Raw genomic sequence first — 110,834 nt, forward strand, 5'->3', positions numbered from 1 at the left:
TCAACTACCAAACCATCCAAATCTACAAAGTCTGATGACCAACCCTCTACTACCAAAACCAGAACCTCTGTTGATACACAAGTTCTAAAGACAAAGTCTGATAAACCAGCAAACTCTGATGCTGCAAACTCTGATAATGTCCACAATGAAGCTGCTTCTCCTCCAAAGCAGAAGAAAAGAAGAAGACTTGTTGCAGCATATGAATATGATGATCTAGAAACTGCACAAGTTGCAAACTCTGAACCTACTCCAACAACAGTCTCTGAACCAGTTCACACAAGTCCTCAGAAGACAGCCAGATTCAAGTTACGGGCTCAAAAACCTGCAAAGGCAAAAATCCCAGAAACTGACATCACAGACTTCACTGTTGAGGAAGACCAAACACCATCTACCACACTACCAGAAACTTCTCAAGCTCTGATGGTGCTTCCTATTCAAGCTGTTCCTCTGATATCTCCTACAGTATCTCCTACAACATCTCCTAAAGCATCTCCTACAGCATCTGCAGTAGATGAAGAAATAGAGTGTGATGCACAAGCTACAACTGAAGCTGGAGCAAATTTGTCTGATTCTCAAACTCCATTATCTGATCATGGTCCAATTCCTCAATCTCCAATGAAAATTCCTGAGGATGCCATTGTTCATGATACAGCTCCAGAGGACTACAGGTCTGATGTAGTTGAGGAAACTGACAAAGTAGCTGTGGAAGCTTTACAATCTCTTGCTCAGACTGGTGAAAAGCCCATCAAGTCACAGTCTGAAGCTCAAGAAAAATCTGCTCCGGATAATGTGGAGAAAGTTGCTGATCCTGTTCCTGAAGATGAAAAAGCAAACTCTGATACTGAGGATGATGCCAGTTCAGATACTGCCAAGGATGAAAATGATGGAGTTCCTCTGACACAACAGAAGTGGGAGTCAACTAGCCAGTACAATGCCAGGCTACAAACTCTGACCACAGACTCTGAGCCACTTCCCAGGGATCTTCAGGTTGATCCTCCAACTGAAGTATGGGATAAACTCTGGTTGAGTCACCAGCATTCCTTGGAAACACCTAAAGCTGAAGAGTTCTTATCTATGGCAGAGAAGAAAATTACAAACTCTGATGTTATGTCAAGCCTCAAGGGCACAATTCTATATCTGAAGACATTTCATCCTGCTCATGCCCAGACATCTAAATCAATAGATGGTCTAAGAACAGAGATGGCAAAAGTCAAGGAGACAAATGAACTGGAAAAGAAAAGGACCATCAATCCTATGAGAGAAAATGTACAGAAGCTGGTGACTGCAAATGAATCTCTGGACCAAAGGATGACCATGATTGAATCAAATCAAGAAAAGATGTCCAAACAGCTTGAAGCCATTCAAACTTCACTTTCTCTGATCACATCAATTCTGATACCTGATGAGGATGATGTCAAAAAGGGGGAGAGAGTAGCTAAAGTCAAATGCAAGTCTACTAATCAAACTCTGAAGAGAAAGAAGAAGGATGATGATGATGATGATGATGTGGATGACTTCACAAAGCACAAGAGATTTCAAGCAGGAACTGGTGGAAGAGTTTCAAACTCTGACAGTCAGAAACAATCTAAGCAAAGCACAAAGTCTGGTCCAACTCACAACATCACATCTGGATCTAAGCAAAGACCAGTGACTGGATCAGACAAACCCATGACTGATGAAGAGCTTGCTAGATTGGTTTTTGAACAAGAAAATCCAGAAGCAAATTTGGATTTGGAGTTGATTGCTGCAGAGGAAGCTGAGCTGAAAAAGGAACATATTGAAGCCATAAACTCTGGAAAGATCCAAAAGCCTGCAAAGTCAACTACCAAGCCAAAAGAAAAAGGAATACTGATCAAGGAAGCTACTGTTGCTGATCAGAGTTTACCAGTCAAAAAGGTATACTCTGAAGATGAATACACCTCCAAGGGTAAAAGCAAAGTAGATGAAAATCTGGAAAAAGGCTGGGAAAAGAAGAAGCCTACAACCTCTGACAAGGATCAAGTTGTGAGGGAAAAGAAAACAGAAGCTGCAATCTCTGACAAAGCTCATGTTGCAGAACCTCAAAAAGAAAGATTGACCTCTGACACAGCTCAAGTCAATAAGGAAGCAAAGAAAGACACAGTCTCTGACAAAGCTCAAGCTGTGTTCAAACCAACAACTACTCCACTGGCTGGATTTGCAAAGCCTACTCTGATGACTGAAATAAGTTTTGAAAAAGGCTCAATTAAACCATTTTCTCATCAAAAGGCAGGAAGAGATAAAGGAGGGCTGGGATCCAAGTATGAAAAATTTGATCAGAGTATAGGATCAAGACCAGATGACCCCTCATCTCTCTGTGCTCCCAAGACTGGAGTATTGCAAGACAAAATGGAAAAACTTGATTCAGTTCAGTTGGCAAAGAATGACAGAGGAGATAATATTCTTATCTACTTCATGTCTGATGGAACAGTGTTTAGAGTACTTGAAGCAGATCTCTATGCTAAACACTGGGAGGAATTGAGATATGTATCACACATATTTCAAGTGAAAAACAAGTCAGGACAACACATCTCCAACCTGCTAAAGGATCAGATCAGAAGAAAGATGGGGATTACAGGAAACAAAAATGCTGGACCTTTCATTCCTAAATACCTCAATCATAAAGGACAGCTGGTGGAGATGAAGAAAAATTCAGCAAAGATTGAAACAATAGGTGGAATCAGAACTCTTGCATTTAATGAAGAGTCTGATAAAGCTTACAATATCAGGCTGGATAGGGACTTGAAGAAGAACAAGATTTATGATCTCAGAGCTGCAATTTATCAAACTGGAGTTTCAGATCCAGAGCTGAGAGAGATCAAGAGACAAATGATTACAGTGCTTGAAGAAGCTGAAAAAGAACTCCTCAGAGGGTATCTAAAGACAGCAAATGGTGTCTATGCAGCTAAGGAGTAAAGTATCTGTAAGTCTTAAAAGTTTTCTGTTATATAGTTAAACTCTGTTGCATTTGACTTAAATGTTTTGACATCATCAATTATCTGTTAACTTGCACATAACTTATTTATGCACAAGTTGGGGGAGATTGTTAGATATAATTGATGATTACTAATGTTCTTAAGGTTTGTTTTAGAACAGGAATCATCAGAGTTTAAACTGGAAGCTGATCAGAGTTTAGTAAAGTCTGACAGAGTTTGATAAAGTCTGATCAGAGTTTACATAGTCAAGACTCGACAGAGTTTACACGTGGAAAGAGCTCAGAAGCGGATATACTTCAAGGAAGGATAGAAGCTGAGGAGTGATTTGCTGACTATGGAAACTAAACAGAAAACTGAAGCAATCTTTGATTGATAGATTTATTAGCTGATTTATAGGATATCAAATCAGAGATTGATTTTGTAACTGTGTCTATATAAACACAGATTAGGGTTACTCTATATGAGTTGAGTTATCAAGTACATTGTTAAGAACCCTAGCAGCTCTTAGTGATAATATATAAATCACTGAGAGAGTTTTTGTAACCTACTAAGCTTTGTGAATAACAGTTTACTGCTTTCAATCTCTTATATTGTCGAATTGTGTTATTGATTGTGTTCACTATATCTGTTTATATAGTGAGTGTATAGGACCTAACATATCCTATTGCGGGTGCTTGGTTGGACAATTTTTGACAGATTATTCTATTGATTTCCAAGCCATGCAACACAAAATGGCGTCGTTGTGGAGACCAGGGAGAGGCATGTATGTGAAGGAATTGGAGCGGAATAGGTACATATTTCAGTTTTATCATGAAGTAGATATCAGAAAAGTGATCGAAGGGAGCCCATGGACGTTTGGCCGTTATCAGCTTGTTTTTGAACGTCTGAAAGAAGGGGACTATCCACGAACAATGGCCATCAATAAACAAGAGTGGGTTCAAGTTCAGCTGGGGTTTGAGGGTTGGTTTGTGATTGAGTCGATAGGGAAAAGTGGTGGTGAGCGTTAAAATGCTCTTGAAACGCTCTAGCGTTATTTGAGCTTTCAAATGCCGACGTTAATTCATGATAATTTAGGGCCGTTAACGAGCCGAGCCGAGCCGAGTTTTCTTATCGAACAAATATTGTGTTCGAGCTCGAGCTCGTTAACTAACGAGCCGAGCTCGAGCTTGTTCACGAACAAACTCGAGCCGAGTCGAGTCGAGCCGAGCCAAAATAAAATAAGGTTAAACCGCTACTTGACTCTTAAAATAGCAAGCCAAATAAATTTTATTTTTTTTAGAAATTTTGGTCATTTCACTAAAATGTATATTTGTTAAAATCCATACAGTTGGATCGGTAAAAAGTATTTTTTAAAAAATCAAAACACTAAATTAAAATTAAACACTAGTTAGCGGTACTAGTCAAACCTCCACTTAGACTATTAAAACAGCAAATCAGATAAAATTATTATTTTCTGAAACTTAGATTACATAACTAAAATAAATAAATGTTGACATCCATACGGTTTGATCAATAAAAAATATTTTTAAAAAAATTGAAATATAAATTTAGGACTAAACACTAGTCAAATTGATGCTTGATTATAAATTAGTAAACCAACACTTGGTACTTAGTGTGTTTTGATGTTATCATATTATGGTTACTAATATTCTTTTGATCAATTTGATATATTATATGTCGAATTCGGAGTTCCATTACATGTATATATTATAAAATTATCCTGAAAAAATTGTATTTTTCGAGCTTTAACGAGCCGAGTTCGAGCCGAGCTCGTTTTCCAATAAATGTGTTCGAGCTCGAGTTCTTAACCAACCGAGTCGAGCCGAGCCGAGCTTTTATCAAGCCGAGCTTGAGCTTGTTCGTGAATATTTATTGATAATATCACATTAGTATCATAGAATCTCTATGATTTCTATTTTCTTTTTACCGGCCTTTTTATTTAGGGCAAAATTCATGTACCGATGCTACATGATGTACAATTGTATGTGTTTTTTCACCTTAATTGTGATAGAAAGAAACAACACTCCAATTTTTAATCCAATTCCAAACAACTACTGTACCATCTTGTACTTATAAGATAAGTTGTTGGTTTTACATGTGAGGAACAAGTCTTCAGATAAGTTGTTGGTTGTACATGTGGCAATGAATCCAACCCGTCGTTCAGATAAATTTAAAATAAGGTTATGTGACTTAATATAATGAATAATTTTATAGATCTTAATTAAAAGTTGACATTATTTTGTGAATTTTAAAAATATACATTAATTTGAAGATCTTAACAGTAGACATTAATCTCTGACCGGTGTATTCAAGGACTAATTCTGGCTCGTGCAGCAGCCGCAGACACTTTATGTTGTGTTTGGTTGTGATGAATGGAATGAAATGAGTATAAATAAAAGAAATCAATAGAGTATAGGAGGGAGGACTTTCAGAAAAATGAATGAGTGCAAATTTCGTATGCCGAGATTTGGGTAGATAATAGATATGACAAGGAATGGAGCATTTCTTCCCAAAATGGAGGTTTTGAGCTCTAGTTAAGATTGATAGAAACGGAATTCAACAAAATTATGATTCAAATCTCGTTCCATTCCTTCCATTTTCATTCAAGGTGTCTGAATTTTATAAAGCAAGAAGTATTCGCCATGTAGCTGCTAACAGTTGACAGATCTGACAAATCTGACAAATCTTGACTTATTTGATAAGCTTAGAGCTTAAAATGTCTATTTGGATAATTTCGACTTATTAATGACTTATGGGTTATTAAATATATAATAATAATAATAAAAGTGATTTATGAGTAATCTATGACTTAAGAGTAATTTTTATCAAAAAAAAGTTCAAAAAAAATTAGCCACTGAAAAAAATACCTTAAACTAACTTCTGGCTTTAAGTCAGCTTCTGGCTTATTTCTAACTTTAAGCCAACTTCTGACTTGTTATAGAAACAGACATTTTTAAGTTTAAAGTCAAAGATAAACTTAAAACCTAAGCTTTAAGCCCAGGCAAACAGGCTCTTACTAAATCATTAATACCAATAGACTGCATAGACCGACTAATAATGCAAATTGCAGCATCAAAATTAATTTAGAGTTAACAGTATATTCAGTAAACAACCTTTAAGAGAAAAGGGGATCAACTGATGGAGAAGTAGTTGGAAAAAAGAAAAAAGAAAAAAGAAAGCTAAAGGAGAAAGGTAAGGGACTTTTTTTTTTTTTTTTTTTGGGGGGGGGGGGGGGGGGGATGTATGTCAATTAACTTTTAAGAAGGCTTTCGAGGGCTTCAAAGAAAAGAGAAGCCATTTCAGGATTAGGTGTTTTAATTGCACACTTGAGACCAGGAATTCCGACCACCATTGTTAGTTCAATTAAAAATGGGATTGCTCTAGGGATCTTGGCCGAGAGGTACAGGACTTCCTGGTTCGCATTTTTACGCTTTGCAATAAAAAACATATTCGATGAAGCCAACCGGTCAAGTGTAGCTTCCACACTATTTATCACAATGGCTGGAAAGTCCCTTAAGACCTCGTTTGAGTCGGGCAATGACTTCCATGTCTGCAATGTGGAAAGAAAAGCTTTAATTTCTATTCCAGAAATTTAACAATGTATAAATATTTACAGAGTTACAAACTTATCCCAGCCTATCCTGGAAAGAACATAGGCAGCTTGATTTACAGAATATTATTGGTGACTATAGATTAAAACTCAAAACCATATATATACTAATTTTCAAGTACAGAATATCAAATGTATTAATCAAAATCATTCATATACTAAACGGGTTTGACTTTGAGACATTCAAAGAGCTGTGTTTTGTTACCTCAAGAAAGGATGTGCGCTCCATCCTCCCATCCTCAGTAAAAAGAACCAGTAGTGAAATTTTATCATTGTAGTACCACACAGGTTGCTGAGAATTTTTCACAGCAACCTGTAGAAGTGTGTTTGGTGGACCAGGAGCTACATTTTGGAACAAAACCATAGGAAGAAGAGTTCTGGCTGATGACCGAGGTTGCACTTGAGGGACCTGGACACAGTAGTATATAAAAGTTTAAAACCTTCCTAATAGTGAAACCTGTGCTCCATTAGAAGATAATGGTACCTGCAGTGGCCCAGCAGCCGCAAGGCCAAATGTATTCTTGTTGAACTGAATCATGAACCCGTCAAGGGGAACCTGTGTATTGTTCTCAAATAATATGCAGTAAAATATCTGGCCATCTTTCCTTATCAGTTGCGCGCTGATTTGTAAACCTTGACCGCTTGAGGCAGGCAACATAACTGGCAGAGTGAGGCTGCAAGCAACACGAGAATATTATGCTGGTATATAAGATGCCAACCAGTCTGGCTGATTTGAAAAACTATACTACATTTGGTTGCTCTATATTTAGCAAAAAAAAAAAAGAACTATACTACAGATCTGATATAGCCAGTGGTTTGGAATCTGGTGCACTAATTAACAGTACTACAAACTTACACATCGGCCTGGGCTACAACAGCATTACTACTACTATTTCCATCCCCCATCAGATCAAGTAAATCTGGTACAGGAGCTGCATGGACAGCTTGTCGTGCTACAGCATGAACATTGATTGAGGAAGGTGGTGGTGATGCTCCCCTCTCGATTCCTTGAGAAGGCGCCTCTGAATATCCAGGTTCCCCTCCGTCTGGGTACTCATCTTCTTCAGGTCTTTGAGTACTTCTTACACGAGTTACAAATGCCTCTGGGGGCTTGTGATACACAGAGGATAATGTGGCAATGTTGGCAAGAAGCTCGTCAAGAAGGGATGGATCAAGAAGGTTTGAGTCATCACTTATCACAGGCTTCTCAGTCAACACAACATCCTTTGCTGCCTGAGTCATAAAACAACTCTCTTATATTGAGAATAAAGGAGTATAATAATTCCAAGTTTTCAAGGCTAAAAGTTATAAGAAACATAATACAATACGATTAAGGCTCTCTCTCAATATATGTGTGTGTCTGTGTGTGTGTGTGTGGTTTATAAAGTTTTGGTTTTTATAAGAATTTCCATACCTCTGGATCAGTTGAAAGAAGGCGCCAGTATATGTATGCACGATCTCGTAAATCTGGATTGTCAGTCTCAACCGTGGCATTATTCAATACAACCTTCAAAAGTAATAATAAATGTTTAATGTGTAATATTTGTGTGTGTGTGTGTAACTAAGAAACAAGCAAGCAACTCCGTCTTCTTGTTACTCTGAAGTAGAAACAGAAACATCAAATATAATAAGTACACAATAAAAGCAGCCTGCAATATGAGCACATATTGCAGCATTGCAAAACAATTATTCTGTTCAAAGGAGTGGTAATTCCCTGAAGGATAAATTAAAACACTATCATGTATTTTTTCAGAACAGTACCTGAATCATCTGCTGAGGGCCTTCAGTTGGTTTTTTAAGAAATAGTTTAACAGTTGCTGTCAGCAATTGCAACTGAACTTGAGCAGGTTCTTCGGGGAAGGTCTCTAAAAAGCTTTCTAGGAGTTCATCAGCATTGTCAATTCTTTCCGCATATTCACCAATGATCCAAATCATTGATGCCTATGAATAAAAGAATATAAAAGACTTGGCAAAAAAAGGATATAAAAGTGGATAAGCAATTAAAACAATTATTTACTATCAAAACATTAGATTTGTTTTAGTTACCTTGGCCTCAGGCTCGTCTAATGTATCTAAACTCTCACACAGTGTCGCAATGATGGACTCATAACTGCAAACCAAAATTTGATATTGCCATGTGACAAGGCAAGGAGAGCTCTACTTTATTAGAACCCCGTCATTCATTCAAAAGAAAAAGAATGATAAACTTACGTATTAGGATATCTCCTAAAAATATCTTTGATGACTATAATGGCCTCCTGAACTACATAGTTCACTTTAATCTTGATCAGCTCGAGCAGAACGCTTATGCACCGCTCAGCTGCTCTATCTAACTTGATAGCACAGCGTCCGATAGCACGCACAGCTCTTCTGACGAAATCTACATCCACTTCTGTAGCATATTCTTTAAACTCCAATAGAACCTGGTGAAAAAACACTTAAAATTGAAAATATCCAATGGGATGATAATAAATAAGAAAAAATATAAATACCAAGCTCTGCTTACCTGGTCTATGTTTCTGTCTGAAGCAAGTTTGATCATGATTTCCAACTTTTCCATCTTCACATAAATTGGATCATTATACTTGCAGAAAAACACCTAGCCGGATATTAAAAATTAAAAATAAAATTACATGACACCCCAGAAATATTTAAATAAATTGTTAGAATGAGCAAAAAATGAATCACAAAAGAGATCACTTGTATGGGCCTTGGATAGGAAAACAAATCACGTTGTATCACCTTAATTTCATGAGCAAGAATTGTAGGCCTTCGTTGTACAATAAGGTTTATGTTTCTTAGAGCCACATATTGGATCTCAGGTTCTGCAGACAGTAATGTCACAAGAGGTGGAGCCATTTTCTTGCAAAGGTTACGAACCACATCAGGACTGCTTATAAGTTCCATTTTTTGAATAATCATCTGTACAGCAAAATAAGAGGTCTTGAATTACAGTCAAAAAGGATGATTACATGATCAGAAAGAAAGTATTTGCATTGGCAATGCGTTTGTAGTTTTCATTTTAATTTTGGTTTGTATTTGAGCAATTGAGCTATATATATGTATGTATAGGGTCCTACTCCATTATCTCCTTAAAATAAAAACTAGAAACTAGGATAAAAGAAATTTTAGATCACATCGAAATATAGCACATATGGTATGCAACTTGATCATTTGGAGATGAAGAAAAATACAATTATGTGGGATCATGTGTGGGAGGGTCTATTTTAGTTGTGTTCGATGACTTCCAGGTAGGGGTACGTAGGGGTGAGCATTTGGTTCGGTTAACCGAAAACCAAACCGATTACAATTCAGTTTTGTTAACCAAATTAAAGTTTTTGGTTCGGTTTTTGGTAGGTAAATTCTTAAATTTCAGTTTTTCGGTTTTTTAACGGCGGTTAATTGAAAACCGAACAAAATATTTATACTTCTATTCAATATTTATATTTTAATTGACAAGCAGAGACTAATACATAGTATAGATGGCGAGAACTATACTCTGTTATTTTTAATAATTGTTGCAATGTGTTTATTGAGTGAAGTCTATTACTTATATTTGCTGCACTTCGTCAATCTGCACGACCACAGGCCAGGATGATGAAAGAAGAGCAGTCTACATCTCTCCGGCCAGCAAACCTAGGAATTATCATTTACTGCTAATCTGCTATAGTCAAATGTCGACCATGATGCAGGCTTATTTAATTTCAAGTGCTCCGACACATTTTCTCCTTGTTTTGAATGTATACTCGTGATATATTTGAAAGTTTAATCTTTTGATGTTTTAAATCTGTGATTCAAGAAGTGTAAACTTGAATTTTCTGAATTTTTTTTTAATTTCAAATTTTTAGCACCATGGTTAAATTTCGGTTTTTGGGAATAAACGAAATATTATTTTCGGTTCGGTTCTAAAACGGAATTTAATCAATTCAGTTTTCATAGGCATTTTCTTGACATTTCAGTTTCGATTAACCGAATTCTAATTCGGTTCGGTTTTTACTGAATGCACAACCCTGCTTTTCCGTGTATTTTAATCAATGTTCTAAAAGCTCATTAAGCGGCTGCTTAATCGGGGCCTAAGAGCAAGTCCAACACTATGCTAAGGGGTTCCCTAAAAATATTATTAAATAATATGTCTTAGTGATTTAGCACAAGATTTAGCACATGAGCTCCAATAGTACTCCCTATATTCATTCCCTATTATTATAATAATATTAAATTTAAACAACTTTGGTGTGGAGGAGAGAGGGAAATGATGTGGAGAAGAGAGAGAAATGAATATTTTAATGATAAAAATAATTTAGGAGTGGCTAGCATATTCTAAAAATAGGGAAGGGGAAGCTTGTGCTAGTGATTTAGCACATCACTAGCATAGTGTTGGAGTGCAATTTTATCCCATATTCCCTATTTTTGGATTTAAGACTTGATTTAGCACACCTATTGGACTTGCTCTAAAGCACTTCGATTTTGTACTAAACAGGTGATTAAGCATTTTTGAAAATTAAGCGGTCATTAAATGGATTAAGCGGTCAAAATGATGTTGACTTGCTAATTTTTAATTTTATAATATTAATTTTTTTTCTAATATATCTATAATTATATTAAAAAATTAAAAAAAATGCTTTATTAAGAATATTATAAATTTTAATTCTTACCATGATATAATTTTATTTTTAAATATATTAATATTATAATAAAAATTTTAAATATATATAATTAATCTGATCAGTGACCCGCTTAAATTTCTGCTTAAGCGTCCGCTTAACCGCTTAAACACTAGAAGGTCCTCCCACCACTTAGAATCGATTTGCGCTTTTTACAACTCTTATTTTAATTGCATGTGGGACTTCTATAGTAGAAGTCACCACACACAACTAAAATACACATCTCACATAATCCTCTACATTTCTAAATTTAATTTTTTCCCTCAGTTTGTGACCTTTTTTCAAATCTGACTACACTGTATTTTTCTTCATCTCCAAACGATCAATTTGCATAACATATTGCTATATTTCGATGTAATTTGAAAAAAAAATTTATTTAGTTTCTAATTTTTATTTTAAAGAGATTTCTAGTAGTGTAGGACGAGCTTATAACCCATGCGTTGCACGGGTGGCTTATATATTTTGTTCCTTTAATATATATATTTTTAAAATTAAAATTTCTTTTAAAGATATATTTATGTTAAAATAACATGATTTCAGTTAAATTAGATTTTTAAGTAATCAATAAATATGTTTAGGTTAAATATTTTTAATGGGTATGTTAAATATGTATTTTTATGGACATATTTGACAAATTTTTAATAGTTAAATCCGTCAAAAGGCTTATAAAAAAATAAGCCCGAAAGATATGTTTAATGAAAATGTTTAAATGTGTTTTAGTTATAATCAAAAAGACCATTTAAATTATGTTATTAATAAAAGAGGTCCGCAAACAGGTCTAGTTACCGAACAAAACTTTTAATGTTTCAGCTTGAATAATGTATATATAACACACACACTAACAATGGGAAAACTATTAATGTGACAAATACCGACTTGCCTTGATAGCTGAAAGGACAACAGCACAATTTGCATGTTGTAAACGTGGAGTGACACGCTCCACAATACTTTCAGCTTCACGAGCATCAACAGCCTTGTACTTTGAAAGTGCATCCAATATGAAAACTTGACCCCACCTGAACAAGTATATTTATGTTGAACAGAGATGCATGCCATTATTGATACAACTGACCACCTTTCAATTACAGTCTATGATTTGAAAATTGGAGACAAAGTAAGGATCCCCGGCAAACTTAAAGCATCAAAGTTTGTTCATTATTGTCTAAAATTGACTATTTAATTCACATAAATTGCACCCAGGGCTAATATCCAGAAATACACGACAAAATCGCATAGTAACCATTGCAAATAGAGAGGTTGTAAATAGTGTTAATTACACCAAACATCCTCTAGATCAGGGAAATGAGAATTTCCAATACGAGGTTTGCCTGATTTGAATAATAACCCAGAACAAAAAAGTTGAAATCTCGATAATGTAACCCTTCTGAAACAGGAACCATATTCCTATTTAATCCAAGCATATATTAGTAATATGAAAAAGCTTGCAATTGACCCAAGGAGTGGTCAAGGACAGAGTCACAAAAGAAATGTATACACACGGTCTAAACACGTGGTTTTGCATAATAGGGTATCTGTAATCAATTATTAGAGCAAATAATCTACAGTAAAATCCTACCACAAAAGTGATATAACTAAATATAAACAAATCAATGATTACAACTCATGTTGTTTTGCTAGCTAAGACAGCCAGACAGGACATATAACAATACCACTTGCAAGAACTTGCTAAGTTCAAATTTATCTATAAATTCAGGCCTGCTTATACTATTATATGAAAAATATCTTTGTGAACAAATTGATAAAACTAAGGGTTATACCCTAGTCCCACATCCAAACATGTGGAGCGATGAGGGGCAATTAGTTCACTATATAAGCTTTTAGTACTACTAAGTACTACCAAGTGCAGGTGGGCTTTGTAGTTCACCCCGAGTTAGCTGTATTTGGGCTAGTTTACTTCTAACTTAGGTTGGATTCAGATTCCAGGCTGACCAAGATTTTCGATTTATGCTCAAAATTGACCAGGGTTGTCACATCATGTGTGTGTGTGTTTAAGGCTGCAAACTCGAGCCGAGTTCGAACAGAGTTGTTTTGTCCACAAATTATGTGTTTATGATTTTTACTCAACCAATACTCATTCGTAAAATGACCTATAGTCTTAGAGCATATCTTGTTCTATATCTTTATTATAGAACAAAAACTAAAAATCACTCCAATAGTGTTTTATATCTTGCGCTAAAATAAAAGAATGTTATAGTTTGTTCTGAATACAGAACAAAAGATAGATGGAGCTATATTTGTCACCTCACCATAAAGTGAAAATAGTGGGGTCCTACTCCTTGGTGTAAAGTTGGGTTAAAAAAATAATTTTGTATTTAAAGTAGTGGGGTACTTGGAGAACAAGTTGTATATGGAACAAATATACAACCAATTATCGGAGACATGTTATTTTAGCACCAAAAAATCACTTTTTGGTGCTAAATTATAGCAATAGCTCCATTTATTTTAGCACAACCATTGGACTTGCTCTTACAGGTTACATCAATATTAGTATCACAATATTGTAATAATTAAACACTCACACTTACACTCGACTCACAAACAATTCTCACTTGTCTATACTCGACCAATTCCAATTTGTACAAGATATATCCAAAGCAAGATCTAAACATCAAAATAATCATAAACTTGCACTAAATTCATAGGTAAAGTATACACTTATTCTTGTCTTATGTCCCATTCCATCTCCCATGACAGTTTTAATGATAATTGCTTAAAATTTGAGAAAAAGATTTCTAAAGTTGACTTTAGACAAATTACCTAAAGTCATATACATTTTGTGTATGAAAGTTGAATGAATATAATTCACACCCCTTGTAATTCCAAAAATAGCCTTAATCTTGTATTGAAATGTCTTTAAGTTTAGGTAATTATCTAAAGGTGACTTTAGGGCCATCAAGACCTTGAAACTTTCATTTTATATATTTAAATTATTCATGATATTTCAAATTCAAAGATATACAAATTTTATCCAAGTCGATCATAATATTTCAAATTTTAAGATATTATACAAATTTTAGTTAGACTAAGGTTCGTTGATAAAACTGAACAAATTTTCTTATTCAAGCTCGGGTTAAATGTTAGTAAACAAATGGAACTGAGCTCACTTATACGAGCCGGGCTCAAGTTTTGTTCATGAACAATTCTGTTCATTTGCAGCCCTGTGTGTGAAGGCAACATTGAATCATTATTTGATCATCATTATTTACATATAATTACATATAACATCATAAACAATTTTTTGTCACTCAGATCATCTCCAAGAGGCTCTCTACATGAGGTCCTAAGTAGAAAAATAAAGAGTCTTGGTTTAAATAGAGCTCCAATAGAGTCTTAAAGGCTCTATTCTCATCTCTCTCCTCTCTTTTATCTCCCCTCTATAGGAGACTCCACATGGCTCTTAACTTATTTTTGTGAACAAAAAATTCTTTACCTCCTATTCGTCAACCATTTTTCTCTCTCTTTTCGTTCACGTATTGATAAAATATGAAATAGAGAATGATTATAAAGAGTATTGTTGGAGTTGATGCTCTTAAAATGTACTACTAAATTACCAAAAGCTATATATTTTATACTATATTTAAGACCGAACTAGGAGACTCTTGGAGATGCTCTTACATTACGAAAGAAGCATTCAATACAAGCATCCCTAGTATCGCAGTTCTATTGCATTACCACAAGCTACGAGAAGTAGGCAAACTTTTAATTATGAACTTACTCAGTGCATTCATTTAGAGCAGTAAGAAGTTTTGTAAGAGTCTGACTGGTGATCTGAAATACAGGCCTGCTGCTGTTATCTTGAATTTCTGCAAGAGCCGCAACAGCATTTGCCACAACCATAGGATTATTGTCGGATATCAGATTTTTAAGAGCGTCTAAAAACCCTCTATCTTCAACTAGCTCGGCATTAATGTCATACAGTTTAGCAACACATATTGCTGCTGTCTTGCGAACATATGGATCATCATCCTGACACATGGATATATTAAGCTCATAAAAAAAAGAGAAAAAAATACAGATATGCGGTAATTTTCACAAGCACCGTTACATATGAAGCCTAAAACTGGAAATCTAATATATTTAAGAGATATAGGTGTATTCAGACAACATGATGGACAGTCAAAAAATAGCAACCTTGAGACATCTCTGAAGGGGATCACAAAGATACTCTGTAATCTTGTCGACACGAATGCATCCCATCGTCCGTACAGCCAACGCACGAATTAGAGGATTTGGGTCTTGTGAGTCCTGAGAAAATACACAGCCCATAAGATATTGAAGAGTATTATTATTAAAATAAAAGCAGATTTTATACTAATTACCTTAACAAAAGTATTAACAGCAAGTATGGCGAGATCAGGCTGGCTTTTAGCATAGTTTATGAGATATAGATAAACAAGCTTCTTAAGCTCCAGGTTTTCCGTTTGCATGCAATTCACAACATCCGTGAATAGAGATGAAACATCTTTCCCAACAGTCATGGCAGCAATCACTTTTCTGACAGCATCCTTTCTCTTGTCCTGCATGCCACAAAAATCGGCTGTAACGAAAAAAATTACAATTCGACAACAAACACTGCTGAGAGCCAAAAAGTATTTACAAATATTAACTTGTAGAACCAAAAAAAAAAACCGAATACATCCAAGCAAACCCGAATAATTAAGAATTACACACTTGTAGATTACATAATAATTCACAAAACACAAGCCCTTTCTGAATGAGCCCTGATACAACATGCTTCAATCAAATACGAAACTCAGAATCTCAATACAAGCAATGTAGATTAAAATAAATGAATGAATAAAAGTGTTGCCATGTCTATAACCTAATCACAGGGCAAGATGAATAGATTAAGATCTGTAATAGGAAATGTGGAAATAATGAATATATATAAACAGACCTTATACTGAGAATTGAGTTCCTCTTTGAGCTCAGGGATTTCTCCCTTTTTAGTGGTGGAGAAATACTTGGAGTCATGGCCGGTCATTTTTCCGGTGATCGGAAAGATGCGAAATTAGGCCGGTGGAGAACGTCGCAAACCGCCCCACTGTGTCCGCGTCTTCGGATTTAGAACGCTTCTGTTTGCCTATTCTTCTCTTTTTTTGAAATCTATTTTCTTTTTTCCCCCAAATTGCTGCCACTTTTATATAGATAACTGTGTTGGCATCCAACTATGCTCATATGTGCACATTAACCCTCAAACTTTAAATATGCCCCGTGTAGCTCTCCAATTTTATAAAATCGGACAAATTAGTGCAGGTATATGAATTATAATTTATAATTTGGGGTGTCTGGAACCCATTGTCACTGTATATTATTGATTATTAATGTCTGAATATAACTAAAAAGACCTCAAATATCATTTATTAACATTGTAGTGTTTTGCTCGGGTTAAGAAACTGGTACACGATTCCTCCCAAATTGAAAAAACTAAATTATCTAACGTTAATAACTAGTATTTGGGGCTATTTTTCCCAAATCTGTTACTCTGGACATTAGAGCAAGTCCAACAGTATTTTAGTGAATGCCTTATATATATAATAAAATATAATGTCCTAGTGATTTAGGACACTATACACATACATCTAATCCAACAATATGCCTTATCTTCATGTCTAAATATTAAAATATTAATATATTTGAATACAACTATATATAAGCCAAGTATGAAAAGGTGTGAAAAGAGAGAGAAAATGAATATTTTATGCATTAAAATGGTTTAGGACAAGTGTGGTAGTGCCTTATAAATAAGGCACATGTAGTGTGTCCTAGTGTTTTAAGGCACCACTAGGACACTGTTAGATTACATCTTTATCTCAAATGCCTTAAATTTTAACTCAGGACACTGTTATAGGGCAGTGTTGGACTTGCTCTTAGAGCAAGTCCAAGAGTGCCTCAAAATCCTAAATCAAAATTTAAGGCATTTGAAGCAAATGAGTGCTCCAACAATGTTCTAGTGGTGCCTTGAAACACTAGGACATCTCTCAAATGCCTTATTTTTTAGGCACAAGTATGCATGTCCTAAATCATTTCTACCAATAAAAAATTAGTTTTCTCTCATTTCAACACATCTCTCTCTCCTCTCCTCTTCCTTTCCCTCCAACAATAATTCAAATATATTACTATTTTAATAATAAGGCACAATAATAAAACATATTGTTGGAGTTGGTATATCAAAATGATGTCCTAAATCATTAGGACACTATTTTTTATTATATTTATAAAGCAATTGCTAGGACATTATTGGGCTTGCTCTTACGTCTTCATTTTGTGAGATCTGGAGCCGTTTTTCTATAATTTGAGCTAGCTTTCAAGGTAAATTTAAGCTTATCTTTTCTTTCCGATACTAAATTCTTCCTCGTTTTCTTTTCAGTATTGATAGTTTATATATACAAACTAGACTAAGGGCCGTTTGAGTGAGTTTAAAATAAGTGATTCTTGCTTAAAATAAATAAGTGGAGTAGAAATCAGAAGCAAGATAAGACTTATAAGTGATTAAAGTGTTTGGGAAATAAGTAGAAACCCTGAAACAAAAGCTAGCATTCCTAGCTTTTTATAAGTGCTTCTTGACTTATTACACAAACGGTACGAATAAATACTCCTAACTTATAATCCAGAAGCTGGACTTATAAGTGCCAGCCAAACACCCACTAACATTGTATTAATATTATAAACACAGTCAAATAATAAATAAAAATAGTGAGTATTACACAAATATTAAAAAACATAATCAATGTTTATTGGAAATATATAGATAAATATTCTTTCAAAATATTTGTCTTTTAAACTCATTTGTCCAACAAATATGTATACAAAACTCATTTTTGTTAGCCACAATTATCAGAGTCAAAACTCAACTACATCCTTTACTTCATAACTTCAAACTTTTACAGAGGAGATATATATAAAGAAAATGATAGTATAAGAAGAATTTGAAATTTATTTAATTTTTTGTTAAATGAGAATTTTATAAACACAAAACTGCATAAACAAGAGGTACCTCTAGAGGAGAAACTGAATTACTACATATTAAAACTCTAATGCAGAAAATACTAATACAAGTAGTAAAGAGTTCGTGGCCTACGAATTTTTAAATAAAAATTTATATTTATCATATAGTGAAATGAGTGATAATTTCATATAATTTATGAATTTTTGAACTTTGATAAGTAGATAATTTTTGTGATTGTCTACTGGATTATAAGGAGTTGTGGTGCAGTTCTCAATCTCTCATTTTGTATAAATAATTGATGCATTCCTTTGGATTTAGGTAAACAACTATAAAATAAACAACCACCTAAATTCTTTAATATAATTGATAATAATTCATCATTTTGCTATTTTGCTACTTTACCCAGTCTAAGTGTTATATAAACATGATCAACACATAAAAATCATAATAAAGACACAATTAATACGAAATCTCAAATCATAATAAAGACAGTGAAAAGATGTTTACCATCTTTATGAAGAATAACATAGTGTCTATCTAGCGTCAACATTGGTCATATGTATTGTTATTTTATCCCGAGTGGCTCAGTTCTCTAAAACTAACCAAAAAACTAACCAAAAAGGAGCATATTTGAAATTGTTAGAAAATACCACATCGCTTTTAACCAAAAAGCTAGTCTCCGAAACAAATAGTCTGTCAAATAAAAGCAATGTTAAGATGTTTAGCATCCACTTAAAACACAACATCAACATCAACTTATGTGATCTTTAATTAGAAAATATGTAATGAGTTTAGTGATATACATGTAATATGACGTAATAGTAAACCGAAACAGTAATAAAATTAACAAGATAAACCGACACAATTGAGAAAATTTGATGACCGAATATAATAGAAAAAACCTCTACAAGTAAGGGGTCCTATTACATTAAACTCAAATCTATTATCATCGTTGGAAAATGATTCATAAATTCAATAAAATAAAATGAGTGATCTTACAAAAATAAGAAAAACTCAGTTTTGTTATCAATCACCTGCTATTGACGTAGAATATTACAAATGTGAAATTATAAATATCGAGGTGAATATAAAAATTATTTTTTTATCTAACTTACTCATATATTATAAATTTTTCAAAAAAATATTTTTCTTTGATGGATATAAATTTTCACTACTATATGAATAACTTTATTTCTAAACCAATATATATATATATATATATATATATATATATATATATATTTAAAGATACTTGAATTTACAAGATAATTTTATATATTTAGCAATATTCTATCTTTATAACTAGGTTAATAATATATGTTGACATGTCTAATTTATCAATATATATTACAGGTTTATAATCAAATACAAAATAATAAAATTAAAATTTTCCGGATTCTTTTATATAAATTTATTAAAAATCGTCTTTATAATTTTTATGTTCAGAATATCATTTTATTATTTATTTTATTGACCTCAATAAAATAATAGTTGTAAAATTTTAGATTTATTGTATCATTATTTATTATTTATTTCTAAGGGATTGTATAAATACAAGATACAACTGAGCCAAAAAATAAACTTTATTTGTCTTCCCTGAAAAACTTGATCTCAGTAGCGAATAGCCATCGTCTTCTTCCCACTGACCACTTCCCTGAAAAAGCTCCTCCAGAAGAGTTTGGAATCTAGAATTTTGAAGCATGGGGCACGGTAATAATATCGAAAAGATTCTTTGTTTGATAATCATATTCATCCCCGTCTCGGGTTTTGATTATATTTATATGTTGTTTTAGGTGAAAAAGGTCGACCCAGCAAAAGGCACAAGGCTAAGGTTCTTTCAATCCCCAACTCAATTGAATTTTGTATTTTTATTTATATTGAGTGTATTTTTATGTACTTATAGGAGGATCATAGGGCTGAAGAAGAGGAGGTCTACTATACAGAAGACTTTGAAGATATTAATCAAGATGGTATCTTTTTATTTATCCAAATATATGTATTTGATTATGTGTTTTTGTGTTGTTCTGAATTGTTGTCTTGGGTATATTATGTGTTTTATTACCTAAATATCTGGTCCAAATGAAAACCCTTTAACTGATTTGTGTGTATTATGTGTTTTGGTAGCACACGGGCCGATGGGGATGAAAAACCCTTTAGCTGATTGTTGATTGATTTGCATATTTTTTTTTTTTTCAATTCCACTATGCTGTGAATATAGTGTTAATGAGTGACTATGAACTATGTCCGTTTTAAATAGGGGAAAATAAAAGGGATTTTACTAAGTTGGAGCTTAAGCCAGATCATGCGAATAGACCGTTATGGGCTTGCGCGGATGGGCGCATCTTTCTTGAGACTTTCTCTCCCTTGTACAAACAAGCATATGATTTTCTTATTGCCATTGCAGAACCAGTTTGCAGGTAAGTTTTTTTCCTATAATACAAGCCAGTGGATCATTTTGTTGGGTGTGCTATCATATGTTTTGAGTTTTGAGCTCTATCTTTTAACTAATTATTCCTCTGTAGGCCAGAGTCTATGCATGAGTATAATTTGACTCCACACTCGTTGTATGCGGCTGTATCAGTGGGTCTTGAAACTGAAACTGTCATATCTGTTTTAAATAAATTGTCAAAGACCAAGCTTCCAAAGGAGATGATTGACTTCATACATGCTTCAACTGCCAATTATGGCAAAGTAAAGCTTGTACTTAAGAAAAATCGATATTTTGTTGAATCTCCATTTCCAGAGGCAAGATATATTGGCCTTTAGTGGATTAGTTATTCGCGTACTGAAACTTTGAGTGGTAAAGCTTAATATGATTGATTGTGTGCAGGTACTGAAAAAGTTGCTGAAAGATGAAGTTATATCTCGTTCAAGGATTGCTTCTGAGGTCTGTTGTTCATATTAATGCCTATTACAGTAACAACAATTTTTTCTCCTTATTATGTCTATGAGTTATTGCATGTTATTTTACTCACTCCAGCTAGAGGAATATGTCCAAAGTTTCATGCATCAAGCTTATTTTTGCCTACTACGTTTTGTTTGTCTGATTGGTGATTGGGGGATGCAGGGAAATGATGGCTTCACTATTAGCAAGTCATTGGGTGAAATTGAAGGTAGACATGAAGAGTTATTAAATGAAGCACAACTAGCTGCTGCAGCTGAAGAGAAAGAAGCTCACGCATTTGAAGTCGATCCTGCTCAGGTATATCCATATATGCCTCCTTTGTAACTGAATGTATTTCTTGTCAGACAGTTGTATTGTTACGTACATATATTGCATATAAAGTTTGAGTACAGTGGGCCGTTTTTGGATCTTGGTTGATTATTTTCTAAATCTTAAGTAGCTCAATGACTAGTATTTTCTTAATTACAGGTTGAAAATGTTAAGCAGCGTTGCTTGCCAAATGCGTTGAACTATCCAATGCTCGAGGAGTATGACTTCAGAAACGACACTGTGAGTTGTTTCTCGATTCATTTAATCGTTGGATAAATTTATTTTATAGTTTTTTCTTATGGACTGTTTTAGAAAAGTGGGACCATACTTTTTTATATTTTGACAAGGATAATATTGAAAGGTCAGTTGATAAATATATTGTGGAGTGCATTGCTACTCTAAATGATAATGTGCCCAGTGTTCGCATAGCATTCCATAATTGTGTTTTCTCTTGCCATTAGCAGCTAGCAGGTTTGTTGTTACTTTGTCTATCTATAGTTATTTTTTTAAATAAAACAGGTCAATCCTGATCTTGACATGGAATTGAAGCCTCAGGCACAGCCACGACCGTATCAAGAAAAAAGTCTTAGTAAGATGTTTGGGAATGGTGAGCTTAATTTCGCCTCATTTGGCGAAGTTTGTTGATATCATATTTAAGGCTGTTAGTACTTGCACTGTTTACGTAGAAGTTATAACTAATTGTCCTTAATTGGTTGAGTACTGGTTCTCACTTGCTTGTTGATGTCCTTTTTTAAATAAAATACTGCAGGCAGAGCTAGATCTGGTATTATTGTATTACCATGCGGTGCAGGGAAGTCTTTAGTAGGTGTATCTGCAGCTTCCCGTATAAAAAAGAGCTGCCTTTGTTTAGCTACTAATGCTGTTTCAGTGGACCAATGGGCATTTCAGTTTAAATTGTGGTCGACCATTCGAGACGATCAAATTTGCAGGTTCACCTCTGACAGCAAAGAGAGATTTCGCGGTAATGCTGGTGTTGTTGTGACCACATATAATATGGTAGCATTTGGTGGGAAGCGATCTGAAGAATCTGAAAAGATTATTGAGGAAATAAGAAATAGAGAATGGGGTTTGCTTCTCATGGACGAGGTGATCACATGATTTTGTGGCATTTGATTTTCAGCCTCTCAATTTAACCTACGGATATGTTCTATGTATTATGCATAAAGAGTTATTTAGTTAATGTTTGCATGATCCCTTCTATTATGTTTCAAAAAAGAAGAAAGATTTATGCGCCTTCAAATAGTTATGCACAATTCTTTATCTTGGTCAGGTCCACGTGGTTCCTGCTCACATGTTTAGAAAGGTCATCAGCATTACCAAATCTCACTGCAAGCTGGGGTTAACTGGTATGTGTGTGCTGAAATTGATCTTCATGCATCTAAAGCAATTAGTCCTGTTACATTCTAAGACCAGAACTTTGTAAATCTCAGCTACACTTGTACGTGAGGATGAAAGAATTACGGACTTGAACTTTCTGATTGGGCCTAAGTTGTATGAAGCAAATTGGCTGGATTTGGTAAAAGGCGGGTTTATTGCAAATGTTCAGTGTGCTGAAGTGTGGTGTCCAATGACAAAGGAGTTCTTTGCCGAATATCTGAGGAAAGAAAATTCTAAAAAGAAGCAGGTCTGTTGGTTTTGTAGATGCGTGTTTGCCAAATTTGATGTTAATTCATACAACTGTCCTTGAACTGTATGACAGAGGTACAGAGCAAAAAGTGTTGACAACTATACAACACGGTTCCAGAATATACTTCTGTGTCCTGTCCTAGCAGGTTTCTTTACGTTACTTTTTGGCACGCATTTTGAGGCTCCTATAAAGTATAGTTCCATAATATTTTTTTAATTTTTTTCCCTAAATAAAAGTTTGACGTTTAAATTTTTATTCGAAAAAAATAAAAAATAAAAAATCGTAATGGAACTATACTTTATAGGAGCCTCAAAATACGTGCAAACAGTGAACGTAACAACCTGATGGGATGGAGGGAGTATTAAATTGCAGGGACAAAGTGATAATCTGTAGAAGTGAGATGTATGTAAGAATAAAGAACTAATTGTTATTTGTTACTGATAGCCCTAATAAGAAATTCAATAATTATAGTGAAGATAATTAGCCACTCTGGAATTCTTCGTGCCTTAACATGTTCTCTTTTATCTTTCTTTTATTATGATTCTTTACCGGTATGCTTGTGCTTAGCAATCAGGTATACGAGGAACTGAGGATAAGCCAGTTTCTTTACCTTTTCCAGAAAAAAAATGATACAAAAATAAAATGATTGAAAGAGAAGTCAACTTAATGAGTGATTCTTTGATATTTTATAATACAAGTTCTGTTATTATAGTTGGAAGCGCTTGTACTCTAAAATATTGTAGAAACAAATTTTTAATTTTTTTTCCATAAAACAAATTTTAAAAGTCTGATCAAGCCTTTTATTGTAATAATTGTGTAGCTATTCCTTCTAATTAATTATACCTTGATTCATTCTCAGGCACTATATGTGATGAACCCTAATAAGTTTAGAGCTTGCGAGTTTCTTATTCGATTTCATGAGGAGCAACGCCGTGATAAGATTATTGTATTTGCTGACAATCTTTTTGCACTCATAGAATACGCAAAGAAGCTAAAGAAGCCTATGATATATGGTGCCACAAGGTTTTAGAGATGTCTTGCCCTTCGAGATATACTCTTTTTCATGATATATCACATTTTTAAATAGCAATTGCTTTTTGCAATGCAGCCATGTTGAGAGGACCAAAATTCTTGAAGCTTTCAAAACAAGTCGAGACGTGAACACAGTTTTCCTTTCAAAGGTATATAGTTGAGTAAGAGAGGTGTATTGGTTGCATGTAATTCCATATACTTCCAAAGTAGGCAGCTCAAGCCATTTATTACAGTGAATTTTTATTATAATTTATTCATTTTAGTTGAGATTTTCTAACTGCTTCTACAAGGCGTTTCAGTTTCTGCTCTTCAGTTATTCTTTCTTTTAGTTATATAAGGTGTTCTGTTGGTAGAAGTCATGGATTTGGATAATTATTAAGTCTGGGACCTTGTTTACCCATAATCTGTAGGTCCCTATATATGATGTCTGATGGTTGATTTGGGGCATAGGCATACTGTTTGATACCATGTGGATCATTGCATGTAATTATTTTAGCGACCACCTTTTTGATGCTCATTACAGTAGTGATCCAACTTTTTCTAATTATGTTGTGCAGGTAGGTGATAACTCTATAGATATTCCTGAGGCAAATGTGATCATTCAAATTTCATCACATGCTGGTTCAAGGCGTCAAGAAGCCCAACGACTTGGTCGTATTCTCAGGGCGAAGGTATTAGTATAGTTCTTTTTGTTGCCCAAGGATCCCTTGATTTTGATAAATGACACTTAATGTAGTAGGAAATGCTGAGATTGCAGGTAGTCACAGGACTTCCATGCTCTTGTAGTTATAACGTGTACTATATATATTAACACCATATTTTCTTGTAAATAATTTATATATTATTTTGGGAAAAGATGTAAATATCAGTGCTTGGAAATCTTGAATGAATAAGATAGTAGACAAGGTTCATCTTAATTAAAGCAGTATATTTCATTCTTCTATTTAAACGGTGACTTATATCTCTGGCAGACACTGTTTCAGTTTTAAGTAATTTACATTTTCTCTCTGTTTTGGGTTGATAGGGTCGGCTTCAAGATCGAATGGCAGGTGGTAAGGAGGAATATAATGCCTTCTTTTACTCCCTAGTATCAACAGATACACAGGTAGTTCAGATGAGGTTTCAATACTTCAAATTTAAACTGTTGGCACAGTATGTTCTCTGATGTCTAGAATATTTTTTAAAGAGCTGTATGCTGAATTCCATAAATGTTGTATGCAGGAAATGTACTACTCAACAAAAAGGCAGCAGTTTCTGATTGATCAAGGGTACAGCTTTAAGGTATAAGTTAAAACTACTTCTATTAATTTCAATGTGAAGCATATCATGTTCATATCAATCTTTTCCATCTACAGTCTGCTGGGACCTGTAATTAGTCGTGTGCTAATGTGGCCAAATGTAACCAGTTACCCTGTGCCTATTAGAATATATATTGCCAAATGCCAGTCGAGGGGTATCACCCAATCAGAACATAAGAAACATCATGTCTGCAAGGTGTTAGCCTGCTTCGTGTTAATATATACGCTATGTAACTGTTATACCCATTTTTGTAGGTAATCACAGGATTGCCTCCACCTGATACAGGTGCGGAGCTGAGCTATTATAGTCTGGATGAACAAAATAAACTTCTTACAAAGGTATTTTTACATCTATCATGGTTTGTACTTCTAAGTGATGTGATCTTTATTCATGTATATTCTTGTTTGAACCCAATGTAATTATAAATGCCAAGTCTGAAATCAGTAATCACTACTTATAATACTTTAGTCATTTTATTTTATGAAAGAATCATTACTGAAAAATGGATATATGTGATTTTAATTGTGTTCATTTCACCTCACATTGTATGTTGCCTTTTGAGACACTGATTAGCCTTTTGCTTTTCAAGAAGATAAACTTGCGTAGCTTTTATGTTTTGACTATGGTCTATGGAAATTCGGTTAGTGTTTGAGCTCTTGCCTTCCCATGGTTGTACTAAGTCAATGATCTCTTTTTCTGTAATTAGGTACTAACTGCAGGTGATGATCAAGTTGGTTTGGAGATATTAGACGAGGATACAGATGATGTGGCCCTTCAGAAAGCCCGTCGTTCCATGGGGTCTATGAGTTACATGTCAGGAGCAAATGGAAAGATTTACATGGAGTACAAGTATGATTGCTAACTCTTGTCTTTACTTTCATTATATTCTGGTTCTTTTTTATGACTGTTTCTATTGAAGCAGCATATTGAACATTGATTCTGCCATTTTGTTTTGTTTAGGGTCGGGGGATCTAGCACATGTTTGTCCTGTAAATTTTATATTAGTGTTATGTTGTTCAGTAGTTCAGGATGTGGATCCCTTGAGGGGGCATATATTTATATATAAGAGAATATAAATACTGGAAATCAAATATTAATAAAATTCGTATGTTAGATTGGACTGGATTAATAGTACAATAATAGTTAGGAACATATGATAGATATATTTGAAGTTGTTTTTATAAAATATTGTTTAATTGTTTCTAACTAAATGAATTCTACATATTGAGTTTGCTTATATGTTTCTATTTGTGGTGGGAAGTACTGAATTCTATATTTTTGAAGTTTGACCTGAAGAAGTGGGAGCCTCTGGATACTCGTTAATTGAACAATCACTTTCATGAAAATATACATATCAATAGAAAAAGCTTTCACCGAAAGAAAATTTCAATAATAAGAATAATTTACCATAATGTTGCAAAAGATTATACGCTTACTTCCTAAGCTCATCACATTACATCTTGGCTCCTATAAAAATCTCCCTAGTATTGTCCGTAACCATCATGTATTGCTGTAGGAGATGGGTTTCAATTCCCTAGCTTTTTGTATCTAGTCAGTCCTGCCGGCAGTGGTTTTTATTGTCTTTGAACCCTTTTTCATCACTGTCCTACATTAAAGTCACTGTAACGCCATTACTTTATACGTATCTCCCTTCTTGGAGCAAGATCGCATCTTCATCAAGTATAGGTTTGGGGAATGAAGTTCTTCCCATTAGGGAGTGGTGGTAGTATGAGGAAACTGGTCAGAACTGCGACTAGACATCAAAATCTGCATGTTATAGTAATCATAGAATTCAAGGGGCAGGTAATCCCTAGCCAGCTAGTCCGTTGTTTCCGCTGCTGCAAATACAAATTTATGTACAACTTAGTGTGATGTGATGGAGTATGCGTTTAGGTTGACTAAGATTCCTTGTGAATATAATTTCCTGCTGAAAATGTTTTGTAATATATTTTTGGATTTTTTTATACAAAAGAACAAAGAATATTTCAGTGTATACTCTGATTTCTTGCTTCATGAATAATATTCTTATGAGTTGTCTCTTTTCAATCATCTATGCCCAGCACGGGACGAAACAAAGGCCAGATGCGAAGCAAGCCCAAGGATCCAACAAAGAGACATCAACTTTTCAAGAAACGTTTTGTTTAAGCATATTCCATTTCACCATGTTGCTCCTGATTCAGCAGTTACATAGATTTCGTTTTGTTTTAAAAAGTCTGCGTGCAAGCTTCTATGGCAACATTTCACTTATCGTTCAGTGGATACAAATCTTCCCGTTAACAAAGAGGTTGGCTCTTGGTATGGTGGTATTGGAATTTGAAGTGGGACTAAATCAATGTGATCACTGTCATGATGTGGCAACTCAGAATGAGAACAATCCCAAGTTTGCAATGCTTTGACATCCCTGCAACTTCAACATTTGTCCAGATTTGGCACTCCTGGTGTGAGTGCTCATGCCTACAAGATCGTCATCGATTTTTATTTTCCATACTTGGGCTCTATTTGAATTTCGTTGTTCAAAACTGTTGTGCCGATAGAATCTGTTGGTGAGGAAAATTAAATTGATAGATGTATGATATATTTTTGATTGTGCCTGTGTTGTATAAAAATAATATTGTTTTCGTGAGCTTTGATACTGCATCATGTACTTGCTCTTCATGAAACCTAAAGAAGTTTTTTAGCATGTTAATAGCTTAGTGAAAAATAAAGGTCGAAGTATTGAATTTTGAGAAAGCAATGAAAATGCTGTCCGAACATTCGAAGTTAAAGGGGATCTTGTCTAACACCATCTCCAATCATAATTTTATAAAGAGTTTGTCTAGTGTGTGCTCATGAGCACATGCTAAGCACGGAAACTTATAATTTTGGTGTGTTTTCATTGGTGTGGTTGGTGTGAATGCAGGAGGGCCATCATTATTAAAGGAGTGTAAGCCAATCAAAACATAGAAAAATTATCAAATTTTGTGCTTATTGTGTGCTCATGGGCACACACTAAAAAAAGGGTTAAATATCAAAGTGGTCACTGAATTGGAGGTCATATATCACTTTGCTCACTAATCTTAACAGGGTCTCATTTGAATCATTAAAGTCTTAATAATTATCAATCAAGTACCTCCAAATTTCAGTTCAAAAAGTAAAAATATTATTTATAGAGTTTGACACATTATTTTTGATAACTACCACAACCGATCAAAAGGTTATGACTTGTAGTATTTATGACAATATATTTAGATTTTATGAATTTTATTTACTATTTATTTTCAATTAAAACAAATAAAATAGTAAAATAATAAAAAAAATAGTAAATAGACTTTATAAAATTTAAATATATTATCATAAATACTAGAAATCATAACATTTTACTTGGTTTGTTAGTATTCAAAAATAATGTGTCAAACTCTATAAATAATTTTTTTACTCCTTGAACTATAATTTGGATGTACTTGATTGATATTTATTGTGACTTTAATGATTGAAATGAGACCCCGTTAAGATTACTGAGCAAAGTGATATATGACCTCCACTTCAGTGACCACTTTGATATTTAACCCGTAGAAAAACCGTTTTATAAATAAAACAACTTCATCTTCATTTTTCACCTTTTCACTTTATTTTATAAATAAAGCAACTTTTACTTTATCTTCATTGTTCAACTTCATATATAAAGTAGGATAGTAAATGACTTTATATATAAAGATAAAGTAATGGATGATTGGAGATTGATTACTCCATTTATAAGATTAAAAGTGAAGAAAAATAAAGTTTGAAGTTGTGATTGGAGATGCCCTCTTCGATTACAACTTTAAACTTCATATTTCACTTTCATGGGCATCTCCAATCACAACTTTAAATTTCATATTTCACTTTCATCTGTGGCCATGACAAAAAAGCAGTTTGTCATACCGAAATTACAAGGCATGACAAAGAAGGAGTTTGTCATACCGAAATTTCAAGGCATGATAAAGGAGCAGTTCAAAAGCTTTGCCTATAAATATGGCATTCATTTCTTCATTTGTTCTTGTTCAAACACTTGTAACCTCAATCAAGTTGCTAAACTTGCTTATTGTTATATTTACAGAAGTTCTGTGCTTTGATCACTCAGTTGTTTTAATCACTAAACTAGAATACATCCTGTCGAATTTATTATACGAATTTTAGTGGACATTAAAACTGAACACCTTTAATTATATAATGACTTTCACATTGTTATATCAATTAATTAAAATATGATTATCAAGTTAAATGCGAATCAGAATATTTCCGTGATTATCTGTGATGATGTATTCAACCCCCCCTTCTACAATCGTTTCTGTACCTAACAACTTTCATTCAAGTCACTGACCATTACATCCGTCAAAAATTGAAAAAAAACGAACGAAAAACTTTCCTACAACACCTATTTCTCTACTGAAAAATTCCGAAACTTATAAACAAATGCAACAATTATGCGCATATAACATTAATGATTTCACACACTTAATCCTCTTAAATCTCTTGTCATTTTATATATCTTTAGGCTATTTTTAAAAAGCTCATCAAATTTTTGATGTACTTTTTCACAATTACTTAAAGATATATAAAATGACAATAAATTAATAAGGATGAAATTGGAACCCTTGACGTTATTGTATGAGAGATTTTTGGCCGATTTCTATTTATTTTTTAACAAATGTAATTGCCAGTGACCCGAATGAAAGTTTCTTCAGTTTGATGACCAAATTGCAAGTTATGAGATAGTTGAGTGACCAAAACGCTACTTTAGTTAGCTGCACATGCCACGATGGATTTATTCAAACCAAGTCACCAAAGCCTATCCAGATTTCCGTTAAATTTTTAACGGAATGTAACGGCCGGTGACCTGAATGAAAACTTTTAAGAATACAATGATGTGACTGAAAGTTTTTTAAGTTGGATGATTCAATTGCAAGTTTCTGATCAGTTGAGTGACCAAAACGACATTTAACCTTAAATCTTAATAATATTGAAGACCACATTTATTTAGTGAACGAATAGAACACCGAACTAACTTAAACGAGTGGAAGTTCACTATTGACTACTCCCTCCATCCCAAATTAGATAAGCTTTTTGCTCATTTCACACATATTAAGAAATATTAAATGATTTTTCATTTTTCCATCTCTGTCCATATTAATTGTTTTGACTTTCTATAAATAAGAGAGGGTAAGGATGTTGTTGATAAAAGTGCATTGAAAAAAAAGAGGCTCAACTATTTTGGGATATAATTTTTTTCTCAATTTGGGATGGAGGGAGTATCTTCATTTGCGGCCCCACATGATACAATTGATTTTCCCTCTTGAATTTTAATCGGGTTAATTATCAAACTCATCACTGAATTGGACAAATGGTATCAATTTCATCACTGATCTGCACGGGGTCTCAAGTGACTCACTAAACTTGTTTAATGATATCAAACTCATCACTGCCGTTAAAAAAGTAACAGAAGTTTAGACAGAATGACAGATTGGCTGTAGGGTTTGACATGTGGCATGCCACATGATTTAAAGTTTATATGAAAATAAAGTATGCAATCTTTTTATTAAATTAATTTTAAAATATAATTATCTAAATAAATGCATGAAACCAAATATTAATATATAATTAACTAAACAATTAAGATTAACTTTTATGTTTTTTATTAGATTATAATTATTTTTGAATAATATTGAAATGTTTCTCTTTTAATAAATTTTATTTATGTGAATATTGTTGTTGGCAAAAAAATATTTTTAATTTCTTTTATATCACCAACTTTTTTAAAATTTTAAAAAAATTCTAGAGATAGAACAGAAAGAATTTCGTTTCGATTTTTAACACTTCTATTTCTTTTGGAGTTTCTTGTACCAAACAAAAACATGAAAATAAATATATGTAAATATAACATACGAAGCAACATACATTGTTCAAATTTTCAACACATAATGTTTAAAGGTTAAATGAAAGATTGATCGAAAAACAAACATTGTTCAAGCTTAATGAATTAAAATGTTTTTACTCTTGTTGTTTACTTTCTTTCTTTCTATTTTCTACGTTTTCTTTTTTCTTTTATTTTCTTTCATTTGTTTTTCTTCAGTCTTTTTTATGAATGTGTTACGTCAACCGCCAATTTGTCATTCCGTCTAAACTTCCGTTACTTTTTTTAACGGGAGTGATGAGTTTGATACCATTAGGCGAGTTTAGTGATGAGTTTGATACCATTAGGCGAGTTTAGTGAGCCACTTGAGACCTCGTGGAGATCAGTGATGAAGTTGATAACATTTGTCCACTTAAGTGATGAGTTTGATAATTAACCCAATTTTAATCTGCGACGTTCCATGAAGTTTAAAATTCAAAATTGGGAGGAGGAAAGTATGTTTCCTTTTCCCGAGCACTTATTTCTGTCTCCGAACTATTTTTTCTTAAAAATTCGGAATGCATTGATGCACACATGACTGGGACCCGATTACCAACACAATATACTTAACTCCAAGAAGCATTGAATTTTTTAATTTTATCCGCTTTGTGTTTGAAAATTTTGATAAAACACTCGGAGGTCGGTGTTTCTAAACGCCAGTACAGTTGAAGTTTGTGAGTCAGCTGTTTGGTCTGCCATTTTTATTTTCCGCCAACTTGGCATTACAATTCTACTGCTACTACTACTTCCCACCAGTTGACATAGAGACATACTCGAACATTTACTGACATTTGTGAGAATCGTCTTGAATTCTAGGAAAGCAAGGATGTCTTCCCAGGCAAGCTTAGACAAGATGCAGCTCCGTCAAAATTATCGGAATCTCTGGCACTCCGATCTCGTCTCCACCATCAGGACCGATACCCCTTGTATCTATCCCTCCCTCCCTCCCTCTCTCTCTCTCTCTCCCCCTCCCTCCCTCCCTCCCTCTCTCTCTCGCCCTCCCTCCCTCCCTTCCTCCCTCCCTCCCTCTCTCTCTCCCCCTCCCTCCCTCCCTCTCTCTCTCCCTCCCTCTCTCTCTCTCTCTCTCCCCCCTCTCTCCCTCTCCCTCTCCCTCGTTGTATGTATTACTAACTCACTGCTTTTTTATTAATATTGTGCAGATTGCTGCCTTGCTTTGTGGTGGTGAGTGCTATGTCATTCTAATGTGTATTAATCTGTTTTGTTTGATCTACATTAGTTTTTAATTTGAGTTTCATCTTGAGATATTGGTACTATTGACTCTTCCGCTACTAGCAGGCCCGGCCCAGGGGGAGGGCAACCAGGTCACCCGCCCTGGGCCCAAAAATTCTGGGGGCCCAAAATTTTTAAAACCCCTGTAGTACTCTTAGTATACATAGGCCAGGTCCAATTTACACGCGCAAAAGATTTGCGGCCTCTCAGCTTCTTGATACTCTGTTTTTGAGTTTTTGTTTATCCCTGTTCCACTGTTCCATATTCCAGGCCTCCGTGATCGTGCTCCCAACTCGCCACTTAGGTATATAATATATTTTCTTTTTCAAACTTTGCACATATATTATATTAAATATATAATATGATCCATCATCCATGTCATTGATTCACTGCCATCCGTTGCCTTATACACACAAATTAGTACATATTATTAGGTTTATTAGAAAATTGATTAAGCTTTGATAATTTTTGTCCCCTTCGATTCTTCCATGTTTTTTTTTAGAATTATTGTTTCTTAATCTGATTTTTGTCTTTTCTTAACTTCATTAATAATTTTTCTATTTTTTTATGTTTGTAACAGGTTCAATTATTGAAGAATAGGAATTTTGGATATTGCAAGTTTGACGTACTTTCTTACTTCATTTAAAGGTGCCATTATTCATTTATCTCAAGTAGTTGCAATTTATTATTGTGGAATAATATGTTGAACAAAAAACACCCATCTGGAAGCGAAAAAAGAAAAAAAAGAAAACGAGCTGATGATTTGATAGAGTCACAGAGAGGAGCTATTGAGAATTTTGTTATTAAGAAGACAGACACTTCAAGAAAAGAACAAAAAAACATAAATTTGGAGGGTTCTGCAGCGGGTAATGATGAAAATTTGGTGGATTTAGGTCTAGAAAAAGAAGATGTTAACATCTTAAGCGAGAATGAAAAGGAACCCGGTTTGTCTGACAATGAAAATACAATAGCAGAAGAGTCACTTCCTCGTTCAAAGGATATTTATGATCCTAGAAATTGGGATAGTTTAAACAACAAAGAAAGGGATATTGTAGTTGAGAAGGGACCCATAAGAGAATTAAATCTTGTATTTCCACTGGATAGTGTTTCTAGACATTTCTCTTATGCTTATTATTCTAGGAAGTTTACTAGCGGTGACTTTCAGTTTACAATGTACATTTGCCTCTTTTCTCCAATTCAGCATTTTCTGACTATGTAATCAGTACTACTACGTAATTATATTGAACATGGAAATGCAGCTCCTAAATTTCAGGATAGCACACGGAGTAAAATTTTTCTTAGATAACTAGCGGTAGCATTACATAGACAACAAAGCAACATATTTAGAAATTTTTGGTAACTATTTCTTTTGCTTGAGTCTTTCGTTAGTTGAAAAACAAGACATATATGCATTGTATATCCGTATATTTGCTATTACGAATTACACAAGTATTCACTCATAATAGATGAAACATTTTATGTCATTATGTATAATTCTTATGAACTTCGTGTTTAAGGTATCTATTGTACTCTTATCTTAAGTTTTAGAAGTTGAAAATATTGATTCCGGTGCTGTATCTCGCTTCCAAAAATTTAACATCTTTACTCTGCTTAATTTTTGAGGAATTAATAGCATCTCCCAACCAAATTGCAGCACTAATTGTTTACTAACTCCTTCAGATGAATAAATAAAAAGTTTAGACAGACAAACAAACATATATGTTTATTTTTTTTTTGCAATTGGACTACTATGTACCTTTTAGATTATTGCTACAAATATATGGTATATTGAATATTCCTCTTCAACTAAAAATATATTTGGTTCACTTACCTCTTTATGAACTACAATCATGCCTTTCATAACTTTCTTCCTAGTAGCATGAACTGAAACACTTTTGTTCTTCATTTGCTGCATCTTTCAATGCTAATAATTGTTATGTCTAACTTGTTAAACCTTGGTTTTCTTTTCTGTATGGTGTACGTGAATTTATAAGCTATATTACAAATATTATCTTTTCTATGCTCAATCTGATGTGGTGTTCATTTCAAATGCTAGTGGACCATGTGTATCATACCTACTTCGCAAGCGTGCTCTTTACAATGACATGTCAAGGTAATTGAACTATTCTATGTCTTGTTAAAGCAGTTATTAGGCCAACTTTCCAGTGAATAAGTTGCTTCTTGTTCGCTGTAGGTACGTGTGCTGTGCTGGTTATATGCCCTGCAGTGGTCGCTGTGGTGAAAGTAAATGCCCTGAGTTTTGCCTTGGCACTGAGGTATTTAACACCTTGCTTGAGAATTTGATCAAGAGCAATTATACCCCCTCCCCCGCTTCCATGTTACTCAGCAACAATAATTAAAAGGTTTTTTTTTTTTGAAAATTAACAAGTAACAGATAATCCAAGTGCTGAAAATCTATTTGATGCCCTCAGATGTGTTTCTTGTATTCGGTTTAAAATTTTTCCGAAGGTATAAAGCATAAGAGTATGAAAAAAATTGTGAATTTCCTTTGGAATTTCAATATTAAAATAAACTGCTCAAGTGAGTGTCTACCTGATTCTAAATTTTGAATACTTTATTAAGTCCCTTGGTCACTAGTTTTTTTAGGGCAAGATTACTGATTATGTGCATTTATTAATTATTGTGATGAATTTCCATATCTATTTCAGAACACTTTATAGAACCTCTTTCTGGTGTTTGGAAGTTTATGTCAGTTTTTTGAAGAGTTACGTTTTGGATGTCATAATATCTGTAGTTGGGACTTAGGACTGTTAAATGATGGCGGTCGTAGTCAGATTTTAGGAACAGGAAATTCTGAACAATGTGGATTCGGTTTTACTCCTCACAAACCGAATGATTGCAAATTGGAAAACTGTTAGAAACTTATGAAGTATTTTTGTTTTTGAAACTATCTGCCATCTTGACATTTTGTTCAGATCGTAGAGTACCTGAATATTCTGGCTCAGTGCAATCAATATTCTAGTCAAATGCAGAGGCGGCCAATTTAAGCCCTGAATTTTGGATATGACTGAATGCATTAAATTATTTTCGATTTGTGGAGCTTATCTGGAATATTAATTGTTCAATTCTCAAATTTTTAGGTCATCTGTTGTTTTGGAAATTCAGTAGCTTCAACTCGCTTTCTCCTGCAAGATGAGTTTAACATACAGACGACAAAGTGTGATAACTGCATCATTGTAATCTCTTCCTCTCTCTCTCTCTCTCCCCCCCCCCTCTCTCTCCCTCCCTCCCTCTCTCTCTCATATTCTCCCTTTGTCTCTCCCTCTATCCCTCTCTCTATCCAGTAGCTTCAACTTGCTTTTTTCTGCAAGATGAGTTTTAGAAATGACAAAGTGTTACACACACACAAGAGAGATAGAGTGGCACGTAACATATGTACATGGGAAACATGCTTCTTTTTCAAATGCAGGGTTTCATGTTTTGCCTTCAACAAGTCGCCTGCATATTTTCCATTGTTGCAATGATAGTTGGAAGTGATGAACTTTCAGAGGCCTCACAGTTGCTAAACTGTTTGGCTGATGTGGTCTACTGCACGTATGTCTTTCCTTACTCCGTGGAATTTCGCTTAAGATACCTGCTCCAAATTATAAATTTGTGGGAAGGAGAGGGGTGAAATGGAAGATGTGCTTCTTGTTTTTTAATTTTAAATAATATGGAAAGCAGAAGAATAAAATTTTACCTTCCTCTCCACTTCAAAAGTGAGATGATGAAAGGGAAGTAAAGTAGTAAAGTAAATGAAAGCTTTCTAAGATATATATGTGAAACTATAATATTACCATTTTCTCTTTGGTGATCTTCATTTCCATCTATATCCTTTTCAAGTGCTTAGTCTCCTTTATATCAGAACCTGGAAACATGCTAGTAAAAAGTCATTTAAATTTTACTTCTCTCTGGTCTATCTGCCTGTGTTTCTAAAAAATTTCTGGGCAAGTCGTAGAAGTACTAATTGTTTTCTTATTCTCGTCCTGCAGGGTGTGCGCTTGTATGCAGGTACGCAGATATACTCTCCTGCTTTTTGGAAAATTTACCAATAAGTTCCCTTTGATGATTCTCTCACTCTGCTTAAAAAACTATAGACAAATCGAAATATAAATAAGTAATGGTTTCGTAAATGGAAAACTCGTGGCAATATTGTTGCTGCTGCACAATTCACTATAGCTAATTATTTACTTGTGGAATATTGCAGACACAGCATAAAATTGAAATGGACAAGCGAGATGGCGTGTTTGGTACACAGCCAATGTCAATCCCCCCTGCTCAGCAAATGTCTCGGCTTGATCAGCCATATCCTCCCACTGTTGGATATCCTCCTCCACAGCCCTATGGGCAACCACAACCTTATGGCTATCCACCTCCGCAAGCTCAACCTTATCCTCCCACAGGTTATCCTCCACAGGGCTATCCTCCTGCAGGTTATCCTCCACAAGGCTATCCAGCTACCGGCTATCCGAAGTGATCATGTAAGTGCTTGAATGTAAATTAAATATTTTTAACTGGCATTAATCTCAACAAGGAGAGAAACCAATGGCTGCAACTTGCACCTCTTTTACCAGTAATTTTGCATTGGAGATTTTGTTTGTACATTGAACAGTGGTTCTTTGTGATTTACATCTTTCATGATGTTCTGTGGTCCAGAATTTTGGAGTTCATCTTTCCATTCAATTCATTGATTCTGACTTTAAGCATGCTTCATGTCTAGATGGCACATAATGAATATCAATTTGTGATGCATTTAGATGAGTTAGGGCCGTTTGGGCAAGCTTGAAAAAGTGAATTCTTGCTTAAAGTAAAGAAGTGGATTAGAAGTGAGAACTAAATAAGTTAATAAGGTCTTTGGAAAAAAAGTAGAAACTCTGAGAGAAAAGCTAGCATTTTCAACTTTTTAAAAGTGCTTCTACTTTTACACAAACGGGTCAAGAAAAACGGAAGTTAGAAGCAACTTCTGCTTCTCTTAAACAAACGGGCGCGATAGGCTGTTTCGCGGAACTTCTTGTAAGTGCTTCTGAGCTTCTCAGCCAGTGCCTAGTATGTATATCTCAGGCTCTCAGCTAGTAAAAGTAATGAATTGATAATATGATTTAGAGCTCGTTTGTCTGGACTTTAAACCCGAGCTTTTAAGTCATTTTCGATTTTAAGCTATAAAATGTCTGTTTGTATAATAAGTCAGAAGTCGGTTTAAAGTCAAAAAGAAGTTAGAAATTGACTTATAACCAGAAGTTAGTTTGAGATACTTTTTCAGTGACTTAATTTTTTAAAAATATTTTTTGATCAAAATTACCCATAAGACATAAGTTACCCGTAATCATTTTTATTTTTAATACTATGTTTTTAATAACTCATAAGTTATTAATAAGTCAAAATTATCTAAACAAACATTTTAAACTTCCAGCTTATCACATTAAATCGCGTAAGTCATAAATAATAAGCTTAGTTCAACATGCTCTTAATTTCCTTAGAAATATCACAATTGGAACAAGTGATACTGGTATCACACCCAAGGAAAAGAAAAACCATCCTATGAAAGATGTGGTGAGAAAGTTAGTCAGACCACATTGATGGAATGGAGGGTACTAGATTAACTACTGTAGGTGGAAAGAAATTAAAATCATCACAGATCTCCCTTGCTTTTCTTTGCAATGAAGTAGAAAGAGAGACTGGAAATGACATCAAGGAGATGCATGAGGGATTTCACTTCAGATAAAAGCATTTGAATCACACACATTGTAAAAAGTCTGGTACAACTTACAATCACCTGTCGCGCTATTATCAGGCATTGTTTTGGTTGTTATATACTTATATCTTTTGCTTGTCGGAGTACCAAGTCGACCAGTTTTTCTGTCATGAGCTTCAGCTATGCAATCTTTGTAAATTGGTACTGAGTTTCTCGGACTGACAGGCACTTCCCCATGTCTTGTTACAACATTCTTCGCAGATCTTTTACCTTTATATACTTTAGTATTGTTCTTCACCAGGAGATTGTAGAATTTGAGGCCCTTTATCACGTGACAGGTAAAGAGATGTTCCCATTCTCAGAAGCCTAATTGGGGGAAAAAGGTTTTGAATACTATTTATATTTCGATTGCTCTTTCATACTAATTTACATGGCAACTCAAGTAGCTTGACGATCCAAAAACATGATATCGGTTTCAAGTGACCAACAACATTCTGGTATCTCAGGATGTGCTCATTATCCATCAGCCTTCACGTTCACCGACTGGGATACGTTTTCTTCCTCCTCAAAGTGTGTGAAGAAAGATGGTCCTGTTGTTAAGCTATCATAATTCAACTCACCTGGTTTTGCTATTTTCTGCCTTCATTTTTCACATTAAACAACACAGTAGTTAGCAATAAGAGGTAAAATTTAATAGTAAGTAGCTGTGAAATGAGACTGTTGAGATTAGCGTGTGCAGATTTTCTTACCATTCCTGGTCAGTTAACATTTCTTCTGTCAAGCCAAACTCCCGTAGTTGTTCTTTTGTGTGATGCATTAATAAACTGTACCTGTTGTATTTAACTTCTAGTTTGAGTAATTATAACACAAGCAATTCAGAATCTCGTAGAGGCATAAGCTTAAAACTAATACACACCAAATAAAACTTGTGCCGGAGCATCATATTTGTAGAGCAAAAATCATGTCAACTTGCAAGTTCAAGCCTGACATTTAAGTTGTATAGACAGCTAAGATGAGTTAAGAGTCTTTAGTTCTTATTTTGGACTCACTTCAATTTCAAGCATTGCAGCTTTGTGGATACCCTTCTTTCCTCGCTAACAAGAGGTCGAGGGTTTAAGATTCCCAATTCCCAAGTTAATTTTCTTATATTAATTTTGGGGTTTATATGTTCTCTCTCAGGTCTTAGAAACCCTTCTTAGTACATCTACCATATGAGCCCCGGACCGCCCGGATCCCACGAGTGAATCGATGTCACAGACTAGTGTAATCCAATCTCTCACGAGAATATTGTACTAGAGTTTCGGAACGGAGAGAATTATAGATGAACATATACCTTCCACCATGACCTCTCTCCATCACCATTACGCTTCCATTGTTCATGTTATTTAGTCCTTCGAATTGCTTCACCGTCCATTTGTACCACCTCATTAAGAATACTCTCAATGTTAAACCGTGTGATACTATTACCAGGTTCATGTTTGGACTCTGTTCACCAGGTGGCTGAAAGCGTCCCACGTCAATGTCACTCTTCAGCGTTTCCCTGAATCCTGCAGCTCTAGGTAAGCTACTTGACTCATAGTTGTATTAGTATATGCATATACTCTGCTATAACAATTTCAATACTTAAAATAACCAAGCAACCAGTGAGACATACCTGTTATTCTGTCGTAAACATCTGCTGCTGATTCTCCATTGGGAAATCGATAGAAGAAACGTCCATAGAGATGCCTAGCAGCTTTCTGAATTTTCATTTGTTCTCTGTCCTGAAAGTTTCCTACATAGCAGACAACCGTCTAAAAAATTTGCAAAGAAGACCAATAAAATTTCAACATTATGGTGAATCTACGGTACCAAAATCCTGCTCTCGCAGACGAGGCTCCTCTCTGAGCCCAACTATCCTTGATCTTCCAAAAGCCTTGCCAACATTCCGTAGTGTTTCTCGTGCTCTCCTGTAGGGAGACACATAGAAGTACACTTTCCAATCATCCGCCCCGTCTTTCTTGATCATCTCCTTGATGACATGTCCGCACTCTGCAGCCTCTTTCAATCCTTTCTCAGTGAGTGCAATGTTAGGATCAGCCACCCTGGTGTAAGCGCCCTCATCGACATTCCCCTCGCTCTGTCCATGTCTAACTAAAATGATCCTACGCGGCCGAGGCGGCCTAATAGTACTTGAATTCTCAACGACATTGTTCTTGTCAACGTGGACATGGCTTGTTTGGTCGCAGCTGCAGCATCGGATTGATGAAGTTGGAGAAGTATAAGGCTTGTGGTGTAATGTTGGATGTGAGGCTTGTAGGAATGTGGAAGATAAGGTTGACATTATTGGGTAAAATAGGAGCCAAACATCAAATTTTAGAGCAAAGTTGGAGCAGGGGAGTCATTTTCGTGTGAACTTGTGGTAGTTAAAGATGTATACTCTTTTGCTGCAGATCTTGTGGTCAAGTTGAGATGTTACATTGAGTAAATGCTACTGCAAGAACTAAATGGGCCTGACTGATGACAAGAAACCAGTCGGGACGTTGTATGTATGGGCCTTAACTGTATCCCTGCAAACCTATGTAGTTCTGTTAAAAGAATCAGCTTCCGTAGAGCAACTCTAATGGGCTATATCTCATCTGTTTTGATGTTTGGCTGATTGGCTCCCAGCGTCCGTGGGCTGCACGGGGATGCTCTAAAGAGCAGTGAATGGAGCAGTATCTTTAGAGCAGTGAATGGAGCAGTATCTAATTTACATTACTTCCTTCGTCCCGCTAGACAGATTCTTTACATCGTACAACGTAATCTTAATTAGATTCTTTACACTGCAGAACTTAATTTCGATACGCATTTTAAGGCTCTCGTTAAGTATAGTTTCATAATTTATTTCTAAAACTAGCATAAAAGCCCGTGCGAGGCACGGGCCTCTAGTTTCTGTTGTGTTTTAAATAATATCCATGTGTCAATTGTCATCATATTATTTCGAGCATAATTATTACTCCCTCTGTCCCTCTCATTTCTTTACGTTACTTTTTGGCACGTTTTTCCACACTCATTTAAAGTATAGTTCTATAATATATTTTTTTAAATTTTTTTCTCTGAATTTTGATGTTTAAACTTTTATTCAAAAAAAAATATTCAAAAAAAGTTATAAAACTATATTTTATAAGAGCCTCAAAATGCGTGCAAACAGTGCACGTAAACTACCACGGGGGATGGAGGGAGCACATATGGCCTGATTTTTCTATATTCAAATTCGTTAGGATAAAGAAGTCACTACCATATTATCAACATGTTCAAAATTATATTGGAAATTAATATTGAAATTTTTAGATTTTAAATATATTATACCTCATTAAAAGTATCTGTAATTTATTGTTAAAAATTATTAAATTATTTAATCTAATATAACCATGATTTTGATGAAAACTTGTTCTTGATATGTGAATTATGATATCCTGAATCATGATTAGATGAAGACGTGTGGTCTGTGTTGTTTTACATTTATTTCTTCTTTTTTGAACGCACGTTTGTGTAATAGTTAAGTGATACATGATCGGGCAGATCTTTAACACATTCTTTTTTAGCATATGTTGCGCACACTTTGTATAAATAGAAATTGAAGCATATGTTATAGGTAAAAATACTCGTACCTTATTTTATTATAAAAGCATCTATTGAACTACTAATCTTATAATTGTACCCAGAAAAAATCTGACCCCTTTGATGTGGCTCACCTTTTAATTTTCGTATCAATTATATTGTATTTCAATGTCTTAGTTTTTTATTGTTAATTTAAAATATTAGATGATTATTATTTTGATATAGTATGTTATAATATTGTCTCGTTATAAAATTTTAATTTTTTATCGTTAGTTTTTTTAGCTTGTTGATTAAGACTTTTAATGATTTTTCATGTAATTGTTATAAACCAGATCCTAAAATGATTTTCTGGAATTTCAAATAGCAAAAAGAGAGTAGATATGAGTAAGACCCTACGAATCTCATAAAAACATGAAATACTTAGTTTAATTAGTCGTGTGATTACATTTTTAGCTTTGTGCAAACTCATATTTTTAAATATATAATTTGATGCTCGTATTTTCTTAAGGGTGAGCAACGTAGCATACCATGTTCAATTGTTAAAGATCAAATGGTATTTCGATATTCTGGATTATGGAAAACTATTCTTGATCTAGTCCCGTTTAGTCAGATATTAATTTTCACCAATTCGCGACGGATTATCCGGTTCAGAATTAATTATATCTTTCAGTTTAATTTGTAAATGATCAATTAATCTAATTATAGTCTAAATCATTTTATTTAATTGGTATGTTATATATTGATTGATGACATATTGAAATTATAGTTTTATCATTTTTTTCCTTTCAACGATGATCACCGAAATCTTAGTTTTTGTGCTTATTGCTCACATTCATGACTTAAAGAATCTATAATATTGTATTGGTACTCATTTAGATTATTAAGTTAGATTTAAATTTGTTCATTTCTATTCAAATATGAATTATATCTATTTTTAGAAATCTAAATCGTGGTTCGAACCCGATTAATATAGAATCTTATTCAATTTTAAATTTATTTAGGTAAATAATTAACTTATAGATATTAATCTATCATGTAAACAATATACGAGACTTAAGTGAAATAATAACTTGATCTCAAACAAATAGGCTATTGATTTCCGTCAAAAAAAAAATAGGCTATTGATGAAAAGAATATAAATGCAACTGTCTTAATGTATGTGTTTAATGTATTTCAATAAAAGACAAAATATTTGTGTAGCTAAAGTGGTTTGAGTGGTGTGTTTGTATGGGAGAGGTCTTGGGTTCGAGTCTTATGAATAACTTTTTTTATATATATGAGAAAGAGTTAGGTTCGTAGTTAGGCTCGGCTTCGGAGCTAGATAATTTATTTGCTCAGGAGGGAGGCTTGACACGAACGTGTTGGGCTATTAGATATATAAGTAGATTTTATTTTGCTGAATAAAAATAATGTTTAGACTTTTATTCTAAAAAAAATAATTATGAAACTATACTCAACGAAAGTCTTAAAAATATGTCGAGCCCTCCATCCCCCAGCGTAAAGTAGGGCTGTCAAAAAAATCCGAAAGATCCGATATCCGTCCGAAAAATCTGTTACCGTATCCGGGAAAAAGCGGATATAATCCGTATCCGGAATAAAACGGATATTATCCGTATTCGAATCCGGGGTTTGCGGATACGGATATGGATATAGGCGAATCCATATCCGAAAATATCCGTATCCGAAATTATTATTATATGTATATAATAATATTTATATAAATTTATTATTTACTTATATTTTTTATTTTATCATATAAATTTTGAAAAAGAATTAATATTTAAAATAAAAAAGAAACATTAAGTATCTTGCAAATGGAGAAAATGGAACTATCTTCATCAAACTTTTTCTTTTTTAAAATTGTTGCAAATAGTGTTGTTTTGTGATTTTAAGTTGTTAAAATTAATATTTTGTTCGAAATAGTTGGCCTGAATGCCCAAACTTCTGTTGAAGTATGTTATTAATTTCTGATTGGGTATACATTTGCTGTTGAACGGTTCAAAATATGTTTTTTTGATTAATATCAGAATGTATATTTGATTTTTGGTGATGTTTGAAAAAGCGGATACGGATATTATCCATATCCGGATAATATCCGGCCGGATACGGATACAGATCTTTTTATTCTAAAATTTGTGTATCCGTATCCGGATCCGGATCCGATTTTGAGTAAGCGGATACATTAAATTTGCTTAATGGCATTGATTATTGCCATTAATGCCATTAAATTTGCTTAATGCCATTAAATTTAGGGCAAGATTAATGCCATTAAATTTGCTTAATGCCATTAAATTTGCTTAATGGCATTGATTATTCTTAACAGGGTTACTCTTATTCTTGGTTAATCCTCTGAGAAATCTCATCCCAATCCCATCTCTGTAGATATCAGTTGAAATACAATTTGAGTTGTATTTGTTATTAGCAGTGCAGTACACAACAGGAACCAAGTTAGCTATGTCAGCCTGTCAGGCAAGCCATGTTGACGTATTATGACTAGCCCGGACAGCTTGGCAGGGAGGATTTATAAGGCTTGGTACTTGTAATCTGGAACGTTTCATAATGCCAGGTTGAGAGATAATGCTAGTTTCCTATGGACAAGTCTGATGGAGGTGAGTGAGTTGAGTTGGTTCCGATGGATAGGCTGTTGTGGGTTCGGGACTCGGGCCTCACTCACAGTTAATATTTTCAAGGCTCCTGGATAATATGAATCAAGTTTTGGTTGTCAAAAGATCTGTTCTCGCTTCAAAGAAAATGAAATATAGTACATACAAGTTTGGCTTTCAACAAGAATTGGGGCAAAGTTTTGGTTGTCAAAAGGTCTGTTGTGTTCAAGACAGCCTTGTTTACTTGGTGATTTACCTAGCGCGTCTGTAGGCTATGTTAAACATTCTACTTATAGTGCCGCCGCTCACTACACTGCTTATAGGCTATGCCTCCCAGAATGCTGCTAATAGTTCCACCTGCATTCTTTTCGGCTGTGCAGAATGATGTGAGAGGTTCATATAAACCTTTTTCATTCGAATGTATATGTAAATATATATAACCCAAACAAAACACACGTTTCACTTTATTCACCAAACCAGATATTTCATTTCATTGACAACCTTGATCACTCTAGGGGTACATGCTTCTCAAATTATATATTCTCTCTTCAAATAAATATATGCTGGAGTGCTGCTACAAGAACTAAATGCTCAGCAAAAATATGTGAATATTTATTTCTTTAAAAAAGATTATTCATCTAAAGACACTATATGAAGATAGATCTATATGAAAAAGCATTATTGTAGTACCGCCTGTATCATCTAACTGTTGGCCTGTGCAGAAAGCACAGTCGTGGATGGGAACTAAGCTTCCACCAGTAAGGCAGCACGAGCAATCTCTAGTGCCTCCTCAACGGAAGATGCATTTTGAAGCTTAGCTTTGTCAACAATAGGCTGGTTTCTCGCCAGTTTAGGAAGGAGTTGAAATTCCTAAGAAATAAGAGGAAATATATTAGTTTGTACATGCAAGAAAAATAGGCAGATTGCTTTGGGAAATGTTCAAAAGAGCAAAAACAGATCTAACGAATGAAACTGTTCAATCACTTAAATACAAAGCAAGTAATCATATTATGTGTTTGCACTGGCAAAAAAACAGTTCGACTTCTTCAAAAACACAACAGTCGGACCTTTAATTTTTGTTTATTGATTGGTCTCCTTTCTCAGATCTTATTTCCAATAGATTCAAATATCAAATACATTTATTAAAATTTATGTTATAATTTGTAGGCATATTTTCCACAATACCTGACTCTTAAGAAAAGAATAAAATTATGTATTTGAATGCAGGATAAATCTGAAAATTATGCATGTTAATTATGTGCTCTGATTTGTCTAATCAAAATCAGAGATGGGTTATTGAATATCAGGATAATTGGAGAAGTTCACAAAGTTTAATATTATAACTTTATCATGTTAATGTCAAACTCCTGAGGAGTAAACATAGGACAAAAATGAATGCTTGAGCCTAAATTTGACATTGACACTTTATCCGTCGACACAGAACACAAACTGTCAATCAATGGTAAGACAGAAAATGCAAGAATGGTGTTCAAGAGACTTGCTTCTGCTGACCAATGTCCGATGGCCGACAACATATCTACAACTTTAACTTACAAAGACAAAATTTATTAATCAACTTTTAACTTTGCCTTTACCAGTGTCTCTTTTGTAACAGTTAGAGATATCTCTAATAATTCCTTAACATGGTGATCTTCCTTCAAGCATATATTTATTTGTCTCATCACACCATATTTCAGTATAATTAACACAAACACTTTGAAATAAAGTATACCTCAGGGCTTCCGCTTTCGAGAAGAACCCCTTTAAGTTTACCTGCAATACAGGAAAATAAAAAATAAACCTTGGGCCAGATTTGAGAAAAGTAGATGGAATATCTTTCTGTCGTTCAAAGCACACACACACGGAAAGACAATTCAACTTCGACATATAGAATTACCAGAGTCTATCCAGAAAGTTGCTATCTTTGGATTAAAGTTTCCAACCTCAATAGCCTCTCCAACTGGGCATGAATAGAATATTTCAGTGTTAGAAAAATTACATATGAAAGTGGAAAATTTTGATCCAGCAATTGGATGCATGCAAATATACATGCTTACCGTTGTCACCAAAGAACTGCCACCATACTTTCCTAGAGCTCCCTTCATACTCAAAAACTCTCGAGTAAAAATATGGAAGATAGTCGTAGCTGGAATAAATACAGTAATTAAATTATAACCAACATTGTTTCTGAGGTTCACAATTATATAAAAATGTTTTAGTAATAAAACCAGTAACATACTTGTGAGTCTGCGCACTTAATAATGAATTTATGCAGTGTTGTGCCGATCGGCGAGCATGATCAACATGTTCAACCCGGGCAACGCGGTCATATATCTGCTCAAGTGTAAATCACATTTATTTCACAAAAAATAATTGATCGGTAGACCAAGTTGATCAGTAGAAAAGAAAGCACACCTTAAGTGGGAAGGCTGCTACATCACCAATAGCAAATATACCGGGTACACTTGTTCGGAACTGACCATCAACCTGAAAGAAAGAATTACAATATTTAATATAATAAACTACCACGCCACAGTAATAATTTGGGAAATTTTAATGCAACATAGCTAGAGTAATCACATAAATATATATTTATAGCTATATATTTTTTTTAATTACATAGCTATGTTGTTTTAGAAATTTCCAAATTATTTTGATAAATACTAGAGACAATTGTGAAAGTGCTCGAAGTGGTTTTGTAGTAAAAAAATAAACAGTTGATTTTTGATAAATGATTAAGTAAAGAGGTATGAATAGTAATGTGGGTAAAATGATATATATTTGATTTATAGTGGTTTAAATGAGTCCCCGATGAAATGGGTGGGTCAAGTGAGACATTTTGACATAACGGGTGGCTAGTTTCAGGGACGAAGCTACATAGGGGCCAGAAGGGGCCATGGCCCCCCCTAGGGTTTCCGTAATATTATAATTTGTATTATATAACTTTGAAAAAAATTGTATTTTATCTCTATATTTATATAAATATAAAAATTTGTCCCCCCAGAAAAATATTTGTTCGGTCTTAAGAGATAATTAACATTGTAAGATGAAGTGTTAATTTTTAGATTTCTCTAATTTATGTATTAGATCAAATTTATAAATAAAAATAAACAAAAATATGTGTGTGTATATATATATATATATATATATATAATTATACTATTTAAGAAAAAGATCGTGAAATGTGATATGTGATAAAGGTAAACGTCAATATAATTCTTTTACAAAAATAAGAATTTTTGGTGGAGGTCTTTCTTATCCGAGAAACTTATACCTCACTTCTTCATTTTCGTAGAATAGTACTCGCGCATTATCAGTTTTTACTTGTTTAAACTATAGTTTCTCATCTTCTAAATAAGTATAATATTTTTTTTGTAAGGTTAATAAGCATAATATTTAGTTTTTGAGATATTGTAAAAATTTTACTTTTGTTTAAAATACAATATCATTTTTTTTGAAATACAATTTCATTTAATGTGTCTTACTTGCTAATTAAAGATTATCGTATAATTTAGAATTATTATGACGAGTTTCCTGATATTTTATACTCTTATATATCTAAAGAGAAATAGCTAAATATTTTAATTGACACAACTATATACTTGATTTCCTGGTTTAAAAGAACGCAAGGTTCTACTATAATTTTTTTACTAGTATTTTTGTATTTATTTTATATTAAATATTTTACCGTGTTGACGAAAAATTTCACTGTGTCAAAGAAAACTTTTTGGCCCCTCTTATAAATGTTTGCTGGCTTCGTCCCTGGCTAGTTTGATATAAAACCCCAATTAAATTGTATTTACTTAGTTCCAATGAGTCAACATTGTCAAAAACTATATATCTGCAGACAACAAAATTAAATTTACTGAAGTACATATATGTACATATATGGTTATATCTACACTTCCCACTTTCCAGTAATCAAGTAGTGCTCGTAAATGTATACATTCATGTATTCTTCTTATTAGTTTGTGGATTTTTCAGTTCTCTTCCCTTTAGCTAGTAGCTAGGTATTTACTTTTCTTATAAATACCACAAATTGTATTAGAAGTTAGAACTCTGAAATTGAAAAGGAAATACTATGCCTATGAAGAAATGATAACCTGTATTCCACCAACAGTGCTATTTAAGCCAACGCTTTCAAAGGGACTGACAGCAGGTTTTGCTCCAATACCAATAACAACCTGGAAATGGAAGGAAAAATGTACATGTTTCCAACCATGTAAACTAACATAAAGAAAAAGTTGCCCAGTAAACAAATAACAAACTAAAAGACCCCCCTAAACCAATATAACAATAATAGTCCAGGAATAATGAAACTACATTACCGTGTCTGCTTCTATCAAAGAACCATCTTCAAGCTTAACAGCAGTAACTTGTCCATCAATACCTGCTTCTAAAGTTTTTATGGAAGCACCCTGTAGATAGAGTGACTAAGTCATTTTTGATATATATAATAACATTCATGAACACCACACACACCCCAATGGACACTACAGACACACACGCACACCACTGGACACAACACGCACAATGACACATAGACAGAAAGAGGAAGAGAGAGTGAGGGAGAGCAAGATGGAGGGGGAAGAAAGAAGGGAGAGGGGGGGGGGGGGGGGGGGGGGGGACAACCTTGACAAATTTGACGCCATTTTTCTCAAAGAGTTCTTCATATCTTCCGGCAAGTGAAGGAGTAAATAACCTTGGCAAAAGATGACTTTCTGGAAATACAACCTATCACGAGAACAGTAAGACTTATATAAATAAAGACTTCCACAGTCCACATGGCCAAACAATAAACTTTACCAAAATATATGCAGATTTTGGAGCCAATTAAAAGTGAATTTTAACTCATTAAGGGTAGCATGGGAAAAACGTTCAGTGATCCTAAATCAGGTGTCTAGGCCCAGTTTTCTTTCTAGTACCCGAAAGTACGTTTTACAGATATATTTTTTTATGGTGGAAGTACTAAGTATTATATACCCATAAAATTTCACAGATGCATGTGTGTAGTTTTAACAATATTTGAGACAATCATTAAAGGGCTCGCTATATACAATCTGCAAACACATCCTATACATATTAAATATTACTGTATTAACATATACCAGAGGAGTTGAAGTAACTGTTTCATTATATCCATTGTGTTCCTGATCACTACCGTAGGGCCGTTGGCTAATTATAATAACAAATAAAATAAATGCAAAATTATCTACTTATAAGGAAATGCACAACATGTTGCTGTAAAGATGTATTATGGAGTCATATACAAGTACAGGTTTACAAATTGTTTATTTTCTTACTGTGGTATCGAGTTTCCAGGCCACGGCAGCAGCTGCAACTTCCATACCAATATAACCACCACCAACTACAACCACCTTTTGTGACTTTTCCTACACATCAGAACAAATGTTATCTTATAGGATCCAGGTCATGTGAGTGCAACAAAGAAACAATTTAAATCAAACATACATGCTTTCGTATATCAGTGCTGAGTTATCAAATTAAATGTGTGGAAGAAAAAACTACCAGTGAAGAAATCAGGGAATCGGCATCAGAAACATCACGGATATAGTGAACCCCAGCCAAATTTCCTCCAATCTTCTCTGGGAATCTGAATGGAAAAATAATATATCTTCTTTCATTTTTGCATGTCGTAGACAGCAAGTCATAGTTTTGCTTATTTGAAAGAACTTGGTGCATTGTAGTAATACGTATACAAGTGATGTGATAGCTACAATATCTATGCAATTGAGGCTTCTAGTGAAATAGGATAAGAATCATATTTATGCACCTACTGCCCTATAGGAAAATTTTGTAATCTTCGATAGTTTTCGTTTTAAGCATAGTCTTCTCATATCATCCTTGATTCCCAAATGAAGCAAATAAAGTGCTGTAATTAAATAAAGCAGGATTTTGTATAAATATATGTTTATTGTTTAGAAGATACTGATAACATACTACCTTGAGGCTGTACATCCAGTACTAATTATCAGGGAGCCGTACTTCAGAATTTTTCCAGAGTTTGTCGTCAAAGTTTGCTTTTCAATATCGATACCTGTCACCGGATCTTGATACAACATCTACAAAATGATTAGATTCATGAGTATAAGCCAAGAAAAAAGAATAGCCAAGTAACTGAAGTGCAACAAAATCATTCCATATTAATAAAACCGTCAAAAGCGTTTCGACACTATACCATGTACAAGAGTTATTATCTGGTAATAGGGGTAAACATAAATATAGTGAATACATGTATTTCTTCTTTAAAAAAAAATACCTCTATGCCTTGGTCTTTATACCAATCAGGAGTCTGTCGTTCCCCGCCTCCACCAACACAAGTATGAAAACCCTAACAGAACATAAGCATCAAAGTTAATGACCAGCCTAGGCAATAAATTTTATACAAACTTTGTATAAAATGGTCTCATCCCATCAAATATTAAACAATGCCCTTAAAAAATGATAAAGATAAAGCTCACAAACTAAGTCCACTGACAGCATAAACTAAACTTACAGGTAAACGTGCTGGCTTTTTGTCATGAGGAAAGAGATAAGCTTTTGTCAATGCCGGTCTTTCATAGGGTGCAACTGCCTGAATATAGTATATCAACATATTAAACAACATAACTTCTGTAATCTTAATAATCAATCTGATATCACATGTAAATTTTCCCACGACTTAGAATAATCAAACTAAAACTCAATTTTAAGGAAAACCATATTCCTAATAACGAAATTCCAATGAAGCATAGATCGACAAAACCGCAAATTGCAAGGAAAAGAAAGATTACTTCTTTAGAAACAATACAGAGTTTCCCATTAGCCATTCCATGCTCCACGAAAGACCTGGCGGCGTATCCAGCCGCATTTCCACCTCCAACAATGACAAATCTGCAACAACAAGTGATAAGAAACAAGAACAACACACACAGTGATAGCCATATAAACTCGAAACAAGACTCACTCGCGATTCTCATTGGCAAAAGAGGCCGAAGCTACAACATAGCTTCTCCGAGTGGTTGGCAAAGGGGCGAAACAATTGGGGCGAGAAACACGATTGGCAGAAACAGATTGAGGGCACCAGAGTGAAAGGCCGTGCTTTATTGACAAAGAATTCGCCATGATTTTAGTAACTGCAAGTGAATATATGTGTAACGGAGATGAGTGATTCAACAGAGCAAAGTGAAGAGATGGGTTGTAGTGAAATAAACGGACCTGATAACATTACGAAGACGAATAGTATTATAATGAATTATTAAATTATTAAGGGATGAATGATAATCGGGTGGCTTTTGCAGGTGGTGAGGGGTCAATGTAAAGGTTTGATGAATAGTATAGTATAGTCCACTTTTTGAGGCTAAGTAAGGGGTGGGTGTTTACAGTGCGCTGCTGGCAGCGATGTCCTCACATTCCGCTGCGATTTTGGCACTGATCATCGCCCACTGCACTTCCAGTGACACGATTCCAAACATAGGAAGGAGCTGTGCCCGTAACCCGACCAAATCGATTAAATCGATCCAACCCGACCCTGTAATGTCCAATATGATATACTACTATCATTTAAATTAAATTTTGAATCCGTTAAATATATATAAAAAAAAAGGTTGAACTAAGAGGGGTGTATTGGATTGAGATTTTAAAGCATTTTTTTGCATTCATGAAATCCGAGGGTATTCGATTGAGATTGTTTGAAATCCACTAAAATCTTGAGGTATTCAATTGGGATTTTAAATTATGCTATAAAATCTAGTGGTATTCAATTGGGATTTTAAATTATGTTTTAAAATCCGATGGTATTCAATTGGGATTGTTTAAAATCCATTAAAATCTGATGGTATTCAAATGCTGATGGATTTTTTTTCATTTCATAAAATGATGGATTTTGTGGCATTCTTCAGTGTATTTTAAGTTTTTTGAAATCCCACCAAAATCAATGGGATTTTGAAGCATTGTACCTAAATCCTATTAACTCTGCGACATTTTATTAAGAATCCGCATAAAATCAAAATCCCATACAATCCATTAAAATCCATAGACTAAAAACAATCCATTAAAATCCCAATCGAATACACCCCGTAAAAGAGTTGGTTAGGATTTTTTCTGATAATATTAATCCAATCCATCCAGTTTATTATTTAACCTAAAATTAAGATATTTTTGATATATTACCACATGTTACACACTCATGATTTTAATATAATCCGATCCGATAAGTGTATGTGCTAATAAGTCATGGGTTCAGGACCAAGTCCATAGCATACATATGTTTGGGACCTGTTAAAAAACATACAGGTTTTTGGCTTTTTAATTAATATATAGCAGTCATGATTAAAACAAAATTTTAGTATGTCCCACGCTAAAAAAGTGTTGGACGGGATTTGTACATGTGAAAAATGAGTTTTACGCATAGCACTAAATAAGCGCTGGACATATTAAAATTTTGTTTTGATCCTGGCCGTCAGCGGCCAGAAACCTGTATGTTTTTTAACAATTCCCTAGCATATGTACTAAGAGCTGGATATACTAAAGTTTTGTTTTAATCCTGACCGCTGGATATTCATCCAACAGTCTATGTTTTTTAACAGATCCCCATAACATACATATGTTATGAACCTGAACCCATAAAGCATACTACTAGTTTACAATCAGACTTAAAATAAAGATTTTTTATATATTAATATGTTGCCTACTGATTATGATTATTATTAATATAATAATATTCTACTTATATGTTAAGTAATTTAGTTTCGCATATGTCCTACAAGTGAGAAATAAAATAAACGTGTTCGCCAATAAAATAAAAACTTTCGATCAATGTTGTCAGAATGGGGGCAAGATATCACTGGTAATTTCCGAAACCGCATCTCCCATTGTAAGAAAATCATTAAGAGGACGAAGGGCCGTAGAGATGAGTCATCTGTGAAGCAATTTCAGGAGGAAAGCAAAAAACTTACGGAAGTTTATACGCAACAAGAGGTCTTTTGGAAGCAACGTTCTAAGCAACTGTGGCTTCGAGAAGGAGATCAAAATAGTAAGTTTTTTCATCATACTGCTAAAGCTCGCAGGAAAACCAACCGAATTACTTCTTTGCAAAATAATGATGGTGTTGCAGTGAGTTGGGATAATGGGTTACAAGAGCTAATGATCGATTATTTTGACACTTTGTTCAAAGAATCTGATACAGAGTGGGAGCAAGTGGTAAGCTGTATGCAATCAAAAGTTACTGAAGCACATAACTGTCAAATGTTGAAGCAAGTAGATAGTCAGGAGGTGAAAAGTGCTCTTTTTCATATGCACCCAGACAAGTCCCCCGGACCTGATGGGATGAGTCCTGGTTTCTACCAGAAATATTGGTCCATAGTTGGAAATGATGTCACAGCTATGGTGCAGAACTTTTTAAATACGGGTACGTTCGATGAAGCTGTTACGGCCACAAACATTGTTCTTGTTCCAAAGAAACAGTCTCCTATGTCAATGGCTGATTTGAGACCTATTTCTCTGTGCAATGTTGTTTACAAGGTGGCATCAAAGGTCCTCGCTAACAGGTTGAAAGAGGTTATTGGCCTGACAATATCCGAAAATCAAAGTGCTTTCATCCCCGGGCGGTTAATATCTGACAATGTTATGATAGTTTATGAAGTGATGCACTACATGAAAAGGAAGACAGCTGGTAAACAGGGGTGGATGGCATTGAAGCTCGATATGAGCAAGGCGTACGACCGGGTAGAATGGGGGTACCTCCGGGCTGTTTTAAGTAAAATAGGTTTCGACGACAAAGTCGTGAACTTGTTCATGCAATGTGTCACTTCAGCCAGATATAAAATTTGTCACTCGGGCAGGGAGTTTGGCAACATTATTCCGGGTAGAGGCCTTAGGCAAGGCGACCCTTTATCCTCGTACTTGTTTCTCATTTGTACGGAGGGATTATCAGCAATCATGAAGAAATACGAAAATCAAGGTCTTCTTGGAGGAATCAAAGTAGCTAGAGGTGCTCCTGCAATTTCTCATATGCTCTTTGCGGATGATTCTTATATTTTTTGCAAGGCATCTACCGAGGAGGCAAATAGAGTTCTCAACATGCTTCACATATTCGAAAAAGCATCGGGTCAAAAGGTGAATGTGCAAAAATCAAGTGTCTTATTTAGTCGCAATGTGAGCAACGCCCAAAAGAATGAGGTGTGTGGCGTCTTAAATTTTCCTGAAGCAGATGTTAACAGCCATTATCTTGGTCTTCCTAATTTTATTGGTCGTAATAAATCAGCTATGTTTGGGTATTTGAAAGAGAGAGTGAAAGACAAGGTCCAGGCATGGAACGGAAAGATTTTATCGAAAGGTGGCAAGGAGATTCTTATAAAAACTGTTGCACAAGCAATTCCGAACTACGCCATGTCTGTCTTTCTACTTCCTTTGGAAATTTGCAAGGAGATGGAGAAAGCAATGTGTAAATTTTGGTGGAAATCCTCTGCTCATAAGGATAGAAGTATTCACTGGATGTCCTGGGACCGTATGTGCAGCCCTAAGTCAGATGGAGGTATGGGATTTCGTCATCTTCACGATTTTAATATAGCTCTCTTGGGGAAACAAGGATGGAGACTGCTAACAAATCCAGAGAGCCTTGTAGCAAAAATTTATAAAGCTAGATATTACCCCAAAGGTAATTTCTTGACTGCTACATTGGGAGGTAGTCCAAGTTTTGTGTGGAGAAGTGTGTTAGAAGCTCAAAGTGTCATTAAGCAAGGTGCTGCATGTAGAGTGGGTTCTGGATCATCTCTTAGTGTGTTGAAGGATCCATGGCTTCCAGACTCAGAAAACCCTTATGTTTCTACTAGCAATGTAGCCCTGGAAGGTGCTTTAGTATCCTCCCTATTGGTAACAGGCGAGCACAGGTGGGATGAGGACCTTCTGGTCGATATGTTTGATGAAAGAGATGTGAATTTAATCCTTTCGATCCCTTTAAGACAGAATGAACCCGACATTTGGTATTGGAATAAGGAAAAATTGGGACATTATTCAGTCAAAACGGCATATGTGCTGCTTCAGGAGATGAAAAATGCTCAGCCTACAGGGACGAGCTTAAGGTGTTGGAAGAGATTATGGGCCCTGAAAATTCCTCCGAAAGTGAAACATTTCATGTGGCGTGCTGCATCGGGCTGTCTCCCAACGAAATCTCAGCTCCAACAAAAGCATGTGAATGTTATTGTCCTATGTCCGATGTGTAATCAAAGTTCTGAAACCATTTCTCATATTCTGTTAAACTGCTCCTTTGCCAATGCCTGCTGGAATGTTATGCTAGGGAACAATATTACATACTCCGGAGAATCATTTGTTGATTGGCTTTCTACTTGTTTCGATGGCTGGGATTCAGGCCTTAGAAGAAACGCAGCTATGTTGTGCTGGTCAATCTGGAAATGCAGGAACGATCTCGTGTGGAATCAGCGGAGTTCTGAAGTTGTAGAAGTAGTGACATCGTCAAGAGTGGCCCTTAATCAATGGCTTTCTGCTCAAGACAGAACATTCGACAATTTTCTTGGTCATATGACCAGTGCGGATGGAGCTGAGCATTGGACTATCCCAGTTGATAACACGGTTAAGGTTAATTGTGATGCCGCAATCTTCGAAGCAACGAACTGTTATAGCTTTGCTTTCGTAGCAAGAGATCACAGTGGTGAGGTTTTAGAGGCTAGATCGAAGTGTAGCCTGGGGAACACCGTTCCGGAGAGTGCAGAAGCCATGGGAGTGCGGGAAGCGCTTAGCTGGATCAAGGATAGCCACCTGAGTAATGTTTCTGTGGAGACAGATTGCCTTGTGGTGGTCCAGGCAATAAGATGCAGGGGTGCTACTCTGTCGTATTTTGGCAGAATCATATACGAGTGCAAATCTCTTTTATCTGCTTTGGAGGATAGGAATGTAGACGTTAAGTTTGTTAAACGGTCTGCGAATAAGGTAGCGCACTTTCTAGCAAAGTCTACCTATTCATTAGCTGATCGTACTTGGAGGGTGTGTGATAACCACCCCGGGTTCATTGATGTATTGATGAACGATTTGATTCATGAATGAAATCATCTTTCCTTTGGCAAAAAAAAACTTTCGATCAATAATAGTCCCATCAAGCGTAAAATATGCGGCTTATTACAACAGAGTCCATAGCCAACCCGCATAATTTTTCTCATTCACCTATGTAGTATTGGTTTTTATTTGATTTTTGTTCGACTGGTTTTTACTTGACCACATCCTATAATGATATACATTCCCTCAAATTGAGGAAGTAGGGACCCATTCACAATCATAAATATGGTAAAACTAGCAAAAAATAAACTTCTAATGAAGGTAATATATACAGGGGCCATATGATTAAGTAATCTTTCTAACACTGAGAGTGGCCGGGTTACTATTAATTAAGGAATGACCTGCAGGCTTCTGCTGGTAGTAATGATTATATATGTGATATACTCCCTCAGTCCCCTCAATTGTTACATTGGACGGGGACACGGAAACCAAGATAATATATGAAAAATGAGTAAAGTTTGATGAAAAGTGGGTAAAATGGTGGGACCTATCAATATTTAATACTCCATCCGTCCTTATTTATCTGTCCACTTTTAACATTTTCACGTATATTAAGAAAATTTAAGTTTGATAAGAAACTTCCATCAATACCTTTATTGTAGGAAAATACTAGTGGGATTAATCCATTATCCAATACAAATTTGATGAATCAGTGAATAATAGTCATGATATTTATAGTTAGAAGAACAAAGTCAAAGACTCTTCAGGTTATTAAATGAAATTTTTTGCTTTGATTATATAAATGGACAGATAAATAGGGACAAGTTTTTACTTCCAAAGTGGACAGATAAATAGGGACGGAAGGAGTAATAGATTTGAGATAGTTGAAGAAAGTAGTGGGTGTAATAGTAGTTTTTATGGTTAAATATGAGATAGTAGGGGAAGACAATAGGTGTAATAATGAGAAAAACTTACTATTTATAATAACGTAAAGACATGAGAGGGACATCTCAAAATAATAACCGTAAAGAAATGAGAGGGAAGAGGGAGTACACACTTTGGTTAGGAATAACTTAAGTAACAAATCCTCTTCAGAGCCTTCTCTAATGTCATATCAGACAATGACAATTCTAAATTTGTTATGTTAATTATAGATATTGTGCGTGGGGTAGGGCTAGGCCTCCAATATTGCTCCCCCTTAAAGCTAAGAATAATCATGTTGTCAGTCTTGATTTGTTTCAAGTCTTTTTAATAATCATAATCTTATTTTACTAGCTTGCTATTCATCCAAGCAAAAGTAATCTTGACATCAATTTGGTAGCTTATTTGCATCACCCTTAATATTCCTCTCCATCGCTGCAGATGATGATTTAATTCTATGCATATGGCCATGCATGTTGTAATACTCGTAGTTTGTTCAGGGTTTAATTATTCAGACCACATATGATGTGTAAATTAGATTTTCAAAGATTTGTTCGGACCTTTGTAGCTATTTACCATCATATTTAGCATGACTCAATCTATTAACAATGTGTATGTTTGGCAATAGCAAAGAAGTACTTTTTTGATTTTATTTTCCTTGACTCATTTGTGTAAAAAAGCCACAAGCATTTGTAAAAAGTTACAAACGTTAACTTTTGTTTCACGACTTCTACTTATTTCTCAAACATTTTAATAATTTACAAGTCTTAACTTACTTCTCATTTTTACTCCACTTCTTTATTCTAAGTAAGAAATCACTTCTTTTAACCTCACCTAAACGGTCAATAATTTTATTTGAAAATTGATTTGTGATTTATAAATTAAGGTTAGGAGTATTGGAATAGGACTCGAAATAAGTACTCCCTCCATCCCATTATAAGTGTCCATTTTGCCAAAAAAAAAAATCTCAAAATATGTGTCATACTCTTAAACCCATGCAATTTTTTCACTAGTTCCAATATAGTACTCCCTCTGTTTTTTTTATATGACACTTTTGACTTGAACGCGTATTTTTAGGTGGGTTGACCGGGTAGTAAAAAATATTATTTTTAATTGATTTTTTTTGTGAATTAAAATTTTGATTACATATTTTTATTCAGAAAAAGAAAATTTCAAAAATAATACTTTTAACTACCCGGTCAAAGCACTTAAAAGTGTGTGATAAAAAGTCAAACGTCATATATTAAAAAACGGAGGGAGTATTAAATACAGCGAACAAGCCCCTCATAGATTCATTAATGCATTAATGAGGCATATGAATGTATAGTAGAGGTGGCAATATGGATGCAAAACCATTAAACCAATCCAAACCAAACCAAAATTGTGAATTTGGATCCATTTGAAATCACATTTAGAAAAATGGATTTGGTTTGGTTTTTAGTCTCACATTTCTCACAAAATATAGTTCTAACCACATTTGATCTCACTTTTAAGATTTCTTATAACTTTCCACACACACTATAAGGTTCCTTTTCTTTTCTTTCTTTCTTTTTGCTAATTATCACACATGCACATCCCATCCCATGATTCGAACTCATGACCTTACTTGGAAAAGCCAAGAGCTTAAACCACTCCATCAACTCACACACTCACACATGCTTTTGTTATATTTAGTATTCATTATATTGTGATTTGAGTGTATTAACTTTTGTTTATTATATAAAACTTATTTTTACTTACTAAACTAGTTACCCATAATTCAAACTAAAACCATAACCACATTTATTAATATATGGTTTAGAAATGGTTTTGGTTCATCTATCCAAACCAAATCCATTTTATAAGAACCAAAACCAAACCAAAACCACATTTTGCCACCTCTAATGTATAGTATAATTTGAAGTGAAGAAAGGTCAAAATAAAGAGTCTTTAAGTAAGTGTAATGCTATGCGTAATTAATATCGATAAAAACCAAGGTGAATAGGTGTGTGAAGATAATGATGAAACCATTAGTTGTTTCTTTATATGTGTGAAATTTGCAAAGTGGACACTTAAAATGGGATGGAGGGAGTATTAAAAAACACATATCATTTTAATTTGTGATGCTTAGTGTGCATATTGATAGTTCATTGCATTTATAAGAATTGAATCGATGAGAAATTGACAAACTCATCTTTTCGAAAATTTTTAGAATTTTTTAAATACTATAACATTTTTATTCTTTACACGCACAGATATAGCCATTAGGTACACTCTCAATTTTACTATACCCACTCTCGAATTATTAACTGCACTCTACTTCATGACTTTTATATATTATTTTTTTACTTTCTGGGCCCCAGTGTTGCCGTGGAGGGATTGCTGATGTGGCCGTTGCCATGTCAGCACTTTGCTGATGTCGTGGAGACGTCATGCTGATGTGGCGGTTTAGGTGGCCTCGCAGCTAACATGACAGCTAAATTGGGAGTCTGGGTGGCCCCCCAATGTTAATGTGGCAGCCTAGTTGGAAACACCCCCCTCCAATGCTGACGTGGCGAGTGACGTGGTGTCTGGGTGGGTTCATTGCCAGCGTGACATTTGGGTAGAATGTGTAAGATTTGGAAAATTGATGTGCCAACTAGGGTGTGTATATATATTGTAAGTTTTAAAAGGCATAAAGAGGTTAAATGGCGTTTTGGTCACTCAACTGACCGGAAACTTGCAGTTGGGTCATCCAGCTGAAAAAAATTTCAATCACATCATTATACTCTTAAAAATTTTCATTCAGGTCACTGGCCGTTACACTCCGTTAAAAATTTGACGGAAAGTTGACTAAGTTTCATAACTTGGCTTAAATAAATCCACCGTGGCATGTACAGTCAGCTGAATCGGCATTTTGGTCACTCAACTGACTGCAAACTTGCAATAGGGTCATCAAACTCAAAATAATTTCATTTAGGTCATTAAAAGCTATCATGTAGCACCTTTTTTCCTCTCTTAAAAATTTCGAAACTTATTAACAAATGAAACAAATACACACACCTAAAATCAATAATTTCACCCACAAAAAATTAATCTTTGTTTATCTCTTATTGTTTTATATATTTTAAGGCCATTTTAGAAAAACTCATTAAATTTTTGATGGATTTTTCCACAATGACCAAAAGATATATAAAATGGCAATAGATTAATAAGCATGAAGTTTTCTTGAATGAAATCATTAATGATAATGTGTGTGTTTTGTTGTAAAGAGGTGTCGTAGGAGAGCACTTGATGTTGTTATGGGAGAGCTCTTCGTCCGGTTTCTTTTCAGTTTTTAATAGATATAATGATAAGTGATCAGAATGAAAGTTTCATTAGTCTGATGACCAAATTGTAAGTTTCGAGCTAGTTGAGTGATCAAAGCGTCATTTCAAGTGACTATACATGCCACGATGGATTTATTTAAGCCAAATCACGAAGCTTGATCAGTTCTCCGTCAAATTTTTAACGTAGTGTAACGGTTAGTGACCTGAATGAAAATTTTTAAGAGTATAATGATGTGACTGAAAGCTTTTTGAGTTGGATGATCCAATTGCAAATTTCCGGTCAGTTGAGTGACCAAAACACCATTTAACCCAGATATAAAGAGATCTTTGATCATTTTAGTTTTAGAGTTTTAGACTAATATTAGTTTGTATTTGATCATGTTTATATATTGACGTTATGTATATTTTTTTAATAGGAATATGTTTTGCTTATACGATGACTCGATGAGATTCACAAGACACTTGACGTAGGAGCTTCTTTAATCTAGTGGTTTTAAAACAACGTCGAGTCAAGTTGCTTATGCAAACTACATTCGAGTAAAAATTATAGTTGATAGTTACTGTTCTTGGAGCTCGTTTGGCTGAATTTATGACTCATGAGTCCGTATGAGTCCGTGTTGATCATAATTTATTCAAAATCTGATTAGCAGCGAGTTGGGTGTGATGATAAGTTTGCTTATGTTCTATTCAATACTTGATTAGTAGCTAACTGGTGTGTGATCATGAACTTGCATATAAATCTTAGATAATGGTCCAAAATAATCGTAACATGCTATCAATGGAACGAAAATGAATGGATCATAATAGGACGAGAGATTTATTCACCAGAGACTATAACTTCCTATGTTAGTATTTTATAGTGAAAAAATTTGCTAATTATATGATGCATGTCAATATTGTGAACTCATGTATATCATAGTATTATACAGTGATAATCAATTGTGAAGTCTCTGCTACGGAGACAAACAAAAAGGCCGGTAAATTCAACAACCGGCAAAAGGCAAAGGGGGACGTAAAGTCAGTTATTATACATAATAATAATCAATATACTCCGACCGAGTAGCTCTACTACGTACACAAATTTGTAATCAAAAACTTTTCAAGGATGAAACCGATGCGATGTCATTTTTAAGGTTAGATGAAGAGTGGGGTCAGCCCTACCGGGGTCCGCAACAGTGAGAATGTGGGCTCTAATTAGCTTGCTGAGCTTGCTTGTTTTAATGTAATTCCATAATTGCATTTAAAAAGTCCTTAAGGACAGAGAAAAGACAGGACCCAATGGACGTTTGTTACTCCCTCCGTCCCTTTTTATCTGTCCATTTTGGAGAAAAAAAACACATACCAAGGAATAATTGATTGTATGAACTTTTTCATTAAATACCTCTAATTAATATCTTGAAAATGGTGGAATACTCCTACTTTATGTCTTGAAAACATGAATTCAACCAAGTTTTAAATAAGTCAAGCCTTGAAAATTGAAATTATGGAGATATATTTGAAAAACTATCATTAAATTAGTTTTGAAAGTATAAATGGACAGATAAATAGGGACAAATTTTTACCATCCAAAGTGGACAGATAAATAGGGACGGAGGGAGTATTTTTTTATATATATTCTTCCCTGCTCAGAGCTCTACTAGTTAGTTCCAAATTACATTATAAGTTGTTTTATTGAAGCCATGGGACATCACTCTTGCTGCAACCAGCAGAAGGTGAAGAGAGGGCTTTGGTCACCCGAGGAAGATGAGAAGCTCATCAGATATATCACCAACAATGGCTATGGCTGCTGGAGTGAAGTCCCTGAGAAAGCTGGCCAGTCTCCTTACCCTTTTTTATTTATTTTTACGTGTTTTCTATGTTTGTATTGTTCTGCAGCAGACAGAATAATTGTGAACCGTGCATCTGAATAATGTTGTTAGTGTTGCAGGGCTTCAAAGATGTGGCAAGAGTTGTAGGCTGAGATGGATCAACTATTTGAGACCCGACATCAGGAGGGGAAGGTTTACGCCTGAAGAGGAGAAGCTGATTATCAGCCTTCACAGTGCTGTTGGAAACAGGTTGGTTTAGTTTCATTAGTAACTTACACACATTGTCTTACACTCCTTATTCATTTTTCTTTCTACTGGAATAGATCAAGTGATTAAGAGCTTATTTACTGTCCTGGGTTCGACCCCGGCTCATCCCAAGAATTTATTTGAACAGATACTAATTTGTACACTAGAGGAATATGATCACTTGAAAGAATACTAACAATTTTAGCATATTCTTTGGTTTTGGACCTAGTACAATGTACCATCTGTGATATGGCTAATTATACGTAAATTAGTAACTAGTACGTATGCGTGCTGTACCTAAACGTAGCAGTACGTATAATTGAGTTGCTTTCGAATTAGTTTCTTTGGCAGAATTGGAGCATCTGTCTATTAAGAGTTGTTAAAAGGGTTATTATCAGAGGTTGATGACTACATGTGTTTCCTTAAAATTAAATTAACAACTTCTAATCTACACGTTTAGGCTCTACTGTTAACGTGTTTTTCAAGTCATGTCGTTTGATCCATCTATAGACTATAATACATTGCTTATACACGTATATGCAGATGGGCTCACATAGCTAGTCACTTGCCTGGAAGAACAGACAATGAAATCAAGAATTACTGGAACTCATGGATCAAGAAGAAGATTCGAAAGCCTAATCCATCATCGACTAACATTGTCACTCCTCTTCCTCCTCCGCCCCCTCCTCCTAATACAATCACAACAAATACTACTATTCAGCCATCGCAATTTAACTACAATTCCACGAACCAACTAGACTTTTTGACTCAAGATTTTGAAGCCAAACCACAATTCCTTCAAGAAAACACCCTATTCTCCTCCCAGAGCCCTATATTTATGTTTGAAACCACTACCTCATTCAACGCGACTCATGGTGATGATATCAGCCTAAGGAACGAGTCGACCTTTTTCCATAGTGCCACAGATATGCAATCCGATCAACCTTGGAACCATCAGCAGCAACTAATGCTCCCACCAGCAATTCTCCCATCTTTCACCACTACAGCTAACCTGGACTCAATTTATCTGCCACCAATGATAGACAATACAGACGTGGTTCAATCGAAGAATAACACGACTGATTATGTGGAAAGGGAGAACAATGTAGCATTAGCTGAGCTGAATGAATGGGTTGAAATCACTCAGCAATCAGCATGTCCAAGTTATCTATTTTGGGAAAATACAGCTTTTGGAGAGGAAGAAACGGTGACAAACTACAATCCGGACATGGGAGCTCTGTTGACATCCTTTTCTTCGTCTTTATAAATTGCATGGTGTTAATTCAGAGTTGATTAGTACTGATAAACTGTTTGTGTGTGTTTTTTTTTTTATCTTTTTCTCTGGGGGATGGGACAATAAGCTAATTTTTTAATTTAATTATTACTCTCGATTGAGGACTTTGTGAGGGTAAATCAAGCTCAAGCATAAGCATACATGCATGCAGTGTTTCTTGATCATATGTAAGAATGGCAATGCCTTCAAGGACATATCATCTGTCAACATATACGGAATGAACAATAATGTTGTTTTTGTATTATTTTCTTCGGGATATTGGAAGAGTGCTATCTGATGTATTCTATCGTAACCGTGGAATTAAAGAATAGGATGTGTATAGCGGCCAATGACTTAGTAGAACAAATTTTAATTGTTAATTAATGACTATTATATACTTCCCCTGTCTCTTCCATTTCTTTACATTTTTCCAAATATGGTCAATGAGTCCTACCACTTCTCCACTTTTCTTTCTTTTTCACACTACTTTTACTCCACTATCTCCCTTTTATACATTAAAAATCAGTGGGTCCCACCACTTCACCCACTTTTCTTTCTTTTTTCAACTACTTTATTCATATTTCTTAACCTCCGTGCCCAACCCATTCGATAAGAAATGGGAGGGACGGAGGGAGTAGCTAACTGTTTAGTTATTAAACTGCTTTATTAATGACTATTATAGCTAACTGTTATTAGTCTGCATTTGTCATAGAAAATGACTTGCTATTTTTAATTCAACACTATATTATGTCAAGCTATTATGCATGTAACAATAAAACGATAAAGAAATGTAAAAGAGACACTAAGACATCTTAGCCAAGTTAGACCCCTAGTTTTAATACGTCCTGGTCCTTTATCAACTTGGTAAGATAATATATTATTACTGAAAAATCTAATAATTACCGAATAATAATATACATCTCATTTTTTCTCTGTCACTGAAAATAGCTTGACGTTATCCTAAGTTGACAGTAAATAGCTCGACACTAACTTCGCATTGCAACCCGTTTCTTGAGAATCTGAATTCATTTAGCTCCACTCCTTGAATGCTTTCATAAGTTGAACCCTACGCATTGATGAACTAGTGTAACACTAATCTACCCCGCTTTCTTGTTCAAACTCTACAACATTTACTCACTTTTCGTTGGGAATAATAAATAAATACACAACAATGAACAATTATATATGATTAACAAGAACATGCGGTGCAAATGACGAAAGAAAACAAAAAAGTCAAAAACAAGATATAAATTAGAGACCGAAAAATAATTAGAAAAGAAGAAATCTTGTCTTTTACTTTCTCAGAAAAGAAATATTTAACAACTGAGTCGCCAAACCTTTCGAAGAAGACTTGAATGTTCGCTGTGACGAGTAGACACGACAAATATCAACAGCAACTATCAATTCGATTCGCTTGAAAACAATTACTGGAAAAAATATATTTAACAACTGAGTCGTCAAACCCTTCGAACTTGGATTCGCTCAATTCAATTCGCTTCAAAACAATTACAACTATATGTTTTGCATGAGAGGGAGAGTTGATAGGCTCAGGTGGTATATCATATATGAGTATTTGTCACACTAAAACCATACACACCCACATATTTTAATAGTTGTATACTAGCTAGTCTTGCACATGATGCTATATAAAGCACACTACCTCTCTTAACAAGTTCAATATGGATTAAACCTACACAGTCCATTTTAAACTATCCATTTCAACTTAATTTATTTATGTATTCCTCTAAAAAAATGTCTTAAATATAGATATAAAAATTTGAATTCTTATATTAAGAAACAACCTTCAATCATTAATTTCGAGAAATTACATCAAGAATCCATTATTCCTCAAAAAAATTTTTCAATATTGTATACATTAAGAGCATAGTTTTTTCAAAATTAGAACATTTTGAAGTATTTGACAAGTTAATTTACATCATTTTACTTGATGAAAATTTGTATAACATATTCAAAATTAATGGGTTATTTCATATAAATAAACTCTCTCCGAGCAATAATTAAAAATATATTAATATGATCGTTACATTATAAAATGGAGCGATATATATTATTATTGTTATAACCCTGAATTTTCATTGAGACAAAAAACATACCAAGCGTAATTTTTTTTGCTTGCTCAAAATCTCATTTATATGAAATTTAATTAGAAACTGATGAACGTATACTTTTATATATAGTCCCCGTGCTGTTTCTGACTTCTGCTTTTTTAAATCCGTTTGTGTAAATAAGTATAAACACTTTTGAGAAGTTCACAATGTTAGTTTCGCTCTCAAAATTTTTACTTCTTTTTTCCATACATTTTATTAACTTATTTATTTTTCACTTCTATTTCACCTATTTATTTTAAACAAAAAGTCATTTTTTTAACAATTGCCCAAACGACCCCATAATACTTCACCTTTTCTTAATTTTTTTTATAGAAGTGATTTGTTCTGCATTTTCTACACTTTTTACTGTTAATAGATATTTATTAAATCTTCCATAAATTATATAACTTAATATTTATAAGAACAAAAATTTAATAAATTATATACTTTAAAAGAAACAATAATATCAAAAAAAAAATTAAGTCGATAAGTGTCGGTATCACTTGTGAACAATAATTTGAAACTTTTGCTATCAAAGGTTGTGTACTTGTGTAAAACACATCTACACGAGCGTATCGTCAGGTGTGGAAGTAATCATCGTGATTTGGAAGAGCTGAGCTGATGCAAAGCTAAGCTAAGTTTTGTTCTAATTGAGGGGAGTGTGCAATTTTGGTGATTACATGCTCTCCTTGTACCCCATTTTTATACCCATGACTAAATTTAATTTTCATCAATATCTCTAAATCTTCTGTCCACATCCACTTTTTCTCCTCATTTATTAGTACTACCCAGCTCCAGATCTGATGGGTTTTCACCTATATCTGCTGAAAGTGAGTAAAGATTCAATCTTTATGTGTAAACACTGAAAAACCCTTTTGTCATATGTTTATTTAGTTTTGGGTTTTTAGTATGATGAAAGTTTCTCAAAAAGATACAGAGAAATTTGTCTGGGATCATATGAGGAACACTCCAGGGACACCTATGTCTGTGACTCAATCACAGACTAGAGCTTTGCCAAAGCTGTTGGTTTGGTTAATAGTGTTTGTTACAGCTACTTATATTGTTTATACTCTTAAGCTTGTGATTAATTCTCCTTCTTGTGATGATGAGATTTTTCCTGCAATTAGTCATACAAGTATTTCTCTTCACACGTCGAAAGATGGGAATTTTAGTTCATTGCCTGAAAATCAAGATTTGTTCAGGGAAACTGAGGTGAAGGATATAGTGTTCGGCATTGCTGCTTCGGCAAAATTGTGGGGAAAGCGGAAGAATTATATTAAGCTGTGGTGGAAGCCTGGGAAAATGAGGGGAATTGTTTGGTTGGATAATGCGGTGAAGTCTAAGGAAGAGGAGGGGTTGCCCCCTCTGAGAATCTCCGGGAATACGTCTCGGTTTGCTTACAAGAATAGGCAAGGCCACCGGTCTGCTATTCGAATATCGAGGATAGTTTCGGAGACGCTGCGATTGGGGATGGAAAATGTGAGATGGTTTGTGATGGGAGATGATGATACAGTTTTTGTAACTGAAAACTTGGTGAGAATATTGAATAAGTATGATCATAACCAGTATTATTATATTGGGAGTTTATCTGAGAGTCATTTGCAAAATATATTTTTTTCGTATGGGATGGCTTATGGGGGTGGCGGTTTTGCTATTAGTTATCCATTAGCAAAGGCTCTTGAGAAAATGCAGGACAAATGTATTCAGAGATATCCGGGATTGTATGGCTCTGATGATAGAATGCAGGCTTGTATGGCTGAACTTGGTGTCCCACTCACTAAAGAAACCGGCTTTCACCAGGTCCGGTATTTTCCATCTCAAGTCCTTTGTGTTGGTTGCTTTTATCTTTGGTGTTGTGCAAGTATTATATTGATAATTGTGCATGTTAAATGCTTTTAGGCATTCTCCAATAATATTTATGAACTTTTTATGTGTGCCTTCTTCTTGGTAGTTTGTGCATTTTCAAGCCAATGCATCAACATCTCTGTGGCTATAATTTGATGTATCTAACCATGTGTATGTGTTAATGTTTGATTTATTGTGCTTTAATATTATTTGAGTACATTTTGGTAGTGAGCTGCAGCAACTACTTTATCGGCTCTGTCATATATTTTTTCCATATAAAAATTAATAAGTTAACAAAAAGTACAGAGGTTTGGGTTGGCTGATCCAGAAATCTTGTGCAACAATGTTCGAGTGAAATACTAATCTCCTAAACCTATCTTTTTCATTTGGGTTAGGTTAACTGCACCCAGTCGGTTGGTCATTGATGCCATTGAGTTTGGGCTCTTGTTGGGTGTTTAGTTCATCATACCATGATAAGTTGGACTGATATTACTTATATGCTATACATAATGTCAATAGGCTTAATGACTGACTATTGCTGGTCAAAAAGTGTTGGAATGATCAATGATGTGCTAGTTCTTGTTTAATTGTTGGAAAAGATATATTTATGCTCATGAAATTTACTACTTGTTACTTCTGACATTAATTTTTGGTTTATTGGCCCTCCAGTATGATGTTTATGGTAATTTATTTGGACTTCTTGCGGCACATCCAGTGACACCATTGGTGTCCTTGCATCACCTTGATGTGGTGGAGCCCATATTTCCCAATGTTACACGGGTGGAAGCTTTAAAGAGATTGACAATACCGATGAAGCTGGATTCAGCAGGTCTCATACAACAATCCATTTGTTATGAAAAAAAGAAGACTTGGACCATTTCAGTATCATGGGGATTTGCCATTCAAATATTGCGGGGTGTCCTATCACCACGTGAGATAGAAATGCCTTCAAGGACATTCTTAAATTGGTACAGAAGAGCAGATTACACTGCCTATGCTTTCAACACGCGTCCTGTTGCTCGAAATCCCTGTCAGAGACCCTTTGTGTTTTACTTGTCAAGGGCGAGATTTGATTCTATCACTAACCAAACAGTGACTGTATATGATCGACACCGAGTCCCTCATCCTGCATGCAAGTGGAATTTGACATCTCCTGCCGAAATAGATAGAATAGTGGTTTACAAGAAACCTGATCCGCATCTATGGGACAGGGTAAGCAGCAATCACTTATCCTTTTACTTTGGCTTTTAGCTACTCTCAGGAATCAACACTCTCGTAACCACAATTTTTACTGTTAAAAGAAGAATGAATTTTTTACATTTACACCAGAAAATGTCTATTCATCTCATCTGCAGCATTGATTGCTTTGCTCTATAAATCAGAATGTGTTTTATGTTTAAGAGACCTGAACTGTGATTATGCTTAAACATTACGGTTTCCAACTCTCTTTAAAACACAAATTTTTGTCATCTGTTCTGCATGTTGAATATATAAAATATGTGTTTCTAAATAAACCACTTCTAACGTTATCTTCCTGTTGGCAGTCCCCAAGGAGAAACTGTTGTCGGATTTTAGAGTCGAAGAAGAAAAGCATGGTTTTGGATGTCGGCGTATGCAGGGAAGGGGAGATTACTGAAATATAAGGATTGTCCATCGAACAAGTTCCCTTCTTCTCAGGTGTAATTTACTATGTTGAATTAAGTTCTTGGCTTTATTTCTTGATTTGTTAATCTTCACACCCTTGAAAATTTCCAGGCTATGGTCTTCCTTGGGCCACTGATAGTATTTAGGCATTAGAGGAAGAGACTATTAATGTTAAAAAATTTAGAACATAATGTAACGCATATAGTGTTCAATTCTATTGCAGCGGGTAATCCTTGATCAAAGTTCTCATTTGCTTAAATTGGAGTGATGAATTGCTGTATATGATATATTCTTGCGCTGATAATCTTTAACTCGTAGTCTCGTACAAACATCATATTTACCGAATCAGGTATACTGGTATAGTTAACTTGAAATTTTCTTTGTACAATCAAACATGTATCGGTGGTAATTACTCATTAAGTAAAAAAAAAAAGATAAAAAAAATCTGGTCATATTCTTTTTTGTTCTGGTCAAGCATCTCACATGGTGGTGGTGTCGAGAAAATTATAGCTTGTCAAGATCGTTGGTGCATTCCTCTGCATCGCTTATAACCATCTTTCCGAAGAGCCAACGCCAACAAGCACCAAAAGCATGAAAAGTAAGGGGTGGCAATTTCAGATGTCAGGTCGTGTTCGTATCAATAATCGGATCGATTTCAGGTAATGTTAAAATCATTTAAAATTGAATAAACTGAAAATTGAAGTTTTTGGAAATGAAATCCTAAGTTCGGGTCCGTTTCGAGTAACTTTCGAATTTTGTCTCAATAAATCGGATTACAGATTGGGTCGGTTTCGGGTCATGTCTGATATTGGCACCCCTAAAGCATGAATAGTAGCAGTGGAAATTTCGAATAACATGTCGTGTTCGTGTCAATAATCGGGTTGATTTCGGGTTAAGTTAAAATCACTTAAAATTGAATAAAATTGAAAATTGCCTTATTAATAATATGTGGTGGATTTTTATTAGTGTTCGACTATATTTGCTATATAATATTGATTATACTTGTTGATTATAGGTAGAAATCCACATCTTTATTTTTTACTAAAATAAATATTCTGTTTATACAATTTGAAATAGTTATTATAGAGAGAAAAATTTTATATTATTCATGGCGAAGTCTTGATTCTCATTATACAAAATCAGATAAAATATAAAATGCTTTAAATTTTATAATTTTGTTTTATATTTTTCTGAAATATTTGACAAGTTAAAGATCATGAAAGACACTATAATCAAGAACTAAAAGGAGATGTGAGTTTAGAATGTAAAATATAAATTTTTTTATAAATCCAGGATCAAACATTTGGCTAATGAATAAAATTGCACTTCAGTAGTAAAAATTGTTTTTATTTTTAGTAATCTCACATCTCTGGTCATTATTAATATATTTTTATAGTAAACTCAAAAGAGTTTATTAGTTGAAAATCCGTGTAGATCTTTCCCATTCAGAGATTATGTCGAATCCATGATCTGCCCTCTCTAAAATAAAAAGGCTCCTCAACCTTATGGATAGAAGTATTAATTCATTTTTCTTTTAACAAAATGTAACAAGTACAAGCAATTTGACTGCGATGACTGTCATCATGTAATTTAGTGATTATCAGTAGGCTTACATTGATTGATAATTCAATACATGATCTATAACTACCATCTTCTCACTTCCTCATGAGAAGGACAACAGTATGAGCTGCAATGCTCCTATTCTCCCCAAGGCTATCCACCTTCTCATGAGTTTTTGCCTTCAAATTCACAACAGAAGGGTCTGCACCAAGCAAAAGCGACAAGTTGGTTCTGATAGTCTCCTTGTGGGGGCTAAGTTTCGGTCTTTGAAGAATCAAAGTAGCATCCAGATTTCCGAGCTCATAACCAGCCTCGTGCATCAGTCTTACCTGATTCAAGCAAAGTTTTATTAGTAAACAACATAAATGCCATCAGAGGTATACTAATGACTTCCGGCCAACTTTGTTGAAAAACCCACACCTCTTAAACACCGGTACAAGCACAAAAAGGATAAAACTACAGTGAAAAATGTTTAAACTTCATATTTATTTCCTAGTCAAAATTTGTTGCAGCCAAAAGAAATCTATAGTATGAGGCAACAAACATAAGGACCTCTAAAAGTTCTCCTGCAGCCAAATACTGTTGAGAACAGATTTTGGTGTACGAGTTCCACTTCTGAAAATACCTTACAAGTGGGAAAACTGAAAAACCTCAAAATGTGGTGTACCAATAAAAAATACTCCACAAAGCTGAACTGATAGTAGCAGAACAGTCGCCATACTTCAGCAGCGTTTCAGATAGATACTTCTGTCCCTTACTGCCATTAGACTGTAAATATATTTTTGCTATTGCCTTACAAACCTTCTTACAAGTAAAACCTAATGCTTTCAGTTACTTTCTGGACAAGCACCATAACTTACATTTTTTGTGTGATCGCATTAGAAACATCCTTAGAAGGAACAAACGCTAAGCCAAAACTCGAATGCACATACAGACAAGACCAGTCGAGCTTTCACAATGTTTTCTACTATGATACTTCAAATCCTACTAACATTCTCACTGACAATAAGCACTGATAATTACACCCTGATAATTTAAACATTCTTTGTTACTTAAAAAGCTATATAACAAAATGTACATATCCGAAGCATAAATGAGCTCCAAGAGACTAACTAGATAAGCTCCTAAGTATAAATATAAGGAATTTGAAACAAAAACTGGCTCCAGCAACCTCCCAGTGACACGTTAGAGCAACTCCAACCATAACACTCCTTCCCTATATTTGTCCTGGGTGTACGTATTTTAGGAATTTAGTTTTAAAAAATTAAGCTCCAACGGGACTCCCTCTCCCCTATATTATATTTTGTAGGGGAGAGAAAATCAAACCCTTATTTAGGATAGAGAAACTCAAACCCCTTAATTTATAAAACCTTAACTAAGAATTATTGTTTATAAAGTTTCACAATTCAAATATTTAAATGCTCAACCTTTGAAAACTAGTTCACCATCCAAAATCCATTTACTCTTGCATGACTGTGTGGAGTGTGGACCGCTAATTACAAAACTCGATAGGAATTTGATTACATGATATGTATTCTTGTAGCCATGTGAGAGGTGACTCCAAAATACTCCCTCTGCTTCAAATTAGTAGTTCACTTTAGACTTTTTATTATCAAATTGACCAATTTTTGACTAAAAATTCTTTTATAATTTTAACAAACTGAAAAATACATTTTATAGAAGATTACTGAATTTTTTATTGATATAAATTTCATAAGATTTTTCCTTACAAAAAAAAAATTCATAAGATTTTTAATTATTTACATCAAACTTGAAAAATAAAAAGAGCCTGAATTATATTCTTTTTCTATCCTGCGATCATATCTTTTGCCTACCATCTCTAGCAACCAATGACCAATCCAAACCGAAATCCAGACTCTACTCTACTTACATTCAGAACTAGTTATGTTTCAACAATAACGCCCAAGTTTCCAAGTTGTACAAACTTTCAACATATTCATTAAGCTAGAAAATTTAATAATGCAGAACAAAATCAAAAATTAAACGTGGAGAAAACGAAAAAGGAAAATCTCACAGCTTCTTTGATGAAAACGGAAGACGGAGCCCCTTTCCATTTGGGATCATTATCGGGGAAAATCTGGCCAATATCAGGAAGGCCCAAAGCACCCAAAATTGCATCAACAACACAATGAAGTAAAACATCACCTACACCACAATTCAACAACTATTAAACTCAAATTATTAGGCTAATAAACTAATGATTCCAACAATATGTACAAATATAGAATGAATAAACATACTAACTCACCATCAGAATGAGCCTCACAACCTTTCTCAAAAGGAATATCAATACCACCAATAATCAAAGGGTAGCCGGGTTCTAACCGGTGCAAATCGAACCCATGACCGACCCGGAACGGAAGCACTTTCGCCGGCTTCAACGCCGGCGATTCGGCCTCAACTTGAACGGCGCTAGAAGCAGCTGCAGCCACGGTCAGCACCGGGAATTTGTGGCTACAAACGCGAGGGGCTAATACACTGGAAAACCCAAGTGAAGGGGTTGCAAAAGATTGAATTTTGATCATGGGTTTTGCGAGAATCGAACTGGTGGCTGCGAAAATCAAAGAATTAGCAGCCATTTTGATGAGTAGGTGTGTTGAAATGTGGAATGTGTTGTGTGTGTTTTATTTACAGGGCTGCGTTTGTTGAACTTGGCTGGGTTGGCATTTTGTGAAAATACTGACGGGCTTGTTTTAAACCAAATAAATACGTGGAATAACGTGATTAGCCTGTTTCATGTGCCCGGCAGCCTGGGTGTTGAAACAAGAAATTTTACGATTGCTCGGCTTCGAGGCTGTTTGGGTGATTTTTAAGGCCGGGTTTAGAGTGAATTTAAAATTTATATTGTATAAATTTAAAGTAATGCATTAAAGATAAAAGTTTTTTTTTTGAAACATTAAAGATTAAAGTTAGTTGGTGGTATGATTTTAAATAATTATTTTAAATAATATTAAATTTGTTGATGGAATTCTCAACTGAGATTTTAAAAGATTTTTTTCATTCATTAAATTCGAGATTATTCAATACGATTTTTTTTTTTTTGATAAAAAGGAATCAATTCATTAATTAAAAGTCATACGGCATCTACAAATATAATCGAAATTGGACAGACGCCGAAGAATATCGCTGTTGAATCCTTCTTTCTTGGAGAGGCAACTGAGCGATTTGAAGATGATGAATATATACACTTGTTTCACTGACTGGTTCTCACCTCACTGTTCTGAACAATCGACCATAAATGTGATTTCATAATAACCTTCAATCCTGAATCAAACCCATAAAAATCATGTCGATCTATAACCTCGGTCATGAAGAACATCAAAACACACCAAAACAAAACAAATCAACTCTCACAAGAAGGAGAGACTAACAAAACCCAAATAAATTGGGAACTTATTGAATGAAAAATAAGATTGCAAAACAGGAAAATAGAGAAAAGCAATTGGGGCTTTCCACCGGTGAAAACCGATGGAAGCCCCCTCAAAAATCTTTAATGGAGACTAGGGTTTAGAGAGGGATAAGGGAAGAGAGAGGCGCTTTTTTTTATTCAATACGATTTTTAAAAAATATAACAGAATCATGAGGTATTTCATTGAGATTTCAAATTATGATACAAAACCTGGTGATATTCAATCATGATTTTAAATTTCTTTAAAATCTGAAAGTATTCAACTGGCGATTGTTCGTCACTCTCACTTGTACAGTTACAACGAAAATACATGAAGCAGCTACTTATATTTGTATATATATTATCTTTAAAATATCGTTTAACTATACATTTTTATTAAAATAGACTGAAAATAGGCGATTGCAATTTAGTGTTTGTCGAATCGATCTTTGATGTCGTATGACTTTTTATTTTTAGATTAACATTTTCGTTTCAAAAAAATCATTTGAGATGTTAAATTAAAACTTTAAATACTTTTGTGTTAGTATTCAATCTTATCAATCTTGATATATTCATGTGTTATTTAATAGAATAAATAATGAAATTAATTTTTAGAAGGGGTGGAATAACTACACAATTTATTAACTTTTTTGGACTTAAAATATATTCAATATAGGAACAATAAAATTGTGACTTAATTACCAAAAAAATTATTAAATTTATGTAATTTTTTCATTTTAACCATAAAACTAATTTTGTTGCAGAATAATGCAACTAACTAATATAAAATCTATTTGAAGGAACCCCATTTTAATGAATCTCTAACCAAAATTACATAAGTTTAATAATTTTTTTGTTAATTAAGTCTAAAATTGTATAAATAGAAATTAAGAAGTACATGTTTTTCAAAATTTCAGAAGGATTGTATTGCTCCAACTTTGAAATGAAAATACAATACATGAATATATATCCAACCGAGCAGCTATTTTCTGTTATAATCTACTGTAGCAGCCTTCAACTTCATTTTTTGCAATCCATAGTTTAGGAAAATATTTGTCCTCCGCCACAGTGAGCATAATTCCTAAATACAGTAAAGATTCTGCCAAGTCAACTATAGCTTAAAAGCACTAAAGATTCTATAGTAGAAATACCTTCCTAAATACATTTGAGATGTTTGTCAGCATTCTAGGTTTGTTCGGTTACTTGGAGTATAATCGGTGCAACTTTAGTTTTTTTTTTTTATGTAATACGCATCTATCAGCTCAAGAACCATTCAAATGCATCTCCTCGGATACAGGTTATTAGCTAAGAACTCGGGCAACATGCTATAAATAATAGTATACAAATATTATAAAATTTTTGTGGAAATAACGCACTTCAATATGATCCCTCTTTCGCTAAAATTGTAACCAACCTCGTCATTTTCCAAAATTACACACAATTAAATTATCATATTTAAATAGCATATTGTATTTAAATTAACTTAAATAAAAATAACATAGTCAACTTCACCAATATCTTACAACAAATTTTGCATAATCATTATTTTGACCGACCACACCATATAAATCTAGCACTTGTTTTTCAGATAAATACGGTCTTTGAAGAGGATGCAAGGCAGAGCCGTGGCGTATCAATTTTTCAAGAAAACTAGCATGTCAACTGAGATATATCTATGAAGCCAGACTTTATTGTCAGAAATGTACATGTCTTTCAAGTGAATAACAAATTTACAACAAGCGTAAATGTAAACTTTCAGCTTTTCAAGGCAAACACCTACACTAGGAGGAGGATGACGGTAATGATATATGCAACGGGTACAAGAGAAAGCCCAGATCTTACGAGGATCAAATTAATGTTAGAGGTGACCCTTAGATATAGAAGCCCTAGGATGCTTCCTGACTTGCTCTGGTGATAATTTATCAGAAGCAGCTCTCTTTGATTTTAGCTGCATATATAAAAGCATCAAGCAGATTAAGATTGGGTAGAGTAGTTTAGCATGCATCTACAGTAAACTTATGCAGTGATGTGCTGCCTCCAGACTGACCTTCTCTTCAGCACGCATATAGAAGTGCCTCAGAAGTATATTTTTCTCTTCAGAGGAGATCACTGTCAATAGGGTCCATTCAGGTGTAAATATTATGATGAGGAAAAAACAGTATGAAGAGCACAATACTCATTTATCTTCGAAGAATTAAGCTTTTCAAGACATAAGCATTACAAATTTCAATCCACTTCAAAATAATCATCATAAGCTAACAAAGGGATTTTAGTACATCTACTAATCAATTACTCCCTCCGTCCCCCTGAATAGTATACATTGGGGGACGGGGACGCGGCACGGACTTTAATGCTCCCTTAAAATGTAGTTGTGTAATTTATATTTAAAATTTTCTTTTTCTGAATTAAAGTTTGAATGTTATATTTTTATTCTGAAAAAGAAAATCTCAAAAATAAGTTACGGAATTATATTTTATAAGAGCATTGAAATGCGTGTCGAGCAGTTGAAAAGAAACGTATACAATTAAATGGGACAGAGGGAGTATAAATAACTGAATCACATAGCCAATAGAACTTTTGTGATAGCCCTTAACCATATATTCTAACTTTCAGCAATGAGGGGCAGTTGGATAGCGGGACAAATGAGGTTATCTAGATTCAATGTTAATATGCTCTCCATCTTAGTCAAATATAAATGCTCGCTCAAAAAATTACATTGTCCCCATTTCGAGTAAAAATTGTAAAATTTTATTCTGACTGTGAACTCATTCACATTCTGAAACAGTTACAGTGTTGAGTTTCATGCTTGAAAAGTCTGAAGTTTATGTTGGCTGGTACATTTCAAATCTTTACAAAGCAACAGAACCGGCATGAGAAAGAGAGGAGGTAACAGAGTACTACTGAAAGTGTTTATATCAAAATGGCCGCTTATTACACCTAAATATCTCACTTAACTCACCATTCTCAATGAGAGAACATTTAAACCACTTAAATCACTGTATATATAGCACTCCGTGATGTTTCTATATAAACAATATGGAAAAAGTGACAAAATTGAAACTTTGTTATTTAAATTAATCATTATTTTTATGCTTTATTGGTCAAATAGTTATCCCACAAGTGCTACATCAGCACATAACCTCCATTCTATAATTTTTTTTGGTTTTTTTAAGAAGTTTAACGGAGTATTAGATATGGTGATTTAGTGGTTTAAATGAGCTCCCGCACAGAATGGCAAGTCAAGTGAGATATTTGAGTGCAATTAGTGACCACTTAGATATAAACCCCCATAAAAATATCTCTAGAATACAGCAAAATCAATACCAACAAGAATTTCTATTGGATTCTATGTTACAAGAAAGTTATGATGAAGCAATGTCAACCAAAATAATACACCTAATACAAAAACAACGAAGAAGAAAAAGTAATTTTATCAACAATACCTTGGTCTGGTGGGGGGAGTGTGCGATCATGAGTAGGATGGTAAGTGATAGGCGTCATTTTCTAAGAAAGATATAAAACAAGTAATAAGTGATAAAACCAAATGTACATGCACAGACGCTGAAAAACATGTTTCAAATTTAACAAATCAACAAAGTGATATAAGACCGAGCATAAGCCCTTTTTTAACAAGCAAAAGCCCTTCTGGGAAGGCTTTGTTTTTACAAGTTTATTGGTTGCCTGGTAAGTCATCATTAAGTGGCTAACAAGAAGCTGCATTGCAGTAGCTGACTCCACTAAGGTACTGTTTGGGGTTGCTGTTGCAGACAGTAACAGCAGCTTTTTGCTGAAAAACAGGTGAAAAATTGTTTGGTAAATCTAAAAGCAGCTTTTCTGAACAGCAGCTTTTAGCTGAAAAGCTGCTTTTAGAAAAAGCAGGTCCTCACATGCTTTTGGAAAAAGCTGTTTTCAGCTTTTGCAGAAAGCTGTTACAAATTTCACTATCAAAACTCACCAAATAAATTATTTTTTTATATTATAACTCAATATTTGCAAATATTAGAAAAAATTACCAAACAGTTATCTGATTTCTACAACAACACTTTTTTTACCAGCACTTTTTCTGACAGCACAGCAATTTTTAACAGCACTCCCAAACAGACCCTAATACCCCAAAGTATATTTTTAAACGAAACTGTAACTTAAAACTAATAGGGTAGGATCTAGAAAGCAGGGATACTTCATCTGGGTGAAGAACTGCGTAGGGGATACTTGGGGGTGCGGGGGTGCGGCGGGGTGCGGCGGGATACGCACGGGATACGCCACGTGGCGTATCGGTGGAGGCAGCGATGGGGATACGCGGGGGTGCGGGGATGGGGGTGCGGCAGTGGCACAAATCGTAATTTTTAACAACTTTTTTTTTTTTTTTTTAAAACTTAAAATTAGTTGGTCAAAAGAAAGAAAAGAGGGATCAAAACCTAATTAGACTAATTGAGTACCTGTACGAGAGAGAGCATAGCATCTCCAGCTCAAGTATGTCGATTGGTAAGTGTGTTTTCTGTAATATCTGCTCATGTGTGTCTATAGATTGTGAGTATATATAATTGCTCGTGTGTGTGTGTGTATATTTCTATCTCTAGTAGGATTGATTTAGTTATTCCGCTATTTTGTTCTACTTAAATGCATCTTATGAATTATTTATTTTACACAAACACAGATATATATATATAATATTTTTAATATTTTAATATTTGCCGTATCCCCCCGTACCCGTATCCCCATATTTTGGAATTTGACGAATTCCCGTATCCACGTACTGCGCACCCGCACTCCCGCACCCGCACTCATGCTTCCTAGGGTAGGATATTAAACAAAGGCAGGTCAAAATCTTGTAGTAAAAAGAAAAATAGAGAAAGAAAATGGACAAAAATAACCAGTTCCTACATCGTAATGACATCAAAGAATATATTGCACTTCAATCATTCTCAATTTGTATCTAGCAGTGCAAATCAGAACAAAGTACATGTATCAGTTCTCTACAGCAGGGATGCGTTGGTAAATATTAAGGACTACAGACTACTGTATTTCAAGGCTAAGTTCCACTTGCAGGCTTAATTAGCTAATTCAGAATTCAACAAAAGGTAAGATATGTTAAAAGTCAAGATGCTGATATAGAAACCGATAGACCAAAAAATGGTAGTCACTCCACAGTTTTTCCTTTTTGGGATTATAAATTTTTGCATTGCGCAATTGCTACATACATACATACATAAATATACAGTATATATGTAACAAATACTCAGTATAAACTAGTCTAACTGCTTCAACACAAAGATTTGGTGTTTAATATACTCTTATTACAAATAACCTACTGATGTTTTCAATTTATTCATAATCTAGCTTGCAAGTCTACTACATTCTGAACACCACATTTCTGAACAAACTCTGTGATACATTACATTACAGATACTAGAACCACATTACCAATCCTAAAAGCATTCAACTGCTAAGTTGGTTTTATATGAGAGGCAAATTAACGTTCTTGATTGGCTAACCAAACAATAACAGGACTGTGTTCATGAATGCACAGAGAAAAGGAAGCCTCTGTGTTGGTGTACTTATTTAATTGGGAGTGGGGAGTCTATAAAACATAAACCAGTTAGGACTAGATATGTTACCAATCTAAACATTTGATGATTAAAAAAAATACATGTCGATGATATATACAATTATTATTTTCCTAGTGGGCTAGTGGCAATAGGCTAAGACATTGTAGAAGTTGTGAAATGGCTGGTGACGACTGTACAAGGTACGATGTGGTTTTTAACAAACTGGCGTGGGCGAAAGATGGGATCAGTCTATTTTAGGTTACTGAAATAAGTTCTAATTTATATGTTTTTAGTGAACCTACTGTATTGAGCTAAAGATACACTTAAAATCTATTAGTAGTGCATGAAAAAAGTAATCAAATTAATGCTAACTTCTGACATAAAAACCAGGATACAGAGTGAGATTCAGTTGTTTTAGAACACGCAATCAATTAAAAGACGTCATTGTCCCACTAAGAAATATTAGCATACACAAGATTATGACACTAAAGAGTGATCAGTGAGCACCAAAATGTTAATATTCCTTAAACATTCAAGTTTCCACCGTTGTTGAATGCAGAAAAACTTATGGTTGGCAACAAAATGAGAGCTTATGCTTACAGGAAGAAATCGAATAACACAATCATGAATGATATTCCTAACCAAAAAATTAAAATGGAAAACAAATATAAATACTAAACACGTAGCCGCATCTCGACTACATGTCTAGACTTGCCTCAGAATGTGGTTGTGGCCTTAAAGGATTTGACAGATTTGTCAAAAAATCACATAAGCCCAAGGATCATGCTTACACATAACCTCGAGTCCTCAACAACTCACATCCGGTGTTCCGACATTCATGTGAAAACCCAGCACCTAGGGAATACACATGACTTATCCCGTTAAGTTCAAATCGAACAATGGCAAGGGACACCAAAGTCTTTTGTAGAGCAGGTCCAAGGTCCTCGCCCTACGGATCCCCAGAGCAAAATCAAGCTGGCCTATTGATCCTAACAGTCCACTAAGACCTGCATGATTCCACCAATTTGGTCCAATCTTACTATCATACAGAACCTACGGATTTTACCCTAAAGCTGACCCACAAAATCTACACAACTACTTACATACACAACCCACTTGCAAGAATACATCTAAATGTTCTAATGGCTACAGAAAAACAAAACAATTTGATTTGATCCTCGTACACCGAAGTCTGAGCAATCTCAGACTTCTTCAATCAGCCACAAACTAGTTGAATTTAATACTACAGTTCTTGTTGTTACAGGATAGCTCCAACAACATTTAGCATTGCTACCTCACTTAACTCAAATGCAACTTAAAACAAAACCCTTTAAATTACATTATTCAAATTATACAATTTAAGCTCATAAATCAAAGAACAAACTCAGAAATGAAGTGGGTCATATATAAAATTATACGTCTAATCTGAAAACTAAATTGAATCCACCTCCCCGTATAACAAAGTTGTGAAAAAATCAAGTAGAGAGAGTAGAAAAGCTAGACGAGTAAGAAGAAAAGTGAAGGAGAGAGTTATTACAGAGGGATTAGAAGGATCAGAGGGTCTGAGTTGGCTGAAATTATGGGGGTCGTAGGAGGGCAAGTCGCCGAGATTCGACCCCATCACCTGCTATTCCGCTGAATCCGACACCCGAGATTGTAGATACGTCTACACATCTTACAAACCAAACTTTTAAAAAGGAAACGTACCACTAATCATAGGCATGCTAATCACAGGAACGAGTTTGAGTTGTTTTTTTTTATCGAACCGAGCCAATTTCGTTTGATTTATTATAATTTTTTTAATTTTTAATTTGTATTCGAGTCTGTTAATAAATGAATCTGTTTCGGATAATGTTACGTAATTTAAAAAAAATTCTCAAATTTCTTTACCAAGTGATACGGCAGATTAGTGAAAAATTGTGATCGGGTGATTCATGTATAAAGGGGGTCTCATTATCATTATTATTGGAGTGAATGCAGTCGATCAGAGTTCGACACATAATTTTTTTATATTTTTTTGAAAATGAGAATAAATCTCACAAATAAGAATCGGCAATTCTCCGTGATAATTTTTTCATTCAAGAAAGCTTATTATCTAACCGTCAGACATGCAAGATGACCGGGGAAATTTAGACAATAAAACTTTAATGTCCGAAAAGAAAAACCCGTTTTCTTCCAAGAATCTTGAAAATAAAACAACAGAAACAAGTAGAATATAAGTCGATATATATCAGATTATATATATATTATAAAAATAAAAAAAATATATCCAATAATTAATTATTAATAAAATCACATATATATGCATGTGCTGATTAAAATATTCACACAATTATGATAACTCATAATTGAGACAATTAAACTCTTAATAAAGGAACAATTAATAAAATATTAACGCCCTCAATTACGAGGCACAATATACGCCCTCAATTATGAGGCACAATAAACGCCCTCAATTAAGAGGCACAATTAACGCCTCTATTAAGATGCAATTAACTCCCAAACTGATCCCGGAACGTCGCCGCAACGCTCAGCCACCACCGCTGCGCCATCCCTCACGCACACGACCGCAAAAACATGAAGTCAAATTATCAACCAATTACTCAGCAAGGCACAACTCGGCAGAAATCAACCACGCGGCAACACAATACTACAAATCAAAGCAACTCAGAACAAACATATTATAAAACCAGAACAAAAAAATAGAGTAGCCCAACCATTACAATCATCTGAATATGACACTCGGCTGTGAACCAAACTCAAGGACTCGACTCAAAACTGACTCAGTGAGGAGCATGAACTCGCACAGGACCATCAGGACTCTTAAAACACAAAAACACAACAGGACTGTACCAAATTGCAGCCGAAAACAGAGGAAACAAAATCATACAAAACAAAACTCATCCAACAACAAAGAAGAACAGAGACTCGGTGCTATTGACTCAGACGCGCGACTCAGTAAATTGACTCAGTGAAGACGATGAACTCGAAACAGACTCGGTGCGAAATCAAAACAAACAAAACCAATAAAACAAACTGCTACTCGAACAACAGCAACTCGCCGTGACTCGGTGACTAAACCACCGACTCGCTGTGTGCGCTTCGATTTTGGATTGGGAGATTTGAGAGATTCGGGGAGGGTTAATGATAGTGGACTTTTGATATATTGTTGTGTATGCTATTATAAGTTCGACACATAATTTGAGAAAGAAAATTTGGGATAATTTTTGGGTGTTAGACCATCTCCAATGCAGGCCCAAGTGCCGTATTGGGGTCCGTGAAAGTGATCCTACATTTATTTTGTGCGCTGGAGTTGAGGAGAGACTTGGCCAGGACCCAAGTTGGTGTCCTAGACAAGTGAAGCAGCTTTTTAATTTTTTTTGTTGTTTTGCGTGACTGTGCATGCACAGTACCACCCACCACCCATTGTCTTGTCTATGTTTATTGTTTGGTGAAAGATCAACTTTTCTGTAAAGCTGAAATATAACGTAAATATTAACGTAAATATTTTTTGAAAAACATAACGTTCAAATTTTTTTAACTATAAATACTCAATTCATTCATCAAATTTTTTTCAACTTATTTCTCTTCTGAAAATTGAGCTTATAATTTTTTCCTAAGAGAAACATGAATCCAAATAATTTTTCATCTTCAAACCCACAAAATCCGAACCCACAAAATTCCCAATTCTCGAATACTCAGTATCATATTACATAATATGATTGTCGAAGACGAGAGAGACACATATGCTACCTCATTCGGTCCTCTGCCAACTTATGATAATGCAACAAACGGTTTATCACAACCAAACCTAGAGGAGGAACCTTTTGCCCCTTATGAAAGGTATATCCAAAATAATGTCCGAATTCGTGACAGACAGAAACATCGCCAACTGCAAGCTGATTTAATTGAGCATATCTCACAATTTCATAATAATCATTAATTTATGTAATATGTAATGTTTTCAATTTTATGTTTTTTTTATTCTTGTAATGTGTTTTTTTTATCATGCTTTTCCTTTAATTAATCATGAGTGTTTTTAATTATGTCTTTTGTTTTTTAAATAATCGTTTATCATTTAATTTATTTTGTTATTATTAAGTAAAATACATTTAAGATCTAATGTTAGTTAAATGTAATAGTATATAAAGTTAACAGATGGGGCCGGTTAAAATTGTGGACTCAGGCTTTGCGTTGGAGCAGCTGGGACATGTGAAATGAAAAACTAACTTTTGCTTACTTGGATCCAAAGTGGGACCCAAAAAAACTTGGACATGGGCTTACCACTGGAGATGGTCTTAGGCCCTCGTTATAACTGTATCCTTTATTAATGCCCTAAATATCACGATCTAAAAAATACCGAAAATATTATTTATTAACGCTGTATCGTGTAGCGTTTTAGATTTTTTTACAACACGCTACGTCGTCTAGCGTTCTGTTAGGATTAAAATAACATAACGCTATTTTATGTAGCGTTTGGTTTGGGTTAAAAGAAACAAACGCTACATCGTGTAGCGCTTTGTTAGGGTTAAACAACAAAACGTTACATGATCTAATGTTTTCATCCAAAATTGAAAATTCTAGATTATTTGCCGTTAATAACTGGTATTTAAGAGTTATTTTCCAAATAAATTATTCTGGGTATTACTTCTGCTTCTATGAGATTTGAGACTATTTTTCCATTTTTTGGGGATACCTAGCCTTTTTCATTTGTTTCAAGTCGAGTCGTGTTAAACGATAATTTCCTTAATTTTTTCCGTCGCCTTTTTAAAATCTAAAATCCAAAATATATTTGAACAAAAGATACAAAACTTACATAAGTTTTCAGAAACAAATCCTCATATTTATTAATTTTTATTAAAAATCTGCTAGCTATATACTGAAACTCTTATATTTGTCATCCTTCATTTTAAATTTCCCAGCCTATTTGGAAGCCCTACTAGAGTTGTTGCAGTGCGGGCGGTGCGGGTTTTTTCCTAAATCGTAACCACACCGCGTAATATAAAAACCGCGTAAACCACATCACAAAATTGTGGTGCGGCGTCGTGCGATTCGTGAGGTTTGTGTGGTTTATACATTCAAAAAATTTATACTTTTGAATGACAATATAAATATACTTTTGAACTATATGTATTTAAAAATAAATTTTAATATATATATATATATATATATATATGTTAACAAATTTAGAGTTACAATACTAATCAAAAGAAAGATAAACTAGCTAAGATATAAGTATGATAATGATTAAGATGAAAAGATTTCAACACTAACAAATTATTTATTGAAAACGGATAATTATAATATTTTATTTGCCGTATTAGAATTAAGTAACTAACATTAATTTATATTGTAAAATTATTAAAATTAAGTTGAGTAATTTAAACATATATACACACATTGAAGATAACATCATAATAAATAATCTATCTATATAATATAAATATTTATAATTATATGTGTTATATTTTAATATATTAGAAAATAGCGGTGCGGTGCGGTGCGATTTGAACCGCGCTTGTATAATGTCAAACCGCAACCTGCAACGCACCGCGCGTTTGTAAAAATTTCAATTCACAACCGCACTACGAAAAAGAAAAACCGCATTTTGTGGTGTGGTGTGGAGCGGTGCGGGCGGTTTTATGAACACCCCTGCCCTCTAGGATCATCAATTATTAATTCATCATTTTCAGGAATAGAAGCCAAATGATGATGAGCATCATTTGTCAGAATTTGCTTTTGCTTCCGCAACAGAATTTGAGATTTACTTAGAAATTTTCACACCTTCAGAAATTTGAATTGACTGCTTGGTTTGGGCTTGATCTTTAAAAGTAGAGATCATAGCAATGTCCTCTTTTGAGTTTTTCAGCTTTCATCATGGTCAGTATTATTATCATTTTTTTTGGATTAACACGTTTTAATAATTTTTTGGCTTAGAGTCTACTGTCTATATATATTCGGGTTAATAATTAAGTCAGTCACCAAAGTGCGCTCAATTTATCAAGTTGGTCACTAAAATCAAAACGGTCTCAAATTAATCATTTAATTCTGTTACAGGTATCTCAAAATATGAGTTCAGAAAATAAAAATATTATTTAAAGAAATTTATATATTGTTCTTGAATTTTACTACAACTAAGTACAATATTATGACTTCTAAGACTTATGATAATATATTTAGATTTACCAAATTAATATACTATTTTTTTATTATATAATTATTTTTTTGTTTTAATTAAAATAAATAATAAATAAATTTGATAAAATTTAAATATATTATCATAAACACTAGAAGTCATAATCCTATACCTAGTTGTGATTACATTCAAGAATAACGTATAAATCTCTATAAATAGAATAATGAAGAACTATCATGACTCATAGATCGTACACACTCGCTTCAACACACATAGGTCGACTAATAAAATCCGTTCATTGCAAGGGCTAAACCTAAGGCCTGTATTCGAGTTTTTTTTTATGAGAGAAAGCAAATGAACGAAAGTGAAAGCAAATGTGTTATCACTTTTATCTCATTTTTGGAGTGAAATTATGTTATAATTTCATCTATTTTGACTTGCTTTCTTCTCTTTAAAAAACTCGATAGCACAATAAGAGAGAAAGTTATATGACTTTACTTATTTTTCACTTGCTTTCTTCTCTATTTATAACTCGGGAGTAGAGCGTAAATCGGGTTATGGCTAGGGGAAGAAGAAGAGAGAATCGATAGTCAAGAATTTGGCTCAATTCCCCGCCTTGGACTTTTCCCGAATTTATCCTTTGCTTTTAATTATATTAGATAAAAACCTTTGAGTGACGCCGTCGGTGCTAAACAAAGCAAACTTTTGGCATTTATATCCATTAGTCACGCACACTACGTAGTCATCACTCCTCCCTTGGTCAAATACTAGAAAAACAAAACAACCAAACTCGGTAAAACTGAATGCGCGTTGGCCTTTGACATTTTAACAAAGTCAATCCCATATCCTCGAAAACACCTAAATCTCCCAGCCCCCATGTGAAGACGCAAGTTGGTTCACACATTGCGGCCTATCTCGATACACACGCAACACACACAAACTCACACATGACACACCTTTATATAACTCACATTACTTTCTTTCATTTCTTCATAAACTCTTTCTTTATTTACACATACAAACAAGTCTGCTAAAGTTTCAGAGCTCATCTTATTGTGTACAAAGCCAGCTTTGTGATGGGTGAATTTGCTAGCATGGAAGAAGATTGGGGCCTTGAAGCTATAGTTAGAAGTTTCACTGATGATCATTTGATGAACATGTCTTCTTCTTTCGATGATTTCCTTTATGATTTTCCTCATTTGTATGAGGCCACAAGTCATGATACCAATGAAGATACACTTCTTTCGTTTGATCAAATTTACGAGCCCGCGGTTGAGGAAACGGCCTTTTCCTCAGAGGCATCCTTTCCTAGTTCCTCAAGTTGTTCCTCTAAAGGGAAAGATTTGGAAGTGGAATTTGAAGAAACAGAGACAAAGAAGAATGCCAGAAGTAACGCGGTTAAATACAAAAAGAAGTGAGTTTTAGTGTTTTTATTTATTTATCGATTTGTTTAGTAGCTGATTCGTTAGATTTGTACTTACAATCACACTTGACTGATATGTTCAATTGTGTTTTTTTGTCTTGTTCAGAAAGAATCAACACAAGAGAGTGGTGCTTCAGCCTGAAGGCCAAGCTGCTGATTGCTGGGCTTGGCGTAAATACGGTCAGAAACCTATCAAGGGTTCACCTTATCCAAGGTAAACAAATATAACTCCAAGTGTTTTTCAGACTAAAAGTAAAGGATTGCAGTAGATCCGCAAAGGACATCTGTCTTGAGCATGTAATTAATCAACGGATTTTCTAGTGTGCGCCATTAGCACACACGGACATCCACTTTTTAGTTAGGTGTTGAATTTCTATTTACTCCAATCCTATTAGTAATAATGATGGCCTCCTACATACACAAAAATCTACGCCAATCAAAATAGTCCACCTAAGATAAAAGTATTGTTAATGTGTGCCCATGAGCACACAGTAGAAAGACCCGTTAACTAATATGTATGAAATTCATGATTGAATTGCAGGAGTTATTACAAATGCAGCAGTTCAAAAGGATGTTTAGCAAGAAAGCAAGTAGAACAAAGCTGCACTGACCCAGGAATGTTTATCATAACATATAACTCAGCCGAACACAACCACGCCAAACCAACTCGCAGAAGTTCCCTGGCTGGTACAAACCGCCACAAGTTCACCGCCCTCAAAACTTCTTCCTCTGACCAGGACAGCTCCGTGACACCTCCTAAAGATACTCCTACTGCCTCTCCAACAACCCCGTTATGGTCATCCAAAATGTTCCATCAGCAGCCACTGAAGAATGAGAAAGATATTGATTCCGTGATTGATGAAAAAAGCGGTACCAGTGAATCTAGCAACGAAAATGAATACATTGTCTCTGATGATATAATGTTGAATGATGATTTTTTTGTAGGATTAGAGGATTTAGATAGGTTGATTTCAGAATCAGGTTTCTACAGTTTTCCCTCCCAAACCAATAGTTAACATCTGATCAAGTGATAATCAGACTAGATACATTTTTTGCGACCCGCTTAAATTATTTTTCTTCTTTGCATCTTTTTTTACCTTAAAATGATTATTAGGGAGATCACTAAATTCATGCCTATACTCGATCATATTGTGATTACGATAAACCAGCCATATTTGGTTAGAATTATAATTTTTTTTCTACTTTTCAAGCCATACTGCGACTCGACCTGTTATTAGAGCATCTCCAATGGTTGGCACCCTTCAAGGGATACTAATTTTGACACATCAGTCAAAATATTATTTTTTATATTCACACTCTTCCAAATCATTTTTAGCATCCTTCTTTCAAAATACACTCCAATGGTTGGCACTCCAAGATGCCAACTTTATTAATAGAAAATTAATATTTTATGTATTATTGAGACCAAAAATCTATATTTTATGTATTATTGGGACCACAAAAGAAGTTGTCACCCTACTTTATGGGTTGCCAACTTTTGACACTCTAAAGCCAACTCATTTGGCACCCTAATAGCACTCCAACATCTCCAATGAGGGTGCCAATGAGAGTGCCGGTCCATGGCATTGGCACCCCTCATCAGAGATGCTCAGTGAGAGCTATCCACTCTTAATATAAGTTTGATGGAACATGTACATGTATTTCTACCCAAGCCAAATGAATACATGGAGGTGAATAATTAGGCTGCCAGACTTTTCCTACAGTGTATAAACATAAGAAAACATCCGGTAAAAAAACCAAAACATATTACATTAAAGAAGTGCATCCTATCAAATACCAACATGCCCTAAGTTAGGCATTGGCGTCCTGCAGTTCCCAGAAAGAATTAGGAATACCGTTAGGCAAGTTTGTTTCTCATTATCCACTTATAATGGGACAATTCATACTCAATACAAATACAGCTTAGTGGGATCCTCCGCCTTATCAATAGACCGTTTTTTATTATTTGACGCTTTAATTTTTTACACATATTTTTAAATATTTTGAGCGGGTAGTTAAAATTATTATTTTTTAAATTATTTTTTCTGAAGAAAAATATATAATTAAAATTCTAATTCACAAAAAAAAATCAAAAATAATATTTTTAACTACCCATTCAAAACACTTAAAAATATGTGCCAATCAAAACGTCAAATAATAAAAAAAAAGAGTAATATTTACTGTGGTCCTCTGTTCTATCATTCTAATAGTTCAAACGTGCATTCACTTTGATCGAAATTTGGGGAAAGGTCGGAGAAAATGCATATAATTTTTCTTTCTTTCATCAATTTATTATAAACTATTTTAATAAGTTAATAAAAGAAATCTAACTCACATATTTTTCAAGAAATGTTTCATGTCATTTATTCACCACTTATCCAATAATGATCACTGTAGAGAATTTAGACTCATTCATGCTCGTTCACAATATTATTATACATCTTCGTTCTTTCTTAAAATTTTAATAATTTTTCACTCCAATTCATCGAAGGGGTCATTTGTTTGCTTCTGATTATTGCTTAAAGTTAAAGAGTAATGCGAACCGCATCAGCCATTCAGCTTATTTGTTCCCAGATTTTATGTAAGCATCATGAGTCAGATAAGGCTGAATGATTTAGTTTTGAATCTGTAGCTTAATGATTCAGCAGCAACTGTGTGCATATAATCGTGCACGTATAAATAACTTGTCTTATTTTTTCTAACCTTTATCCAATTATTTTTGAATATTTATATTAATGTATGCTTGCAAAAGAATGTTATTATATTTAAATAAACCCAAGCATAAAAAAAAAAAATTAGACGTGGAGTTCTGTATAAATTTTCGAAGTCTGATATGGTTTATAATATTATAATATCAAATGTTAAATTTAGTGTAGTTAAATTTTTTGGCTTAAAGCTAATTAAAATATAATATTGTTAAATTTTAGAATATTTTATGTTAAACAAATTTATTTTTTAATAAGATTATTGTAAATTGATTCATTCAGATGTTTCAAAATTATTTGTCAAATGATATTATTGATTCCGAATTCAGATAACTTATCAGATCTCATTCAGATAGGATAATGAATCAGGTATTTTTAATTCAGATTTGCCAAATGACCCATAAATAAACACAACCTTACATTCAAATGAACACAAAAGGGCACTATATTGGAAATTTTCTATGCAAAGTTTTGCCTACAAGATGCTGCTAAAGCAATAGAGAGAGGGAGGAAGGGAGATAACGAAATATCTTGAAATTTTATTTTTGTATTTCAAAGAACTAAAGAGAGATATTGATATTATATTTGTTCAACTTAAAGAAAAGATGATCGTACTCAACTATGTAAGACTATGAATATCTGTTAAAATATAGTGATCCTAGTAAAAAATCTTTCCCAGACACATTGAGAATTTAGGTGAATTGATCAAATAACATGATATCATAGTCTAAACAACATATTATATTTTCTTATGTCTGGTAAAAACTAGTATCATGCACATTCCTTTGGCTTCTAATTTATGCAAATAATTGTCTTCTGATTGTTTTTTCCAATACTCCAGAGATGTCTAATTATTTTTCAATATTCAAGAGATGTGTGAGCATAAATGGCATCAGGGACGAAGCTACATAGGGGCCAGAAGGGGCCATGGCCCCCCTAGGTTTCCATAATATTGTAATTTTTATTATATAATTTTGAAAAAAATTGTATTTTATCTATATATTTATATAAATATAAAAATTTGGCCCCCCTCAAAAAATATTTGTTCGCTTCTAAAAAGTATTTAACATTATAAAATAAAGTTTTAATTCTTAGATTTTTCTAATTTATTGTATTAGACCAAATTTAAAAATAAAAATAAACAAAAATATGGATATATATACAATTATACTAATTTAAAAGGAAAGATCGTAAAATGTGATATGTGATAAATATAAATGTCAATATGGTTCTTCTTTAAAAATAAGAATCTTTGGTGGAGGTCTTATCCAAAAAACTTATACCTCACTTCACTTCTTCATTTTCATAGAATAGTTAGTCCTCGTGCATTATAAATTTATTATTTAATATTAATATTGATCTACTCATCTTCAATTTAAATTCATCATCCAGGTAATATTTTTACTTATTTAAATTATAACTTGTCGTCTTCTAAATAAGTATAATATTTTTTTTAAGTATAATAAACATTTTTTTTGAAAAGGAGTAAGTATAATAAACATAATATTTAGTTTTTGAAATATTGTCAAAATACAATTTCATATAATGTGTGTTACTTGCTAATTAAAGATTACTATAACCTAGAGTTATTATGATGAGTTTCTTGACCATTTATACTTAAATATATTTAAAGAGAAATAGCTAAATATTTTTGTTAACACTATTATAAATTTGATTTCCTGATTTAAAAGAACGCAAAGCTCTACTATAATTTTTTTACTAGTATTTTTGTATTTATTTTATAATGAATATTTTACAGTGCTGATGAAAAATTTTACTGTATCGAAGAAAAAAAATTTTGGCCCCCCTTACAGACGTTTGCTGGCTTCGTCCCTGAATGGCATGCTTCAAATTCTTCAAATAATCAAGTCAAATAATTTGTCTTGGCTTCCAGATTATTCTGCACTTTTCAGATCAACTCATGTGACACTTATCTTATTATTTTGAGTAGGTGATATCGACTACTAAATTTTAAATAGTCATTGATGTAGATTTCATTTAATAATATCATAATAATATGTGGGTATACAAATAAAAGACAAATATATTTATTATGTTTATTTATTAGGCTAATTAAGTGATTTAAAATAAAGAACCCATAAAATATCTTATTTAGTATGAGTTTTGTAATGTGTAATACCAATCGTAAGTCTTATCAAAGTTAATGGTGGTCTGAAATAGCTACTATATAAGAAACAATATAGGATTTTGGCCTCTAATACTGTTCCAACCTCCATTCCTCTATTCCCCCAGTTTGAACGAGATACAATAAGAGGTGAATAAATATATAGAAGATCCAGTCTCACAATCCAGGTTAATATCTAAACTCTTAAATCAAGCACACTTTTGTTCTACAGTTTTATCCTAACCTTGATAATATGGCATAACATTATCCTTGGTTGTACATATTTCAAAACTAAGAGTTGAGAGACTTGTGTCACATGAAATACTTGAACCCCTCGATTATACAGACCTTAATGTTTGTATTTATTGTATCAAGGGAAAATAGACAAATATAAGGAAATTTAGTGCCAATAGGAGTGCTAAGGACTAACATTTGATACATGCTTAATATAAGTGGTCCATTTTTTAAAGCTTCTTGGAATGATCATCAATATTTTATCACTTTTATAGATGACTAATCTAATTATGGGTACTTGTATTTAATTCATGAAAAATCACAGTCCTTGGATGTGTTTAAGGTCTTCAAAGCTAAAGTTCAAAAACAGCTCGGCAAGATGATTAAAGTTGTGAGATCTAATCGTGGAGGTGAAATGGTCGATAAGACAGATCTGGTGAACAACATCATGGACGTTTTACAAAATTCCTAGAGAAATACAAAATTGTCCAACTGTATACAATGCGTAGGCAATCACACATGGATGGCGTTGTTGAAACACCATTCATCTATTAGAGTCTTGATTTCAACAATATCTGAATTCTTCACCTTGTTACACTCCCTTCACAAATCATCTGACATCTTTTATTATCATTACATTAAAATTCACAACTCTTCTTTATGCTATACTATAGTCCTCGACAACTTTTCTAAATTCATCGATTGAAATAAACCTCGTCCATGGACTAAATTTTATGCCACAACTCTTCTTGGCAGAGTTTAAAAATAGATGGTCTTTTTACCTTTTCCTTACATGTGTTGGCCTTATTTAACCTTTCTTACATGTTTTATTATCACTTGAGAATGATACATACCTCATGTTATCAATCGATGAATCAAAGTCTTCATTCACATATTGGTCTTGAATAATGCTCCCCTTCTCCATTATAGACAACTCCCCCTTCTTCTTTTTCAAGCTTCATGAAGTATTCAAAATTCTCGTCACTACCATCATTAAGGAATTGTGAATTCATACCTTCACTATCATCACTATTCTTATCTCTCTCCACCCTCTTTTAACCACAATATCAGGGTCATCATCTTCACTATTCACAATGCCTTCAATTAGTGCATCCTTTGGTTCATCGTCTGATATTAGATCTTCCATGTTAAGTGATCAACATACAAATTAATGATACCATATGGTAGTCACAGTTCAACTATTTCTCTCACTGATTTTTCATCATACAAAATCCTAACCCCTTTTCGAAACCGTGCTCATCACATTGGAAATAAACTAACGAGTTCTCACAATCGTACTAAAAAGATTAGCTTAGTTCAATAAGTGTTCACACAAAATCACATCAGAGTCCATCTCTAGCGAATTCTAACTATTTAATTAAGCTTTGGATGTGGTGCAAAATACCCACCATAATGAATATAGATAGTAACTAAAGGCATGCTGAGAACAATAAGAAACAAACAAATAAATAACAAATCAACAAAACTAACACATGAAACCTAAACGCCACATGCATTATATGAACGATAAACCCTAATAAATAAAGGTAAGATGAAATTGTACCATGTTTAGTCGATTATCAGACAAACTTCTCCAATTGTGGTTTGTTTTCTCCGATTGACTTCTTCAATTTAGGAGACTTGGGGATTTGGAATGGAATCATCGATTAGTAATGTGAGTTTTTGTTTAATTATTTTTTTACTAATATCCAAAATTTCTTTTCATTGCCACTGATATATTTTTTACTTTCTTTTAATTATATATACATAATATGCTACCGCTGTATATCAATTTCGACCACCACATGGATTGGGCCACATCACCAACATGTACCCGAATCAACAAAAAAATATAAAAATAATGAAAGTTTTTTTAAAAATTTATGGCGTGCAACAAATAACGAAACAAGTGGCTTAAATGAGACAAAAAAAATAAATCAGTGAACTACTTGATATATTGGAACGTGTTGAGTGATTTATCTGATAATAAACCCTTTATCATTTATTTAAGGTATATAGAGTTCGCAATATTAATTTGTGATTAGTGTTTTTGCTGCTAACAAGTAACAAGTTCGTTTGTATTTTGAAGACTAACTTAATTATTTAATAATTATACTTATAATACTCACCTTGAGAGGGAAACAACTAATATCTCAATAATATATAGTAAATTAGTATAAACATAATTATGAGATTTGTAACAAAATTCCAACAAATAAATTTATTTAATAAATCTGAAATTAGATTTATTTTTCAAATATAACATGTGTATAAAGATAAAACTTACAAATCAAGTGGTTTATAGCATCTTATTGTACATTATTATATTTTTGGACTAACTTCATTGCACGAATATAAGACAAACTGATTTGTAGTCGAGATTGTTCCTAGCAAAATTATGCAACATGCTATAAAATACTTTTAAATTTTTAATCCAATAATATTTATGCAATTCCGTTTCCATCAAAATACAGACAATTCTATTATCATAAAAACACAGATGATAAATCACTTCATCAGACACAAATGAGTAAATTACTTCATGTCTGTATCAAATAAATGAGGTTAATTATCGAGTTGGTCACTGAAGTGAGGTTAATGTATCAAGTTGGTCACTGAACTGAAAACGGGATCAAGATGGTCATTGAAGTCACCGTAAATATCAAACAAGTACCTCAAAATATGAGTTCAAACATTAAAAATATGATTTATGGAGTTTAACACATTATTTTTAAATGTTACCACAACCAACTAAAAGGTTATGACTTCTAGTATTTATGATAATATATTTAGATTTTATCAAGTTTAAAATAAATAATAAATAAACTTGATAAAATCTAAATATATTATCATAAATACTAGAATTTATAACTTTTTAGTTGGTTGTGGCAACGTTCGCGAATAATGTGTAGAACTCTATAAATAATATTTTTACCGCTTGAACTCATATTTCGAGGTACCTGTTTGATATTTATGGTGACTTTAGTGACCATCTTGATACTGTTTTCACTTCAGTGACTAACTTGATACATTAAGCACACTTTAGTGACCAATTAGATATTAACCCCAAATAAATGTTAGTACTCTCTCTATTTTAGTTTATAAAATACCTAAAATTTTGACGTATGCACAAAGATCATTAAAGTTATTTTTAGAAATTTTCTTGAACAAAATTAAATTATCAAAATTTTAATTGAGTTGAAAAAAATATATAAGTGATTGTTATAGTAGTAATAGTGAGTATTAAGTATTGAGGCAAGTATTAAAATAGTGGTAAATGAGTTGGATAAGTAGGAGAGTGGGGTAGGGCGTGATAACGTGTCCCTTAAACTAAAACTGACGGCAACTTCACCTCTCCACCGGAGTCTAATTAGTATTCTCCCAAAAGTATAAATACTTGCTTATATTCATTCACCCCTAATTCCCCTTCCCTGCCCTATATATTTCTCTCTCTCTCCCAGCCGCAAAATGCACAATCTCTCTCCCAATCTCCCCCAAATCTCTCCCCTTAATTCACTTTCTAATATGCTTCGATTCGCCTCTCTTTTTATTTTTTGAGACTTTTTTCCTTTCTTTTTCGTCTGTCACTTATGGGATCGGAAAGCTGCGGTGGAGTTGGTGTTAAGGACTACCGATCCGGCGTCGTTTCAGTTGATTTTAGCTCTCGGATTGATTCTTCTAACTCATTTTCTACTCCCAATGGTATTATAATATTATTATTTTCTTCTTATGCTTTCGAATACGAACTATTTATTCTACATACAACTCAATTGTTTTATATATTTCTTCTCAATTGTTTATATGTGTCGGACAAAATTGAATTTGTGTTTGTTTGTGTGTTGAATCGTGATGTTAATTGTGGTTTGTGTCTGTCGAATTGTGTTGGGGATCACGAATGATGTTTGGATGTTAACATTTTTAGTTTATGTTTAGTTTTGTAACCAGCTTGCTGGTTAACATCGACCTCAACACCAGTAGAAGCTCCCTCGATATAAGAATCATGTTCAACGGGGGATAACTTGGAGAATTCATACTTGATGATAAACTGATATGGATATACAGAAATAGATGAAATGGAATTAAAGGTACAAGAACAGAATTAAGAAGACAAGAGAACTGGAATTGAATTAACAGAATGAAAAATACTGAACTGAAACAGAGGAAATAGACGACTGGTTTCAGATGTTTAGTCAGTTTTGTGTAATGTACCTGGTAAATTTCAGGTGTTTGTAGACTAATTTGCATTACAGCATGGCCCTCTCTGCATATGTGTATATGTTTCTTCTTTTTAATTTTCTTAAAATCTACTATGAGCGTAAAAAGATTGAAGGATGAAGACTTTGTGGATCATATTTGCTTTTGTATGTATGTATTGCGAATCTATGGTTTCTACTGCTAGTTTCACAGTATCTATACTGTCAACTTTTCTTATTAGCATTCAAGAACAGGAGATGTCATTGGACTTCTAAACTTTTATAGACTAGTTTTTGTATTTTTATATAAGTGTTTGTCATTAAACTTTTAAACTTCTATCGGCTAGTTTATTTCTAATATAATTTTCATTGGTCATATGTTAGAAGCAGCCTGGAATAAGATGGTCAATGGTGAGGGTTGTAAGAACCCAATTGAAAAGGCAAGCAAGGAACTTAATTTTACGAGAACAAGTAATCCTCTTACATTTCAAGACCTGGAGGCCAAGAAACAACGGAGGACATCTGGGAAAGCGGCAAGAAAATCACGGTTGTCACAACTGGAAGTTTCTATGAACGAAACAGAGACTAATGATGTTGAGGGTAAAGCTAAGGAAGTTGGATTTTTCTATGGCAAGGGCATTACTTTAGGTAATAAATATATCGCTTTTATATACCTGAAAAAATAATCTTGCATAAAAAAAAACTTATCATCACATTAAAAAGGTTTGGATTTTGGATCATCGGAGATGTATCTAGTTTCCTAGGGATGGTTTGCTAGTCATTACTAGTTCATACTATTTTATGCTACGGTGCTATTTTGGTTTGATAAACAATGTTTCAGTTATTCTTACAACATGGTATTATATTTATGCATCTCATGTTTCTTTTTCTGTTTATCTGCTGTAGAGAAAACTCAAACGTCTAGGCAGAAGACTAACATAAATGGAAAGCGGAATGATAAGAGGAATGGCAAAGCTCCTAAGAGTAAATATGATTCTTTCTCTGTCAAGACTGGATTGGCGAGCTTCAGTTCTGCTGCTTTAGGGAATAACATTCTCGGTATGGCACCTGTATTTTGGGCAGTTCAGGAAGTATAATTATTTTTTTTTTGTTATTTAACTAGGATCGGGTTCATGTCAACTAACGATTTTCGCAATATTGGGGCTACCCAAACCCAAAAGTTGAATAAGTAAATATGCCCAACCAAAAAATTACCCGAAAACTCCCGACACGAATTTGGAATCCAAAAATTAATTAGTATCAACATCAATTTAGAAATGTAAAAGATCGAATTCAAGATATGAAGTTACAGATCTGAAAATTTTGGAGAAGTGATGACCCAATTTCTGCAACCCGCATATAGACTTACCAATCAGATTACACTTATCTGTTTATAGATGTAAACAAATAACATACCTTATCTGCGTATATGTATATATACACACCGAACATGACTAGTCCAGATACGTGCTTCAATTCCAAGCAAAGGAGTCTACTTGCAATAGAACATATATAAAAATAAGCCAGAGCAGAACTGAAAGATTACGAATTGAGAATTGGGTCAGGTAGTGAGTGAAATTGACGTTTTGGAGGGGATAGTGATTAGTGAGAGAGACCAGTTTGACATCGATCGATAGGACGAGAGAGAGAGATGGGGGGGGGGGGGGGGGTTGTATGCGTTGGGAACTCTATATTGATGAATTTAACTGACTGGTTTAGGTTAATAGAACTCTTCTGTGATCTGTATATTAGTTATTAGCCAATGGGCCAGGCCTTTGCTGCACCCAATAACTATTACTGGACGGCCCATTTATTTGTGATTCTGTACTGACGAAATTAACTTTGTGAGCTGTAATATGTATATCATTACATTTAAAAATGTCTCAGTTTTTTTTGGTCAGGTTTTGCTGCATATGAATTTGACTTGGACCCCAATTTTTTTCCCCTGATTTCACTTTTGCTAGTTGCTAAGTAAGGAATTTTTTTTATTGCTATTGAGCTGTGAGATTGTTTATCAATTTAATTCACTGCAAACCTTTGAAAGAGATAACTAGATGTCTATCTATAAAACTTCACTGAAGACGCACAAAAGGCTGAAATTTTCACAAGCACTCAAGCCTCGTATGCGGAATTGTAATGTGTAACAATCATTTTTCAGTTGAATGATTATTGAACACTTATATCATCCATTTCTTCAAAGGATTGGGTAGACCACAAATAGGTTTTTAATTGTATCATTAATTTAGATAATTTTCGTGATGAGTTTACGGATTAGCACTAATTTTTTCAGAGTGAAATTGAGCTTTAATAATTGTTTATAATCCTTCATACAGGAGGATATGGCTTGAGAGCAGATATGGAGGATGTCACTAAGAATATCGATGAGCTGTCATTAAATGAACTACTTGAAGGCAGTTATAAGTGTCCTAAATTTGCAATGGACAAGGGCGAGAGATCAGAAGATCCAGATGACAAAATTATGCAGTCTGTCAAAAATGCCTGGTCAATTCTTCAGACGCGAAAGATAAAACCACAGGCTATGGAGGTTGATGGTAGTTACCATCAAGAAGTTCTTTCCCCATGCTATTTGGCATTGGATTCTCTTGTAGGAAACAGAAAAGAGGAAGCTAATGACACAGATATAATAGATGTATCTCCAGCGCACAAGGTTAGTTTGGAAAGGCCAAATTACTGATACATTAAAAAGACTATTAAGCTCATTTGTGCCTATCATATGTATTCGCTCCGTAATTTGGGCCATTTTTCTCTAAACAAAATATTTGATTATTCTATATATATCAGGATATTCAGTTCTTCACGCATTTTTATTTGCCCAACATTTAAATTTGACTCTACTAGACTTAGTCTGTTAACAACTACTGTAATCTAGAAGAGATTTTCTAAACTAGCCCTAGGTAGTGATTTTTATATACATTTTTGTAAATTACAAGTACGAGTGAAAGATATACTCTTATTTTCTGATCATTAAGCATATCTTCCAAGAATGTATAATAGCTTTCTTTATATATACTGCTTAGTGCTTACGTGAATCAGCAATATTGGCATAATTTATTATTATATGTTATTCTATTTCTCCCAAAAATCTTATGAACGTTGATAATTTCTTAATATTAGTTCTCTGCATTGCTAGTTTTGTGGAGTACCAATGATTTCTCCTCCTTATGCTTGTTTTACATAGAAAGTTTAGGGCTCTTTATAATGTGTTAATAGTGTGAACTCTGTTGGTATTTAGTTTTTCAGTTTCAGTGCGATAGTGTTGCGACATATAGTGATAGGTGTATGCTTTACAAGCTATAATTAGTCTTCTAATCTTTTAGTGGCTGTGTTCCATATATTCCCCGTCATTAATTATATCATAAGTTTCAGTGTCTATCTTTCTATAATTTTATTTTGAAATACTACTGACGGTGTTGCTCTAACTTGATAACTTCAGGAGTCTGGGATTCAGTCTGATATACTTGATTTCCCATTGCACAAGCCGGAAAAAATATTCGAACGCCTCACTCTCCCTCCACCCAGGGATTTAGAGTTTTTGCTCCTTGATACTGCCAAGTCAGCTACCCCAAGAATTAGTGCTGATCCCCGGCCAGGCAAACCTGTAAATCAGCGAGGTTGTTTGCCACCATTTTCTTGGTCAAATGCTTATTCTGGACACTGCAAGTCTAACGTAGATCCGGTCAAACTATCGACAAGTAGAAGCACTTGCCAAAGTAGATGGGCAAAAATAGAAACCACTTTCCCTTCTCCAGATACCACCTCTGGCTTCTTGACAGAGCTTGAATCACTCAGATATGATGACAGTATAGTGCCTGTAGAATATCAAAGCTTGGCGCCTGTGGTAAAGGAAAAAAATCAGCCTGAATCTGTTAGCTTAACTGGACAGGGCTTGATTAAGTGCACAGTGGCTCCTCAGGCTTCTCGAGGTAACTTTCCTCTAAGAAGCTTGTTTCAGTATATTCATTCTGTATTGTTGCAAACTACGAAAGCATGACTTTTTGTTTGAATATGCAGGCAATATTTAATTATTTAGAAAGCCTTTTTTTTAAATGTTTATCATGATACTAATTTCATCTAATTTTGTCCTTGAAAGCTGAAGCTTTCTGAAATGTCATCTTGTACACATGATTTTCTCCTCTCTAGTCTGTTTACATTATTACTGGATCAAGTTTTCATTTATTGATAACTGAATATTATAAAACTAGATAAATGAACTGTAAGGTCACAGGGAGGAGAAACAATTTTGTCAATTTATTAGTCTACTGACTTGCTATGGATCCGGGTTCATTGTTGAGCTTGTGTAAATAAACATTCTGGGTTCATCTTATGCTTAGTTACAGCTTTAGGCAGTTATAACTCGTTACTACCATGGCCTGTGCATCATCTTTAGCCTTCCGCAGTTGCATTTTTATAGTTGCAAATTTCATTTATCTTCTAATTATTGATATTGGTTATCTATTGCTTTCTTTTTATGTGATTGCTGATTTTGAATTTGTGAAAGATTCTTCAGGTTTGTCTTCTCCTAGAGCATTGGCTGCTGCTCAGTTACTATGTGATATTTCTGCTCATCCCTTGAAGAAAAATGACCTTGGGATGATAAAATCACTGAAAAGACCCTCCCAGAAGTCCATGAGAGCTCCTGACTGCAAACCTAGTGAGAAACCTGAAAACATATATGCAACACCAATAACAAAATCAAGATTTGACTGTCCTCCTAGCAATCCCGAGGTTGTGTTTGGCCTGAAGAGGCCAAGGCCGTCTGTGAAGGAAAGAAGTGCTGAAACTCTGCACAATAATATAACCCCAAGAGGACAACTTCCTAGTTGGTCTATGCCCCGGTCAAATAGATCATCTCCCAACAAATCTCTTCGGGGTTCTGTTTCAGAAACCAAGCCTTATAATGTTGTAAAGAAACCATTTATGTTACCACCAGTTGCAAGAACAATGGAAGCAGCCAGTAGTAGTCAGCCAAAACAACGGAAGTTGATGCAGATTGGGTGGAATAGGGAGAGCGGAAAGATGAATTGATTGGCTAGGAACAGGTAAAAAAGAAACCTTTGGCCTGTGCAAATGTTGTATTCACATGATGTAATCTCCTGTTGGGTTATTTGATGAGTAGCTTTCGTTGTATATAATGTGCTAAAGCTAGGACAGAAATAGTGGAAAGGATTTTCTCTTCTCAGGGTATAGAGAATATTGGTTTTACATTTGTAACATTATGTGGCGAATGACCATGAACACACAGGGGAACACCTTTGCCTAGTGTAGAATATTCTACCTGCAATGGATATTTATGTGATCCTTTCAGTCTCATTTAACCAGTTTGTCTCGATGGTGCATTGGGCATATGCTTCACAAGTCGGTAAATTATACTCCACCAGCAGTGACATCGACCTATTTGGCAATTAGCGGTTGACATGGATTGAATTAGATGTTTTTTTTTTTTTGCCGGAGAATTAGATGTTTTGATTAGCAAATTGAATTAACGGTTTCTTGTAAAACTGTGTGGTAAATAGCTGTTTGATTAGCTTTTTATGACACATAACAAACCTCTAATCCTAAAAACTCCTCAAAATAGCTTTTTGAAAATTAGCTTTTTGAGCTTTAACTTCTATTTCAATCCGCTAACTATTGAAAACAAACATCAGTGGATTGAAATGGTTAAACCTCTAAAACACTTTAAAGACCCAAACCTCTAACTTCCAGACATGGTCATTATTGTATACCGTAGGTATATGTTTTATTTGATTTTTACTCCCTTCATCCCACTTCTTTGTCTTGTTTGATTTTTTGTAATGATTATAACTCATCTAATCAGACTACTTTCCATTATCTAATTATAAACATGAGTCTAAGGACCAAATATATCTTATTATGATTTCTTGCAATGAGATAAATAAGATTATAATGTCAAGTAACAATATTAGAATTATAATCCTTAAAACTGAGAGCAAAGACTGTATCAACAGAGTTATACACAAATATACTTTACACAGTGTCTAGTCTTTAGCCAAGTCTTGTGGAAATTTCCACGCCTCTGTTCCAAAATTAGCCAAAGCTCCCCGGCTTGCGTCCATGCACGTATAAAAAGGGCTTCACAATTTTCAGTGCTGCAAAACAATTTCCTTCGCCATGCCAGAGGAAGAGCAAGATTATTCACGATCCGCAGAATCTCACCGAATTGTGATCCCCAACGAAGTTGCCACGCCACGATCATCCTCCAGGAAACAGAGTCTTCAAAGGAGATGCTGGCTCTGCTGTGCTTTTACCTCCACGCTCATATTCATCACAGGAATTGTATTGTTGATACTCTTTTTAACGGTGTTCAAGGTTAAGAAACCGAAAGTAAGTTTCACAAGTCTGTCAATCGCAGGACTTCAAGGTGTCAACCCTCTTAATCTTGGAGATTCTGCAAATTTGACAGTTGTAGTTGATGTTTCAGTAAAGAATCCAAATGTAGCATCCTACAAGTTCAAGAACGGAACGACGGAGATGTATTATAAGAAAGTACAAGTGGCTGATGCTCACATTCCTGCGGGTAATGCCAAGGCTAGGAGAACAATGCACATGAATGTGACAGCGGATTTTATGCTGTCAAATATTGCGAGTGTTGATGGATTGGTTAGCGACTTGATGAATGGATCACTGCCGTTGCAGACGAGCACCAGCCTCAAAGGGAAGGTGAATATCATAAATATAGTTAAGAAGAAAGTAGCGGTGAAAGTAAATTGCAGTTTGACATTTCTGATAGCGAATCAGACACTTCAAGATCTGAAGTGCAAATCTGATGTTGACTTGTAGATTTAGTACTTGGTAAAAAGTGTTAGTGTGATCATTGTATAAGAGATTGGAGCTTATAGAATATTGTTTCTCCTTCAAAAATTTTACTATGGCCATGTTTGGAAGTTAGAGGTTTTGGGCAAAATTAGAGGTTTGAGTTGTTTTAGAGGTTTGACTACTAAAATCCGCTAATATTAGTGTTTGGTAGTTCGTGAATTGAAATAGAGGTTTAGATCCAAAAAACAAATTTTGAAAAAGCTACTTTGAGGAGTTTCTTGGGTTAGAGTTTTGGTTTGTGTCGGAAAAAGCTAATCAATCAGTTATTTATCAAACAGTTTTACGAGAAACTACTAATTCAATCCGCTAATCAAAACATCTACTCCAATCAGCTAGTCAAAACAATTAATTTAATCCGCTAACAGCTAACCGGTAACTGCTAATTCCCAAACAGGGCCTATGTTTATTTGACAGCAACTCTTTAATCTTTGCAGTTAAGTCAATTAATCTTGCACAAGATACAGATTACATGGACACAAGCGTACTGGCATTGAGCTCACTTGTTGACATTTTGAATATTGTGACACCTTTGCCTAAACCATACACTCAAAGAAAAGAGTACTAGAATGCATCAGTGTCAAATGGAATACGCGACAGAAACATAACATTTGATTCATTATAACATGAGTAATTAAGCTGTCATAGCAAACTTTCTGCGACAAGGAGAAAAAGACCCAGAGATTGATGGCACATTCCAAACCACTTCTCTACTTTGCGTTTGATGTGATAAGCTTAAACCACTGACTTGAGGGATTCTCTACACAGCCAGGATCATCGTCATCAGGACAAATGCACTTCCTGGTCAATATCTTCTCTGAATAGTCCGAATCATAGTGAAGGCACATATTGTCTCTGTAATTAGCCAACTGATAGTTGGAGACTGACTTCCACATACTTTTCATATTAGCACAGTCCTTTGTAAGGACCACTGGTCTCCCCTCTCCTGTGGATGAGAGACAAAATTCAGTTCCCAGTAACCGGATCACATGTTTGTCCTTATCGTATCGCCAGTATCTTCCAAAGCTGTGGCAGCCACTTGGCTGAAGTTCAAATTTCTCGTTCACCCCAATGCATGCACCGCTCTTTGGATGATACAATACATCGTGCGTTGGGACTTCTGAGTGGGGATCTGCAATAGAAGAAAACAAAAACACGAGCAACAAAATTTACAGATTCTGACAATATTTGTTTCACAAAAGATAAAAATCCGCAGAAGCACAGAATTGTCAAAAAAAAATCTGAAAATAATGTACCGGCGATACCTTGGATCTTGCCTTGTATAGAGGCCAACCTCCTCTGAAATTGAGGATTCCTAACCCTTGTCATATTGTGATCAAAGACCGCGTATTGCTCGTCATCATCTTCTCTTCCCAGTCTAATATAATAGCTTCCTTGCACCCCCCACAAGTTCCAATCCAGATCATGCTCTGCCAAATACACCAGAAAACAACTAAAGAAGTTGTTGTCTGCTGGATTAGTACCCTCCATGTTTATACCAAACTCAGTGACAAATAATGGAGCCGGCTCTGAACCCTCAACCAGAAACGTAGATCTTCTGTTCATGTCTCGTGTAATACTGTCACAAACATGGTTCAATGGCTGGTGCAGCCATCTATCGCGCTCTCTGTTGCTAAATGCATATCTATGTGCCTCGTAAACAATCTTGTTGTCAAGGTTTAGTCTTAGAGGCCTCTTTTTTAAGAAGCTCAAGTCTAGATCATAGCTTAAACCCGAAACAACCACCAGCACATGAGGGTTTGTTTTGTGAATTGCTTTGGCACCCTTCTGCACGTAGTTGTACCAATCTTCAGAGTTTTGGCGTGGTCCTCGCAGCTCATTTCTTAAGCTCATAGCAACTACCTAAATTGCAATGTATCAGTTCTGTATCTTTGAGACGCGAATCAAATCAAGATCTTGATGGATTATATTCGTAAAATTGGATAAATGCCCTTTTAAACCTCCATGTTTGGGGTGTGTACCCATACAGCGTCAATGATTTAACTCGGCCGATTCAACCCTCCAAGTATCTGATTTGTTCCAGTTAGCCCTCGTACCAAAAAATGGTATATAACACATGGACAATCACGACATTTTACACTCATGAGGGTTAAACGGGCATTAAACATTGAGACTTATAAGGAAGATCTAATGTTTTTTAATGTATCTTTTAGGGATTAAAAAGAACATCTAATGTATTCTTAAGTGTTAAAACATACGAGCAAACTTTATCTTCAATAGTAATTGTCAAGTTTACCCTCCTTATATACTGTTTTTTGTCTTCATCCCTGTATAAGGGCTAATGAGAACATATCGTTACTTGTAGGATTATATCGGCCGAGTTAAAACATTGCGACCGTATCGGTACACACACTCAAACATTGAGAGTTAAAAAGGCATTAACCCCCTAAAATTTAGAAACAATCCTACAAACTTGCATGAACATACCGTTGGAGTGTACTTGTAGAATGCAGCAACAATCCTCAGAGCACGAAGCCATTCTTGAGGCTGAAGATTCTTGTCACCCCAAAAGCCATTTCCATCATCATTTCCGCAGCACCAGATAGGTTCACTAACTTGACAATCCAGCAGAACAGTGACCCCGTTGATCGCGAGTTCATCAACCACAGCCTTGTGAGCTTCAGTCAGTGTTAGCTCCAAAATTTGTGGATTGTTTCTCCGAATTCCTCTAATGGCAGCTTCAAGGCCTAGATCTCGAAAAGAATCAAGTACTGTGCGATTGGCGTATCGAGTGTACATGTACGTAGCATAAGTGAGGCGTACATTGTTAAATCCTGTTAAGGCTATGTGTTTTGCTATTTCACTTAATGGTCTTTTGTCAAGGCCTTCCGGCAACATGGGGCCCACATGGCCGGCCCAGTTGAGGCCGGCCAGCTTCACCCTCTTTCCGGTGAGATCATCCACAATCCATCTTGATTTTGTGGAGAGGGGAAGGGAGAGGGTGAGAGTCGAGAAGCAAACAAAAGAGAGTGCAACTAAGTAAAGTATTGCAATACAAGATTGCATGGTATTGAAACCAGGTAGAGAGAATACTAGTGAAGTAATAGATGGTATATTTATAAGAGATCCAAGAAGATTAGATATGTCATTATCTTTAGGTGTGATTTGTGATTGTAATCAAGAAGATTAGATGCGTCATTCTCTTTAGGTATGATATAAGGAAACTAGGAACAAAGTTAAAACTACTTGGAGCGGCTTACTGAGTACTTTTCTTTTTGCCACCAAAAAAACAGAAGATTTTATTAGGCTTTCAAATCGTTAAACAATACATGTAATAATTCTGAATGAGCATTATCTATTCGCCAACTATGATCAGCGACTGAAAAACTATGTCTAGCTAGATGATAAGCTACTTTGTTGGCAGACTGTTTAATAAACTTTAACGTCACTGGTTGATCTCTAAAACCTGATAATAGTTGCTTGCAATCCTCTGCAATGCTACCAAGATATTAAAAGCATCTTGCATGCTAGTTGGGTATATGGATCGGTTATAATGATCATGTGAAATTTTATATAAGAGGCTTGATATATAAGCTCTTCTTTCCTTTGCGGAGTTCGAGATCAAAATCTTGGACTATCTAAAATTGTTACTGTATTACAAAACATTATATAAAGGTGTTCTTACATTTGCTCAACTCAACCTCCAAGAGGTTAATTGGATGAGATTAAAAATATTAATTAATTATATTTTAGAAATAATAAATTAATATTATTATTATTATTATTAAAATATCATGAATCACTTTGACAATATTTTTAATATATTTATAAAACGTTGGTTAGGATAATGTTAAACCTGTCTTAGAGTATCTCGAGCAGTATACAAGTGATGTTATTAAAAAAAAATTAATTTTTAGGAAATGAAGACTCTATTTTTGAACTAAAACTCGAATAATAATCCCTATTTTTGTTCCTCATTATTATCTATTTATGTATATTAACTTTAGACAAAAAAAGACCAATAAAATTGCTGTGAAATTACCACTATACTCTTGTTTAACAAAAAATTACAAAAAATCATCACTTCATATTAAATGCAAAAATTAATTTACTCTAAGATCATAACCATTCAGCTACATTTGTGACATTATTACCAAAATCTTAATGAATAAATAAAAAGCGTTTTTGTTTTTTATTATGAATTTTAAATAACATAATGCAGATTAATATTGTGATTATCCTACTTCTATATATCAAAAGAGGACTATGATTAAAAGAACGTATAAAATGATCAGAAAATTATTACTTTACCCTTATTTAATAAAAAAATAAGAGATATTAATTAATGTTAAATATAGATAGATATTGATATTGTATGACCTCTTAAACTAGGCGGCACTTCCCATTATATTATATTTATATTTTTTATTTATTATATTGTGTAAATGATTAATTTGATTAATGTTATATATATAACATATATATATATAATAAAATTTATTTATTTTATCTCTAACCGACTCGAGTTCGAGTTTAAAATCGAATTAAAATACTAATAAAACTCTACTCAAGTTTCTTAACAAACTTTTTGTTGTTCGAACTGGACGATGAACCGAGTTGAGTTTTTAATAAATAATTATGTTTGCTTATGGTTCTAATATATGTTATCCGTTTTTTAGACATATTCATTAAAAATAATCTCAAATCCATCGACTCGTCGAGTAAATCATTTCAATATTTGTTGATGGTCAAGGACGATGACACGGACATGCAATCATTTTCTTCACAAAAAAATACAAAGAAAAAGTATTGAAAGATCACAACTTTCCTATAAATTATAAATAGATGTGAATATTAAATAAAATGTGGTCACTGTATTGGTACGAAGACCTATCATCGATGCAAAAAGTATTGAAAGATCGTATAGACATCCTATAAAAAAAAGACGTATAAATATGACATTTGAACCTTCATGATAGAATGACATAAGCGTTTAGAGACATGTCTCTTATTTAATTTTAAAATTCCACCTCAACTTGAAAGAGAATTATCCCAACCATAAAATTCTGTATTTATTTTCTAAGTCTGAAATTAACAATTAATCCGATACTTCAATAAATAAGAACATAAAAGTGGGTACATGCATGTGACGCTGAATATAACTTTCATTTTCTAATGTTGAACGTCATCAAACATTTTTTTGTCTAAACTATTTATATATTTTATCAATAATTTGACATCGTTTACTATTTTCAATGACACAAATATATAAAATATGAATATGTTAGTAAATATTTTTAAAAATAAAAGAAATTTATTAAATCTAAATTTAAAATTATTAAATAAAATAACAAACTTAGAATGTGATTTAAATCAGAGACTCGTGCCTTGCACAGATTTTACGTATTAATTTAAAACAAGGAAATAATATATGAAAAAAAATGCGCAAAAGATGGAAGATGGATATCTAAGTATTAAGAAAATAGATAAATAACAGGTTAGTCGTCATCTATTCATAAGAATCAAAAAATGGATACTTAATATTTAAAAAATGATAAGAACTTTGTTGGAATAGATTTTTATAACAAGTCTCTTAAAATTATACTCCCTCTGTCTCTTTCATTTCTTTTCAATTCGCATATAAAATATAGTTTCATAACTTATTTTGTTTACGAGAGTATTAGAATGCGTGTCGAGACTCCGTCTGTCAATGTAAATAAATGAGGGGATGGAGGGGTAAAGATATCGTATAACCAAACTTGACATGAGCGCACTGCGCATGACAGACATTAGGCTTTAGTAACCTTCACCGTCCATTCTTCTTGTGGTTAAAAATCGTGCTAATCGTGCTTTTATGTGAAAAGCTGTTTACATAGGAGGCCTTAATTTAAAAAGCAAACATTGTCAAGGTGGTACGAAAATCGAAATTAAAATTAATTGATTGATCTATTTTTAGGATTTATTATAAAATTTATAAAATAAAAAAATTGATGTATTTGAGATTTTTAAATTTAAATCAAAAGAATAAGGGTAGCATTCAACATCAAGGATCAAGAGCTCATTTTTCTTTATTTTTTTGGTAAGATAAGAAATTGGTTTGGTTTTGATTTTTTATATTATTACTAATCTAAATATTAATATATATAATGGAGATTGTTTCATAAGTAATTAAATAAATATATTGGAAATCATGAATATCTACCACTAACTTATGACAAAATTCCTAATTTTTTGATATGCTAAGAAAGATACTCGAAAGAATTTGTGATGTACCGCGTAGAAACAAACTTTATTGTTCATATAATCTAGAAAGGCTAAAACAAATTACGCACTACTATCAATCTCATAACCACATGGAAAGATTAATTGACTTTGTAGAAACAACAATCACGTAACATATTGGGATGTCCGCATACCCTAGTTAATTCAACTATCTGTACAAGCATTGATGCAATAAGCACAATCAAAATTAACACATCTCCATAACTCAAAATTGTATAATCGTCATATAATGTTCATGACTTCAAAACTACCATCTAGCAAGAAAGGTTTAGAATGATTAAACAAGCAAGAATCATGAGGAGATAAGATACAATACAATGTGGGTGTTTGTTTCCGGCTTTTAAGCCGGGCTTCTGGTTTATAAGTTACAAGCACTTATTTGTACCGTTTGTGTAAAAAGTCAAGAAGCACTTAGGGGTTGTTTGGGTGGAGAGAGGGTATGGGTTTGGAATGAGGAATCGGGTTGAGATGGTATGGATTTGAGGTATCATTTCTGATATCAGGTGTTTGGTTGAGTGGTGGAATAAATATGATGGAATTATAATATTTATTAGTTATTAGTTGTAATTACTTTAAAATATCATTAAATTAATACTTATATACATTTTTGAGTCATTAATTTCATTTTGTATTAATAATTTACATGAAATGATATAAATAGTAATGAAATAAAATTTGATTCTAGAAACCCATGTTTCATACCCACCTCCCCCCTTGAGTATGAAAATCTCATACCTTGTGGGTTTGAGGAATGGGGTTGATAAAAGAAAATTTTCAACCAAACACCAGGTATTGGTTTGCAATGAACAAAACCCATACCCGATACCAGAGAAGCCCCAACCAAACGACCCCTTGTAGAAA

General features: G+C 34.1%; 13 protein-coding genes across 19 annotated transcripts; 7 read left to right on the plus strand and 6 right to left on the minus strand.

The window, feature by feature from the left end:
* Nucleotides 1-5,999: 5,999 nt before the first annotated feature.
* Nucleotides 6,000-16,422, minus strand: LOC108207338 (beta-adaptin-like protein B). Of its 2 annotated transcripts, none has more exons than XM_017377792.2 (15): nt 16,144-16,422; nt 15,566-15,763; nt 15,378-15,491; nt 14,962-15,212; nt 12,106-12,241; nt 9,307-9,486; nt 9,071-9,163; nt 8,776-8,987; nt 8,611-8,674; nt 8,326-8,505; nt 7,979-8,071; nt 7,421-7,797; nt 7,049-7,238; nt 6,770-6,973; nt 6,000-6,504 (listed from the first exon to the last, which is right to left on the minus strand). In XM_017377792.2, exons 1-15 carry the CDS (start codon nt 16,228-16,230, stop codon nt 6,205-6,207), a joined length of 2,679 nt encoding a protein of 892 aa, XP_017233281.2. In that variant the 5' UTR covers nt 16,231-16,422; the 3' UTR covers nt 6,000-6,204. The 2 variants fall into 2 exon arrangements, with proteins under 2 accessions (XP_017233281.2, XP_063943203.1); XM_064087133.1 differs by having other exon boundaries at nt 15,566-15,783; nt 16,144-16,279.
* A 3,343-nt stretch (nt 16,423-19,765) lies between these two features.
* LOC108209367 (general transcription and DNA repair factor IIH helicase subunit XPB1) lies at nt 19,766-28,011 on the plus strand. The gene is made up of 20 exons (XM_017380233.2): nt 19,766-19,905; nt 19,989-20,026; nt 20,099-20,165; nt 20,453-20,612; nt 20,718-20,940; nt 21,026-21,082; nt 21,263-21,397; nt 21,569-21,649; nt 21,929-22,016; nt 22,179-22,516; nt 22,701-22,776; nt 22,861-23,054; nt 23,917-24,080; nt 24,166-24,238; nt 24,647-24,760; nt 25,114-25,194; nt 25,311-25,370; nt 25,643-25,726; nt 26,095-26,237; nt 27,449-28,011. Exons 1-20 carry the CDS (start codon nt 19,896-19,898, stop codon nt 27,531-27,533), a joined length of 2,271 nt encoding a protein of 756 aa, XP_017235722.1. The 5' UTR covers nt 19,766-19,895; the 3' UTR covers nt 27,534-28,011.
* Nucleotides 28,012-31,966: 3,955 nt separating this feature from the next.
* On the plus strand, nt 31,967-37,239 carry LOC108206940 (uncharacterized). Of its 2 annotated transcripts, none has more exons than XM_064087134.1 (8): nt 31,967-32,222; nt 32,457-32,478; nt 34,583-34,639; nt 34,721-34,802; nt 35,628-35,723; nt 35,957-36,081; nt 36,519-36,537; nt 36,734-37,239. In XM_064087134.1, exons 1-8 carry the CDS (start codon nt 32,123-32,125, stop codon nt 37,001-37,003), a joined length of 771 nt encoding a protein of 256 aa, XP_063943204.1. In that variant the 5' UTR covers nt 31,967-32,122; the 3' UTR covers nt 37,004-37,239. The 2 variants fall into 2 exon arrangements, with proteins under 2 accessions (XP_063943204.1, XP_017232873.1); XM_017377384.2 differs by lacking the exons at nt 31,967-32,222; nt 32,457-32,478 and adding exons at nt 32,722-32,830; nt 33,107-33,174.
* A 969-nt stretch (nt 37,240-38,208) lies between these two features.
* On the minus strand, nt 38,209-40,741 carry LOC108206253 (phosphoglycerate mutase-like protein AT74H). Of its 2 annotated transcripts, none has more exons than XM_017376491.2 (5): nt 40,070-40,741; nt 39,873-39,992; nt 39,552-39,765; nt 38,968-39,048; nt 38,209-38,854 (listed from the first exon to the last, which is right to left on the minus strand). In XM_017376491.2, coding segments are annotated over exons 1-5 (888 nt in total). In that variant the 5' UTR covers nt 40,542-40,741; the 3' UTR covers nt 38,209-38,853. The 2 variants fall into 2 exon arrangements, with proteins under 2 accessions (XP_017231980.1, XP_017231979.1); XM_017376490.2 differs by having other exon boundaries at nt 38,209-38,858; nt 40,070-40,739.
* A 4,125-nt stretch (nt 40,742-44,866) lies between these two features.
* On the minus strand, nt 44,867-51,924 carry LOC108210101 (monodehydroascorbate reductase, chloroplastic/mitochondrial). Its single transcript, XM_017381367.2, has 17 exons — nt 51,622-51,924; nt 51,371-51,539; nt 51,198-51,297; nt 50,921-50,998; nt 50,684-50,755; nt 50,368-50,486; nt 49,933-50,017; nt 49,707-49,796; nt 49,036-49,137; nt 48,732-48,821; nt 48,507-48,587; nt 46,819-46,890; nt 46,643-46,737; nt 46,461-46,549; nt 46,301-46,363; nt 46,136-46,176; nt 44,867-45,273 (listed from the first exon to the last, which is right to left on the minus strand). Exons 1-17 carry the CDS (start codon nt 51,629-51,631, stop codon nt 45,148-45,150), a joined length of 1,482 nt encoding a protein of 493 aa, XP_017236856.1. The 5' UTR covers nt 51,632-51,924; the 3' UTR covers nt 44,867-45,147.
* Nucleotides 51,925-62,253: 10,329 nt separating this feature from the next.
* LOC108208510 (transcription factor MYB86) lies at nt 62,254-64,238 on the plus strand. The gene is made up of 3 exons (XM_017379044.2): nt 62,254-62,432; nt 62,548-62,677; nt 63,218-64,238. Exons 1-3 carry the CDS (start codon nt 62,300-62,302, stop codon nt 63,939-63,941), a joined length of 987 nt encoding a protein of 328 aa, XP_017234533.1. The 5' UTR covers nt 62,254-62,299; the 3' UTR covers nt 63,942-64,238.
* A 2,336-nt stretch (nt 64,239-66,574) lies between these two features.
* LOC108210125 (uncharacterized) lies at nt 66,575-69,786 on the plus strand. Its single transcript, XM_017381396.2, has 3 exons — nt 66,575-67,855; nt 68,570-69,112; nt 69,445-69,786. Exons 1-3 carry the CDS (start codon nt 66,965-66,967, stop codon nt 69,541-69,543), a joined length of 1,533 nt encoding a protein of 510 aa, XP_017236885.1. The 5' UTR covers nt 66,575-66,964; the 3' UTR covers nt 69,544-69,786.
* A 1,238-nt stretch (nt 69,787-71,024) lies between these two features.
* LOC108206051 (2-C-methyl-D-erythritol 2,4-cyclodiphosphate synthase, chloroplastic) lies at nt 71,025-73,800 on the minus strand. The gene is made up of 3 exons (XM_017376221.2): nt 73,374-73,800; nt 73,140-73,270; nt 71,025-71,433 (listed from the first exon to the last, which is right to left on the minus strand). Exons 1-3 carry the CDS (start codon nt 73,702-73,704, stop codon nt 71,200-71,202), a joined length of 696 nt encoding a protein of 231 aa, XP_017231710.1. The 5' UTR covers nt 73,705-73,800; the 3' UTR covers nt 71,025-71,199.
* A 2,383-nt stretch (nt 73,801-76,183) lies between these two features.
* Nucleotides 76,184-81,791, minus strand: LOC108206180 (DET1- and DDB1-associated protein 1). Its single transcript, XM_017376398.2, has 4 exons — nt 81,600-81,791; nt 77,957-78,017; nt 76,561-76,622; nt 76,184-76,461 (listed from the first exon to the last, which is right to left on the minus strand). The coding sequence occupies exons 1-4, from the start codon at nt 81,681-81,683 to the stop codon at nt 76,372-76,374; spliced, it is 297 nt and encodes a 98-aa protein (XP_017231887.1). The 5' UTR covers nt 81,684-81,791; the 3' UTR covers nt 76,184-76,371.
* A 5,309-nt stretch (nt 81,792-87,100) lies between these two features.
* On the plus strand, nt 87,101-88,707 carry LOC108206592 (WRKY transcription factor 22). The gene is made up of 3 exons (XM_017376944.2): nt 87,101-87,612; nt 87,728-87,835; nt 88,163-88,707. Exons 1-3 carry the CDS (start codon nt 87,275-87,277, stop codon nt 88,635-88,637), a joined length of 921 nt encoding a protein of 306 aa, XP_017232433.1. The 5' UTR covers nt 87,101-87,274; the 3' UTR covers nt 88,638-88,707.
* Nucleotides 88,708-96,034: 7,327 nt separating this feature from the next.
* LOC108210257 (uncharacterized) lies at nt 96,035-102,209 on the plus strand. 4 transcript variants are annotated; one of them, XM_017381561.2, is made up of 6 exons: nt 96,035-96,387; nt 97,266-97,526; nt 97,785-97,937; nt 99,212-99,546; nt 100,333-100,822; nt 101,398-102,209. In XM_017381561.2, exons 1-6 carry the CDS (start codon nt 96,276-96,278, stop codon nt 101,922-101,924), a joined length of 1,878 nt encoding a protein of 625 aa, XP_017237050.1. In that variant the 5' UTR covers nt 96,035-96,275; the 3' UTR covers nt 101,925-102,209. The 4 variants fall into 4 exon arrangements, with proteins under 4 accessions (XP_017237050.1, XP_017237051.1, XP_017237049.1 ...); XM_017381562.2 differs by having other exon boundaries at nt 97,269-97,526; XM_017381560.2 differs by having other exon boundaries at nt 96,036-96,387; nt 97,263-97,526.
* Nucleotides 102,210-103,028: 819 nt separating this feature from the next.
* On the plus strand, nt 103,029-103,697 carry LOC108207339 (uncharacterized). Its single transcript, XM_017377794.1, has one exon. It carries the CDS (start codon nt 103,029-103,031, stop codon nt 103,695-103,697), a length of 669 nt encoding a protein of 222 aa, XP_017233283.1.
* Nucleotides 103,698-104,146: 449 nt separating this feature from the next.
* On the minus strand, nt 104,147-106,789 carry LOC108208291 (glycosyl hydrolase 5 family protein). The gene is made up of 3 exons (XM_017378808.2): nt 106,179-106,789; nt 104,996-105,593; nt 104,147-104,862 (listed from the first exon to the last, which is right to left on the minus strand). The coding sequence occupies exons 1-3, from the start codon at nt 106,755-106,757 to the stop codon at nt 104,441-104,443; spliced, it is 1,599 nt and encodes a 532-aa protein (XP_017234297.1). The 5' UTR covers nt 106,758-106,789; the 3' UTR covers nt 104,147-104,440.
* Between the last annotated feature and the right edge of the window lie 4,045 nt (nt 106,790-110,834).

This window comes from Daucus carota, chromosome 2 (genome assembly GCF_001625215.2).
Source record: "Daucus carota subsp. sativus chromosome 2, DH1 v3.0, whole genome shotgun sequence".
In the NCBI taxonomy this organism is placed as follows: Eukaryota; Viridiplantae; Streptophyta; class Magnoliopsida; order Apiales; family Apiaceae; genus Daucus; species Daucus carota.

What these genes read in the sequence shown, in the direction of transcription:
- LOC108207338 (XM_017377792.2), bottom strand. Translation starts at nt 16,230, where the DNA reads ATGACCGGCCATGACTCCAAGTATTTCTCCACCACTAAAAAGGGAGAA. An exon ending in TAGACGAGCCTGAGGCCAAG is followed by an intron (nt 8,506 to 8,610) that starts GTAACTAAAACA and finishes TTTTATTCATAG; the next exon opens with GCATCAATGATTTGGATCAT. An exon ending in CGGCTGCTGGGCCACTGCAG is followed by an intron (nt 6,974 to 7,048) that starts GTACCATTATCT and finishes TACTGTGTCCAG; the next exon opens with GTCCCTCAAGTGCAACCTCG.
- LOC108209367 (XM_017380233.2), top strand. An exon ending in ATTGCAGAACCAGTTTGCAG is followed by an intron (nt 20,613 to 20,717) that starts GTAAGTTTTTTT and finishes ATTCCTCTGTAG; the next exon opens with GCCAGAGTCTATGCATGAGT. An exon ending in AAAATAAACTTCTTACAAAG is followed by an intron (nt 25,727 to 26,094) that starts GTATTTTTACAT and finishes TTCTGTAATTAG; the next exon opens with GTACTAACTGCAGGTGATGA.
- LOC108206940 (XM_064087134.1), top strand. Translation starts at nt 32,123, where the DNA reads ATGTCTTCCCAGGCAAGCTTAGACAAGATGCAGCTCCGTCAAAATTAT. An exon ending in CTTTACAATGACATGTCAAG is followed by an intron (nt 34,640 to 34,720) that starts GTAATTGAACTA and finishes TGTTCGCTGTAG; the next exon opens with GTACGTGTGCTGTGCTGGTT. An exon ending in AGTTTTGCCTTGGCACTGAG is followed by an intron (nt 34,803 to 35,627) that starts GTATTTAACACC and finishes TCAAATTTTTAG; the next exon opens with GTCATCTGTTGTTTTGGAAA.
- LOC108206253 (XM_017376490.2), bottom strand. Translation starts at nt 40,541, where the DNA reads ATGTCAACCTTATCTTCCACATTCCTACAAGCCTCACATCCAACATTA. An exon ending in TGTTTACGACAGAATAACAG is followed by an intron (nt 39,766 to 39,872) that starts GTATGTCTCACT and finishes CTAGAGCTGCAG; the next exon opens with GATTCAGGGAAACGCTGAAG. An exon ending in GAGAGAGGTCATGGTGGAAG is followed by an intron (nt 39,049 to 39,551) that starts GTATATGTTCAT and finishes TAAATACAACAG; the next exon opens with GTACAGTTTATTAATGCATC.
- LOC108210101 (XM_017381367.2), bottom strand. An exon ending in AAAAGCCAGCACGTTTACCT is followed by an intron (nt 50,756 to 50,920) that starts GTAAGTTTAGTT and finishes ATGTTCTGTTAG; the next exon opens with GGTTTTCATACTTGTGTTGG. An exon ending in TCGAAAGCGGAAGCCCTGAG is followed by an intron (nt 45,274 to 46,135) that starts GTATACTTTATT and finishes CTTATTTCTTAG; the next exon opens with GAATTTCAACTCCTTCCTAA.
- LOC108208510 (XM_017379044.2), top strand. Translation starts at nt 62,300, where the DNA reads ATGGGACATCACTCTTGCTGCAACCAGCAGAAGGTGAAGAGAGGGCTT. An exon ending in TGAAGTCCCTGAGAAAGCTG is followed by an intron (nt 62,433 to 62,547) that starts GCCAGTCTCCTT and finishes TTAGTGTTGCAG; the next exon opens with GGCTTCAAAGATGTGGCAAG. An exon ending in CACAGTGCTGTTGGAAACAG is followed by an intron (nt 62,678 to 63,217) that starts GTTGGTTTAGTT and finishes ACGTATATGCAG; the next exon opens with ATGGGCTCACATAGCTAGTC.
- LOC108210125 (XM_017381396.2), top strand. Translation starts at nt 66,965, where the DNA reads ATGATGAAAGTTTCTCAAAAAGATACAGAGAAATTTGTCTGGGATCAT. An exon ending in AAGAAACCGGCTTTCACCAG is followed by an intron (nt 67,856 to 68,569) that starts GTCCGGTATTTT and finishes TTGGCCCTCCAG; the next exon opens with TATGATGTTTATGGTAATTT. An exon ending in ATCCGCATCTATGGGACAGG is followed by an intron (nt 69,113 to 69,444) that starts GTAAGCAGCAAT and finishes TCCTGTTGGCAG; the next exon opens with TCCCCAAGGAGAAACTGTTG.
- LOC108206051 (XM_017376221.2), bottom strand. Translation starts at nt 73,704, where the DNA reads ATGGCTGCTAATTCTTTGATTTTCGCAGCCACCAGTTCGATTCTCGCA. An exon ending in TTGTGAGGCTCATTCTGATG is followed by an intron (nt 73,271 to 73,373) that starts GTGAGTTAGTAT and finishes ATTGTGGTGTAG; the next exon opens with GTGATGTTTTACTTCATTGT. An exon ending in CCGTTTTCATCAAAGAAGCT is followed by an intron (nt 71,434 to 73,139) that starts GTGAGATTTTCC and finishes TGCTTGAATCAG; the next exon opens with GTAAGACTGATGCACGAGGC.
- LOC108206180 (XM_017376398.2), bottom strand. Translation starts at nt 81,683, where the DNA reads ATGGGGTCGAATCTCGGCGACTTGCCCTCCTACGACCCCCATAATTTC. An exon ending in CTGATCCTTCTAATCCCTCT is followed by an intron (nt 78,018 to 81,599) that starts GTAATAACTCTC and finishes TATCTTTCTTAG; the next exon opens with AAAATGACGCCTATCACTTA. An exon ending in ACTCCCCCCACCAGACCAAG is followed by an intron (nt 76,623 to 77,956) that starts GTATTGTTGATA and finishes CCCTATTGACAG; the next exon opens with TGATCTCCTCTGAAGAGAAA.
- LOC108206592 (XM_017376944.2), top strand. Translation starts at nt 87,275, where the DNA reads ATGGGTGAATTTGCTAGCATGGAAGAAGATTGGGGCCTTGAAGCTATA. An exon ending in GCGGTTAAATACAAAAAGAA is followed by an intron (nt 87,613 to 87,727) that starts GTGAGTTTTAGT and finishes TGTCTTGTTCAG; the next exon opens with AAAGAATCAACACAAGAGAG. An exon ending in AAGGGTTCACCTTATCCAAG is followed by an intron (nt 87,836 to 88,162) that starts GTAAACAAATAT and finishes ATTGAATTGCAG; the next exon opens with GAGTTATTACAAATGCAGCA.
- LOC108210257 (XM_017381560.2), top strand. Translation starts at nt 96,276, where the DNA reads ATGGGATCGGAAAGCTGCGGTGGAGTTGGTGTTAAGGACTACCGATCC. An exon ending in ATGTATCTCCAGCGCACAAG is followed by an intron (nt 99,547 to 100,332) that starts GTTAGTTTGGAA and finishes TGATAACTTCAG; the next exon opens with GAGTCTGGGATTCAGTCTGA. An exon ending in GGCTCCTCAGGCTTCTCGAG is followed by an intron (nt 100,823 to 101,397) that starts GTAACTTTCCTC and finishes AATTTGTGAAAG; the next exon opens with ATTCTTCAGGTTTGTCTTCT.
- LOC108207339 (XM_017377794.1), top strand. Translation starts at nt 103,029, where the DNA reads ATGCCAGAGGAAGAGCAAGATTATTCACGATCCGCAGAATCTCACCGA.
- LOC108208291 (XM_017378808.2), bottom strand. Translation starts at nt 106,757, where the DNA reads ATGCAATCTTGTATTGCAATACTTTACTTAGTTGCACTCTCTTTTGTT. An exon ending in TCTACAAGTACACTCCAACG is followed by an intron (nt 105,594 to 106,178) that starts GTATGTTCATGC and finishes ATTGCAATTTAG; the next exon opens with GTAGTTGCTATGAGCTTAAG. An exon ending in TATACAAGGCAAGATCCAAG is followed by an intron (nt 104,863 to 104,995) that starts GTATCGCCGGTA and finishes CTTCTATTGCAG; the next exon opens with ATCCCCACTCAGAAGTCCCA.